This window comes from Mus caroli, unplaced genomic scaffold, assembly GCF_978045245.1.
Source record: "Mus caroli unplaced genomic scaffold, Mus_caroli_1 scaffold_4, whole genome shotgun sequence".
Classification (NCBI taxonomy): domain Eukaryota; kingdom Metazoa; phylum Chordata; class Mammalia; order Rodentia; family Muridae; genus Mus; species Mus caroli.
The window spans coordinates 139374515-139501802 of record NW_028227259.1 but is presented as its reverse complement, the minus strand read 5'-3'; the positions used below and the strand labels follow the sequence as shown (position 1 = coordinate 139501802).

At 46.6% G+C, this 127288-nt stretch overlaps 3 protein-coding genes across 5 annotated transcripts; 1 reads left to right on the top strand and 2 right to left on the bottom strand.

The window, feature by feature from the left end:
* Nucleotides 1–34457: 34457 nt before the first annotated feature.
* Fzd9 (frizzled class receptor 9) lies at nucleotides 34458–37242 on the top strand. The gene has a single exon (XM_021163871.2). The coding sequence runs from the start codon at nucleotides 34669–34671 to the stop codon at nucleotides 36445–36447; it is 1779 nt and encodes a 592-aa protein (XP_021019530.2). The 5' UTR covers nucleotides 34458–34668; the 3' UTR covers nucleotides 36448–37242.
* Nucleotides 37243–39521: 2279 nt separating this feature from the next.
* Nucleotides 39522–101874, bottom strand: Baz1b (bromodomain adjacent to zinc finger domain 1B). Of its 3 annotated transcripts, none has more exons than XM_021162487.3 (20): nucleotides 101204–101874; nucleotides 91839–91955; nucleotides 88103–88247; nucleotides 80920–81121; nucleotides 77098–77219; nucleotides 75319–75516; nucleotides 67936–69640; nucleotides 64589–64727; nucleotides 63484–63617; nucleotides 59090–59192; nucleotides 56642–56740; nucleotides 55137–55314; nucleotides 53700–53882; nucleotides 49229–49376; nucleotides 47626–47773; nucleotides 45465–45583; nucleotides 43062–43192; nucleotides 41713–41816; nucleotides 41166–41519; nucleotides 39522–40682 (listed from the first exon to the last, which is right to left on the bottom strand). In XM_021162487.3, the coding sequence occupies exons 1-20, from the start codon at nucleotides 101308–101310 to the stop codon at nucleotides 40679–40681; spliced, it is 4440 nt and encodes a 1479-aa protein (XP_021018146.2). In that variant the 5' UTR covers nucleotides 101311–101874; the 3' UTR covers nucleotides 39522–40678. The 3 variants fall into 3 exon arrangements, with proteins under 3 accessions (XP_021018146.2, XP_029333124.2, XP_021018145.2); XM_029477264.2 differs by having other exon boundaries at nucleotides 41388–41519; XM_021162486.2 differs by having other exon boundaries at nucleotides 39522–41519.
* Nucleotides 101875–107812: 5938 nt separating this feature from the next.
* Bcl7b (BAF chromatin remodeling complex subunit BCL7B) lies at nucleotides 107813–122282 on the bottom strand. The gene is made up of 6 exons (XM_021162651.3): nucleotides 122041–122282; nucleotides 118954–119029; nucleotides 112282–112378; nucleotides 109538–109708; nucleotides 109056–109135; nucleotides 107813–108812 (listed from the first exon to the last, which is right to left on the bottom strand). The coding sequence occupies exons 1-6, from the start codon at nucleotides 122130–122132 to the stop codon at nucleotides 108720–108722; spliced, it is 609 nt and encodes a 202-aa protein (XP_021018310.1). The 5' UTR covers nucleotides 122133–122282; the 3' UTR covers nucleotides 107813–108719.
* Nucleotides 122283–127288: the final 5006 nt, after the last annotated feature.

The following is a 127288-nucleotide window of genomic DNA, read 5'->3' as shown; positions in this document are numbered from 1 at the left end:
TGGGATGGACCTGGTGATGCAGGCTTGTAGTCACAGCTATTAAAGGAGCTGGAATGGGAGGGATTCAGGTTCAAGACCTGCCTTGGCAGGAGAACAAGTTCAAGGCTAGCCTGTGTAACTTATCAAGATCCTATCTGGTGGGTGGTGGCATACATCTTTAATCCCAGCACTCAGGGAGGCAGAGGTAGGTGGATCTCTGTGAGTTCGAGGCCAGCCTGGTCTATAGAGTGAGTTCCAGGACAGCCAGGGCTACACAGAGAAACCCTGTCTCGAAAAAACATAAACAAATACCCTGTTTCAAAGAAGAGAGAGAAGAGACAGTGATCCCCAGTGGGGGGTGGGGGGCGGGGGAGGGCGCAGGGAGGCATGGTGCAGTGGTAGAGTTACTGCCTAGCGTGTAGGAGGCCCTAAGGTCACTCTCCAGCACCACCAAAGTGGTCATAACAATGACAATTTTGTATGAGGCAGGGACTCACTACATAGCCTTGCCTGACTTGGGACTTCCTATGTAGACCAAATTGCCTACAGAGATCCACCTGCCTCTGCCTCCAAAATGCTGGTATTAAAGGTCACCCACACCTAACTATGATACTTCTTAAAGTGATTTTTTAATGTGTATGAGTGTTTTGCCTACATGTATGTGTTTGCCCCGGGTTCATCAGCTGCCCCATGTTCATGAGCACTATGTGTGTGCCTGGTGCCCACAGTGGCTTGACCCCAGAGTATTAGACCCACAGGAACTGGAATTACAGATGCCGTGAGCTATCACATGGGTCTTGGAAACAGAACCCAGGTCCTTTGGAAGAGCAGCCAGTGCTGCTAGCTTCCAAACACCTGTCCAGCCCCTTCATTGATAACTATTAAAGGAACCCCTGCCACGTGGACAAGATGGTGTGGCAGTACCCAGCAGGTAGCCTAGACTGAGATCAGTCTGCACTGGCGTGCCCTGTGGAGGAGACATAACTGGCAAACCCTTGATTAGAAAAAAAAAAAGACTAATCTAGGCCAGGGACAGGATCCCACCCAGGCCATGGGTATTGGGGTTTCTGCCAGGTTTCTTCCTTCCTATGAACTTCTTCTGGTTAGCTTTTACTGCCAACTTGACACAGCCTAGAGTCACCTGAGAAGGAAGAGTCGATTGAGGAATCACCTAGATCTGATTGGCCTGTGGACATGTCTATGAGGGAGGGGCTATGGTTGTTAATTGATGTGGGAGGGGCTTGGCCCACTGTGGGTGGCAACCATTCCCTAGGCAAGTAGTTCTGGGCAGGATGAGAAAGCTAAGTGTAAGCCTGCATGAGTGAGCTGGATAACAGCATTCATCTACCATGACTGCTAGCTATAAAGTGAGTTCCCTGGTCAGAGGTAATATTGCTTAGAATAGCAAGCCAGCCTTCAGGTTCCTGACCTAAGTTCCTGCCCTGGATTCCCTAGATGATGGATTGTGGCATGCAAGGGTAAGCCAAATAAGTCCTTTCCTCCCTCAATTGCTTTTGGCCAGAGTGCTTAATCTCAGTAATGGGAAGGAAGCTAAAACAGAAGCCCAGGCAGGTCTGCAGGCTGAAATTCTGAGTGCAGCCCCATCCAGGGTGTGTTCAGAGAGCTGGGCAAGAAACACAGTTTAATAACTGCTGACCGTAACACACGGGGACTGTGAACATGAAACCTGATGATGACATCTCAGGTCCACCTGCACCTTGCCAGACACAGCCAGGGAGGGGGCAGGGAGAGGCACAAGAAGCACGGAGTTGGCTGGAAACACAGAGTTTGGACCTCTTCTACAACCCCAACCAACCCAGGTTCTCACTCGCGGATGCCAGCGCTCCCGCAGCCCAGTGTAAAGGAGCCTGTGACCCGCTGGCTCCCTGTGTCTCCTCGGCTGTGTACTGCCAACGTCACACACACGCATACCCCACACGGCCTGCTGCTCAGCAGAGTCTACCCTGCCCAGCTAAGCATCTGGAGAGAAAGGCTGGCACCTGGAGGGGCCTGACCCTATCGGGGCACCGAAAATGAATGCCACAGTGTTCCACCGTGTACAAAGAGCCTCACTCAAGCCCCATGGAATAGATGTAGAAAGCACCAAGGTACGTTTCCAACCTCAGGATTCCTCAGGCGCCCTTTAGTGCGTCACTGGCTCCCTTTTGATTTCATGAGAAAACCCTTCCTCACTCTGCCTTTGATTCTTGGGTGTCTCCCCCCTTCCAGGGACGCCTTTCCATTCCTCTCTCCAGGCCCAGGGGCTGTTCCTCCTCCTCCACAGAACTAAATAACAAGGCTGTCTATCATGAAGGAAGCAGGACTGCCTCCTGCCAGAAGCCCTTTTCTCTTACTCTTTCTTCTTCCACATCTTTTTGCTGTGGAAGGGATCCCTGGCCTTAGACACGCTGTTTTTAAAATTAACTTAAATGAAAATTGAATTTAAATTTATTTACTAAAAACTGTTATTAATGTGTGATGTGGGGTGTGCTGTGGCATGCATGTGGATATCAGAAGTCAAGTTTGAAGAGCCAGTTCTTTCTCTGTTCCGTTATGCTCACAGAACAAGGAACAAAGTCAAGTCACCAGGCTTGCGCAGGAGGCGCCTGCACTAGCTGAGCCACAGTCCCAAAGGGGCGTGTAAGAAGGGGTTCTTCAGATGTGGGAGAAGTAGACTCAGAAGCTACCCACTGGGCGGTCAGGTCAGCCAAGCTGCCCCTGGAGACTGAAGTCCCGAGAGTGTTCACGGAAGGTGTTGCTGAAGTCTAGCGTCTGCATCTGATAGCGCAGGAGCTGAGACGACTCAGCCAACCGGCGAGTGTGGGCTCACTCGAAAAGTAAAGAGGGCCGATGGTACAGTTCTGAGATGCAGTTCTTGTCTGATAGGCGCAAGGCCCTGAGTTCCATACCCAGCACTACAGGAAAACAAATGAAAAGGAGGTACAGTAAAATGTTAAACCCAGGATGGGACTGCGAAGAAGACAGTCACAATAAGGGATTAGAGGCATTAACACTTAAAAGGGTGACACTCTGGGCCTGGTAAGATGGTGCACACTTGTCCCCGAAGCACCCATGAAGATGAAGTAGGAGAGTCATGAAGCTAAGGCTAGCCTGGGCTATATAATGAGCCGGTATGGAAGTGTCAGGGCAGGGGGTGTGGCTCAGTGGTTGTTTGTTTCCATTCCCCTAGTGAGAGGCTGGGAGCTTCACTCAGAAGTAGATCACTCGCCCAGCATGGGCAAAGCCCAGGGTCCGATCCCCCAACACAAAAACAAAATAACACAATTCCTCTTGGGTTTAAAGGTCAGCACTTGGAAGGCTGAGGCAGGAAGACTCGGGGTTCAAGACGAGCCCCAATAACACAGACCAAGTACCGAAACAAATCTGGTGACGTGAGACACTCCTGTAATACCAGAACTGGGCAGCTTTGAATGAATGATCAGCCTTGGCTAAAAGTTAGTTCTAGGTTAGTCTGGGTGAGAGATAGACTTTGACTTTCACAAATCTTTCCCCTGGCTCTGCTCTGTCGCCTGACTCCTCTGTCCAACACGTGGGCTCCACCCTGGATTGCCTGCCCTTTCCCAGAGAGGGTTCATCTAAACCACTGGTTCTCAACCGTCCCAGTGCTGTGACCTTTAATACAGTTCCTCGTGTTGTGGTGACCCCTAACCATACAATTATTTTCAGTACTATATCATAGCTGTAATTTTGCTACTGTTATGAATCATAATGTAAGTACCTATGTTTTTCCGATGGTCTTAGGCGACTCCTGTAAAAGGGTGGTTAGACCCCCAAAGGGGTCTCAATGACCACGGTGAGAACCACCAATCTAAGCAAACCCCCCAGCTCCTGCAACCTCCAACTGTACCCACAGTCCTCCTTAACCTCTCCCTCAGCCCCGCCCCTGTGCAGCTTGTAAACTCTGTTGCTAAGCTGTCCCAGGCTTTTCACGTTTTTTTTTTTTTGAAAGGAACTCTGGGATGGAGGATGCTCACTCTCCACCCCCCCTTCCCCCCCTCCCATCCCCCTCCAAAAGCACTCTGTCCTGAGGCAGCCCAGTCCCCTGGCTCTGTAACAGGGAGAGTGAAAACAGCCAGGAGCTAAGGGTGTTAGAAACATTGTGTCCTTGAAAACAGCTGGAAGCTAAAGTATTCCCAACAGGGTCACTACTGTTTATTCCACCCCATGTGCGGGAGGTGGGGAATGGGAGCCGGAAGCCTGGTGTGGTGGCACACCTTCAATCACAGCATTTGGGAGCCAGAGGCAGCCGGATCTGTGAGTTGTCCATGCCAGCCAGAGCTACATAGTGAGACCCTGTCTAAAAAAAGATGGATTCCGGGGACTGTGTCCAGAACAGCTCAGGTATGGCTTTGATTGGCTCCGCTTGGCTCGCTGCTCATCCCTGAACGCAATAGGAAGTTGGGTAGTAATCTCTGATTGGCCGTCTGGTTTTGTGCCCGTCTCTGATTTGGGGCATTTGAGAGTTCAGTAATGAGGTTCTCTGAAACCAGAAAGCCAGAAAGCTGCCAAGTGACCAAACCTCTTCCACAGGGGGAGTCTTGAGGGTTCCTTTATGAGGGGGTAGGAGAGGGACGATGAAGAAGATGTGAAGAGAGAATTCCTGGCTAGTAGTAAACAGCTTGTCGGAAAAGAATCATGGCCCTGTGGTTTGGAGCTGTCCACGTTGCTATGGTTTGTAATGGTTCATCCTCGATGGAGTCATGTGTTAAGGGTTGGGGGGGGGGTGGATAGGGTGAAGGGGAAACTAGGAAAGGGGATAACATTTGAAATGTAAATAAAGAAAATATCTAATTTTTAAAAAAGCATGATCTCCAATGGGAGCAAGATCAAGAAAGTGGAACCTTTGACCTTTAAAGATGCTGCACAGCAGGAGGTCAGTCCTAGGGAGCTGGAGTAGTCCTTATGGAATCCTGGTTCATTCTCCTACTTGTGATTGCTTTTTTTTTTTTTTGAGACCAAGCCTCACTAGGTCGACTTGGCTGGTCTGGAACTCAGTATGTAAACCAGGCTAGCTTTGAAATCACAGAGATCTGCCTGCCTCTGCTTCTCAAGTGCTGAGATTAAAGGCGCGTACCACTATGTCCATCTAGAGTGGGTGGCTTTTAGTGCCAGCACTAGGGGTGAGGGAGCAGAGGCAAGTCGATCGCTATGGATTCCTGGTCAACCTGGTCTATATAGCAAGTCCCAGGCCAAAAAAAAACAGATGCCACAACACAACCGTAAAGACTCAGCAGCTAGACAAGATGGCGCCCGTCTGTAATCCTGGCACTGGGTAAATGGAGGCAGGAGGACCAGAGGTCACAGTCATTAGGTACATATTTGGCTGAAAACTCAGGTGGGGTACATGAGCCCTTATCTGGAGGATGGGTGGATGGATGGATGGATGGATGGATGGAGAGAATGACTAACCTTTCACTGGTCTACAGCTTCCTTATAAATGTGTGAGACCTTCCTCAGCCAATCTATTTCCTCTTGCCAGAACTTCCTCCAAAAGTATAGACAGAACAGACAGTACCACCGAGTCGAGGACGGCACTCCTCCAGAGCCCGGCACTAGATCCATAAGTAACACTAAAACCACCCAGAGGGCTCAGTGGAGAAAGGCACCTGACACCAAGTCCGGTGACCCGAGTTCCATCTCAGGGCCCATATGGAGGAAGGAGGGAATCCATCTTCCATAAGTTGTCCTTTGCCCCCCCCCATACCCCTCACCCCAATAAGTAAATAAATTTGCAATTGGGGTTTATGACTTTGGGGCTTGTGTAGGAAGCACAAGGTTTTCTGGTTTGAGTCCCAGGACCCAATTTCGGGCATGTCTGCTGCAGCAACAGAAAAAGAACCAATATACTTCCCATCAGCACTGGAGTTCTGACATCAGAGGAGGTGACTTGACTGTAGTCATGGTGCCTCTGAGGTCCAGTAGCTTTCTCTGCACAGGGCACAGTAGCACAGACCTCTAACCCTAGCACCAGGAAGATGAGGCAGGAGCCTTGAGAGTCTGAGGCCAGCCTGGGCTGCCGCGTGAGTTTGAGATTAGCCTGGACTAAGCTAGCCCACCTCAAAAGAAAAACCAGGCCTGAAGAGATGGTGCTGTGGTGGGGCAGGGTGGGGTGGGCCTAAGAGCATTAGCTCTCCTTCCAAAGGACCAGGGTTCGATTCCCACTACCCATGTGGCAGTTCACAACTCTGTGGGCACCAGGCACACACGTGGTAGGTACACACACATACATGCATCCCTAACACCCGTACACAAAAAATAAAAATTAAAAAAGTAAAAAAAAAACCAAACAAATGGAAAAGTCAAAGCCTGGGCATGATGGTGCACACCTTTAATCTCAGCACTAGGAGGGGCAGAGATATCTCTGTAAGTTTGGGGTCAGCCTGGTCTACATCATTCCAGGACAGCCAGGGCTATGTAGAGAGACCCTGTCTCAACAAACAAACCAACAAACAAACAAACACAATGTCAAACAAACAAAATATCAAAACTAGAAAATCTCACAGTTTGCAGGGGATTAAATGGAGATTCTGGGCCCCAGCTACTGAACTATCAGGCCACCAAGGCAAGTGATTCAGCTAAGAGCCTCCCTTCTATTTACAGTTCTTTGTCTGTCTCTCTTCCGTGTGTGCATTTGATTGTCTGTGAGGAAGCTTCACACAGCTCTTGTGAAGCCAGAGGACAAGAATCAGGCCTCCCCTCCCACCCTGGGGGCTCCAGGAATCAAACTCTGGTCCTGTAGCTTGGTGGCCTGCGGAGCCATCTCATTGCCTCAAGTCCTTTCTTTCTTTTCCTTTCATCCCTTGCTCCCCCCCCCCCCTTTTCTCTTTTGAATGTGTGGTGTACATGTGTGTACACATCGGTTATTATAGGGTGTGCATCATGTGCATGCCTGGAGACCAGAAGTCTCAGGGGTGTCTCCTCAGCTACTCTCTGTTTTATTTTTAATTCAGTTTTGTGTGTGTGTGAGAGAGAGAGAGAGGGAGAGAGAGGGAGAGAGAGAGACAGAGAGACAGAGAGACAGAGTGACAGAGACAGAGAGACAGAGACAATGAGACAGACAGGGAGAGAGAAAATGCGCACAATTGAGAGAGAGAGAGACGGGGAGCTCAGGCACATGAGTGGTGGTCAAAGGACAACGTGGAGCTGTTTTATTTGGTTTTGATTGCTTGCTTGTGTTTTCCTTTCTCTATGTGGGTCCCAGGTTCTCTCCACTTGTCAGCCTGGGTCTCCTAAATGAACTTGGAGCTCACCCTTCTGTCCTTCTGTCTCTGCCTCCTCAGCTCTGGGCAAACAGACACCTCCAGCAGGTCGTCGGGCTTTTTCAACAAGTGCTTCACCCACGGAGCCATCTTGCCCCGAGAGCCCTGTCCTGTCCCCTCCAACGTTGCAGACACAACTGGTTGGAGCCTGACTCTGGCCGCTGGGAGCCAAACGGGCTTCATGGAGGAGCCCGCTCTGCACCTACTGGACAGCCGCAGTGTGTGCGGAGGATAGAGCATCGCGGCGGTGACACTGAGCTAGGTGCTCGCCCTCCCCACCCCGTCTCCCACCCCCATCCCTCGGGGGCGAGGGCTCCTGCGTCGCCTGCAATTCCATCGCCGTCAGCAGAAAGCATCGTGGCGCCAGCGCGGGGCGGCGGGACCGCGGACTGGAGCGTGGCCGGCGTTGCGCGGGTTCGGATCCGCCTGCATTTGTGTTGGCAGCGGCCCGGGGCACAAGGCCTGGGCGATGAAAGGGGCCTCTGTGTGCACTCGCCGTGCCCCGCTCACTTTACTCTTAACAGAGCTTGGAAGCTTTCCTCCTCTTTCCCAAAATACACGTGCGTGCGTGGAGTGTGTGTGTGGAAAAAAAAAACACTCACAGCGAAGGTTATGTCCTGGCCCAGGCACAGGAAATGTGAACCCCGGGGGCAGAGGAGGAGAAAAAAGAAAAGAAAGCTTTTCTTCCTGGGCAGGGTGACTGCTCCCTCTAGTCTCTGAGGGAAGGTCGGGAGACCTTTTTCCAACACCCCACCATCATTATCCCAGGAGACATGGGCTCTTCGTCAACCTAAATGGATGATGAAGTGGGCACTGCCTTGTCAGCAATGCTGTCACCAAACGTGTCCAGAGGGACCCTGCCAAGCATAAAGATGGAGACAGGCCGATCCCTGGTACTCAGTGACCAGCCAACCTATCATCTAGTGAATAGCAGGTTCCGCGAGAAAGCTCATCTCATAAACGAAGGAGGAGGGCCTGGCAAGATGGCTTTGTGGGTAAAAGTGGCTGCTCCCAGGTGTGACCATCCCAGAGTTCGATCCCTGGGCTACACTACACAGGGTGGAAGTCGAGAGAGCACCAGCTGAACTCTGACCCCCACCCCACCCCCATACACATACAAATGAATGTAATTTAAACATAACTAAAAAGAAGGCAGAGAGGGCTGGTGAGATGGCTCAGTGGGTAAGAGCACCCGAATGCTCTTCCGAAGGTCAGGAGTTCAAATCCCAGCAACCACATGGTGGCTCACAACCATCTGTAGCGAGATCTGACTCCCTCTTCTGGAGTGTCTGAGGACAGCTACAGTGGACTTACATATAATTAATAAATAAATAAATCTTTAAAAAAAAAAAAAACATGAACTCTGATCCTTCCGTCTCTACTTCCCGAGTGCACGCACCAAAGCCTGGCTTTATATAGTGCTGGGACCAGACCCCAGGGCTTCCTGTCAGCTAAGCTACATTCCCAACCTTTTAAAAAAAAAATTTTTTTAAAGACAAGGTCTCAGATAGCCCAGGCTAGCCTTAAAACCACTGATCCTTCTGCCTCCATTCCTGAGTGCCAGGACGACAGAATCGGCTCCCCAACCCACCACCCATACTGTTTTAAGGCATCTCAGGACCTTCCGTGAGAGACAGTGTGATCTCCTCCGGTGGAACAGGGGACCCAGGTGGTCTCTCTCTCCACCATGTGGGGACCCAGGGATCAAACTTGGGGTTGTCACCCTCTGCAGCAGATACCTTTACCTACTAAGCCATCTCGCCAGTCCCTCTGCCTTCCTGTAGCTTTCTTTGGACCTGCAGCTCAGTAATAGGCTAAGTGGGCTGGCCAGGGAGTCCCAGCCACTCACTCCTCTCCACCCTGCAGTGCTGGGCTTACAGACAGACAAGCTCAGCTCGGCTTGGTGGCACAGGCCTGTAATTCCCAAATTCAAGACTTCATCATTCTCTGAGACAAAGACAGCTTAAGGCCAGCCTGGTCTGCATGAGACCCTCTTTCAAGAATGCCAAAACAGTGAATTCTTTGTTTTTCAAGCCAGAGAAGAGGCAGGAGCCCAGTATCCCTTGCTTCCCTCCTGGGAAGGCTTTTCCAAGTGGGAGCCCATGCACGCCAGGGAGAGGAGCCGCAGTGTTCTTGGCTGCGCGGCTGCGAGTGGAATTTCCATCTTGTCCTGCACAGGGAGTGGGGAATGGATCGTAGCTCAAAAACCACAGGCTCTCACTGTGCTTCCCACGTGTCAGTAGAGTTTCTTGAATAAATGTTTATTCATCTTTTTATATGCCTTTCGGAGTCATTCCAAAGGGGGCTGCGGTAAGCAAAGTGCCCCCGCTCCAGTCTGTACCCCAGAGGACCAGGAAGACACATTCCTCCTGCCAGGAGCAGGGAGGTTCTGCTGACATCACAGATCTAGGTCTGGAGTTCCCAAAATGGAGCCAGAAATAGACCAAAGAGCTGGGGGAATGGGCAAGCCTGTGGTCCCAGCACTCCAGAGGCCAAGGGAGGAAGAGAGAAAAGTCAAGGCTAACCTAGGCTACATAGAGAATTCTAGACTAACTTGAGCTACAGAAGGAGATGTTGGAAACAAAGAGAGGAAGTAAGGGAAGGAGGGAGGGCAAGGGGAAGTGGCTTCTCGGGGAAAGATTCCTGCCACCAAGCTGACATCCTGAATTCCATACCTAGGGCCCACATGGGGAACACAGAGAACAAGTTGTCCTCTGATCTCTGCATGGGTGGTACTGGTACCTTCCACCCACATCTACACCCTAACAGTAAACAGATATAATAAAAGATGTTAAAAGAAGAGAAAGTCAGCTGTGGTGGTACACATGTTTAATCCCAGCATTCAGAGAGTGGGGGCAGAGGCAGACAGATCTCTGTGAGTTCAAGACCAGCCCGGTCTACATAGCGAGTTGCAGGCAAGACAGAATGAGCAAGTAAGACCCAGTCATAAGAAACAGGGTGGGAGGGAGGCAGGGAGATGGAGAGAGACTGAGAAAGGAAAGGATTCGGGGAGATGATGGTTCAGTAAGGCGCTTCCCTTGCAGGCATGAGGACCTGAGTTCTGGTCCCAGGAATTCAAAGGCAGGCAAGTGTGGTGATGCAGGGGTGGTGGTTCACACCTCTGACCCCAGCCATGGTGGAGGGGGGCAAATCTCTGCAATCTGCTGAGCCAGCTGCTACCCAGGCCTATGCAGCCTGTTCCAGGCCAACAAGAGACTCTGTATCAAACAAGGCGGGTTGCCCACAGTATTGATCTAATGTCGCATCATGCACAGGCTCGGACACACACACACACACACACACACACACCTGCACAAACTTGCATGCATACACAGAGAAAGGAGGAGGAGGAAGGGGAGAAGAATAGAGAGCAAGGAAGAGAGAGAGAGAGAGAGAGAGAGAGAGAGAGAGAGAGAGAGAGAGAGAGAGAGAGAGAGAGAGAGGTTACAGTAGGAAATGCAGGCTCCTCCTGCAGGGCATCCAGATCCAGTGTAGGAGGAGCCTGAGAAATCAGGTTTCTAACCCACTCCAGGGCAGCTCCTGATGCAGGCCAGGAGCACGTTGACAACTGGCCTCTGAGGTGCATCCCATGGTGATGGAGGGCCAGAGTGATAGCATTAGCTCCTAAGACCTCCATGAGTTGTCCGATACGGCTATAGTGTGCTCAGAATGACAGAACTGAAACAATCTCGGCATTATTATCCCGTGGCGGTGATACAGATTGCTAACTCAGCAGAACGTAACATCGCCTAAGAGCCCATCTCTAGGCACACCCAAGGAGTCCTTTAGATGGATTGGCCTCTGGGTGTCTGTGAGGGATTACCACACTCGGGTTAGCTGACCTGTGGGGACGTGCCCTAAGGGAGAGCTGTGTTATTCCCGGCCTTGGTCCTGGGTTGAATATAAAGGAGAAACCTAGTGGAGTACTCCTTTTTTAAATTGTTTTGTTTTGTTTTATTTTATTTTATTTATGTTTTACCTAAGTATGCACGTGTACCATGCTTATGCCTGGTACCCTCAGAGGTCAGAAGAAGGTGTGGGAACCTCTGGAACTGGAGTCATACATCCTCGTGAGACACTGTGTGGGTTCTGGGAACTGAACCCAGGTCCCCTGGAAGAGTAATGAGTATATTTAACCACTGATGTGTCCAGATACATCCTTTTTTTTTTTAAATGTATTTTGTGATCAAACTCAGAGGTCTTTCTTCTTCTCCTCCTCCTCCTCCTCCTTCAACTTCTCCTTTTTTCTTCCTCCTCCTTTTCCTCCTCCTCCTTCTTTGAGACAGGGTCTCTCTCTCTCTCTCTCTCTGTGTGTCTCTCTCTCTGTGTCTCTCTCTCTGTCTCTCTCTCTGTGTCTCTCTCTCTCTGTGTCTCTGTCTCTGTCTCTCTCCTCCCGCCCCCATAGGCCTGGCTGTCCTAGAACTCACTATGTAAATGAGGTCGGCTTCGAGCTCACAGAAATCTGTCCGCCTTTGTCCCCTGAGTGCTGGGATTAACGACGTGTACTACCATGCCTTTCTTAGAGATCTTCGTTCTTGAAAGGAAAACATTTTATCAACTGATCTAGCTCTGCATCCCGCCCACTTGTGTGTGTGTCCATGTGGGAGTGTGTACATGTGGACATGCGTGCGGAGGCCACAGGTTGACATCGGTGTCTTATGTTTTGAGACGCGGCCTCTCATTGAAGCTGCAGCTCATCGAGCCAGACAGCCTGGCTTGCCAGCCAGCTCCAGAGCTTTACCCCCTCCCCCGCACCCCCCCGCACCCCCCCGCACGGGGGTTACAGAGGTGCACCGGACTTTTACAGGGGTGCTGGGTATTGAACTCTGGTCCTTGGGATTGCATAGTGAGCACTGGATGAGTGAGCCATCTCCCTGGTTCTTAAAGTCTCTGCTCTTAATTTCTTCTTTATACTATATGATGTTCCTTAGAAGTGTCCCATGGACAGGAGGCTTTCTCATCTTACTCTCACCTACCCAGGGCATGTATAGAATACAAGAGAATATCCCAGATTGGAGCTGGTCACAAGCAGGCTGTCAGCTGGATTGGAATTTATCAGACTTGGAAGAAAATTAACTCCCCCGAGATCTCCCAGGGCTTGGTGTGGCCAGAACCGCTGCTCAAGTCTAATTAGATGAATTAAGTACCCAAAGGCTCTGGCAGAACTTCAGCGCCGGGGGCACCGTGAAGTTCTGCCTGGCAGAGGCAGATGCCCAGGGAAGGGAGAGGGAGGGCAGGGCACACTGCCATCCCTGGCCTGAGCTCAAGTGGATGCCTACATCCCGAACATCACAGCAGGGAGGTTAGTGACAAAGCTGAGCTTGGACGCAAGAAAGAAACTGCAGTTTCCCAATCTGAGTCAGACTGTGTGGCTAACTATCAAAGAGACCTTAGCTGAGACCCCTCTGTGTAAGCAGAGAGACAATGGAGCCAGGTGTGGTGGGACAGGCCTGTAACCCAGCACTCGGGTAACAGACATCAGGGGATGATGAGTTCAGAGTCACTCTGGGCTGCATGATGAGAGCCTGTCTCGAGAAGAAAATGAACAGGACAAAGCAAAAATTAAAATGTAGCTTGGAACGTGGCAGAGCGCTATCCAATCATGCACAGAGCCCTGGGGGTCCAGTCTTAGCGCTGCACAAACTGGGTGTAGTGTAATCCCTGCCCTTAGGAAGTGGAGGCAGGAGGACCAGAAGTTCGTTGTCATCCTTGACTACATAGTCAGTTGGAGGGCAGCCTGGGCTATGTGAGACGATTCTGTCTCAAAAAAAAAAAAAAAAAAAAGTATGTTGGAGGTGCTGTTCCGAAGGTCTTTCTCTGTGACTCCTCCCAGATGCTACCCAAGGCCTCCTTTACAACAAGGCCACCTCTCCTGACCCTCGGAGAGGGACTGAAACAACTGCCAGCCAGGGCAGGGTGTGATCATGCCCCAAATAGGTCACTTTTCCAACAAGTCCCTTTTTTTTTCCACAGTAGCTGACCCACAGACAGCTGGAAAACTGGCTGGCTCAAGGGAAAGGGACTGAGGGACAGGGAGGTGACAAGGGAGGTGGGAGAAGTGGCCCTGACCTTGCCCTGCCTTCTAGCTCCCAGTGCATCCGTGGAGTGGCAGGGGGCCGGGTTTGAGGGCAGGGACAGTTCCTTGCAGAGCCACAAATGAGATAATAAATGTAGCTTGGAAAAAGAGACAAGCACACACACACACACACACACACACACACACACACATCCCACAACACCTCAAACCCCTCTCCACCCTTTACACCTCCTGTGTGTAGATCACTTATGTCAAAGCTTGAGCACCACAGTGCAGATTGCAGAAGGTACAAAAACCTGACATGGTTGGTGGAGCCTTGGACTAAGGCAGGATGAGTCTAAAGCCAGCCTGGGCTACATAGTGAGACCTTGTCTTAAAAGAAGTGAGGCTTGGGGCTGGAGAGATGGCTCAGCGGTTAAGAGCACTGACTGCTCTTCCAAAGGTCCTGAGTTCAATTCCCAGCAACCACATGGTGGCTTAAAGCCATCCTTAACAAGATCTGACTCCCTCTTCTGGTGTGTCTGAAGATAGCTACAGTGTACTTACATATAATAAATGAATAAATCTTAAAAAAAAAAAAAAGTGAGGCTTGGGATGTGGCTCAGTTGATGACCTGCTTGCCCAGCATGCCGGAAGTCCAAGAGCCAGTCCCTCACATTTGGTAAACTGGGTGTGCTGACACACACCTGTAACCCAACCCCAGTGCTCAGGAAGTGGGAGCAGGAGGCAGAAGTTCAAGGTCACCTTTGGTCACCTCACACAGTGAGTTTGAGAACAGCCTGGGCTATATAAGACCCCATCTCAAGAACAAGCAAAAAGTAGCCTAGCATAGTAGGAAGCCCTGACATGGGACCCCAGCATTACCACTCCCCCAAATTAAATCAAAAGCAGTCTTTGTCACACACCCCACAGAGTCCATGTCCCAAGGGCTTGTGAGAGCCACTGACAGGGCCCATGGTGACGAATCTCCAGACCCCCAGATGGCCTTGCTGCAAAGGGGTTCTCCCACTGGACTCTTGATTAGGGTTTGATAAAGGTCCTCCATCCCTTCTGCCTCAGTTTCCCTTACTGTGAAATCACAAAAGGCCTCACATGCACCAGGATATTGATTTGGGGTTCTTCAGCATACACCCCCCGTTGTCCCCACCTTGCTGTTACACCTCCTTCAAGGGACAGGGTAGGATAATAGGCGTTCAGAAGGATTCAGGCAGGAGGCCAGATTAGCAGATTGAGCAGGCGACCTGGCTCCGACCTTTCCCTCCATCAGACTTTGTGTTGTCATTTGTCCCTCTCTGAGCAGTCCAGAGACAGCCCAAATTATCAGTCTCTTAGCCATTTCCCCAACCCCGCCTTCTTCAAGTGAGCCTTCCAGCCCTGTTGGGGGACGCCCCTGTCTTGGGAGACGAACACAGTCAGCAAGCTGGTGCCACGAGAGGAATGGAAACCTGGCCCTGACTGTCAAAGCAGGCGTGACCGGGGGGGGGGGGGGGGGGAGAGTGAGGCTGGGGGGTGGAAGGTTGTCGAGGCCAACTCTGCCCCATGTGCTCAGGCCTAAGCAGCCTGCCACAGGCTATTTTTACTCATGCTAGGAAACAGTGTGATTTATGTGCGGCCTGGTCCCCTTCAAGGCCAGATTATAAATACACCCAGCCCCACACTCTTGTTCATTTGAAGAGAAAGCCCAGGCCCTGTCCTGTATGGCCTGGCTCCCACCTCAAATGCTCACCTCAGTCCCTCGGGGTTAGTATAAGTGAGTTTATCAGGCAAGGCCAGGAAACCCAGTTGTTGTGGGGGGCGGGGCAGGGGGAGGCAGTGTGCAGGGGGCATGGGGGGGTAGGGTACAGCTCTGATCCTGGATGGGAGCAGAGAGGAAGAAACAGGCTTTGGTATAGGATGGAGGTGAAGTTAGGGCAATAGAAGCAGGAGGTCAGAGTGGCTGACTGAGCCAGCTTTGCCTCTTATCCAAAATGTCCCCATAGGACATGCCCCTCTCGGAAACCGTTTCAAGGGGTGTTCGGTCCCTGGATGGACCTTACCCCAGCCCTGTTGTGTCCTTCAGTCCGTCCTCACCCACGGTTGTTTACCCTTTTGCCAGTTCCATTTGCCAGGTGTGGGAGCTCAGGAAAGACCTTTGTGTTTCTCTTTGTTTCTTTGATCCTCCAGGCAGTAGAGATGGCTCAGTGGGCTAACATGCTTGCACTTGATGGTCGATGTACGAAGCCCCAGCCCACAGTGAGTAGTAGTGCCATCTACAGAGTGAGTTCCAGGATAGCCAGGGCTACCCAGAGAAATGCTGGAGAGAAGGGAGAGAGAGAGAGAGAGAGAGAGAGAGAGAGAGAGAGAGAGAGAGAGAGAGAGAGAGAGGTGTCAACCCGTGGAGAACAATCTATCCTGGAAGCATTGAGCCTCCGTGGTTCCTTCCCCAGGTTCCTGCCTGGGCTTCCTCTGATGATGGACTGTAAGGTGTCAGCCAAAACCTTTTCCTCCTCAAGTTGCTTTGGGGCGCACCCCAGTAATAGAAAGCGAGCAATCAAATCAAACATATCAAGTCTCAAAGAATGTAGAACTTAAAACACTCCCTCCAGCTCCCCTTCGCCATCTACACCCAGTAAGACCTCCCCATTGAGGACACGGTCTGTTTCTGTGAACAAATTTCAGGGCTAAGTAAGCACCTGGCAAAGACCAGCAGGGAGAAAAAGTGAAGGAAGATTGGGGAGAACTGAAGGGACAAGGGTGGATGCTAAGCGTTGGAGCAGAAGGCTTTCTGGGTGTGCGAGGTGGCCATGGGCAGAATGGAGCAGATGGGTGGGTGCTATATGGGCTGTGGTGAGCAATGGGGAGTGGCAGGTGGACAGTGAGAGGCTGGGAGGTAGGCAGTGGACTATGGAAGGATCATAGATGGATGGCAGTCTATAGATGGTCTACAGGAGAACAGGGGATGGGTGATGGACTGTGGTGGATGATGCATGGAAGATCATCTTCAGAAGGATGAAAGGAGAATGGTGGATTATAGAAGAATGGGAGGATGATGGAATGGATGATGGAAGGATGGCAGAATGGATGCTGGTCTATGGAAGGATGATGGAATGGATGCTGGTCTATAGGAAGATGATGGAATGGATAATGGTCTGTGGAAGGATGATAGAATGGGTAATGGTCTATGGGAGGCTGATGGAATGGATGCTGGTCTATGGAAGGATGATGGAATGGATGCTGGTCTATAGGAAGATGATGGAATGGATGATGGTCTGTGGAAGGATGATAGAATGGGTAATGGTCTATGGGAAGATGATGGAATGGATGCTGGTCTATGGAAGGATGATGGAATGGATGCTGGTCTATGGGAAGATGATGGAATGGATGCTGGTCTGTGGAAGGATGATAGAATGGGTAATGGTCTATGGGAAGATGATGGAATGGATGCTGGTCTGTGGAAGGATGATGGAATGGATGCTGGTCTATGGGAAGATGATGGAATGGATGCTGGTCTGTGGAAGGATGATAGAATGGGTAATGGTCTATGGGAAGATGATGGAATGGATGATGGTCTGTGGAAGGATGATAGAATGGATGCTGGTCTATAGGAAGATGATGGAATGGATGATGGTCTGTGGAAGGATGATAGAATGGGTAATGGTCTATAGGAAGATGATGGAATGGATGATGGTCTGTGGAAGGATGATGGAATGGATGCTGGTCTATGGGAAGATGATGGAATGGATGCTGGTCTGTGGAAGGATGATGGAATGGATGCTGGTCTATGGGAAGATGATGGAATGGATGATGGTCTGTGGAAGGATGATAGAATGGGTAATGGTCTATAGGAAGATGATGGAATGGATGATGGTCTGTGGAAGGATGATGGAATGGATGCTGGTCTATAGGAAGATGATGGAATGGATGCTGGTCTGTGGAAGGATGATGGAATGAATGCTGGTCTATGGGAAGATGATGGAATGGATGCTGGTCTATGGAAGGATGATGGAATGGATGCTGGTCTATGGGAAGATGATGGAATGGATGCTGGTCTGTGGAAGGATGATGGAATGGATGCTGGTCTATGGAAGGATGATGGAATGGATGCTGGTCTATGGAAGGATGATGGAATGGATGCTGGTCTGTGGAAGGATGATGGAATGGATGCTGGTCTATGGGAAGATGATGGAATGGATGCTGGTCTGTGGAAGGATGATGGAATGGATGCTGGTCTATGGAAGATGATGGAATGGATGCTGGTCTGTGGAAGGATGATGGAATGGATGCTGGTCTATGGAAGATGATGGAATGGATGCTGGTCTATGGGAAGATGATGGAATGGATGCTGGTCTATGGAAGGATGATGGAATGGATGCTGGTCTATGGAAGATGATGGAATGGATGCTGGTCTATGGGAAGATGATGGAATGGATGCTGGTCTATGGAAGGATGATGGAATGGATGCTGGTCTATGGAAGGATGATGGAATGGGTAATGGTCTATGGGAAGATGATGGAATGGATGCTGGTCTATGGAAGGATGATGGAATGGGTAATGGTCTATGGAAGGATGATAGAATGGGTAATGGTCTATGGAAGGATGATGGAATGGATGCTGGTCTATGGAAGGATGATGGAATGGGTAATGGTCTATGGAAGGATGATGGAATGGGTAATGGTCTATGGAAGGATGATGGAATGGGTAATGGTCTATGGAAGGATGATGGAATGGATGCTGGTCTATGGAAGGATGATGGAATGGGTAATGGTCTATGGAAGGATGATGGAATGGGTAATGGTCTATGGAAGGATGATGGAATGGATGCTGGTCTATGGAAGGATGATGGAATGGGTAATGGTCTATGGAAGATGATGGAATGGATGCTGGTCTATGGAAGGATGATGGAATGGGTAATGGTCTATGGAAGGATGATGGAATGGATGCTGGTCTATGGAAGGATGATGGAATGGGTAATGGTCTATGGAAGGATGATAGAATGGGTAATGGTCTATGGAAGGATGATGGAATGGATGCTGGTCTATGGAAGGATGATGGAATGGGTAATGGTCTATGGAAGGATGATGGAATGGGTAATGGTCTATGGAAGGATGATGGAATGGATGCTGGTCTATGGAAGGATGATGGAATGGGTAATGGTCTATGGAAGGATGATGGAATGGGTAATGGTCTATGGAAGGATGATGGAATGGATGCTGGTCTATGGAAGGATGATGGAATGGGTAATGGTCTATGGAAGATGATGGAATGGATGCTGGTCTATGGAAGGATGATGGAATGGGTAATGGTCTATGGAAGGATGATGGAATGGATGCTGGTCTATGGAAGGATGATGGAATGGGTAATGGTCTATGGGAGGCTGATGGAATGGATGCTGGTCTATGGAAGGATGATGGAATGGGTAATGGTCTATGGAAGGATGATGGAATGGATGCTGGTCTATGGAAGGATGATGGAATGGGTAATGGTCTATGGAAGGATGATGGAATGGGTAATGGTCTATGGAAGGATGATGGAATGGATGCTGGTCTATGGAAGGATGATGGACTTTGGAAGGGTAATGTTTAGATGAGCTACGGTTTTGCTGTGTAATGCTAAGTGTGGTTGCCCCAGAGACTAGAGAATCTGCACAAAGACCCAAGTGATGCTATGTGACCTTGCCCCCAAATTATTTCTGATTGGTGAATAAAGATGCTGACAGCCAATAGCTGAGCAGAAGACATATCAGTGGGGTTTAGGACTGTTGGGCTTAGGGTCCCTTAGGGCTGGGTTGTGTTCTCATGTTAATTATGTTACTCCAAAACCTGTTTGCAGTGTCCTGCATGTAGGACTAAAGGAAGCCTGTCCCCAGTTGGTTTTTGTATGGTCAGTGGCCAATGCTGGGCAGGTAAACAGAGGCAGGACTTTTGGGATTCCCAGAAATGGACTGAGGAGGAGGAGGAGAAGGAAGAGGAGGAGGAGGGGGGAACAGGAAGAGGAGAAGGAGGAAGAGAGGAGGAGGAGGAAGAGGAGGAGGAGGAGGAAGAGAAGAAGGAGGAAGAAGGGATTCCACCATGATGAGGGCATAGGGTGAGAGACCCAACACATAAGTGCAGGGGGAAAGCGGCCCCAAGATGGCTGCCCAGCAGGGTCTAGGGCAGGAAAGATGAAATATAGATTTAGGAAGTATTAACTCAGGAATATCGGAGGGGAGTGTGTGTTATCCATATGGAGTTAGGGAACGGTCCAGCCTTTAAGCTGTTTAAGGTATTTAAAATATAAGGCTGTGTCTGTGTGTCTTTCTTTCGGGTATCCAGAACATTGGGGCAATAGCAAGAAGCTCCTGTGCACCTGCCAGAAAGTATGGAGCGGATTCCCTTATTACCACAACAGGGAACCACAAGAGAGGGAAAGAAGGTGAGAAAAAAAAATGGTCGCCATGGTTTAAGAATCAAAAGCACGGCCCCGAGGACTGGCCAATTAGAGTTAAGATCAGCCCAGATAAAACATAGTAAGTAATAACTCAGAGTTATCAATAAAAAATAGACTTTAAGGGGCTGGAGAGATGGCTCAGCGGTTAAGAGGTCCTGAGTTCAAATCCCAGCAACCACATGATGGCTCACAACTATCTGAACAGCTACAGTGTACTCATATACGTAAAATAATTAAATAAATGTTAAAAAATAGACTTTGGGCTGGAGAGATGGCTCAGTGGGTAAGAGCACCCGACTGCTCTTCCAAAGGTCCAGAGTTCAAATCCCAGCAACCACATGGTGGCTCACAACCATCCGTAACGAGATCTGGCGCCCTCTTCTGGAGTGTCTGAAGACAGCTACAGTGTACTTACATATAATAAATAAATAAAAATAAAAAAAAATTCTAAAAAAAAATAGACTTTAATAGCATAGAGGGTAGATATCTGCCCAGCTCTTGTGCTGTTTAAGGCTTATTGTAAATAATAAAATTTGTGTCTTTTATCCAAAAACTAAATGGTCAATGGTAGGGGAAAAAAAAAATGGCTGGGTGGTGGTGGCACACACCTTTAATCCCAGCACTTGGGAGGCAGAGTTTTCTGAGGATTTCTGAGTTTGAGGCCAGTCTGGTCTACAGAGTGAGTTCCAGGACAGCCAGGGCTACACAGAGAAACCCTGTCTTGAAAAACAAAAACAAAAACCAGATTGGAGTAAAATTTCTACAAGTGGGTAGATGATGGATGATGGAGGGATGGTGGACAGAGGAGCCATGGATGGGTGATGGGTGTGTCTTCTCCATGAGAGAGGTATGTCGGTGGTGAGAGAGAGACAGAGACAGCGAGACAGGACAGAGAGAGAAAGAGAGAGAGAGAGAGAGAGGACAAGTATGAAGGTGCTTTGTCCCCCCCCCCCATGGCCGTCTTACACACTTACAGGCCATAGCAGGCCCAGCTGGGACCCACAGGACAGAGAGGGTGACAGAAGAGCCTGACCCCTGAGTCCCGGGGGGAGGAAGCTGACTGACTTCTCTTCTGCACTCATGACCATCATAGTGGCCATCATCAGTTTAACACTGAGCCCCATGTGGCCCAGGCTGGCCTTAAACCTCCAATTAGACAAGAATGACCATGAATTCTCAATCCCCCTGCCTCTGTCTCCAAGTGCCAGGCTTGTAGGTGTGTTCCATTATGTCTAGTTTATGTAGTGATGGCTTTGTGCGTGTTAGGCAAGAACTCTACCGTGTAAGCTAGACCCTGGCGCTCTCGCTTTTTTTTTCCTTTTCCTTTTTCTTTCTTTTGGTCAGTTTTTTCCTAGGTAGACCAGGCTGGCCCGTCCTCCTTTTTCAGCCTCTGAAATGCTAGGTGACAGGTGCCTGCGTCCATTCAGGTTCTTCTCATTTTTTTTTTTTTTCACAAGAAAATCAAGTCCCACTTGGGCGTTCCTTAAGAGCAGGTGTAGGGTCTCCCACACCCAAATCCACGGGGCCAGCTGAGTGCCTGCATTCTGCAACCAACCAGCCACTCTGAAAGCGGAAATGCCCCCATTTTGAAGCCATGGAAACCGAATCCAGAGGACAGCAAGCAACTGAACCACGTCAGAGCTGGGGACCAGGTGTCAAGGCTCTCCAGGAAGTGCCCCATGGGAGGAGCCCATATCCAAAGCTGGATGGCAGTCATTTCCTTCCTGAAATCAACGCCAAGCAGGCGCGCAGCAACACAGGGCTTACCATGCACCCCAGATCCCTTTTCCGGAGAGCCTGTCAGTTGGTTTTGCCCCCTGCCCAGGCCCCGGCTTCCTCTCTAGGGGAAGCACTTGAAAGGGGGGGGGGGACAGGGTTGGGTACCCAAGGCAGAGCACCCAAATCTTCAAGAAGAGCTTGTCTTCCCAGAAGTCAAAGACCCTCCGAGAATAAAGACCCAGCCCGTGGGGTGCCAGGGGTAGGAAAACCCCAACACTACTTTCTCCACCCAAGGCCCCGACTTCTCTGTATTTGTTTATTTACCTTGGAAAAGGCCCCAAGGCCCAGGCAGGAAATGGGCCAATTCCAGCAGGCTGAGCGAGGGAACAAGGAGCCACATTGTGTTCCCTGCCCGAGTTCCCCACCCTGGGCCAGCCACAGGAGCCTGGGGACAGAAGGCAGCATGGGGGCCCGGGCAGGAAGGAGGCGTGGACCAGAGCTGCCAGCGTTCAGAGCCAGCCCTGTGAAAGGGCTTCTGTGTGGGGAGGGACAGAGGGCTGCTCGCATGATACCACTTGGGAGGGACCGAGGCTGAGGGAGGGGCAACAAAGGATTCAGGGATCAGAAAGATTCCCAGCCACTGACCTGTGAGTCCAGGGTGGAGGGAAGCCTCGGGAGCCATAACCGGACACTTACCATGCTTAGCCTGGGTTCAGTCCTGCCTAGCATCTTGCCCGTATCTCACCAATCTCCGGGAGTTCTTTCCGCCCACGTCAGAGGCTGGAGGCTGGACAGTGCTGTGGTCATTGTGAAGAGGCTTGGAGATTACTGACTACCCTCAACCATAGAGTATTCTTTCCTGACGAGCCAGTGTCTGTGACCGATTCCGCCATTCATCCACGTATTCATTCATTCATCCATATACTTCATTCCTTCACTTAGGCACATTCATGCGTGCATTTTCGTATATGTTTGTTCATACATTCGTTCATATACTTATGCACGTGTTCCTTCCTTCATTCCTTTGGGCATGCATGGAGTTCAGGACATCCTGTGCATTAGATCGCAGTCCTTTTCTTTGGCTCCTGCGGTGCACCTCTGTCTTTCTGGACTTTGCGATCTCTGGTTTCGCCTTTTTTTTTTTTTTTTGAGACAGAGGCTCATGTAGCTCAGATTGTCCTCCTGCTTGCTACATAGTCAAAGGTGACACAGAAATTCTGATCCCCTGCCTCCACCCCTGAGTGCTGACATTACTGAAGTACTGACAGTACCGCAGACAGACCCAGGACGTTGTTATGTCAGGCAAGCATGGCACCAACCGAGATACTTCCCGACCTAAATATGGCTCTGATAATGTCATTGTCTTTCTTTCTTTTTTTTTTTTTAAACATTTTTTTTTAAGATTTATTTATTTATTATATGTAAGTACACTGTAGCTGTCTTCAGACATTCCAGAAGAGGGCGCCAGATCTTGTTGCGGATGGTTGTGAGCCACCATGTGGTTGCTGGGATTTGAACTCTGGACCTTCGGAAGAGCAGTCGGGTGCTCTTACCCACTGAGCCATCTCACCAGCCCCTCTTTCTTTCTTTCTTTCTTTCTTTCTTTCTTTCTTTCTTTCTTTCTTTCTTTCTTTCTTTCTTTCTTTCTTTCTTTCTTTCTTAATTTCTTTCTTAATTTCTTTCTTTCTTAATTTCTTTCTTTCTTAATTTCTCTCTCTCTCTCTCTCTCTCTCTCTCTCTCTCTCTCTCTCTCTCTCTCTCTCTTTCTTTCTATGTACATTTGTTGTTTGGCCTACATGAATGTCTGTGTGAGGGTGTTGGGTCCCCTGGAACTGGAATTACAGACAGTTATGAGCTGCCATGTGGGTGCTGGGAATTGAACTTCGGTCCTCTGGAAAAGCAGCCAGTGCTCTTAACAACTGAGCCATCTCTCCAGCGCCATCATCTTTATTTTTAATTTTATTTTTAATTATCTTTTTCAAGACAGGGTTTCTTAGTATAGCCCTGACTGTCCTGGAACTTGCTCTGTAGACCAGGCTGGCCTCAGATTCAGAGATCAAAGGTTTTCTTCTGCCTCCTGGGTGCTGGGATTAAAACCGCCCAGCTCTGATAATGTCATCTTTACCTCTGAAGAGCAATAAAAATGCAGGCTGTTGGGTCAGAGGACCTGGGTTTGGTTCTCAGCACCTCATGGTGGTTCACAACTATCTGTAACTCCAGTTTCAGGGAATGGAGCACTCTCCTCTAAGGAGTAAGCATCCCACCCCGACCCCGTGCAGCTCTTTCATTCCACTTTCAGGGACTGAAGATGGAGGATCCTAATGAGTTCAAGGCCAGCCATAGACACTATCTTAGAGAAACAAATACATGATCACCATTAACATTCTACATATATACCTGTATACATACACACATATTTACACACATATACCGATATAAACACAGCTAGAATGCCAGCACTTAGATTTTTTTAAAGATTTCTTTTATTATTTTAATTTTGCGTGTGAAGTGGGGGTGGGTACATGTGAGCGCAGGCGCCCTTGGAGGTCAGAGACCTTGCATTCCTCTGGTGCTGGAGGGTTAGATGCTGTGGGTGAGCTTCCTGGTGTAGGTGCTGGGAACTGAACTCTGGCTCTCTGAAAAAAGCCTCTGAACCCATCATGGGTTCTAGGCCAGTGCTGAACTCGTACTGCTGAGATGCTGAGATGCCTCACCAGCCCTGAAACCCTGTTTTGAGATGAGGTCTCATTATGTAGCCGTGGCTAGCCTGCAACTCACTATGTAGACCAGGCTGGCTTCCAACTCACAGCGGTGGGCCTGTTTCTGCTTCCCAAGTGCTAAGATTAAAAGTGTGCGCCATCATGTCAGGCTGATCCGTCTTATTTATTATTTTGAGAAAATGATACTAAGGAAATTGGGATCCCTCCCTTGGGACCAACTCATTATCATTAATAAAAGGATTTAAGGGCTGGAGAGATGACTCAGTGGTTAAGAGCACTGACTGCTCTTCCAGAAGACCTGAGTTCAATTCCCAGCAACCACATGGTGGCTCACAACCATCTGTAATGGGATCCGATGCCCTCTTCTAGTGTGTGTCTGAAGACAGCTGCAGTGTACTCATATAAATAAATCTTTAAAAAAAAAAAAAAGGATTTAAGAGCAGACTCAAATGGAAGCTCAAGGACAATTTTATTAGCATTTTGAAGAAAAACCCTAGGTATGGGGGACTTTTGGGATAGCATTGGAAATGTAATTGAGGAAAATACGTAGTAAAAAATATTAAAAATTAAAAAAAAAAGAAAGAAAAACCCTGGGCTGGAGAGTTGGTCCAATGGTTAAGAGCACTGTTGCTATTGTAGGGGACCCAATATCCACCCGGTGGTTCATGACCACCATGATAACTCCAGTTCCAGGGGATCTAACACCCTCTTCTGGCCCTGGAAGGCATCAGGCACACAGATGGGACACATACATATATGCAGGCAAAACACACATGCACATAAGTAAATCTGAAAGGTGAGACAGACACCAAGGCAGGTGGGCTGTGGACCTCCACAGAAGCCTCAAGGACGGAAATAGAGAAGAAAAGGGTGGGGGGGGCAGAGAAAGAGGCCACATTGTCTGATTAAGCCAGCAAGGAGTAGCCACAAGGCAGGGAGGGGAGCTTTGAGGGAAAGAGTCCCGGAGTGCCAGGAAAGCACACTTAGGCTCTGGGGCCAGCACTGCTAAAGACCAGGCAGACCAGAAACAGAGGGGCTTGTAGGCACTGTGTTAGGGGTAGGAATTCTGGGAAGATAATCAAGGGCTAATTATTCCTGCACCTCTTCTGTACAACTTCGGGTGAACCTGCCTTTCTGAGAGCACATCCTTGGCCAGGTCTGCCAGTCCAGCTGGCTTAACTCTTAAGGACAGATAGCAGCAAGCCACCAGTCAGGAGTAGCGTCTGTCTCTTCCAGGACCTTCCCCGTAATGTGCCTCCAAGTCAATTGTACTACCAGAGCCTCCCTGAACTGTCCCATCTGGCCTTGAACTCCCTCTGTATCCCGGACAGGCTTTGAAGTCTCTGTTCTCCTTTGCCTCTGCCTCTCCCTCTTCTTTCTAAGTACCTGGAACCCCAGGCCTGCCGCACCCTGACCCTTGAGAACCCCACATTCACCATCTGTACATTGCTTTATATAATAACCAACTTCCTCCCAGTTCCTTACCTAATTTGTCTCTGAATTCTTTCTGTGACAATGCTGGGACCCTGGGGACAGGGGACTGAGCCCTCACACCGCTGGGCAGAGAGCCGTCACACTGCTCCCGAGATTGCTCCACTCTGCGTTGTCACTGAGCAAGTTATCCTGCCAGCACTGGGTCCTTCTCCTGTCCAACGATTAATGTCCTGTCGGGGCCCACATGAACGGCTGCCACTGTGTGTGTGTGTGTGTGTGTGTGTGTATGTGTGTGTGCATGTGTGTGTGCATGTGTGTGTGTGAGTATGTAACCCTGCCCTGGAACTCCTTATGTAGAGCAGGCTGGCCTCCAACGCACAGACATTCTCCTGCCTCTACCTCCTGAGTGCTGGGACTAAAGGCCTGCACCACCACACCTAGCTCTTTCTTTTTTTCACATTTATTTCTTTGGGGCGACTCACACACACACACACACACACACACACACACACACACACACACACGCCTCAGCCTGTGAGTGGAGCTCAGAGGACAGCTCTCTAGGGGGAGCTCTCTCCTTCCACCCTGTGGGAGAGCAGAATTGAACTCAGGACCTCAGGCTTGGTGGCAAGCTCCTTTACCCAATGAGGCACACACACATACACACACACAGATACACGCAGATATGTACACAGGCACACACAGACATACACAGACACACACTTGCATATATACATGCAGATACATACCCAGACACACAGAGACACACACAGATACACACAAAGACACAGACATATACATACAGACATAGACAGACACACACACACTCAGATTCACACACAGGCACCCACAGACATACACACAGAGACACACAGATACACAGACACACATACAGACATATGCACACAGACACACACCACCCACCCCTCTCTTTTCTTTTCTTTGAGACAGGATCTCGGCAGGCAGCTGTAGTTAGTCTTGAAATCACGCTAGCCCTCCTGCCTCAGCTTCAGGAGTGCTGAGGTCACAGGGGACACATGTCCTGCCATGTCCCAGTGATATGATCATCTGTTACTTTCTACCTCCTGTCATTGCTAGCCCCACGGGCCAGTACCGGATGAATTTGGTCACTGAATTTCCAACTTAGATTCAATCCCTAGCACCATAACTGCCCAGACTAGATTGGAAAGATGGGGCTTGGGACAGTGGAGTTCGCCCATCTGAGGGGTGACTTCCTGCAGCTGGCCAGGCAAGCTGGAGAGACCTTTATAAAGCCAAGAAGCCCAGCCAGACGCTGGCAAATGTCCCTGGGACAAGATGAGGCCTGGCAAAGGCTGGGTGCCCCTCCCACCTGGTTGACCCCCCCTGGGGGGGAGGGTGCTATTTGCCACCCCAGAGGAAGGTTGGTGTCTTGCAGGGAGAGATTGCTAATGGACTACAGGCCTAGAGGACTCCCCTCAGCCCTCAGGGCCTGTGGGCAATCCCTGGGGCCCCCGGGCAGCTTGAGGCTCCTCTGCCAGGCTTTTTGAGGCCCCTCCGGCCTGGGAAGGGCTGTGGAAGTTGGCAAGGTTTCTTTCCTCCTCGCTAACTCAGCAGCTGAGGCTTTTTCTTTTTCTTTTTCTTTTTTTTTCTTTTTTTTTTCACCGGCCTGGGCCGCTGCTGAACTGGATAAATAAGCAGGAGCGTCCAACGTCAACGAAACAGGAGCTCGCTCCGGGCTCAGCTGCACAAAAGCCGCTTTCAGCAGCGGCGGGCGCCTCCCGCCCGGGCCGTCGGGGCTCCCCCAGCCCAGCCAGGCTGCACTTGGCCTTCATGCTCGCCCCCCCAAACCCGCCTTTTCCCAGAAGTGCCCCCAGCCCTGCTCGGGATCCCGCCTGCCCCCAGCAGGTTCTGGTTCTTTGTCCCTTTAAAAGCTTTGCCTGGCCCTCTGTTGCCCTAGGGGGATCCCAGAGTCCTGGCTGGGGGCCTCCCTTTTACCAGACTAATGCGTCCTCAGGGCCGGTGCTTCTCTCTCTCCCTTCCTCCTCTCTCTTCCTGTCCCCCTCCTCTCCTTGCTGCCTCCCCCTCCTGTCTCCCCACCCCCCTTTTCTCTTCCTCTTCTCCCCTCCTCATCCTAGTCTTTCTTCTTTTTGGAGCTTTCAGACAGAGTCTCATGAAGCCCCGGCTGATCTCAAATTCCCTATGCAGCACAGGATGACTTAAACTCGTGATCCTCCTGCCTCAGCCTCCCAAGTGCTGGAATTCGTTGTGTACCCACACTGTGCATCTTGAACACCCTTCCCTTTCCTTCTCCGTGGCTTCTCCTTCGGACTGAGGTCCTGCGGGGCAGGGAGTATCACCTCTCTGCGTTCTCCTCACCATCTGGACCGCGATGGTGCCTTACCTGCCTTACCTCTTCCGCTTCAGTCTCTACAAGTGAGGTGAAGACTGTGAACTGCAGGGGGCGCAAAGGAGTCGTTGCCTGGCACTGAGCAAGTGCTCAGTTAAGTCTCCTGTTGAAAATCAAGCTCTTGGTTACAGGCTTTTAATTCCAGCACCTGGGAGGCAGAAAGAAGCAAGGAGATCTCTGAGTTCGGAGCCAGCCTGGTCTATAGAACTAGGTGCAGGGCTACTCAGAGAAACACTGTCTGGGGGGGGGGAGAAAGAGAAAAGGGGGGCAGAGCGGGAGAGAGAGCGGGAGAACGAAAGAACGAAAGAGAACTAAAGAACGAACGAAAGAAAGAAAGGCCGGGCGGTAGTGGCGCACACCTTTAATCTCAGCACTTGGGAGGCAGAGGCAGGCGGATTTCTGAGTTTGAGGCCAGCCTGGTCTACAAAGTGAGTTCCAGGACAGCCAGGGCTACAGAGAAACCCTGTCTCAAAAAACAAAACAAAACAAAACAAAAAAACAAAAAAAAAAAAAAAAAAAAAAAAAGAAGGAAGAGAAAAGAGAGAAGAAAATCAAGCCACATAGTAGACTTAGTAGCACAAGTCTTTAATTTTAACAGGTGGATCTCTGTGAGTTTGAGGCCAGCCAGGGCTCCACAAGGAGACCCTATCTCCAAACAAACGAATAAGTAAAATAAGTCTTTTTAAAAAAATCATATCGTTGGGTCAGCAGATGGCTCAGTAGGTAAAGTCACTTACTACCGACCTGACCAGTCCCATCTGGTGGAAGGAGAGAACTGATTCACATACAATAAGGTGACTCACATGGGTCCCAATACACAGACAGACAGACAGACAGACAGACAGACAGACTGACTGACTAATTAAATGTCAAGGGCTGTAGAGGTAGAAAAGTCTCATAACCCAAACCCCTATGGTAGACAGAAAGAACTGACCCCTGGAAGCTGGCCTCTGGCCTTCACACATACACTATAGTGCCTGTTTGCACATGCGCAAAAGCACATCACGTACATGTATGGAAATGTTATGTGAGACCATCCTGTAATTATATATCATTGATCCATGCTAATAAGACATAAACAGACAGAGCCAAGTGTGGTGCCATACACATTTAATGCCAGTACTAAGACACAGAGGCAGGCAGATCTCTATGAGTTCAAGACCAGCTTGGTCTACATAGTGAGTTCCAGGTCAGCCAGGGTTAATAAGTGAGACTCTGTGTGGTGGTTTGAATAGGTTTGGCCCATAGGCAGTGGCACTATTAGGGGGTGTGGCTTTGTTGGAGTAGGCATGACCTTGTTGGAGGAAGTGTGTCACTGTGTAGGCAGGCTTTGAGGTCCCAATGCACAAGCTCCACCCAGTGTGAAATTCCAGAGCCTCTTCTTTGAGTCCCTGTCTGCTACCTGCTGATCAAACTGTAGAACTCTGGGCCCCTCCAGCACCATGACTGCCTGCACGCTACCATGCTTCCCGCCATGATGATATTGGACTGAACCTCTGAAACTGTAAGCCAGCCCCAATTAAATGTTGTCCTTTATAAGAGTTGTTTTGGTCATGGTGTCTCTTCACAGCAATAAAGTCCAAACTAGGACACCCTGTTTCAAAAACAACCAAAACCCAAAACCTTAAAAAAAAAAAAAAAAAAAAAAAAAAGATTTGCCATTTAAGGTATAATACCAATAATGTCCCTCGATATGGTTTACGAGGAGAGGAAGGCCAGCATGGGGGAGTGGGGGAGAAGGAAAGAAAAGAAAGGAAAAAGAAAAAGTAAGCTGATGGCACCCCTTCATCTCCCAATCGTCTGGCGTCCGGTCCAGAAGATGTTAATGGCAGGCTTCCGCCACCGTACCTGGCTTTGGATTTGGCCTCTCATTAACTGTGTAACTAACCTAGGCTAACCTTAAACTCATGACAATTCCTCTGCTCCCACAAATGCTGGGATTACAAGTATGTGCCACCATGGCTGGCTTCTATTTTATTTTGAGATGGAGTCTTACTGTGTAGCCCTGGCTCTTCGGGAATTCCCTATGTAGACCAGACTGGTTTCAACTTGCATTGATTTGCCTTCTTCTGCCTCAGAGTGCTGGCGTGTGCCTGCGTGCTCAGAGTGCCTGGATTTTAAGAAAATGCTCCTTTCAGAGCATGGTGGTGCACACCTTTAATCCCAGCACTCAGGGGGCAGAGGCAGGTGGATCTCTGAGAGTTTGAAGCCAGACTAGTCTACACAGCGAGTTCCAGAAACAGCCAGGGCTACACAAGGAAACCCCCATCTTGATAAACTAAAGAAGAAAGAGAAGGAGGAGAAGGAAAAAGAAAAGAAAAGAAAAGAAAAGAAGAGGAGAGGAGAGGAGAGGAGAGGAGAGGAGAGGAGAGGAGAGGAGAGGAGAGGAGAGGAGAGGAGAGGAGAGGAGAGGAGAGGAGAAGAGAAGAGAAGAGAAGAGAAGAGAAGAGAAGAGAAGAGAAGAGAAGAGAAGAGAAGAGAAGAGAAGAGAAGAGAAGAGAAGAGAAGAGAAGAGAAGCAAAAAGCAGAGCTTCTTGGGGCTGAAGACGGCTCAGCAGCCAAGAGTATGCACTACTCTCTCAGAGCACCCGAGTTTGCTTCCCAGCACCCATGTCAAACATCTCACAGCCACCTATAACTCCAGCTCCTGGGTGTCTGACATCTTTTTCTGGCCTCTGAGGTCCCCAGATCTCATGTGCACATACCCCTCCCTATACAAATACAAACATATAAAAATTTAAAATTTTTAATAATTAAAAAAAAAAGATGCTCTTTTAGGGCTGGCAAGATGGCTCACTGGGTAAACGTGCCTGTCCCCAAGCTTGATGACCTGAGTTCTGTTGCCAAAGGTGACATAGTGGAGGAGAACGCCAACCCCGAGGTTGTCCTTTAACCTTTACATGTGCATTGTAGCCTACACACTGTAGCAGGTATATGCCCCCTCCCCCGAGTAAATACATATAACAGATTTTAAAATACTTTTAGCATTTCTTTTAGACACGTTTACTGTGTAGACTGGGCTTATCTCTGCTGGAATCAAAGGTGCATGCTACACCTTTTTTATGTACGGTGTGTGTGTGTGTGTGTGTGTTGCCGTGCATGTAGAGGTCAGTGGACAACCTTGGGTTTGAGTCAGGGCTCTGTTGTTGTCCATTATCTGCAAAGCAGGGTAGCTGACCTGCTGGCTTACAGGGGCTCTCTCCTGTTTCTACGTCCCATTTCCCTGTAGAAGCCTTGGGATTACAGCTACCATGCCTGGCTTCAAATGGGTCTGGAGACTTGAACTCGGCTCCTCAAACTCCTCACACTTCCCGGGCAAGTGTATCGCTCCCTGCGCTGTCTCCCCCAGCCCTCTTTAAGCATTGGTAATGGTCCCTCTCTTTCACACGTTCTTTTAACACAATGGACATTTATAGGCGCCTCCTCCAGGCCAGGAGCCAGAACCTTGTAGGGCATGGCACGGTGCCTTCCTCCTGAAGTCCCCAGGCTTTGTAGGGAAATCAGGCTTTGGAGCAGTTAGCTGCACTCTGCAGTGGGGTGCCGGGTAGGGCATCCTGACAGGCTAATCAGAGTCGAGGTGGGGCCTGGGGGAAGGATTCGGGTTTATCCAAGAAGGGGGGGGGAGCTTACAATGCAAGAGAGGCCTAGGGGGAAGGTTGGCGTGGCGAGGGTGGGAACTCGGGACAGAAGGCTGTCCCTTCCCACAGTGGGCCTCTAGCCAAGGCCCCTAGAAAGGCTGGCATCTTCCAAGGAGGTGGAGCTTCGAGGGGCTCCCAGTGGGGGTGGGGCAGTGATGGTGACCTCCTTCGGTCTCTGCCCCTTCGCATCGTCTCCCTTTCAGTGTGTGCCTGAGGTATTGTTCCTCTTTTGTAAAGAGGGGGATCGGGTAACAAAGCCGGGTGGGTGGGCAGGCAGCCCAAGGGGCCTCTTCTCTTCCCTCCCCCTGAAGCATCTGCACTGAGGGGTAGGCACACATACACCTCTGGCTTCCCAGGAGCTGGCTGTTGCCATAGTGACAGGCAGGCCTTGCATCCCACTGGCCCCTGGAGTTGCCCTTCCCACTATGGCTGCCAAAGTTAGGGGCCCCCAACTCTTTTGCATCCTGGAGTGGGAGGCAGGGACATACAAAATAGAACTACTGGCTAGTCTCTGCCTCCTAGCTGGCTTTGAGGAAAGGGACAACTTTCCTCAAAGAGAGCTCCAGCCTCTGGGACAGATACTCAGGAAGCAAGGCTAAGCCTTGAGATCAGAAATAAGGGCACTCTCACCCGGGTGTCTGGTGTGGCTGTTAGTGTTCTGCAAAAAGGAAGGGAAAGATAGGCAGAGGGCTTATAGGGTAGGTAAGGACACTGGGGGACCCAAAGCAGAGCCTGCCCCTGAGTCTACTGTGATCGATGGAATAAGAGAAAGGTCTTGGGGAATTTGAAAAAAAAAAAAAACACACCTTAAAGAATGGAGAAGTGAGGACCTAGGTTCATGAGGTAGGGGTTGGGGGGGGGGGGGGGAGAGGCAGAACCCTCAGAGATCTTCTTGTCTCCTCTCCAGGAGTGTGATCAACAGCTGTGTACCACGCCACCTGGCTTCATTTGTGGGTGCGAGGGATCCGAACTCACGTCCTCATGTTTGCCCCAAAAGCACCTCCCTCAGCCCCAAGTTTAGGATCCCGAAGTAAGACCCAATCTGGGGACTCCCAGGGGCTCAGTTTGGCGTGCAGGGCTGGCTGCATCTTCACAAAGCCTTTTCTCTCCAGTCTTTTCGGGGATGGGGGGTGGGGGGGAGGGGCTGGGTGCATGCCAGTGACACATATGTTTTTCTTTGTCCCTGCCGAGCTGCAGCTTGGCTTTCCGGGAGCTGAGAGACTGGGAAATGACCACCCCATTTTCTCACTGCGGCCATCAGCGCTGTCCCGGCTTCTTCCTGAATCCCGGCTCTAAATATAGCAGGATGGTATTGGCCAAGCGGTGTGTGTGTGTGTGTGTGTGTGTGTGTGTGTGTGTGCGCGCGCGCGCGCGCGTGCACACGCATGTAACAGGCAACAGGGAAACAATATGCCTGCCTGCCCTGACACCTACCTAGGAGGTGTGTGAGCCTGAGTATATAGCTTTCCCTTCAGACTTGTACCAGAGACACCGGCTTTCCTGTAGGGACACAGTAGGGGCTGAAATCATCACTGTGAAATACCTGGCTCAGGCGCTTGGGAGGTGGAAGTAGGAGGGTGAGAAGTCCTTTGATACATAAGGTATGTGAGGCCAGCTTGGACAACACGAAATAGTCTGGGAAACAAACACATGGGGAGTTTGAGAAATGGATCAGGAATTGAGATCACTGGTTGCTCCTCCAGAGGACCTAGGTTCGATTTCCAGCACCCACATGGAGGTTCACAACTCCAGTTCCAAAGCCTTCTTCGGGCCTCCAAGGGTACCAGGCACACACGTGGTGCACATACAGATAGACAGGCAAAGCACATTAATAAGAAAATTTAAAAATTAAAAACAAAGCAAAGCAACAACAAAACAGACAAATGGAGGAGCTGGAGAGATGGCTCGGTAGAAAGGTAAGTCATCCCTAGCCTTGATGACCCGAGTCGGGGGCAGGTATCCCATGATCGAGGAAGAGTACTGACTCCCCAAGTTGTCCTTGCTTGCGTGCAGTTTCGTGGGTCTCTCTCTCTCTCTCTCTCACACACACACACACACACACACGCAAACAGCAGGATGTGTGTGTGATAAATATAATGAAAACAAAACAAAATCACCGAAGCTTGGGCTGGGCACGTGGCTTGTCTAGCCTGGGTTCCATCCCTAGAATGAACAGCATAAAAAACTCATGTGGGGGGCTGGCGAGATGGCTCAGCGGGTAAGAGCACTGACTGCTCTTCCAAAGGTCCTGAGTTCAAATCCCAACAACCACATGGTGGCTCACAACCATCCATAATGAGATCTGATGCTTTCTTCTGGAATGTCTGAAGGTAGCTACAGTGTACTTACATATAATAAATTAATAAAAAAACAAAAACAAAAAAAACCCAACCTCATGTGGTGGCAGCCCTTACGAGGCAGGAGGATCAGGAATTCAAGGAGAGCTTGAGGCCAGCCTGGGTTATATGAGACCCTGTCTCAAAAACAACAGGATCAACAAAAACTCCTTGAAGGGGAGAAGAGAGAAGAGGGGGAACAAGCAACTCCCTAGCCTGGAGCTTGGAGAGCTTGGGATGGTCCCCTCCCACCTGGGAAGAAAAGGGCGCACTTGACATTGCGAGGGAGTACATTGGGAGGTGCGTTCCCGCCGACTGTTGAGTCTGCAAAGGAAGCGAAAGAAATGAGCAGAAGAGAAGAAAAGCTGCCCCACAACGTCGCCCACACGCCTCCAGCGTGGCAGAGAGGCGCGGCACCTTTAAAGCGCGACGGGGGCGTGCCCTGAGGGACTGCCCCGCCCCTGGGCGTGTCCTCCTACTGACCACGCCCTCGGGGTTCCGAGCCGCGGCGGCTGGCGGCGGAGACCGCGCCGGCTCTGGCTGGAGTGGCGGCGGCATCGGCGGCGGCGGCGGAGACGGCGGTGGTAGCGGCTGTTCCTCCGAAGGCGCCGCGCGCTCCGGGACACACGTGGGCGGCCGAGAGATGGCGCGGGAGCCGCGACGTGGCGCACAGATCCCGGGACGCGGGATGGAGCGGTGCGAGTGAGCCCGGGCGGCCGCGCCGCGGGGCGATGGCCGTGCCACCGCTGCTCCGCGGGGCGCTGCTGCTGTGGCAGCTGCTGGCGACGGGCGGCGCGGCGCTGGAGATCGGCCGCTTCGATCCGGAGCGCGGCCGTGGCCCCGCACCGTGCCAAGCGATGGAGATCCCCATGTGCCGGGGCATTGGCTACAACCTGACCCGCATGCCCAACCTACTGGGCCACACGTCGCAGGGCGAGGCGGCGGCGCAGCTGGCCGAGTTCTCGCCCCTCGTGCAGTACGGCTGCCACAGCCACCTGCGCTTCTTCCTCTGCTCGCTCTACGCCCCAATGTGCACCGACCAGGTCTCCACTCCCATCCCGGCCTGCCGGCCCATGTGCGAGCAGGCTCGCCTGCGCTGCGCCCCCATCATGGAGCAATTCAATTTTGGCTGGCCCGACTCACTCGACTGTGCCCGGCTCCCCACGCGCAACGACCCGCACGCACTCTGTATGGAGGCACCCGAGAACGCTACAGCAGGCCCCACAGAACCCCACAAGGGCCTGGGCATGCTCCCTGTGGCACCTCGACCCGCGAGGCCATCGGGAGATTCAGCCCCAGGTCCCGGCAGCGGTGGCACCTGCGACAACCCCGAGAAGTTCCAGTACGTGGAGAAGAGTCGCTCGTGCGCTCCGCGCTGCGGGCCAGGAGTCGAGGTGTTCTGGTCTCGGCGCGATAAGGACTTCGCGCTGGTTTGGATGGCTGTGTGGTCCGCGTTGTGTTTCTTCTCCACGGCTTTCACCGTGTTCACCTTCCTGCTGGAGCCTCACCGGTTCCAGTACCCAGAGCGCCCGATTATCTTCCTTTCCATGTGCTACAATGTCTACTCCTTGGCCTTCCTGATCAGAGCGGTGGCAGGTGCACAGAGTGTGGCATGCGACCAGGAGGCAGGGGCTCTGTATGTGATCCAGGAGGGTCTGGAAAACACAGGCTGCACCCTGGTCTTCCTGTTGCTCTATTATTTCGGGATGGCCAGCTCACTTTGGTGGGTGGTTTTGACTCTAACCTGGTTCCTGGCTGCAGGCAAAAAATGGGGCCACGAGGCCATCGAGGCTCACGGCAGCTACTTCCACATGGCAGCGTGGGGCCTGCCAGCACTCAAAACTATCGTGGTCCTGACTCTGCGCAAGGTGGCTGGGGATGAACTGACTGGGCTCTGCTATGTAGCCAGCATGGACCCGGCAGCCCTCACTGGCTTTGTGTTGGTACCCCTATCTTGCTACCTGGTACTGGGCACCAGTTTCCTCCTGACCGGTTTTGTGGCTCTCTTCCATATCCGCAAAATCATGAAGACAGGAGGCACCAATACGGAGAAGCTGGAGAAGCTGATGGTCAAAATCGGAGTCTTTTCCATCCTTTACACAGTGCCGGCCACCTGCGTCATTGTCTGCTACGTTTATGAACGCCTCAACATGGACTTCTGGCGGCTTCGGGCCACAGAGCAACCATGTACTGCTGCCACCGTGCCTGGAGGCCGGAGAGACTGCTCGCTGCCAGGGGGCTCGGTGCCCACTGTGGCTGTCTTCATGCTCAAAATCTTCATGTCCTTGGTGGTGGGCATCACCAGTGGAGTCTGGGTATGGAGTTCCAAGACTTTTCAGACTTGGCAGAGCCTGTGCTACCGAAAAATGGCAGCTGGCCGAGCCCGGGCCAAGGCCTGCCGAACCCCAGGGGGCTATGGCCGGGGTACCCACTGCCACTACAAAGCCCCCACGGTGGTCTTGCACATGACTAAGACAGACCCCTCTCTGGAGAACCCCACACACCTCTAGAACATAGGCTGGGCTGTGAGTTATGGTTGCTCCCTCCTTGCCCTCCCCTCCCCCCTTCAGAGACAGCTGACTAACAGCTGCCCAGCTGTCAAGGTCAGACAAGTGAGACACAGGGGGCTGAGGACTAGGGTGGGGACCCAGTAAAGCTCAGGGCCTTGACCTTCTGTCTCATGCAGGGAGTGTCCTAGTCCACAGAGGGTCCCAGGATAAGAAGGGGCAGAAGGGAGCAGGGTCCAGTGCAGAGTTATTTAATGATGTAATTTATTGTGGCATTTCTCTGGAAGCTGTGACTGGAATAAACCCTCGTGTGGCACTGCTGTGTTCTATCTGGGCTGGAAAGAGGGAAGACAAGACAGGAGAGTGAGAAACTTCATAAGCAGAGCTGGGGGTGGGGTAGCCATGAAGTTCATCCTCTGACCCCTTGTCAAGGAGGAAGTTCCTCTGTGGGGGCATCGGTGGATTATAGGAGTCCTAGACTGCTGTGCGTGCGTGTGCGTGGTGTGTGTGTGTGTTTCTCTTCTCACCTGTTTCAAGTCTGAGATCCGTGCTTCTGAAGTGCAACAAGAACCTCCTCATGAATACCTCCAGGAACCCCTGGCTGTGACATGGCTCCTTCTAGTCCTAACAGTGTCATCTAGCCTGTTTAGAGAAAAAGGTAAGCTCCCCTGCCCCCACCCACCCACACTTTGCTTTAGCAAATAAGGTCCAGGCTGACATGAGAGCTCAGTAGATACAGGCGCTTGCCACTAAAACTGAGGACTTGCTTTCAATCGCTCATAGGAACTCACATAGGGCTGGGGACCAACTCACAGACTGTTTTTACCCCCACCTGTGCTCTGTGGCACAACTCCTACTATACAAATACATACATGTAGTAAGATGCTTGGGAGGGAGGGAGGGAAGGAGGGAGACTGTTTCTAAGTCATCCTTTCACCCAAGTCTAAGGATGGTCCTCATTATCTATGAAGGTTGCTGAGAGCTGGGATCCAAGCTCAGTTGGCAGTGTCCTTGCCTAACGTGCATGAAGCCCTGGGTTCTGTCTCCAGCACGGCTTAAAAGAGGCATGATGGAACATGTTTGTAATTCAAATATTTGGGAGATAGAAGCAGGAAGATCAGGAATTTAAGATCAGGTATCCCCTGGCTACCCGAAACTCTTTGGGTAAAAAATAAAAATAAAAGAGAGAGTGGGCAGGCCAAATGGCTCAGCAGGTAAAGTTGTTTACTATGGAGTCTAATCTGAGTTCAATCCTTTGAACCCACTAGGTAAGAGAAACAACTCCCACAAATCCCTGACCCCCACTAAATTGATGTAAAAATATTTTTTAAAGAATTGTTCAGCAAGTTAGGAGCCTTGTCTTAAAAAAACAAAAACAGCATTAACATCAACAATAAAACCCTTCACTAACAACAAAACAAAACAGAATATTCGGTAGTTGGAGCCCCAAGCTATCTCTTTGTATTTTGGGATGGAGGGGGAAAGATGGGGCAGGTCTATGCATATGTCTTGGTACCAGTCTGGGAGGTAGGGAGCTGTTGAGTTCATTGACTATTGTGTCCCTTCTCACCCACCCTAAACACCAGAACTTGGGGCACTGACAGCAGCTTCGAGAATAAGGCGGGACCACAGGGATGTGCACAGCTGTGCTGGGGCAGTTGACAGAGTGTGTGGGAAGCTGGGGAAGCTGTACCTGTGTGCTAGGGAAGCTCAGGCTATTTGGGACCTGCCCCATCCCTGTCCCCTGAGGGATGTGTGGTCATCCTGGAGGTCTGTATCAGCCGAAATTGTATCTAGACTGTTGATGCCAATCAGGCCGAAGTTGCCTGTGTGTGTGTGTGTGTATGATTGCGTGAATATATGCATACATGGGCCAGGGAGAACGGCAGGTGTCCTCATCTACACCCAGCCTTTTCTGTGGGTGCTGGGGGTTTCATCTCAGGTCCTTCCGTTTTCACAGCATGTGCTCCTGCCCACTGTCCTAGCCACAGGCAAAGGTTGTGGTCAGTGGGCCTGGATGTGTTCTACACATAACCAGCATTTATGAGTACAGCCCCTCGAAGTTATTTATATTTTTTGTATTTTGAGACAGGGTCTCTCTATAAAACCCTGGCTGTCCTGGAACTCAATAGTCTCAGACTCAGAGAAATTTGCATCTGAGTACTGTGATCAAAGGCACTCACCACGTTTGGCTAAGAAAGTTTTTTAAAAACTGTTTTATGAAACCTCAGCTTTCACTTGATGTCTTTTGTTATCTTGTTGAAATCAGAGGTAGGAAATGCAGAACACCCCTATTACAGGTAGTTATCTCTGGGAATAACGTGTGTATGTAACTGAACTATGATATGGACTAGATAGATACTTGGTGCACAGAACACTGCTTTTGCTTTGCTGGGGGTGGAACCCAGGGCCAGAAGTGTGATAGCGACAGGTGGTCTACCACCGAGCCACACCTCGGACTTTCCTAAGAAGTTCTTTATGAAGAGAATACCCTCATTCTCTGCTTTGTAAGGAGCATTCATTCATCCTGTCTCTGCCCCTCAAAGCCAAGCAACCCTGAATCTCATACAAGGATTCTCCCGCATGAGAAAGCTTTTATAGCCCCCCCCACACACACACAGAAGGTAGTGGGCACACACGACTTGCTCAAGGGCCTGTAGTAAGACTTTGGCAGCCAGATAAAGGGAAAGGCACCTTTTCTTTTCCCTTGCCAGTCAGGAGGTAAGGAAGGGATCAGTACTTGGCTGTCTTTGCAATAGAAGCAAGACTGGTGTTAGCTTCTAGAGAAACTAGGAGGAAGCAGAGATGAGCAGCGAAGGCCATACCTCAGGACTAATCAGGGCATACCTCAGGAGGGCAGACAGGCCATGCTAGCAAAGGCTCCAGGTGCCTAGGTCCTGTTCTGTTTTATAGCAGGGATGCATTTGGAACAGGCTATGGCCTCTTGTGGGGTAGGGTGTATGCTCTGGCAGCTGCTGTAAAATTCACCGTATTACTCATGCTTGAAATACCCGGCTCTCAGGGCTTTACTGCCCACCACTGCCCCAAGAGAAAAAAGAAATCATCAAAGCTGTCTCTTCTTTATAAACACAAGTACATAATGTTTATTTGAAATTCCAATTTATTACAAGTCTACCCTTTACCGTGGCCCTTCCTCCTTTAAGACAATTTAAAAATCCACCATGCAGACAGATGTCACTGCAGTGGGAACACCAGCTTTCTGCTACAACACCAACATCTAGGGTAGGAAGCAGGGAGGCAGCGGTGCCAGGGATCACAGCGTGTTAGCGCTAACCTCAACCAAGCCTGTAGGAGGGAACGGAAAGGAAGCCTTCCTCAGCCACTGGACACCCAGAGCCACAGCAAGGCTATCCCTCAGCCCTGGGAATGGTGAGCTTCCGGACCAGGTGGACTTCTTTTCCTTTAAACAAGAAGAGCTGAGGGACTCACATTTTCCAAATTCAAAATCAATGGAAAAGAAAATTAAACCCTGTCTTGTACTTTTATCAAAATCTGTCATAAAAGGGAATGCAGACTACAAACTTTTGCCTAAATACAACACGAGGCTAGACTGGCTACAGAGGGCAGAGCTGGCCCTCCCCACCCCCTCCAGATGCTGACACTCCCCTAGAAGCCCTGGGAAGGAGCACTAGGTCTGCAAAGTGGGCCCTGGAGGAGCAGGCACCCACAGGTAGGTAGAGTGCTGCCAGGGCAGAGATGGCGCCAACCCGAGATCCTGCTGCCCGCTGGCCTCTTTGAGGGTAGTAAAGCGAACACATATAGAAACTGTACTGTACATGTGCCAAAGCAAGATGACAAGTATTTTACAAGATGTTCTTTATACAATATCACTGCGGAAACAAGCAACTTTAATAACTACAAAAGTCAATTTAAAAAATTAAACATTTTAACTTCTTCCTGCTCTTTTTCCGGCTCCCTAAGGGCTTGTCTGGTTTGTGGGTGGGCTGGGCTCCAACACCCCTCTGGCCAGAGCCATTAAAGCCTAGGTCATAGCATGATTGGAAGCAGGACCCCAGTCTATGGGAAGTGCCTTAGTTTGCTTTGTCTTTTATGAGGCGGTGAGCTGGGTGAGGGCGGGGAAGGGCTGCACAATGGAGAGTCCTCAGGAACAGCTCCAGAAAATGTCCCTCTACTCTGCCACGATCAACTCAGAGCCCACACTGTCCCAAGATGCTGGTGAACACGGATTTCTGTATGGCACTCGCTGATACTGTCACCTGAGAGGGAGGACGTAAAGAAATAGGACTGTGTATAAATATAAATTCAAAAGATCCACACCTCACCCAGAGTGGCCAGATGACACTCCTTCCTACTGTGGGGTACAGCACCCTCTTTGAGGCCAGGGGGCTTGGCACTGCTGTAATGAGGCGGGAAGAGGAGGGAGAGGAGGAGAGCAGGGCAGAGCTCACAGAAGCCATATCTAGGCTTCTCCAACTCTCAGGGGAGGCCCACTTCTGCTGCGAGCTTTTCTGGGCAGGGATCATCAGGCTAACATGATGCTCCCCGAAGAGCTTGCCTTTGCTGGAAAAAGGCCCCATGGGGAACTGCAGGAGAAGCCCAAGCTTGGCATGACAGGCATTTCTGGATGCTCCAGTTACTTCTCCTTTAAATCCTCCTAGCTTTCCTGCCTCCCCCACACCCCTTGAGGGCTCCTCCTGTCCCCCCTCCTCAGCTCCCTCACTAGGGCCCTGCCTCTTTACTTCTTCTGTCTCCGTCCCCTGGACTGTCCAACAGACTCTGAGTCACTGTCCCCTTCATCATCAGCGAGCCTATCAGGAAACTTCCTGCGTTTCCTGCGCACGTAGGGGTGGCCAGGGAGGTGTTTTTGCAGCAGAGCCAGCAGACACTGCTCTGTCTTCTCCATGCAACTCAGCACGTGGCTGCCGCGGCAGTTATAGAGCTCGGCATTGGCAAACACTTGCTTCATGTCAGTGAGGAACTCCTGCACAGATCGGTAGTTCCCGCATGAGCATTTGTTCTGTATGGTCTGGAAGTCCATGGGGTGCTCGATCACATCATAGTAGTCCTCAGCCTCGTCTCTGGTCACAGGCTCCCTGTAGGAAAACACCAACTGAGAAACACGCTCAGGCCAGAGGAGCACTAGCCCAGGAAGAGTGCAGCCTGGGTCAAGATGAGCCAGCAGACAAGGTGCTCCCTCCCTTTCTAGGGGACTGTGACTCCCCATCCTCTTGCCAGGACCTGTCTCCAAAAGAAGGGGCCAGAGTAGCCAAGAGGTGGGGCACTCACCGGAAGGGCCAGCTGAAGCGGTACTTCACCAATTTGTGAAGGATATCCTCACACTTTTGTAGCTCCAGACTCTGCCTTCTCGAGATACGCTTGGTCTGAAGTACCTAGCAGCAAAGGAAGCAGAGTGCCAGTCATTATAGGACTTAAAAAGTAGAAGACTAGGCAGACGGTGGTGGCGCACGCCTTTAATCCCAGCACTTGGGAGGCAGAGGCAGGCGGATTTCTGAGTTCGAGGCCAGCCTGGTCTACAGAGTGAGTTCCAGGACAGCCAGGGCTACACTGAGAAACCCTGTCTCGAAAAACCAAAAATAAAAATAAAAATTAAAATTAAAAAAAAAGAAAGAAAAGTAGAAGACTAGACAGAACATACACAGATGCACACATACACAATAAAAAAAATAGTAATAATAATAAAAATTTTTAAAAATTCCTTATCTATTAAAACACAAAGGAAGACAGTTCATCACTTCCTTGGGCATCATGGTAGGGTGATGCTCAAGGCAGGTGGTTCTCTCTAGTCAGAATGGTTAAAGCAGCAGAGGGGACGCAGCAGGTGCTCATCAACAAGAGTGTTGCCAGGAGATGGCTAGCCCTGTGAGATGGATCCAGGACTATGGACATAAACAAGCAATGGCTGAAAGCAGCAGCAGACCCCAGCACCAGCCTTGTGGAACACATATGCATGTTTAGGAAGAAAAGCAAGAGTATAGCACCAGTCCTCAGCTGGCTGCAGGAGGAGGTGGTTACAGAGATGGGGGTGGGGCACTCTTCCAGGCAGCCACAACCGGGTGGAACCCCAGTAGTAGGAACCCCACACAAGGCACTGGCAACTTTAAAGACTGGTCTCTCCTCAATGGCTTCTTTCATGTCCTCAAGCCCAAACTAGACTGTAAAGATAAGCCAGCTCCTGAGAGCTTCCTTCTGTTCAAGCCCAAGCCAGACCCAAACTACTGAAGTGATGCCGCGATCAACAGAGGAGCAGGGCAGTGTCCTAACAACTGTGGCTAAAGCAGCAGTTAGTAGCTCTGGCATTGCTGGCATTCCCACAGGGAGGCCCACCCCTCTGGGCCCACCAGAGACACATGGATACTATTTTAAAAGTCCCTACTGAGCTGCAGGCTGCTGCTAACTAGGGGAGACTGTCTGCAGGCTAGGCAGGATGCCGGGCATAGCTGCTCCTAGAGGGCCTGCTGCCTAGTCTGCCCAGAGCCTATCCATCTGCTGCCTCAGCCCCCAACCCAAGGGGAGGGGGAAGGGAGGGGAGTCTCCCACCTGTTGCCTTGTGAATTCCCCATTGTGGACTAGAACATAAAGAATACAAAGACTAGAGGAGGCTAAGTAACTCTTACCAGATCATCGACCTCTGGGTCATCCTTTGGCCGTGACCTTCTGGCAGGATGTGACTTCTTACCCGGTGGTCGGCCTGGCCTTGCTGCTTGCTGACCATTCTGCTTGCCTCGAATGGTCTTCCGAGGTCTCACTGAAATGAAACATGGGCTCAGAGCACAGCAAAGGGGTGGGTGAAGCATGGTGTGTGTATGACAGGGGAGGGGCGAGACCACCAGAGCAAGCAGGCAGTGACTCTCTGAGGCTGCAGGAGGCCAGGTTCCAGCACTTCTAGCCTGTTCCCACTTGGTTCAGCTATATTCAGGACAAGGTCTTTGCAGGAGTCAACTGTCAAGTAATTGAGGAGGAAACAAGTTTGCCAACAGGGCAGGATGGCTCTCCTACAGCCGAGACTTAGCCCAAGAGAATGCACACACTTTCATGTACAAGGGAATCTGACATTGCCTAGTCATTTCCAGTTACCCTTTTCCTTTTACCCAGTGTTTCCAGGGGAAAGCTCACTCACACAATGGCCCACAACATTCTGCCAATCCAAGTCAGGACCCACTTTCTCATGTTTCTGAAAACCAAGATGGTAGATGAGGACTCTTCCCTAAGAGCCCTGCCTGGAATCTCTGAAGAGAATAAACCTGAAGGCACGTAGACTAGTCATGTCACTGGTTGGCGACAGGTGCTTAGGACAGGCAAACCAACATTCCTTGGGATGCCCTTGGGAACATTCTCTGCAAGGATTAGCTCAAAGCTTCTTCTCCACTAAACCATTTTCCACGGCCTTTCCTCACTAATACCCTAAGGGGGGAGATAACATTTGGGCAGAGAATGTGTTCAGAGAAGTAGCCTTGTGGAGAACCAATGAACCATGCTTCCCATTCTATTTCTGGACCATGCTAACCCTTCAGTGGCTATTTTAAGGCTTCCAGCTCCAGACAAGTTTCATGAGGAAGAGCTGAGGCTCAGGTCAGGTCCTAGGCCTGAAATTGCACAAGGGAACCAACATTGATGGCCTGAAAAGCTGAAGGCACCAAGGGCTCTGGAGTACCAAATATTTCCTAGATTCTTGGGTGATAACCCTAGGAGAAGAGCTGCCTCTGTGGAGAAGAGGTGGGAAGCAGTCACTAGCAAGAAAATAAACACAATCAGCACACTGCTGCACCCAGCTCTCGCAGACAGTGTGCGTCCACACTACAGATCATTATGAGGAGGCTCTTCATGGCACTGGCTGGCCCTGAACCGCTGAAGTTGTAAGTAGTGAACTAACAGTCTAGTGTGGTGGCATGCGTCTGCAATCCCACCAATGGAGGGAGGTGTTCCAGGACAGCTTTGGAAATCTACCTTTAATCAGAGCATTTAGAAGGCCTAGACAGGCAGCTATCTGTGAAATGTGAGGCCAGCCCAACCTACACTGCAAGTTCCAGGAAAGCCATAGATACACGGTGAGTTCCATTCTCAAAACAGAGCCTGAGATGGGAAAGATGATCATTCAATTGCTGTGCAATATGAGGGAGGAAAGTAAATTAGGACAGGCACGGAAGCCAGAACACATGGGATACAACACCATAGTAGGAAATGGCCACACCAAACACCCGCTTTCTTCTCACAGCATGGATAATGCTACAGAGCTGCGAGGCCTGTGCTCTGTTTTCTACTGGCCTATAAAGAGAACACCACTGAAAGGATGGCTGGAGCCACTGGCTTCATCAAGGACAACACGGGCATTCTCAGCACCCCTAGGACTGAACCACAGGAAAACCAGCCTTCCTTTTCCAAACATGGAAAGCTGGAGATGTGCATACTTTAGGGAGCATTAATCAGCATGTGATGAGACAATCAGAAATAACTGAAACCAGCCCTGCACCATAGGCCAAAGACCTCTCTGGCCACTGTCACTATGCATAGATGGGGCCAGACCAGAAATCTTGTCATAAACATGCTTGAATCCCACTAAATCTTAGAGCAAGTGCTCTGCTGTGGGCTGATGCTCTGGGAACCACTCTACCTTCTCCCTGACAGCTTAAAAATAGATTTTATTTTTAACCATGTTTCTGTGTGGACCAGTGTATACATGTACATATGTGCACATGAATGAAGGAAGGTTCCAGATAAGACTCTAGATAAGGGTCCTAGATCCCTTAAATTGGAGTTGCAGGCAGTTGTGAGCTGCCTAACATGGACACTGGAAAGTGAACACTGATCATATGGTAGAGCAGTATAGATTCTTAAGTGGCGATCTACCTCTCCACTCTGACCATCTTGAAAGCCAATAGAAACACATGGCAGCTCATTTACCCACAGCCCCAAGAGAGAAGAGGAAGACAGCAAAATGGCAAGGCTGAATTTCTCTTGTCAGCCAGGCTTCTCTGGTCAGTTTGAGAGACCGAGGCAACTATGCCATACTAGACACTCACGCCGCAAGCCAGCCACTTCATAATCTTCTTCTTCCTCCTCCTCCTCCTCTTCTTCCTCTTCGTCTTCACCGCTCTCATCACCCTCGCTGCCCTCAGAGGTAGACTCTTCAGTGTAATTCCTATGGAAGGAAAAGCCAAGCAGAGACATGGTTTTAGTTCAGTCCAGGACGGCTTACGGAGAGCTAAAGCCCCTTACATCTCTGCAGCACTGCTATTCACAGACCAGACTGAGCTGACAGTAAGGGGAGAGACCTGGAGGTCAGTCTTACTATGCTTCAGCAGTATGCTCCCTGCCCTAGCCTACAAGGGCTTAAGGGACACCAATGGAGGAAGGGAAGGGGACCAAGAACAAAATACAACCTCTACTTCCTCTCACAAACAGTACAAACCACCATTACTTTTGTCTCACAAAAGCCAGATAAGGAAACATTTTAGACAGCACAGCTGCCCGACCCTGGGGTGTACTGAGAGGGCTGAGAGGCTGGCAGGTGTTACTGCACACCTTGATGGCTCTCTTCCAGGAGCTGAGACAGCTTGCAGATGACCACACAACAAAGCAACTAATGCCGGCTCAGAACAGCTGGTCTAAAAACGCTACTTCAGAGCAGCATGCCGCATGTCCCTACAAGAGGACCTGGTAATGGAGACAGAGGGAGAACTAACCCAGCACAACTGCTAAGGTGTGGCTGGAATCAAACAGCTCTGCCCTTTATAAGAGACAGCCTCGTGCCTGTAAGGATGCCCTTTCACATCTCAAATGTCAATGTAAGAAGTAATGACAGTTAACTGGAGAAATATTAGGTGCCTTCAAGGTGCTGGTTTGGCTGTACTGACATAGGAGAAACCATGTCCAAATAGACAGCAGGGAAGGAAACTAAGCATGGGTCGAGAAGGCAATGATTTGGCTGTAGCTATTTAGTAGTGATTGCCTGTAGAAGCAGCTATAAAGTAACAATGAGGTAAATTTAAAGTCAGGAAAAGATGTTACTGCTACCTGGTGTATCAAAGGGCTAGAGAGATGGCCCAGAACAGTGGCAGCTCTTCCAGTGGACCTAGGGCTAATTCCTAACACCTACATAGACGCTCACAACAATCTCTAACTTGGCTTTCAGAGAACCCAGTGCCCTCTTCTAGCCTCCATAGACACCAGGCACACATGTACTGCATAGACATAGATTCAGGTAAAATGCTTACATACAGATACACATATAAAACAAAATAAAAGTTAAATGTGGTGTGTATGTATGTGAGCATGCTCCCAGAAGAGCCAGGCAGATCTCTGAGTTCAAAGACATCCAGGACTATACAGAGAAACCTTGCTTGAAAGACCAAAACAAAAGAGGGAGGGGACAGGGTTAACTGTGAGAAGCAGAAATGTCAACAGTAAACAAAACCAAATGGCTCAGCAGTTAAGAGCACTTGTTGCCCTTGAAGAACCAGGGTTCAATTCCCATGACCCACATGATAGCCTGTGACCACAACTCCAGTTCCAGGGGATCCAATATACCCTTCTCACCTCCATGGGTAAGACATCAATATTACTTACATACACACACTCAGGCAAAACAGTCATACACAGAAAGAAGTAAAATTAATTAGAGGCCAGCCTGGTCGACAGAGTGAGTTCCAGGACAGTCAGGGATACACAGAGAAACCCTGTCTCAAAAAAACAATAACCCCCCCCCCCCCCGAGAGAGAGAAAGAGAGAGAGAGAGAGAGAGAGATACAATTAAAACGAAAGTATACACACACACACACACACACACACACACACACACACACACACAGTCACACCCTAAACCAAAGTCATATGATAGCACCTAAGCTCCTGTATCTATACCACAAATGACCAAGCTTTGCACCCAAATAAGCTTATAGCTCCTTGGAAACACTCAGTTTTGTGTAACTGAAACCAATTTTCCAACGAAGTTATCTAATGGTCTCACACAGTCCAGAAAGTCTTTGAACTGCTTTGTAGCCAAGGATGACCCAGAACTACTGATTCTCCTGCCTCCACCTTCCTAGTGTTTGGGATAACAGACTTGTAGCACCATGCCTGACTTCTGCAGTGCTAGGGATCAAATCGAGGCCTTTATACATTCCAAGTGAATGAATATTAAGCAGATCTCCAGCCCCCAGCTTACTTTTAAAAACTTCTCACCTGCCACGGGAATTGCGTCTGGCAGTAGGAGGCTGGCAAGCTGGACACTGCCACTCACCATCTGGTACTTCATAAAGGGCCGGCCTCAGACAGAACAGGTGGAAGGCTTTATTGCACTCATCACACAGGATCAGCTTGTCATCCTCACCTGCAAAGACAGGCGCACACAGCACTGTTGGCAGCATAGCGCAGCGCAGCACTTCTCCCTCTCCTTCCTTATTCACGTCCATGTGTGCCTGAGACTCTGGATCCCCTAGAGTTCCTAACTGCCCAACATGGATCCTCCAGAGCACCACTCCAGCTCCTCTGTCTCTCTTTCAAGACAAGGATTCAGTGTACAACACATAGTGGCCTAGAACCCGGGCAGCTCCTCCTGCCCCTGCCTCCCAAGTGGTGGAATCACAGGTACATCCCAGCACCCCCTGCTGCTTCTCTGTACCCACATGGAGGCTAGAGGCTGATATTGGTTACTGTATTTAACAGCTTTCCACCTTCGCATACTGAGTCTCTCACTGGAGCCCAGAGCTAGACACTGGTTCTGTCAAACCCCTGTCTCCACCTCCTTACTTAGGTGAGCAATGGAACTATGGTCTTCAGGCTTGTGTGCAACTTTGTAACAAAGATGTTACCAACTTGAACATCTTTGCAGCCTGCTCTTTAAAAAGTGCGTTTACTTTCTGAAAATTGGACAATTTAGGGAGAGTTCCTAACTCATCTCCTCAGAACTACCAAAAAGCAGGGCAGGACAGTTAATAGTCACTAAGAGTTAATTGAGCATGGGGACATTCTCCTTTAATGCCAACACTGAGGAGGCAGAAGCAGGTAGGTATTTTTGAGTTTCAGTCTAGCCAGAGTTACACGAGACCCTATCTCAAAATAAGTAAGTAAATAAATAAAACATGTTTAATTGTACATGTACTTTAACTAAAAGGCAGGAAAAAATCATTGGCTGGAGACTCTGCTGTTCTTCTTGGACCCCAAAACTCTTCCACACATGTCTGCATCGGTCCTCAGGAGTCTGGTTTCTCCACAGCTGACAGCACACTGTGTGAACTTCATCTGACTAACTTTCTTCTCTAACTATCACTCTGGTCAGTTTTACAGCAACCAAGTCTACACAGTGTCTCACACTTTGGAAACTGAGCCCTAAGCTAACTCATGAAGATGGACTTAGTCAAGGAGAAGTAAAAAAACCATTTCCAAATGCTCTGCTCTGGACTGGAGGCTAAAGATTGCGGTCTGGGTGTGCAATGTGCAAAGACTGCCCCCTGCTGGAAGCACCGTCCTCGTCTCACAGGTGACAAAGGCTCTAAGGTTCCTGAGGGACTATAGATGCAGAAAGTCTGCCTACCACAGTTTAACCATGCACACAGGAGCAGGGCTAAATGATGCACAAAAATTCCTTCAGAAGGTGGGTTGTGGTGGCTCCCAGCTCTTGGGAGAGAGAGGCAGCCAGTCTGATCTACAGAGCAAGTTTCAGGACAGCCAAGGCTACACTGAGAAACCCCATCTCAAAAAACCAAAATTCCTTCAAAGGAAAAAGAAAAATAGTCTTTGGAAAGCCTAGACAAACAGTCACTGAACAGCGCTCCTCAGGGCACACCTTTCTTCCGACACACTTTGCACCTCGCATTCTCTGCTGACATGTCCCACTTGATACACGCATCCAGCATCCCAAGGAGAACGTGCATCCTGGAAAAGGTCTGTGCTTCACGGATTGCTGTTTTCCATTTTTCCAGTGCAGAGGCAACCTAAGCAGCAAATAAAACAGCCAGATATTATGACCATGACCTCAAAGATTAGACAGGGCTAAGGATGGGTAAGGACAGAATTCAGAGAATATTTGCCTTTTAGAGTTTCATTAAAACCCACCATCAAAGCTTCAACATAAAAATCAAGCCTGGAAGAGGTAACAGCAAAACTAAGCATAGAGTAGGGATGAGAAGCAACATGTCTCTTCCAGTGACATCAGCGTCATTTTGAAGTAGAATGAGCCGGGCAGTGGTGTCACACGCCTTTAATCCCAGCAGTTGGGAGGCAGAGGCAGGTGGATTTCTGAGTTGGAGGCCAGCCTGGTCTACAAAGTGAGTTCCAGGACAGCCAGGGCTACACAGAGAAATCCTGTCTCGGGGAAAAAAAAACCTCATAAATATGCACAATTATTAGGTATTAAGGAACTTTTAGAGTATTTAAAAATGGGGCTAGAGATGGCTAGGTAATTAAGAGTAATTGCAGAGGACCTTCCCAGTACCCACAGGGTGGCTTACAAGAACTGTACCTCCAGTTCAGAGGATCTAACATCCCTCCTCTTCTCACCTCTGTGGGCACCAAAACCACATGTGTCTCTCTCTCTCTCTCTCTCTCACACACACACACACACACACACACACACACACACACACATGTATATGCAGGCAAACCACTCACAAGCATAAACCAAATCTAGTCAGGTTGTGGTGGTGCATGCCTTTAATCTTAGCACTAAAGAAGTAGGGGCAGGCAGATCTCTGAGCTCAAAGCCAGCGTGGTCTACAGAGCAAGTTCCAGGTTAGCCAGGGCCACACCAAGAAACTCTGCCATAAATACACAAATGAATGAATGAATGAATAACTAAATGAACTGTTAAATACAGAGGGGAGATACTAGCTACTCTAGCTTGATTACTATATAGACTGTACATATACTGAGTTATATTGCATTACTATTAAATGTATACAACTGAAATAATAAAGAAAAGATAAGTCAGGTCTGAAAGCTTATGGAACGGGTGTCAGTCAGTCCTTGTGCTCACAGAGAAGCACTTGGGACCCTGGAATGCTAAACACATGGGGTTTTCACTTCAAAGGAAGGGATGTATAACCTGTCATCCCTAGATGCTGGGAGTAGACATATACTCTAGCCTGGCCACCTTTATCTGTGATAACACACCAGATCCTCCCCTAAAGCCTTATCCTAAGCTTGTTTTCTTCAAGCTACAGAGCCCATCTTTAGAAAGGTGCTGTGAGGAGTCATTCGTACATGGAGGCGTCACACGTACTTCAGGTTTTGATGCAGCTGCCTCTGATCTTAGCTTAGCTTACTTCGTAATTTACTGTACATGAGATTGAGTTACTTACTAACAGGAAAATTTTCACCAAATTGTACGGTACTTAAAAATGCCTCAAATAGGGGTTGGGGATTTAGCTCAGTGGTAGAGTGCTTGCCTAGCAAGTGCAAGACTCTGGCTTCAGTCCTCAGCTCTGGGGGTGGGGGTAGGGGTGGGGGTGGGGGGTTGCAGACAAAATAAAAATGCCTAAAATAAATCACCCGGGGTCAGATTCCAGATGTTTGAACCAACATCAGTTAGTAATGTTGAACTGAACTGTCTTCTTGCCTCCCTCGGATCATTCTATGTCGTCTGTGGTGCTAAGAGACTCCCACAGCAACTCAGATCTGTAATTTCAGCACTTGAGAGACTGAGGCAGGAGGATCACTATGAGTTCAAGGTCAGCTTGGGCTATAGGGTAAAACCTTGTCTCATAAAAACAAAACAAAAACGGGCAGACAATAAGAGTTGTCAGAACAAATGCAAACAAATTAGAGACAAAGCCAGACATGGCGACACACATCTATTATTCCAACACCCAAGAAGCTGAGACAAAATTATAGGTTTGAGGCAAGCCTGGACCACATGGTTAAGACTCAATCTCAAGGGCTCAGCAGTTAAGAGCACTGACTGCTCTTCCAGAGGTTCTGAGTTCAATTCCCAGCAACCATGTGGGGGCTCACAACCATCTGTAATGGGGTCTGATGCCCTATTCTGGTGTGTCTGAAGACAGCTACAGTGAACTCTCATACATAAAATAAAATAAAAGACCCAGTCTTAAAAGAGAAGAGACAGAGAAGGAGAGAAGAGAAATAGAGACAGAAAGAGAGAAAGAATGACAAACCCCAGGATTTTCCTAAAGTATACATTATCTTTCTCAATTCAGAGAAACAAAATTGGTGCTACATTTATAGATTAGGACTGAAGAGTTGGCTTACAGTTAAGAGTACGTCTGCTCCTGTAGAGTCTCCAGCACCCACATCAGGTAGCTGACAACTGCCTGTAACGCTAGTTCCAGGGGAGCTGATGCTTTCTTCTGGGTTTTTGAAAGCATTGTATGCACATGGTGCACACATAGACAAGCAGGCACACACATATCAATATAGATGGAAATAAACACTATTTTTAAAAAAATTTTAAATGAATACCCTAGACCTTGAAACGATCTCACAGATCCCAAGAAACTGGAGCCCAGACGAGACTGACATAAACTCATGTAGCAGCCTGGTCCCAGCCAAGGAAACTCTGGCCCTTGCTAAGTGGAAACTTTCAAAGCAGAGGACAGTGGAAAATGTTGAGCTGTGGCGAAGCTGCCCTTTGGTGGGAGCTGCAGGGCAGGGCATTGCTAGAACAGAGCACAGCAGAGCGACTCAGTAAGCAACCTAACCGACTTCTCCAAGCAGCTCCCCACTTCTGTACTGTTCAGGGCTTGTATTTATTTCAGCTCAGGGCTTAGTACAAAAAGGGACCTTAATGAGACTTAATTACCTGTTGGTCCTCAGTAAGAAGAAAATGTCACAGGAAAAATGAATAGCAAGGAAAGATCCTTTCTAAGAGCTTTCCAATAAAAATCCATATACAGCTGGGTTAAAGGGCAGCGTAGCTCACAGGGAGCAGGCAATCGACACCAAGCCCAACAAGACCTGCATGATGAAATGACGGGCTCCTGCAAACTGTCCTCTGACCCCCACTTGCTGTGACACACAAATATGTGCAACACACATACACATAAAACAAAAACTGAGTTAAAAACAAAACCCATGTAGCATTCAGTAAACCAGCTTCTCATAAATACAGTCATAGGTGTGTAAAGCCGCTTCCTCCAAACACTCCTCCCTGAACCATACACCACGGGGGTCTAAGGAAAGTAAGGAGAAACAACTGTTCATGAACTCTTGAGACGTTTAGGAAGAGCAGGAGACTTACTCTTAAGCATTTTTGCTTGTAATCACATATGCACAGATAAAAGTGCTTGTTGGACCAGCTAGAACTGGAGTTAGAGACAGTTGTGAGCTGCCATGTGGGTGCTGGAAATTGAACCCAGGTCCTCTACAAGAGCAGCCAATGCGCTCAACTGCTTTCCTATTCCTGCAGCCCCCAGGGAAGAGACTTATTGAAACTATCTGCCTATAGTGATGCTATCCTGTGTATCACTTGGAGGATTCAGGAGTTCAAACCCAGCTGGGGCTATATTAAGACCCTGGATTAAAGCAAAACAAAACAACACAAAAGGTCAGGCATGGTGAAACACACCTTTAATCACAAGAGGCCGGTAGAACTCTGGTTCTAGGCCAGTTTACACAGAGTTCCAGGCCAGCACAGTGAGAACACTGGCTACAACAAAAAACAAAAGAAAACTAGATGGATTTGTCTGACAGTGAGACATACATCATTTTAATCTGCACTTGAGGTTCCTTCAGAACCCAGCTCCCACACCTACTGCTCTGCCACCCTGCCACCCTCATAAGTTAGCCCAAAGGCCACTCCTTTCCACCAGCACAGATGGCCTAGACTCACAATGGTTTCGATTCTCTTTTTTTCCTTTTGAGGCAGAGTTTCTGTATAGCCCTGGCTGTCCTAGCCTTAAACTCAGAGATCTGCCCCACCACCTGGGGGGGTTCAGTTTTAAGATGGTGTGAAAGGGATACTCGTTTACTAGAAACACCAGGAAGGTCCATCTTTTCTGAGATAGCAATGACATGCTGACATGTGAACAATCCACTCTGGTAAAGCTGAGGCCAGAACACAGAGCCACAACAGAAGCTGGCTACACTGTTACTAGGGGAAGAACTGGACTTCCCAGCATAAGTAAAGCTAAATGATGCTGAGCCTGCCACAGGGCAAGCGTGTTCATTAGACTCTCTACCTTACTATGTGTTCAACACACAGCTGTTCAGTAGAAACAGACAACTCAACCACAGGCAGTGGCTCTACTTCTCGGTCTTACACTCAAAGGCGTTCCCAGTGCTTAGACTCAGCATCTCAGTACCTTTGCTTCCTCTACCATCTTTTTCTCTTCATCTACTTCCTCGGACTTTGTGGAATCTTCACTTTGGAGTTTCCGCTTCTTCTGCTTAGGAGCCATAAATCCTTGCAGAAATTTCTTTATGACACTGGCTTGAAGGGCAATGACACATTCACCAAAATCCTTCAGTTTCTCTAAGGAAATGACCTGGAAGAAAGGTTTAAAATTGAGACTGAAAGGAGGACAAGACCAATAAAGAAGCTGGCCCTAACATCCAGAACTGTCCCACGAGTTACCTGCGTGCCTTCCATAATAACTAGGGATCTAACAGCACCTGACTTCTTCCACTTCCCCTATAAAAGGATCCAGAACACTGAAATTCCACCTGCTCCAAGGAATCCATCCACTCAGTAATTACTACTTACTACATGCAGGGCAAACGTGAGGGGTGAGATATAGAGGCTGTGTGAAGAAGAATGCGTGAGGCCATACGTTTAAACCCCAGTGCCGGAAATAAAACACAGGCAAGGAGAGCAGAGATGTCTAAGACGTAAGCTTTCTGACTTTCTGGCTGAGGTCAAGCATTAAGCTTTACATTCTTTCGTCTCCATTAAACCTCTGTTTATTTACAGATGAAGAATCAGAGACAGGCACTAAGTAACTATCAAAATTATATTCTTTCTTTTTTTTTTTGTTTTTCGAGACAGGATTTCTCTGTGTAGCCCTGGCTGTCCTGGAACTCACTCTGTAGACCAGGCTGGCCTCAAACTCAGAAATCCGCCTGTCTCTGCCTCCCAAGTGCTGGGATTAAAGGCCTGCGCTACCACTGCCCAGCTTTGACTTACATTTTTAATAAAGATTTATTTTATTTTAAATCATACCTATGTGCCTGCTTGAGTAAGTGTGTGTACCTGAGTGCAGTGCAGCAAGGGGCCGTGTGATGCAGGAGCTGGAGGTGCATCTGGGTGCTGGAAACTCCATGTGGTGCTTACCAGAGCAGTGTGTGTTCCTAACCCTTCGGTTCACAAAAGTGCATTCTTAAACAGTGTGCACTACAATCTTGTCAGTCACATAGGAAATACGAATTTTAATGAATACAGTCAAGTGTATTCCTTGCACAAAGGAGGCAGAATCAAGAAATCACTTGTGTTTGAGGCGAGCTTGATCTTCTATGTGTAAGGTCCATGTAGGGAAAAAAAAAAAAAAAAAAAAATCAAGCCAGAAAGAAAAAGAACCCAATGTCAGCAAGAGAAAAGAACTAGATTTGGCCCATTTCCTGATACTTAGCAAACAAAAGAGATGACAAAGAAAACATTACATACATGATCTTTTGGTATTATGCAAAACAAACCTAAACCAAAACTTGATCTTTTTAGCAGGTTAAGACACAGCTCTAGAAATGACTCTAGGCTGAGTTTCTAAGAGCGGCAGCTTTCCCAGGGGATTTTCCTGCACTCTTACCCGGGCCTCAAACTCCGATGTTCCCTCCATGTAGCCAAGCCCTCCTTTCTGCAGCCTCGTCGCCACTTCAATAAGATCACTCCTCAGGAAGTTTAAGAGCTCCTGGTTGCCGTCACAAGATTTTAGACCCAAATTTGGCTTTCGCGCCAGATAAATAGAATGAGTAATTTCTTGGTATCTGTAGGCGTTGAGATAGGGAAAAGGGAAATTATAGAAACTTTTCTTTTTTATAACTACTTATTGATTTTATGTGTAAGAGTACACTGTAGCTGTCTTCAGACACACAAGAATAGAGTATCAGATCCCATTAAAGATGGCTGTGAGCCCCCACATGGTTGCTGGGAATTGAACTCAGGACTTTTGGAACAGCAGTCAGTAATACTCTTAACCACTGAGCCATCTCTCCAGGCCCCGAAAGAAACTTTTACAAGTACTCTATACATCCTCCAGCAGCCAATATCTGACTCTGTTTCTGTGTTACCCAATACTGGATATTGACATAAACAGAATCATACAACACGTAGCCTTTCATGTCTGGCTTCTTTTGCTTAGCACAATGTTTTGATACTTACCCATGTGGCAGCACAAGCCAGTGCTTCACTAATTTTTGTTTGTTTATGGGCTTTTTTTAAAATCTGCATTTGTTCTGTGCAACCATCTCTCCAGCTTTCATGCCTTTTGTAAGTGGATAGTATGCTGTTTGGACAGGTCGCCTTCTGTCTTTCTACTGATCAGTGGTAGACATTTATGGTACTTCTACCTTTGGTCTATCATGAATAATGACTGATCAGTTTTGAACAGTAACTCAGGTAGGAATGCATTTTTGCAATACTGCTTAACTACAATGGCTCATAGCTTGCTGCAGGGCACACACTAGGCATAGAGCAAGTGTGTTACCCTAGATCATATACCTGCAAAATATGTTTTTCCAAATAAACATGATGCTCAAAAAGATTACAAGTTATGTAAACATCAAAGGTTACAGACTTATCTTTGTAACTTTATTTTAATAGATTATCAACAGAAAGTCAGATATGATTATACATAGCTCTCGTCAAGAGCTCCTTGAGACCTGTACCAGCACACAGAGGATAGAGGCAGGAGGGTAAGAAGTGGAAGGTTGTCTTGGGCTATAAGTCAGGGCTACAGAAGACCCTGTTTCAAATAAGCATGCAGGTTGAGGCTGGAAAGATGGCTCAGCTGTTAAGAGCACTGGATGCCCTTCCAGAGGACCAAGGTTTTGATTGCTAAGCACCTAATTAAAAAACAAAATACACACACAGCCACACCCACCCACACCCACCAGGCATGCATGTAAACAAGTCCAAACAAAAACCATACTGCTGCTGAGTATCATGGCGCACGTCTTTCATCACAGCACTAGGGAGACAGAGGCAGGCAGCTCTCTGAGTTTAAGGTCAGGCTGATCTACACAGGGACCAAGCACACACTCACATATTGCCATTAACTCTGAGAAGACTTGAGTGACAAGAAGAACCACTTACCTCTTCTCCAGCCTCTCTTTCAGCTGACTTTCCCTGATTCCCTGAGGATGGAGACAACTCAGCAGTTCATCCAGTTCCTTCTGACTGTCACACAGGAACCTGCAGGAGCAGAGCAAACCGGACACACCGGAAGAACAATGAAAACCCACCGGTGCATGGAGTCTCAGGCTGACAGTGAGTGAGAAATGCAGAATTCCAAACTGGTTTCTTTTCTTTTCTTTTTTAAAAGATTTATTTATTTCATTTATGAGTACACTGTAGCTGTCTTCAGACACACACTAGAAGAGGGCATCAGATCTCATTACAGATGGTTGTGAGCCACCAAGTGGTTGCTAGGAATTGAACTCAGGACTTCTGGAAGAGCAAGCAGCCAATGAATGCTCTTAACTGCTGAGCCATCTCTCCAGCTTTTCAAACTGTGTTCAATCTAATGTCTGCTATTAGAACACCTAATAAGTTATGGGAAGTGCTACAATACAGTGACACTTGTCTGTTTTTTCTGAGACCAGGTTTCTTTCTGTGTAACCCTAGCTGTCCTGGAATTCGATCTGTAGATGAGGCTAGCCTTGAACTCAAGAGATGCACCTGCCTCAGACTCTTTTCTGGGACTAACAGGGTGCATGCGCCAACCACCTAGCTCAGAGATAGACTTTATAAAGGCAATAGAACATCTGTCCATATGACTTCAAAAAGTAAATATAGGGCTGGAGAGATGGCTCAGCGGTTAAGAGCGCCGACTGCTCTTCTGAAGGTCACAAGTTCAAATCCCAGCAACCACATGGTGGCTCACAACCATCCGTAACGGGATCTGATGCCCTCTTCTGGAGTGTCTGAAGACAGCTACAGTGTACTTACATATAATAAATAAATAAATCTTAAAAAAAAAGAAAAAGAAAAGTAAATATACCTCAATCGAAAACAGCTAAGTGAAGTGAGCCAGGCGTGGTGGCGCATGCCTTTGATCCCAGCACTCGGGAGGCAGAGGCAGGCGGATTTCTGAGTTCGAGGCCAGCCTGGTCTACAAAGTGAGTTCAAGGAGAAACCCTGTCTCGAAAAAAACAAAAAAAAACAAAAAAAAAGAAAACAGCTAAGTGACTGCACTGAACATATTTTATATAACCAAAAGTAGTAAAGACCTTCTCAAAATCTAGCTCTGCCTAAAAGCAGAATTGTACATACATTAAAAGCTACTTTTAATTTTTTCCAATGGATAAAATTTACTTAATAAATTTATGCATCTTAATTTTATTTTACACATACTTTGCAAAGTGTAATCACCAAATTCAAAATACTTCATATTCCCAGATTTATTGAGAAGCTTTGGCAACATAAGCTGTATTGCACGGCAGGCGTGTGGTGCATGCCTGTGATCCTAGTACCTTGGGAAGCGAAAGCAGGAAGATTAGAGTGAGCGCAAAGTCAGCCTGGGCTACACAGTGAGTTCCAGGCTCACCTGAACTACAGTGGAGGACTTTGTGTCTCAAGAATTGGGGATAAGGCCGGGCAGTGGTGGCGCACACCTTTAATCCCAGCACTCGGGAGGCAGAGGCAGGCGGATTTCTGAGTTCGAGGCCAGCCTGGTCTACAAAGTGAGTGCCAGGACAGCCAGGGCTATACAGAGAAACCCTGTCTCGAAAAACCAAAAAAAAAAAAAAAAAAAAAAAAAGAATTGGGGATAAATCCAATTATAATATACAAAATTAGACTATCAAGAGGTGTGATGGCTAATCTAGGTTGTCAATTGGATACAACTATTACTAAGAGGTACCCTCAATCTGAGGGATGACTTTCATCAGACAGGCCTGCGGGGCATTTCTTGATTGCTTTCATACCGTGGGCAGTACCATCCCTATGCAGACAGAAAGAAAGGCAGCAACTAAAAGTGAGCCCGGGAGCAAGCCAGTAAAGACCAGTCTGTGACTCCTGCCATGAACTCCTTCCTGCCCTGCCCGGCTCCTCTGGAGAACAGATTGTAACCTATAAGTTAAAATAACCACTTTTCTCTCCAAATGTTTTAGGCCACAGTGTTTATCACAGCAACAGAAACTAAAGTAGAACAAGCAGGGGAAAATCAAATCCTGAACTTTGAGAAAAATAGCTGGTTACCAAAAGATCACATCTGGTTTTTTAACAGTGAGGGTTTTGGTTTTCTTTCCTTTGAGACAGGGTATTATGTGGCCCAGGTTGGTGTGTCCTGCTTCTATCTCGTGAGAGCCGGGATTACAGGAATGCACTACCACAGACAGCTTAGGAGCTGCTGGAGATGCAACTCAGGTCTACTCATGGTAGTAAAGCATTCTACCACCTGAGCCACACCCCTTACCCAACAGTAAGCTTTGATATGCAAAAATGAGCAACATAAAATATCTTTACTATTACTGTGTTAAGTATTTCTTCCTTAACATTGGAAAGGAATAAGAATGAGCAAGCTCCCAGGTGCTGTGTTACCATAAGTTCTGTCCTTGCTTGGGCACAGTGGTCTCCACAGCCTCTAGTGCTGGTCCATGGTGCGCATTCACACTCGCATTCTTGCCTAGGTTTGCTTTCTTACCTAAGAGAAATGCAAATGCTAAGTTTAATACATTAAACAACCAACTCCTTGTTCAGAAAACCTAAATAGACTCCATGCCCAGACCAACAATATACAGATGCTGCTGTCAATTAAACACAGAATACATTTATAATTACTAAACTGTTGAATTTTAATAAAATTTAAGAAATCTCTAAACAACTATTCCCAGATTTACACATATGTATAATTTATTAAGACCATTACATAATACAGTTATATTTTTAAAAAAAGAAATTGCAGCCGGGCGTGGTGGTGCATGCCTTTAATCCCAGCACTCGGGAGGTAGAGGCAGGCGGATTTCTGAGTTCGAGGCCAGCCTGGTCTACAAAGTGAGTTCCAGGACAGCCAGGGCTACACAGAGAAACCCTGTCTCGAAAAACCAAACAAAACAAAAACAAAACAAAAAAAAAAAGCAAACCTTGAGGAAGTATGTTTGCTAAAAAAATGTTTTAAATGTTTAATTAAAATGTTTTAAGGCGACAGACTGTAATGTTAGACTGTAATGTGTACTTAAGTCTCACACGGTCGGTCCCCAACTCGTTTTATAGTAATAATGACAGACAGTTCATATTGTATCCCGTGCCTTTTCTGGGGCTGGGACTTGCACTTTCACAATGCTAGGCAGCCGTACCTCCACTAGCACAAACAGCTGGCACTCTACACTACAAGTAGAACTATAGGGCTAAGCGACACATCTGGAAGGTAGGTGTACTACTTGTATTTTTTAACATACAGTACTTTAAATTTTTTTTTTTTTTTTTTTAGGTTTTTCGAGACAGGGTTTCTCTGTATAGCCCTGGCTGTCCTGGCACTCACTTTGTAGACCAGGCTGGCCTCGAACTCAGAAATCCGCCTGCCTCTGCCTCCGGAGTGCTGGGATTAAAGGCGTGCGCCACCACGCCCGGCTACTTTAAAATTTTTTGATGGATATATCAAACACAACCCTGTTGTAAGTTGAGAACTTCTATATGTATTCTCTACCGTTCAACAGCTACACAGCTCAAGCCTTAAGCACACTAATCTTTCAGGACATGGTAGTGCACACCATCCATCCCAGCATCTGGGAGGCAGAGGCAGGAAGATCTCTGTGCACTCTAGGCCAGCAACTTCTAGACTATATTTAAGACCCAGACTCAAAATAAATAATCAACCAACTTCAAATCAATCTAAAAATCCACTAGAGGTCAGAGAAATGGCCCAGCAGGTAAAGGTGCCTGCCCCCAGACCTGCAGACCTGAGTTCAATCCCCTGGACCAACACAGGGGAGAGAACCAATCCTACAAGGTGTCCTTTGACGTCTACATGCATGCACCCATACATATACACAAACATATCAATATCATATAGAAAAAAATCCCCAGATAGGCAGTGGTCATTAATCCCTGAACTCAGGAGGCAGAGGAAGGCAGATTTCTGAGTTTGAGGCCAACCTGGTCTACATAGTGAGTTCCAGGACAACTAGGGCTACATGAAGAAACTCTGTTTCAAAACACCCAAAAGAAAAAAAGGGGGTGGGGCAACAAAATAAAACAAATCTCCACTAGGATGCTCTAGATAAGCTTTTGAGAAGTCCTACATTCCGTTGGAATCACTTCTAAATCTGAAGAGCCTGACTCTGCAGTCAACTCTTCTCTAGTTCAACTGCATTAGGTAGGCCCTCTTGTATCTGTAAAGTATACCAAATCCAGAATTTGCTGCAAGGTAATATAATCTACACTTAAAATAACTTACGATGAAGAAGCCTTAAAGTTTTCAGATGTATAAAAGAACTTAGTGGTTTTATTATTAATAATGCTACATTAAGTTTGTTATTAGGAGTATCTCCAAAATCAAGCACTACTTTAAAACAAAAATAAAAATACATTCCTAGAGAAATACAATTCTTGAGAAGCAATCTTTATCAGGTTATTATAACCCAATGGTTCTTAATAGGGACTGTGCCAGAGGACATGGTCAGGGTTTAGAGACATTTGGACATGCCTACTGACATCTAGTGGGCAGAGGATGTGGTGCTACTAAATATCCTGTTAGTGCGAGCACCCACGAGACATTGTCTAACTACAAATAAACTACCTAACCCAAGCATCTGATCTGAAAGTTTTCTTTTGTTCTTGGATATATCCAACACATATACACACAGCTGAAAAAAGAGTCTATCTATCCAGAAAAGGACACTCGCATTTATCTTTTCAATTAAGATACCTCATAACCAACATTCAGATGAAAAATGTTATCAGTGACTCTTTATAACTCTTTTAAATCACCTATTTATGTTTTTATTGTTTAGAAACAGGGTGTCTCACAACTGCCTGGGCCTCTGAGGACACCAGGCCTGTACACATGTGGTGCACAGACACACAAGTAAAGAAGACACAAACATTAGAAATTAAAATCCATGTCTACCCGTCAATTAAAAAAAATGTATTTCTATTTCAAGAAAAGAATAAAAATCAGGGGGCTGGTGAGATGGCTCAGTGGGTAAGAGCACCCGACTGCTCTTCCGAAGGTCCAGAGTTCAAATCCCAGCAACCACATGGTGGCTCACAACCATCCGCAACGAGATCTGGCGCCCTCTTCTGGAGTGTCTGAAGACAGCTACAGTGTACTTACATATAATAAATAAATAAATAAATCTTTAAAAAAAAAAAAAAAAGAATAAAAATCAGGTAAGATGCTGCATGCCTATAAGTCCAGAAACTTGAGAGGTAGAGGCAGAAGAATCAAAAGTTCATGGTTGTCCTAGGCTACATCAAAGAGTCCAAAGCCAGGGCTCAGGGGTTAAGAGCACTGGCTGCTCTTCCAGAGGACCAGGGTTTAAATCCCAGAACCTATATGGCAGTTAAATCTGTAACTCTAGTTCCATAGAATCTGATGCCTCTACTGACTTTCGCTGGCACCAAATGCACACAGTGCAAACACACACACACACACACACACACACACACACACACACACACACACACACAGTGCACATACTTTAAAAAAGACTTCAAAACCACCCTAGGTTATATGAGATCCCAAGCAGGTGGTAGGTGGTCTCCCTGTTTTGTCCTTTTCAACAACTGGGCTCAAGTATCACTCTGCTCCAGCCTTCCAAGGAACTATAACTACAGACCCATGCCACTGTGCCTCAGGCTCAGTCCACCCTTGCACCCACCCTACAGGTCTCACTATAGAGCCCAGGGTGGTCTCAAATTCACCACCTCCTGCCCGCCCCAGGCTCCTGAGTGCTGAGATTACTTGAGCAGTCCCTGATTTAAAATGAGATACTGTCTATTTTCTCCTTATTAGATTTGCAGTGAAATGACATTCAGGACCTTATCTGTCCTTTTTGCAGTCAAATCTCCAGCACAGCTAAATTTTCTTTGCACAATACAAGGTATTTCAGAATTAATTTAAAAAGCAGAGAAAGAGGACAAATAACAGTTTCCTTGGTCTCCTACCTCAGTTTTAGGCTTGATGCCTCTACAGACATTACCAAGGTACCAAATCTGAAAGCTATTTCTGTAAAATCTATTACCCACAAGTACTCACTCTCCCTCTTCCCTCATTGAGCTAGGATCAGGGCTACTATGCTCTCGTCTCTCTGCATGCTCTTCTTTCTCTCAGAAGCTGGGTGGTAATAAAGAAACCACAGCCGGGAAAGGGACACAGGAAAGTCAGTCATCCATGTGAATCCTAAACCACAGACAGTTCCTACTTAAACTATCTCAAAGCGAGGGTGGAGGTGCCACACCTACAATCCTGGTACTCAAGAGACTGAGGCTGGAGGATTGACAGTTCTAGGCCAGCCTGAACTATAGCACAGCACTGCTTCAAACACATAAAAATGTTTCATCTTTACAAAGAGGAAGGTCAAAACACATTCAAAAGAAATAATCCTTAAATCTTTTTCCTAACAGCACCGTGCAGTTCTGTTTCCTGAGTTATGGTGTGGCCATAGCTCATAGGCAGCCACACACTCACTAAGGAGAAAACAGTACTCCAGTGCTTTTTGCTGGGCTGCTCCACAGCTCAGACTTGTTCAATGCATTCTGGACATGACCACTTCCCGCCTGGAGCAGGATGACACCATACTCAAAGCAGTGGTTCTCAACCTGCCTAATGCTGCAACTTTAATATAGGTCCTCATGTTGTTGTGACCTCAACCTAGCCTGATTATCAACTCCTGTGAAAAGGTCTTCCAGCCCCAGCAAAGGGGTCTCCACCCCCCACCCACGGATGGGGATCACTGCTTTATGTCAACAACCTCTGCAGCAGATATACTTACTTCGAGGACAGTAGTCATCATCAGGTAAATTGCTGTGGTCTTTGCGGTGATGCTTAAACCGGTAGTCAATGCTATTATGGACCCAGCCCTTTTCAATGAATAATCCTGGGACTTCGTTTGAGAAGAGCCAGTATCTACAAAGCACAACAAGGATTAATTAGTAACACCCATGATAAGTGCAACAGTGAACAGAGAGACGGCTGGGTCACTTTACTGCTAACAAGCAGGAGTAGCACTGGTCACAGCTGACAGTGCCTTCCTCACAATCTGACATAAAGAGTTGTAAGGAAAGACAGGGTAACCAAGATGCCTTGACATCTGGAATTCATCTAATGTCTGTGTCACTTCTGTAATGTCTATTCTGTCTCATTAGGTTCCACACAAGGAATGAATTTAAAATACCTTACCTAAAAAACAAAAAAATTATTTTAAAGTCTGTCATGTTTTGCCTTCATGTATACATGCATGACTGAGTTCAGAGAGGTTTTCAGAATCCTGGAACTAGAGTTCCAAATGGTTTGAGTCCCCATGTGGGTGCTTGGACCCAATTCCAAGAACAGTAAATGCAACAACAGTAAGTGGTTTTAATCACTGAACCATCTCTCCTAAAATACTAAACCATTTAAAAAAAAATAACCATTTGGATGACAGTTCATCTGTCTGTGTAATTAAATTTTCTATCAGTGGTACCCTTGGGGAAAAGAGGAGACTTTTTTCTTCTTCTTCTTTTTTTTGGTTTTTTCGAGACAGGGTTTCTCTGTGTAGCCCTGGCTGTCCTGGAACTCACTCTGTAGACCAGGCTGGCCTCGAACTCAGAAATCTGCCTGCATCTGCCTCCCGAGTGCTGGGATTAAAGGCATGCGCCACCACTGCCTGGCTGAGACTTTTTCTTAATCATGGGAATAGAACCCATGGTTTATGCAAGAGCTCTGATATAAGTTACCAACAAGCCTGGGAGATTGTCTTACCTAACTTCCTAACCCTGACATCTGACACCAGTAGTAGTCAATAGTTGCACAATGAGAAATCATCGCTACAAACAGAACTGGGGAACTGATCAGAAGCAGCTCATCTCTAGCACCTTAGATTAAGTTGAGTAACTTGCCTGTTATGGTTGCGGTCTGTACCAATAGGTGTCCTGCGCAGTACGAGTTTTGCCTTGGCAATCCCTTCCTGGAAAGCCTTCTCGGCAGCAGCCTTGTGCTTCCGCATTCGTTCCTCTTCAGCTTCCCGTTCCAATCTCACTGGTGAAGATTAAAAAACAAAAAAACAAAAAAACAAAAAAAAACAAGAGTTGTATGAAGCACGAGTTTCCCGGGCCTTCCTTTCTTCCTCTGCCATGTAAGATAGAACATGATAATCTATTATCCTCCCATATTCCTTACAACGTCTCACCCCTCACTGCCACAGGATCCCTAAACAGACCAGGATGAATTAAAAAGAAAATAATTTAAAGACAGAGTGCACATGGAAGAAGGGGTGGTGCATGCCTTTAATCCTAGCACTAGGGAGGTAGAGCCAGGCGGATATCTGTTAATTCAAAGCCAGCCTGGTCTACAGAATGAGTTCTAGGACATCCAGGGCCACACATAGAAAGACTGTGCAGAAAAAAAAATTATTATTTCAATCAAGAAGAACCTGTGACAACTTATCTAAGTATGTATGTATACATGCACAAATGGATATACATACATACAAGGTCTCACTATATAGCTCTGGTTGGCTTTCAACTTGCTATGTAGACCAGGCTGGCCTTCAACTAGGGTCTGCCTGCCTTTGTTCCTGAGTGCTGCAATTAAAGGTATAGGCCACCACACTGGGCTCCTTTAATGTGATTGACAGGAGAGAGAGAAAAGAAAATCAAGTAAGAATATGTAAAGAGCAGCTGGCCTGAACTCATGGATTTCTACCTCAGGAGTGTGGTCATTAAATGTGGTACCACTGTGCCACTCACACCTCTCAAAACAGGGTTTCTCTGTGTAGTCCTGGCTGTCCTGAAACTCACTCTGTAGACCAGGCTGGCCTTGAACCCAGAGATCCGCCTACCTCTGCCTCCCGAGTGCTGGGATTAAAGGCATGCGCCACCACACCCGGCTGAGTATTTAAGTTTGTCTGTCAAATTCTACTACAATAATGTGCAAAGGATGGCTATTTATGTCATCTTTAAATTATATCTTCTCTGATGATCATATATGCAATATAGTGAGAATATTAAAACATATTATTCGTAAACAGATATTTTTAAAATAAGGTAAAAATTGTATCTATTGAAAGAAAGAAAGAAAGAAAGAAAGAAAGAAAGAAAGAAAGAAAGAAAGAAAGAAAGAAAGAAAGGAAGGAAGGAGGGGGGGGGAGAGAGAGAGAGAGAGAGAAAGGCAGGCAGGCTTTGATATTACACACATTTAATCCTGGCATTTGGGTGGCAGAGCCAGGGAGGTCTCCGAGTTCCAGGTCAGCCAGAAGTACACAGAGAAGAGTTCCAGGCAGCGAGAGATAAGCTCAACAAAACTAAATAACAGCCATGCAGTGGTGGCACATGCCTTTATTCGCAACACTCCAGGCAGAGACAGGCAGATATCTGAGTTCTGAGTTCAAGGCCAGCCTCGTTTACAGAGTGTGTTATAGGACATCCAGGGCTATAAAGAAAAATCCTGTCTCAGAAAACAAAAACCAAAATCTAAACAACAGGAATGTTGGGGTAGTGGTATAATGCTTGCCGAGCACATCCAAAACTTTCAGTTTGAGCCCTGAAACCACAAAACTGTAATGCAGTATAAAATCTGTGGCCTTTAATAAAGTTCTCTAGACTGGTTAACGAGATAATTACAGCAGTTACACAAGAGATAAGTATAAAAGTAAACATTAAAGATAGATCTGCTGAAAATATGGAAAAATCAGAACCCTCACCTGGTGACAGGGATGTAGAACTATACAGACGCCTTGTAAATGGCTGGGGAACTCCTCAAATAGTTAACGGCTACAGGACTTAGTAATTCCTTTCCTAGGCATACACCCTAAAGACACTATGTCTAGACAAATCCTTTACAGAGAAATATTAATAACAGCAAATGATGCAGGCAACCTATCTGTCCACTGACTGGTGAACAGTTAGCAAATAACATACGTGAATCTTGAAACCATTAAATGAAAGAAATACAACATTAAAGTAGATTATATGATTTTTATTACTTTTAATTATGTGTATGCATGTGTGTGTTGTGAAGGTATGTACATGAGAATGCAGTTGTCCAAGGTGGCCAGAAGACAGTGTTAGATCCTCTGGAGCTGGAATTATAGGCAGTTGTAAGTTACTTGATATGCCGGGAACAGAAGTCCTATCTTCTCAAAGAGCAGTATGCTCTCTTAATCACTGAACCACCTCTCCAGCCCGGTTTGACTCTATTTAATATATATTATAACACACATACATATTACATTTATTCCCCTATGTGTGTAAAGGTCAAAGCATAACTTGTAGAAGTCAGGTCTCACTTTCTGCTCTGTGGGTCCCAGGAGCAATCTCAAGTTGCTAGGTGTGGCAGCAACTGACACTGAGTTCTTTTACTGGCCCAATGGGAATCTATTTAAATGAAATGCACAGAGCATATGAATCCAGAGAGATCGGCAGTTGTCAATGGCTAAGAACAGGAATGCCTTTCGAGGTTTCTTCTGGGATGGTGGGAATAGTTTGTAACTAAGATTATTGTCTTTTATGTCTTGGTTTCTTCCAACATACTGTCTTACATGCTATAACACAGATGAATCTCTCAGAAAAATGTTCTGGTTCACATATTCAATTCCAGGGCAGAAGAATTTCCTTAAATTCAAGGCCAACCTGGGCTACAGTGTGAGACTGTCTCAAAATAAACAAACAAACAAAAATAGTAACAAAAACAGACTGTACGTGCATGCAGTCAGTCACCACATAATAACCGCTCTCTACACATGGTTATTATAATTCCATGGTGTACTACCTATCTTCAGGTCCCGCAATTATATATTCATTTAATAAATATGTATGGGTGTTTTGCCTGCCTATGTCTATGTACCACCTGCATGATTGTGGAGGCAAGAAGAGGACGCTGGATCCTTTGGAAGTGTGAACTTCACCTGCAAGAGCATCTCTCTAGCACCTAAACACATATGCATGCACACACTCATGCACATACTCGCGCGCAAACACACACACACAACAGCACACAAAGCTGTTGAGCTAAGCATGGCAGCTCATGCCTGTAATCCTAACATACTCTGTAGGTTGAAGCAGGAGGCTTAGCTACAAAGTAAGTTTCAGGAAAGGCTAAGCTAATTAAGATCTTATCTCAAAACTATGAGAGAACAAAAATATCTTAATGAGTGCCAGTTTATGACAGCTACCCTACCATTATTCTAGTACTTTCAGTTCTTCTACCCATGAAAGGGCTTTCCTGAACCTCTCAGGACAAATTTTACCTTTTGTTTCTCTCTCCTGGATTTCCCGCTTCCTCTTAGCTTGCATGCTAAGCAGCCTTCTGCTCTTGACAGCACTGATCATGTCATCTGCTTCCACTTCCACTTGCTGTTCAATCTTCACAATTTCTTTTTTCCTGTCCACTTTGCCCAGCACATTCTCCTCTTTGCCATTTTCTTTATTTCTGGCTTCCATCTCCTTCCGCTTTTGCTTCTCTGCTCTCTTCTTATCATTCTCCTCCTTCAGCACAGCAAGCCGCTCCTTCCACAACTCTGCAGACATCTGCTGTCTCGTCTCCATGTGGTCTTGAACAGAGTATGTCATGAGGATACGGTGGCAAAGAGCTGTCAATATCCGTAGCTTCTCCTCTGAGGTCAGCTCAAAGAATTCTGATGTCTCCAGCTTCTCTAGAAATTCGTCTTGCACCTCATTGTCCTCAAATGGTGTGGAATCTTTATTGTCATCTGTTTCTGAGCCCTCGCTGTCCTCTTGGACATCACACCTGCGCAAGCAGAGCCGGACCAGCTCTGAGACAGAATGCAGGGTGAGGGGGATTTCTGACAGCTTCATCCCCAGTTCTCCATAGTCTTCTGCAATTTCATCCTGAAGTAAGGTCTGTAGCAGGATGACCAGCACTCTGTTCAAGTACAAAAAACCACCTTTATCTGCACTCAAGGCTTCCATTAGGGACACGGCAGTGATAGGGTACTGAGCATCGGGCAAGAGCAACCCAGAGTAACAGCTCAGGAACTCCACCACCAGGGCCACATCCCCAAAAAGAGTGTTGGGGAGCCCTTCAGGGGTATCTACCAGCCTGAATGCTGGGAGGTTTCTGCCACCTAACTCCTGGTCCTCAAATCGCTTCTGCTTTTCTAACCTCTCCAGCATTTCTTTCTCTCTCCGTTCTTTGGCTTTTTCCCGCAACCTCTCCTTTAGCTCCTGTCGTTTCTTTTTCAAATATTCTTTCCGTTGCTCTTCAGACATAGAGGCCCACCTCTTTTTATGTTCCAGGAGCTCATAGCGTTTCTGGACAAGAGCCCGGAGCTCTTCTGGAAGACGGGCTCTGTCTTCATTGGAGAGGAGACGTGCTGTTTTGGAGATAACACAGGACAGAGCACTCTTCTTGTCCTCTTTGTCTTTATTTTCTTTGTAATAGGCAATCAGATGCAGAGCTGCAGGAGGCAGGTGTTTGTGAGGTTTACCAGAAGACCTTGGCACACCCCCAGAACTCCGTGGAGTACGGGTCATCTTCTGAGTCCCTTTGGCCATATCCAACAAAGTCATCTGCTTCATTTTGGTCTTAGGAGTCTTCACACACTTGCTGGGTGATTTGGAGTTGCCTGTGGACTTCTGTCCATTCAGGATGCCTTTGCCTCTGCCCTTGGCCTTCAGAGGTTTGTCACTGTGCTTCCCTGGCTTCTTGGCAGCTGGGCCTTTCTTAGGAATGTGGAAGCTGTGTAGCTTGTTGTTGTTGGGGGACATAATTTTCATCACCTCTTCCAAATGTTCTTCCGGAGACTTGGAATTCTTTGAGTTCTTTACTTTGAGTGGTGGGCCATTTAACGACTTCTCCAAGTGCACATGACACCACAGCTTAGGGTTTAGTGGGGAACTCAGAGAAGAACTGTCTCTCTTAGGTTTCTTTGAGGGCTTCCTGTCTGGAGATCCAGTATTCCTCCTCTTGGTAGAGGGATTGAGAGTCATATACTAAAATTTAAGAACAGGAGCAAAATTACTTTTAAAACTATGTGTAGCAAGCAGTATCTAAGCACTGTAAAGCCACACATCCATCGATACAACATAGTAAGACCTGTCTGAAAGCAAAGCTACACTTGACAGATGTGGTGGAGGCAGTATCAGCAATCCCCAAACTTAGGAGGTAGAAGCAAGAGAATCAGAAATTTCAAGTCTGTATTTGTTACATACGAAGTCTGGGGACATCCTGACTACATTAGACTGTCTCAATATCCCCCACCCCTCCAAATGTGCGCTGTGACTGTACAGCCCAGTGATGGATGGGATGCTTCCCTAGAGTATGTGAGGACTTGGGCTCTACCTCCAGCAGTGCAACCAAAACCTACCGTCCCCTAATGTTAGATCTAGCTTTATGTTTCCACATGCACTAGTGGCTCTCAAATATTTTACTGAACTCTATGAACACTTTCTCCAGCAACAACATATAAAAATTATGCATACAGTTTTCAAAGTCTATCCATGGGCCCTAGATTAGGAAAGAACTGATCTAAAAACAGAAGCATCTAAGATTTCAAGAAGTGCTACTCTCAACCTGAGGGTGCAGGTCAACTGCACAGCACCTTCCTAAACCCTGTATTCTGTCCCTGAAAAGGTGGGGGGTGGGGGGCAACAGCACACACATATCCAGAGGGTATAATCCTGTTCTTGAAATAGCAGTTAGATTTTTCAACCTTTAATTTTATGTCAGCTTCAATAATTTGTTCTATAAGTAGAGTATACCATATAAATGCTTAGTCTCGACCCAGAGGCATACATTCCTGTGAAAACACACTTATGTAGAGCGGTAATAATACTGTTCAGATAAAGAACCTTCCTGGCCTATGCTCTTGGGTTCTCAAACTCTTCTTTGTTCTCTCCCACAATGAAAAACTCACTTCTAAGAATATATTAACTACAAGAACTCTGAATCCTCACTTATTTTATACAGTTCTTAAAATTCTTTTAACACATTTCGCTGTTTATCTTATGTGGGTTGAGTATATGTGTTGTGTGGTGCTATGCAGGAGGACGTCAGAGGAAAACACAAAGGGGTTGGCTCTCTCTTCCACCATGTGAGTCACAGGGATTGGACTTAGGTGCTCAGACACGAGTATACCTTACTGAGCTGCAGTCCAGTCCTGACTGTGTATAGTGTTGAATGCCCCACCCACTTCATTCTCTCAGCCACTCTAGTCTACAATCCTCCAATCTCACAAGACTTTTGTCTTGGTTTTCTGAAACAGGGTTTCCCTTTTAGCCCTTCTGTTTTAGATTTACCTCTGTAGACCAGGCTGGCCTTTAACTCAAGAGAGCCTCCTGCTTGTGCCTCCCAAGTGTTAGGTGTGTGCAGCCCACCCACCCCCAAAGTATCCTACAAAACCTTAAATCCATTAATTTTATCACATTTTCAAGATCCTAACCTGTTTGTCTGTTTTTGTTTTTTTTTTTTTTTCTTCAAGACAGGGTTTCTCTGTGTAGCCCTGGCTGTCCTGGAACTCACTCTGTAGACCAGGCTGGCCTCAAACTCAGAAATCAGCCTGCCTCTGCCTCCCAAGTGCTGGGATTAAAGGCGTGCGCCATCACGACCAGCTTGTCTTTTTTTTTTTTTTTTTTTTAGAGGTGGGATGTCAGAGCCAGGAGCGGTGGCTCGCACCTATGACCCCAGCATTCAAGACACAGAGGCAGGAGGACTTCTAAGTTTGAGGGTATCCACCTTCCAAGTAAACAAAACGACGGCGTCTCCCTATAACGGCCCAGAGAGTCTTCAGACTCTGGAAAAGCCATGCGCCTGAGCTTGAGGAAGAGATGGGTATAGGTGGGCATGGACCACCATGACTGGCTTCCCACCCTTCCTCACTTAAACTTAACTCTAGGCAATCATTACAATCTAGCTCACACAAACAAACAACTTCCTTCCCAATCTGTTCTGCCCCAAGCTGTTCATGTTCATGTAAACATGGTTAGAACAGAAACTACAACACATCCATCGCTGGCACGCCAAGAGACCCTAGCTAGCCCACTCTCACAGTACGTTCCCTTAAGAGTCCATCTCCCTTCCCACTACTCCATTTACACCTTCTGTCTCCTCAAGCTTCCACACCTCATTTCCCTCACACAGAATTAGTTAAGAGGCAGCTTAGCATGCTTGCTCACACCTGTAATTCAAGAACTCCAGAGGCTGAGGTAGAAAGACTGTCAGGTCAGAAGTGTCATATACGAGTCTGAGGTCAGCCTGGACTACATAATGTGAGAGAGACACTGTATCAAAAATAAAGCAAAAAGGCACATGGGAAATTCCTCAAGACTATCTTGGTCATTATAGCGACTCCGTCCTTTTGTTTACTTGGAAGGTGGATATCCTCAAACTTAGAAAACCTCCTGCCTCTGTGTCTTGAATGCTGGGGTCATAAGTGCAAGCCACTGCTCCTGCCTCTGACATCCCACCTTGGAAAACTGGGAGATTTCCTCAGTCAACAAATGAGGCTACAGTGTCAGACCTCCTTTCAAAAACAGACCAAAAAGACTTCAGAGGTTAGAACCTAGTTCACTGGTCACAACAGGAGTTAATGGTTAAAATATGTATCAAAACTTGTAACTGATTTTTATATTTTAAACAATATAATTTTAAGTCGGGTATGGCGTGTAAAAGCCTAAAATCCCAGCACCTGGAAGACAGGGGCAGGAGGGAAAGGACAAGGTCAGCCTGGCCTACATGAAACCATGTCTCAAAACAAAAAACCCAAACAAGCCAAAACAGTAAAGTTGACAGCTAAAATACAAACTAAATGAAATAGTCAAACTCATTTTAGCTAACAGGAAAAAGACTACTATATAATTTCTACTACAGGCAGCAATTATGCACGAGGAACCATTTTGAATGGACAGGGCTAACTGGCATGGTGGTACATGCCTGTTATCCCTGCACTCAGAAGGGAAAGGAGGGGGATCAGTCCAAACATTAAAGACAGAATCAAAGAAACAAACCCAGAGAACCACAGTAAAACCAAAAGCAAAAAAGTTTGATTGAGAGAACAGACCATGATTAAACTCCTCTTTTGACTAAATGAGTAAATGCCAACTTTAAAGCCCAAGCTGACTTTTCAGAATTACAGGCGATATTGGCACATGCCCCTCATCCAGCCCCTTGGGAGGATGAAGACCTGCAGGGTTAGGCTTTTAGCTGGCTGCTTACCAGTGCCTGATTAAAAGTGAATGTTCTGTTCCCCAAAACCACTTTCAGGACAGAGGTTTACCATCGTACAGAACAGGAACTCTAGCCACGACTCCTGGAATATCTTTCCCCACTGTACAATTTCCTACTTGTTTCCCAGGACTAACTATCAAAATGTTAATGAGAAATAAACAAAAAAGGATGACTTATTTAAGGTCCCCTCATAGACAACACTACTATGAGTACTTCAAAGAGCAGTGTACTTCTGAGACTGTCCTGCAATGGCAGCATCAAGTGAAAACAAGTGTATGTGCTCAAGCTGCCCCTGTTCAAGCAGCCCTAACAGCTGCGCAACAGGACCTGCACACACCAGCACTCCTGCTGATGCTCAGGTGGGTGCTTAAAGTGGAAGGAAAGAGACTAATCAAGGCAGTTTTGTTCCAACATTTTAAACAGATTACCTTTAATAGGTATCATTAGAACTGGTAAAAGAATTCAAAGTTACAATAAGGTGCTTTCACATTTATTTGGAAGCACAATGTTAAGAAATAATATGGACCATTAAATGACAAGAGTTCTCGTCTCTATTTTCAATAAAAAAAAAATTTTTTTTTCTGAAAAATGAAAGAAATGAACTCACCCAACCCCCTCCCAACAGGCCGGCTCCCGGCGTGAGCAGTCAGTCCTTCAGTAGCTGGATCATCTCAGCATGGAGCATGCTGGGTAGTCACAGCCAAATGGGAGCCGGCATGGCTGGACTCAGGGGGATCTGAAAAAGTATAAAACCACTTATGTGCTGAGGGTCTCCTCTATTCCCACTCAGCAGAGTTCTATAAGATTAATATAGAGGAGAAAAAAGAATGAAAAAATATTTTGGTGAAGGCCCTTTCTCATTGCTAACTACTTATGACAGCAACATGAGAGGCCAAAAGAAAAAAAGTGGCTATTATTCTATTTGTTCCCATCACAAAGAACATAACACCATCAGGACAAAGAAACATAAGTCAAAGAAAACATTTCTTCGTTGATAACAAGGAGGAAACAATCTGCAGCAAATCAATCTGAAGCTGAACTTAATAATAAAAATAGCATATCTAACAGTTAGACCAATTACAATACTTTGTTAATGCAGGTGTCCTGAGTAGCCACAAGTGTCAAATTTGTGGGGGTGGAGCCGCAGGCAGTTGTGAGCTACCTGATGACAGGTGCTGAATCTGGGCCTCTAGACAGGAAGTAAGTGCTCTTCATCAGTTAGGCATCTCTCCAGCCTCCTCACAAATCTGAGTTTTATTCCATTAGGTTGGTTTTTTTGTTTTCTGTTTTCCTTTGAAAACACGTAGTCCTGGCTGTCCTAGCACTTGCTATGGAGACTTGGTATTGAACTCAAGAGGTCCACTTGCCTCCTGAGTGCTGGGATTGAAGTCGTGTGTGTGTGTGCGCGCCCCCACTCAGTGCTTTTCTACTCTTCTAATTCACTGATGACAACATAGCAAGAGGTTGAGGGCAATTTATATAGAGTTCATCTCAGCCTCTATGTTTTTAGCCAGTAAGTTAGCTGAGAAGGTATTTTTCGGTTTTGTTTTGTTGTAGTCCTGGGTACTGAGCCCAGAACCTCATACAGAAAGGGCAAGAGGAATGGAGACAAGAGAGGGAAGATGGGAGAGAAAAAAAACAAACAAAAAAAAGAAATCCTAAGCCAAACTCTTTAGTTTATCACCCACTGTTACTTGGTTCTAATTAGATTATCCCTCAGATTCCCCACTTAATTACATAAAAATAATTTAAAGATCAAAATGGACAATTCAAGGAGGGAAAAATGTAGTCTAAAGAGGGAAATGCTTGGTTTCTATTAACATGTCCCCTAAGTTATAGATATTCCAGGCTTTATAGGACTGTCAAAGTTATCTTGCCTTATATACAAAATCAATTTTCCTTCTGCCCCCATACCCAAAACAGGGTCTCTACAGAGTCCTGGTTGTCCTGAAACTGTATGTAAACCTCAAACAGAGATCTGCCTGTCTGTGATCCAAGTGCTAGGATTAAAGGCACATACCACTATGCCTAGCTCAGTTTTGACATCCCAGTTAGTATTTTGTCATCTTATTAACACTGACTGGAGTAATCCAGAAAGAGGAATGTCAACTGAGAAGATGCTTCTATCAGACTGCTCATGGGTGAATCTGCAAAGCATTTTCTTGACTAATGATTGATGTGAAAAGGCATAGCTCATTATGGCTGGTGCCACCCCAAGGCTGGGCAGGCGGTTGTGAGCTGAATAAGAAAGCAGGCCAAGCAAGCACAGGAACAAGCCAATAAATATCATCCCCTCCATGGTCTCTGCTTCAGTTCCTGAATGAATTATCTGTAGTTAAAGGTTCAAAATCTGCCATGAATCTAATTCTCTATGAGCTAGTGGAGAAAAGAAACTATCTAGTAAGGCTTTATTTATCCAGGTGTCAAACATTAATAGTGACCTTACCTTATATGGGTCAAGTAAAAAGTCACTGAACTTGCTAGGCAGGGAATATTTCTTCACCAATTCATCTTCCACCACCCAAGGTGCATTCTCACCAGTACCAGCACGTAAGGCATTATGCCGAATAAAGTATCGAAGTATCTCCTTATTTGGTGGTCTCTCTGTTCGAATCAAGCTGTCTGCTGGCACATTGCTGATGATCTAGGTGAAAAAATAAAAAAGAAATCAGCACTGGGGTGGGAAGCAGTTAAGCAATGAAAACAAAACACATATCCACAAAGGAAAGAATCACAATTCCATCTTGGGAAGGGGGTACTATACATTAAACATAAGGCAAAAAAATTGTTTTAAAGATTTATTTATTATTATACAAAATATAAGTACACTGTAGCTGTCTTCAGACACACCAGAAGAGGGTGTCAGATCTCATTTCGGGTGGTTGTGAGCCACCATGTGGTTGCTGGGATTTGAACTCAGGACCTTCGAAACAACAGTGTTCTTACCCACTGAGCCATCTCGCCAGTCCCAAGGCAAAATTTTGAGACAGAATTTCAAAATAATTCCCAGGTTATTTGTCAATAAATATCAATTAAAGTATACCACTCAACTTCACAGCAGCAACTTTTTTAGTTACAACTTTATCTTAGGAAGTCATTCAATAGCAAAAGAGGAAGAAGGAGTATTATTAAAGATCCATCCTTCACGGATCCATGCTTGGTGGTACACACCTATAATCTCAAGAGGCTGAAGTAGGAAGATAGTGAGCTTGTGGCTAGCCTGGGTTAACATATAGCCAGACCCTGCTTCCAAAATACCAAAGGAAATGGGGCAGTAATGGTGCACATCTTTAATCCCAGCACTCAGGACACAGAGGCAGGATGATTGTTACCAGTTTGAAACCAGCCCAGATAACACAGCCAGCTTTAGGCCAGCGCAGACAGCAACACCCTGCCTATCTCAGAAGCAAAAGACAAAGAAGCAGCTGGTGGGTCTTCCCATAGATGACCTTTTCCAAGGTTAAACCTCAGGGCTGAACTGCTTCTTACATGAAAGGGTTATCTATGAAAACTAACACACGATTATTTTCAACTTCCTAGTCCTCCTTCAATAAAAACTTAAAAGTTCTAGTCGGGTATGTGTAGAAACACCCAAAATAATATACCAATATTTTTTAAATCTAGATTTAATCAAGGAAATATATATTTTATTTACAAGTTTAAAACTTTTGTTTTCTGCCACAAGGTCTCATGTAGCCCAGTTGCCCTCAAACTCACCGTGTGACTGACCTTTAACTCCTGAACCTCCTGCTTCTCTATTCCAATGACCAGGAGGTAGGAAATAAACTCTTGCCAGCTGCCTTTAAATACATCCTTACTTTGAACATATTGAAAGATATATAAAAACTAGAGCTGGAAATAGCTCAGTGATTGTAGTTGTCTAACATACAAAAGAGCCTTAGTCCCACATGAAGAATTAAAAATGTAAAAGCCAAAAGGGCTGGGGATGTAACTCAGTGTAGAATATTTGCCTAGCATAGCAATACCCTGAGTACAATAGAGTTTTAAAATGGTAAAAAAGCATTAGTAAGTTGTATTAAGGGTACGAACTAGCTTGAAATCTAGTAAGATCAACTATAGAAGCAGTGTCAGAGTTGACTGGCCATGCAACTTTAATCTCTGTGGTGAGGACATTCCTTTACATTGTTCCTTAGCATATTTTCTCCAAGAAAACCACTCCTACAGGAGTTTCTTAAAATCTATTAGTGTAAGAGACTTAACCAACCTTATCTTCATTTTGTAGCTTCACATCATATTTGTGAGGCAGAAATTTTGGAGGAGCCCATTTTCTTTCTCCTTTTTTTAACGAAGTAGGAAGTTTTCGTGGAGACCTACGCGCTCTGTCATCTAGTCAAATCAACAGGAAATTAGCAAATAATAATAATAAAATTATTTTAATTCAACTTATTTACTCACAACTAATAACTTCATTCAGTCCCTCCCTTAGACCAGGCACTGTCTGATGAGGTGTGACACTTGTAACTTCCATGAGCTTAGTCTATGCAGGAAATCAGGTAAGTAAATGCCTACAATCCCACAATACAGGCTGACAAACAAGAATACTCTGGAAGTACAGAAAAGGAATGTTCCAGAAGGTGAGCATGAAACACCTAAAAGAATGACTTATGGGCTGGAAAAATAGACCTGGGTTAGTTCCCAACTGTCAGTAACTCCAGTCAGTCCAGAAGACCTAATGCCTTTTTATGACCTCTGAGGCACGAGGCATCGTATGGTGTACACATACATGTAGGCAAACACCTAAACACATAAAATAAAGACACGGATAAAAGAACGTGTAGTAAGACAGGATAAGCACAGTGTTAAATCTAACAAAAACATTAACACAACCGGGGCTACGAGAGTGTTTGGAGGTTAAGAGCACTTGTTACTCTTTAGAGGCCCAACCTGGGTTTGGTTCCTAGCACTCAGGATGACTCAAGCATCCGTGACTCCAGTTCCAGAAGAATCTAATACCCTCTTGTGGCCTTCATGGGCACTGCATGCATGTGGTACACAGACATACATGCAAAATACCCATACACAGAAAATAAATTTAAGATTAAAAACAAACGAACAACAACAATAAAAACCTGGATGTTTTGCAAGAGGACCTGGGTTTGATTCCCAGCACACAGCAGTTCACAACCATCTCTAACTCTAAATGGAGGGAACCTGGCACCTTCTGGCCTTGAAGGGCAGCGAGCATGCAAGTGGTACACAGACATATATATATGCAGGTAAAATACTGACACATGAAATCTCTAAAAATTCAAAAAAGTAAAATGACTTAAAAAACAAATCTCTGTACTCAGAAAGTAAGGAGCTATCTGCAACCTGATTAGAACCTGTATAAGTTATTAAAAGGCACCACTAATGCAGGCGTGGAAGCATGTATTTGATACACGTGTAACCCCCAGAACTCAACAGAGTAAGGTCAGTCTGGGTCACAGAGCAAATTACAGTCCTAGGCTGCCATAAAAGCCTGCAAAGAAAAAGTTCCAAGGACAGCGACACAGCCTATAACAATACCCAGTATTCTCTAGATAGAGCCAGAAAGATCAGGAGTTGAACAACGTCGCCTCAGATACATAGTGAGCTTGAGGCTAGCCTGATTGAGTCACTGTCCCCAAACAAAAAAGTAAAAAAATCAGACAAGTTAAATCATAATTAATACAAAGGATTCAAGCACTCGTCAGTATGCAGAAGATAATACTCTGACGACTCTCGGGATAAACAGGACAGAAGAATCTCATTGGGTGTGGTAGCACACCTAGCTGTAACTCCACCTTCTGTGAGGCACAAATAGGAGGACCAGTATTAAAAAAACCAAAGAATGAAAATATCAAGCCAAAATAAGAATATAGAGCTAACATGTTCCTGCCTGATATATTATTAACCCTTTTCCTCCACCAAGAAAATACTATGGAAACTAGAATTTTGTCACATTCCTACAGAGATCTTAACTGTCTAGAGAAAACATTCGGTGTTCTGTAACGTAATTCAAACTCTGCCTCTTCCCCTTTCTACACATTAGGAATATCAGTTATTAAAACCTAACTAAGGCAAACACACTAAAAAGGAAGTCAAAGCCTAAATTCCAATTTGTGGGTACCAATGTTTCAGGAATGACCGACTCTCCAGTCAGAGGGGAAAGAGTAAGAAGATTTCCTCCTCAGTCAGCTCCTCATGAAAACAATTTTCTACCTCAGGCAACCAGAATTTCCACGAGTTAGGGGCTGGTGAGCTGGCTCAGCAGTTGAGAGCACTTGCTGCTGTTGCTCCAGAGGACAACAGTTCAGTTCCCAGCACCCACGCTGGATGACACACCATCACCTGCAACGCTGGATGCGGAGGATCTCATCCCCTTTCTTGGCCTCTGTGCACCTATACACACAGGGTATACACTCACAAATAAAAATAAAATAAACTTACAAATAAATATTCAGTTCCAAAGAGAGAACCTGGAAATGGTGTGAATATGCAGCCCTAACAAAGCAGAAAACACAGCTGAAATAAAACCGAAAGGCCAGCTACAACTAGTCTCACAAGTTTCCTTCAGACTATTACTATATGACCAGCATGAATCTAAAATGATTAGCATGGATCCAAAACATCTTGATGCCCAACTGAAAGAATGGCAGAAAAAGTGGCAATTAAAATAGTGAGGTGAAATTATTCAATCAACCAACAGGTACAGATCATATATACCAAATACTGTGTGCTCATTTTGAGAGAAAAGGATTCTAGGACAGTTAATTTCCTTATTTAAATAGTCTTAAGTGTATATAATAAAGGCTTAGGATGTCGTAACACTGTGCTGGCTGGTTTTGCATGACGACTGAGCAAGAATCATCACAGAGAAAAAGAAGTCTCAGTTGAGGAAATGCATTTGAGAGATCCAGCTGCAAGGCATTTTCTCAATTAGTGATCAGCCCATGGTGGGTGGGGCCATTTCTGTTCTAGTAGTCCTGGATTCTATAAGAAAGTAGGCTGCAAGCCAGGGGAAGCAAGCCAGTAAGCAAGCAGCATCCCTCCATGGCTTCTGCATCAGCTCCTGCTTGAGCTCCTGTCCTGACTTCCTCCAATGATGGACTATGATGTGGGGGTGTAAGCCGAATAAACCCTCTCCTTCACAACTTGCTTTTTGGTCATGGTATTTTCATCGCAGCAATAGAAATCCAAACTAAGACACATTCTCAGAGAAGTTTTCCAAGTGAACAATGCTCTTAGTTCTTCTAACTATAAAGTTTTATTTTAGTCTCCAGATCTGTAAAAATTATATTTGATTAACAGTGTTTCAGAATTCTAGTGGCTCCTACCTGAGAGTCAGGTCAAAAGAGACAAACAGAAAAGCTGTATCTGAAAGCCACCACACTAGCCTGCACTGTGAGGACCAGGAGGGATTAGAATGTGCTTTGTCTACCTGGATTACTGCCCTCTCTACACTCATGCACATGTTTCTGGTTTTAGGAGTAAAGGCAAGAGGGCAGGACGTGGTGGCACATGGCACACATCACTGATCCCAGCACTTGGGAGGCAGAAGCAGGCAGATCTTTGTTCCATGCCAACCAGGGCTACATAGTAAGACCTTGATTAAGAAAAAAAAAAAAAAAAAAAAAACAAAACCAATCAACCAAAAAGAACAAAGGGTAGAAAAGAGTCCTAGGTGTATCTTAGTGCATACCTGTAATCCCAGAATTCAGGAGACAGAGACAAGAGGACCACTCCAAATTTGAGGCCAGTCTAGACTACATATTCAGACCCTGACTCAAAAGAAAAAACAACAACAAACAAAAAAAGTAGGAAAATTAAAAGAAATCCAATTTTCTTTACCATCCTGGTTAAGAATGGTCTTAAATATTTAGGGAGTTTTAAGTCCTAAGTCACGTTGTGGGTATGTTAGTGGTTTTTTTTTTTTGAATCATAATGAATAAAATCGTGACAATATAAAAACCTAACTGTACATGTGGCTGCTACAGAAAGCTAGATCTCTACGTAACAAATGAGCACCGTCTCAACTCAGGAGCAAGGCTAGCATCATACATACTAATACTCTCTCTCCTGCCTTCATCCTCTTTGACTACTGTCTCCTTCTTCTGGAGGTCCTGAGCCATTTGACTGGAATTCTCTTTGTCACTTGACGGAGAATCACAGGCCCCATCAGATTTCTTCTCAGCAGCTTCTTCATCAACTTTCTCCAAAGGATGAATCTTCACAATCTTCACCTTGAGCATTTTCTCCTTCCCAACCTACACACGCAATGCAAAGAAAATTAAGAGAACTAGAAACTAGAAAATATAAAACTAGATCCTACAAAAATATAAAACATGATCCAATATACCTAATATGGTGATTTTAATAAAAATGGCCCCCATAAGCTCATATGTTGAAATGTTTAGCCATCAGGGAACGGTACTATTTGAAAGGATTAGAAGATATGACCTTGTTAAAAGAAGTGAATCACTGGGAGTGGGCTTTGATGTTTCAAAAGCAAACCAGTCCAGTGTCTGTCTGTCTGTCTGTCTCTCTGACTATGAATCAGGATGTAACTCTCAGCAACTGCTCCAGTGCCATGTGTGCCACCATACTCCCACCATGATGAAAATGGACTAAGCCTCTAAAATTGTAAGCCAGACCCTATTTTAATGCTCTCTTAAAAGAGTTACTTTGGTCAATGGTGTCTTCACAGCAACAGAACAGTGACTAAGACACCTAGCAAACAAAAACTCATGCAAACTATATAAAGTATTCAGGCATAGTAAACTTTGCTCCTCATATTTCTAGGCCTAAATATACATTAACAAATAAACCGGGCAGTGGTGGCGCATGCCTTTAATCCCAGCACTTGGAGGCAGAGGCAGGCAGATTTGAGTTTGAGGCCAGTCTGGTCTACAGAGTGAGTTCCAGGCAGCCAGGGCTACACAGAGAAACCCTGTCTCAAAAACACAATAAATAAATAAATAAATAAATAAATAAATAAATAAATAAATAAATAAGCCAGCCAGCCTGGCACAGAGAAACCCTGTCTCGAAAACACCATAAATCAATCAATCAATCAGCCAGCCTGGCACAGTATCATATGCCTATAATTCCAGCACCTGAAAGGGTGAGGAAGATTTCTTCGCATTCAAGGCCAGTCTGAAAAGATAGTGAGCTCCAGACTAGCATGGACTACAAAAACATCATTTCAAAACTCAACTAAACCAATGGTTCTCAGCCTCCCTAATGCTATGGCCCTTTAACACAGTTCCTTGTGTATAGTGATCCTCAACTGTAAAATGATTTCACTGCTACTCCATAACTAATTTTGATACTGTCATGAATCATAATGTAAATATCTGATATACAGCCCCAAAAGAGTCATGTCCCCAGGGTGACCACTGAAGTAAACAAGCAAAAAGATCTGCCACGAAATACCACGCTAATCTATAATCCCTAGGAGGCTGAGGCAGGAAGATCAGAACTTCTACACCATCATCTCCTACATAGTAAGTTCAAGGTCAGCCTGGGCTACACAGCAACATCCAGTTTCAACAAAAAAAATTAAATAGAATAAAATGGAGGGGCTACATAAATAAAATGAGCAGTTGCTCTTGAAGAAAACAGGGGTTTGATTCTCTGTACCCATATAATGGCTCTCAAATATCTGTAACCCCAGTTTTAGGGCTCTAGCAGGTTCACATGTGGTGTACATACACTCGTGTAGGCAAAACATTTATAAAAGCAAAATATACCTTAAATAAATAATATTCTATTACATAATTATGTACTATGTACTAAGGGCAATTGTGCTAGCCTAAAACATATGCCAAGTACAGTTCAAGAACTGCATTTTTTTGTTTTCACTGTATACCTGGCTAACTGGAACTCATCATGTAGAGCAGACTGGCCTAAACTTCGTAGTAATCCTCCTGTCCTTTCTTCTAAAGTTCGAGGATTATAAATGCATCACCACACCCAAATAAGAACTTTTTTTGTTTTTCAAAAATAAAATATCTAGTTGTTACAGAACCCATCTGCTAAAGGACTATCTTTTCTCCACTTAATTACCTTTCAGTGACTATTACAAATCAGTTGTCTGGGTTTATTTTTGGATGGTAGTCTACTGCACTATCTGTCTTACCATGGAAACTAAATTGGCTGGGCACAGCGGCATGTGACTGTACTCCAGAACTCTATCGGAAGAGGCAGGAGGACTGACATAGGCAAAGGCAAGTCTAGTCCTGTGGATTTCCAGAACAGCCTGTGCTACATAAAAACCTGTCTCACGGGCTGGTGAGATGGCTCAGTGGGTAAGAGCACCCGACTGCTCTTCCGAAGGTCCAGAGTTCAAATCCCAGCAACCACATGGTGGCTCACAACCATCCGTAACGAGATCTGGCGCCCTCTTCTGGAGTGTCTGAAGACAGCTACAGTGTACTTACATATAACAAATAAATAAATCTTAAAAAAAAAAAAAAACCTGTCTCACCTGGGAATTGTTCACAACCACCTCTGACTCTAGCTCAAGGGGTATCACATCAGACACTTCTGACATCTATGGTCACCTGTCCACATACCCATATACATAATTAAAAAAAAAATCTTAAAAGCACACGCACACAAACCAAGTACTTAGGCTAAGCAATTATAGAATTAAGACAACACTATGACACCTACATCACCATATAGACTTTTTTTAAAAATCACACACAAGACAATAAGCATATCAGCTCATATCTGTAATCCTAGCACTTGTAAAGTATAGAGGAAGATCAAGAGTTAAAGGCCACCCTTGACTACACAAGAAATTTGAGGCCAGTCTGAACTAAATCATACCCTGTCTCCAAAAAACAAGGAAAGGGTGAAGAGCACACATACCCCTCCCACACACATATACAGAAGTGCAACTTTAATAGTTCTTAAGTAAACCACTCTCTACCTCAGAGATTGACAGCCACTGTATTATTTTGTTTTGACTTCAGTAAGTGGAATCAAGACTGTATTATTCTGTGACTACCTTCTTTTAATTTTACATTTTTTTTGCTATTGAGTATTCAAGGCCTTAACAATTTATTCATTCAACTGCTGATAGGTCCTTAGGTAATTTCCTCTTTGGAGTATTATTTGTAATACTAAGAGTTCTTACACAAGTATCCTGGGGCAATATTATAAAGATAAATGTTCAAAAATGACAGCCCAGTCAAGGGGACATGCATATTCAACTGTGTTAGCAATCCCAAAGCATTCACAAGAGCTACATACTGTTCACAGCACTGGTGCTGAGTGAACGCTGGCACTACAGCTCAGAGGTAACTTACACACCTGCCTAGCATGTGTACAGCTGAGTGTGCAAACAGTACAGCAACGGGAAAAAGAATAAGCAAAAGCAATGTATGAGCAGTTCTGTTTTCTTACCAATTTTGGCAGTTGCTCATATTTTCTAATCTCATATGTATAAAATTCTTGATTTTGATTTGATTCCTGAAGCATAAATGAGTTTAAACATCTTTTCATGGTTTGGGACATCCATATTCCCATCCTTTGCCTCAAATACTCTTGTTCCATCTTTGGTTTGTTTTGTTTTCTTTTCTTTTTTTTTTTAAAGGTTTATTTATTTATTACATGTAAGTACACTGTAAGTACACTGTAGCTGTCTTCAGACACACCAGAAGAGGGAATCATATCTTGTTACGGATGGTTGTGAGCCACCATGTGGTTGCTGGGATTTGAACTCAGGACCTTTGGAAGAACAGTCGGGTACCCTTACCTGCTGAGCCATCTCACCAGCCCTGTTTTGTTTTCTTACTTTGTATTTTATTTTCAGTGTTAAGGATGGCATCTCGGGCCCTGCTCATGCTGGGCAAGTATTCCACAGTCCCTCACCGGCAGGCAGACTTTAAACCGTCTCCAGTCCTTTTCCGTCTTGTAGATATGCCCAGTGCTTTCCTTTTTTTTTTTTTTTTTTTTTTTTTAAGATTTATTTATTTTATTTATATGAGTACACTGTCACTGTTCTCAGACACACCAGAAGGCATCAAATCCCATTACAGATGGTTGTGAGCCACCGTGTGGTTGCTGGGAACTGAACTCAGGACCTCGGGAAGAGCAGTCAGTGCTCTTAACCATTGAGCCATCTCTCCTGCCCCTGCCCAATGCTTTCCTTTTGTCACTATGGTTGTGCTTTGTTTTTCTTCCTTTTGCTTTTAAGTCTAGTCTTTCTTCTCTACCTGGCTCGGTGTTTACAAAGGCTATTTTGGGTTTCTGTGCCCTCCAGATCTTGATGAGGTCAGCCCATAGGAAGCACACAGTAATCAGACATGGTGGGGTTATTTCTGTTATATTTCCCTTAACAAATTCAAAGCAAGTTAGCTAGATCAGATCACTAAATCAGTCTAATAACTACAGTTACTTTTCCTATGTTTTGGACCCACTGCCTTCTCTTTATGTCCCTGAGGTTTGTTTAGAAATGACAACATCCCTATTGCTCATAGCAACCAGGACTTCTTTTTTTTTTTTTTTTTATTATTATTATTGTTGTTATTGTTGTTATCATTGGTTTTTCTTTTTTCTTTTTTTTTTTTAAAGATTTTATTTATTATATGTAAGTACACCGTAGCTGTCTTCAGACATTCCAGAAGAGGGCGCCAGATCTCGTTGCGGATGGTTGTGAGCCACCATGTGGTTGCTGGGATTTGAACTCTGGACCTTCAGAAGAGCAGTCGGGTGCTCTTACCCACTGAGCCATCTCACCAGCCCCAACCAGGACTTCTTATGAAGTGTTGCTTGTGCTTGATCAGACTCTTGTCTGATTTCAAAAGTCCCTTTACTAAACGCAATTCAATTACACGATTTAAGTCCTTCATCTGTTTTTTGTTATTGTTGTTGTTATTAAAATGTAACACTTAAAAGGCAGAGGTGTGATCATCCACACAAGCAGATTTCTTTGCGTTGGAAGCCAGCCTGTTCTACAGAGTGAGTTCTAAGTTCTAATACAGGCAGGGGTATGTAAAGAGACCCTGTCCTAAAACAACAAAAAGAGACAGAGGCAAGAAAACTGCTTATAGTTTAAGGCCAGCCTAGCATACAGAATGAGAATCTCAAAAGATCAAACCAAACCAACCAATAAACAAAACCACTGATATTTTCAGACGTTACAAATAAAAGATATAAAATACACAGAACAAGAGTAAATTCATTAAATACATCAGTGAAATAAAGTGCAAGCAGAGTGAGGTATCAGACATAAATGAATTCAGTGTCAATCTTACTACTTACTGGCTACTACAGCACCTTCTGCCCCTGAGCAAGATAGCCTAACACTAAAACCCCTGAAAATCACATTCTGAGATTGCAAAGATGGGTAGCTATTTAAACCAACATTTAGGTAATAGCTTGCAAAGATAAGGGGTTACTTTATTTCTTCTACTTAAAAGAGCATTTCCTGGATCATCCTCCCTTTGGAGCCACTTCAACTCTCTGAAGTACTTTCTCACTTCTCCTAAATAAATTTATGTTCAGGCTGGCAAGATGGCTGAGCAGATAAGGCACATGCCAACAAACCTGGCAAACTGAGTTCAATTCCCATATGCTGGAAGCCAAGAAGCAACCCCCACAGGTTGTTCTCTAACCTCCACACAGGTACCGTGGTACAGGAGTGTGCATACATATGCAAGGAACAACATATAAGTAAGTGAATATGATGAAAAATTGTATTAAATAATCTGTCACACTGCTCTTAAAAAAGAAAAGCCGGGCAGTGGTGGTGCACGCCTTTAATCCTAGAACTTGAGAGGCAGAGGCAGGCAGATTTCTGAGTTTGAGGCCAGCCTAGTCTACAAAGTGAGTCCTAGGACAGCCAGAGCTACACAGAGAAACCTTGTCTAGGAAAAAACAAAAACAACACAATAAATCATACATATAGTTCTTTAGCTATAATCCCAATATTGGAGAGGCTGAGGCAAGATGCCCACAACGTAAAGGGCAGCCTGGGAAGTTCTGGAGCAGCATGGGATACGGAGCACCATCCTAAGTCAAACAACAACAGATCCATAAAATCAAATCTCGAAAGAGTATTTATTTCCTCACTCCAAAGACAGTAACAATTTTCAGAACCAAAATGCAACAGAAAGTCCAAAGATGTGATGGAGGCTCCCTAGGCATGTAAGGCCCAGGGTTCCCTTCCTAATGGGGTGGGAGAAGGGGGTGGAAATCAAACAGTGCTGGCAGGCACTGTGGTCACTGAGGAGGCTGAAGTAGGACTCCAAGATCCAGGCCAACCTGGACTCCAAATCCAGACCATTTCTTTCAAAAGAAAGAAAAGATCATTAGGCAACCAACCTAAGGACCACAAATCAGTGAAGAACGGGCGGGCCAGAGTCTAGCTTTCAGAACACACCCTAGCCCAGCACTAGTGGTGCACACGCCTGTGATCCCAGCACTCAGGAGGCAGAGGCAGGTGGATCCGAGTTCAAGGTCAGTCTGGTCTACAGAGTAAGTTCCAGGACAGCCAGGGTTATACAGAGAAACTGTCTCCAAAAATAAAAAGGAATCCATCTAACTTAAGAAACAATGCACTTTCTTTACTCTGACAAAAGTAAAAAGTAGTAACCCCAGTGTTGATCATATATTTTCTTATCTTGAATTCATCTAATACATGTCAACATGAATACCTATGGAAATGTTACCTCACTACTTTTCTTCATATTCTTTTGCCTTATGTAAAGTGACTCTGCTATCCCAAACATACAGGTATTTTTTTAAAAAAATGTTTGTGCCGGGCAGTGGTGGCGCACGCCTTTGATCCCAGCACTCGGGAGGCAGAGGCAGGAGGATTTCTGAGTTCGAGGCCAACCTGGTCTACAGAGTGAGTTCCAGGACAGCAAGGGCTACACAGAGAAACCCTGTCTCGAAAAACAAAAGCAAACAAACAAAAAAATGTTAGCTTCAGCCAGACATAAGTATATGCCTTTAATACCAGCAGAGGCAGGCAAATAAATCACCTTGACTTTAGCTGGACCACAGAGCCTAAGCAGTCTCAATCAATCAATAAATAAATTTAGAAAATCAAAAAACAAAACAAACAAACCAAAAACAAGCCAGGTGGTGGTGGCACACACTTTTAATCCCAGCAGTCAAGTGGATCTGAGTTTGAGGACAGCCTCATCTATAGTGACCAGTTCCTGAACAGCCAGGGCTACACAGAGAAACCCTGTCTCGTAAAACAAACAAACAAGAATACAGACACTTACCTCAAAGTCACACTCTTCCCCCACGGCATATTTGGTCATGATTTCTAACCAGGCAGAATCGACAAGCTTCTCTAAGGAGGCTGTGTTATGGTGAACCATTTCCAGAACAAGCTTCTCGTACCAGTTAGGAAACTCTTCCTTCAAACTAAATAAAAGTCAACAATTAGCAAGGAAATACAAAAGCCTTTAGCGGGAGATTTCAACTCAAACTTTAAAAAAAAAAAGAAAGAAAAAAGACAATATTTTACAGCAATTTTAGGGTGACAAGTATTTCCTTTTTAAAAAATTACTTGAAAATTTCATGCAATGTGTTTTACTCCCTCGCCCCCAAAAGAAACTGTCTTCAGCAAGTACAGGCAAAGCACTGGAAAATGAAGGAAGATTAAGAAGCCCAAAGTAGGGGGGCTGGAGATGGCTCAGAGGTTAAGAGCACTGACTGCTCTTCCAAAGGTCCCGAGTTCAAATCCCAGCAACCACATGGTGGCTCACAACCATCTTTAATGGGATCTGATGCCCTCTTCTGGTGTGTCTGAAGACAGCTACAGTGTATACTTGAGATTAATAAGTAAATCTTAAAAAAAAAAAAAAAAAAAGCTCAAAGTGGGTCTGGAGCGAGGGTTCAGCAGTTAAGAGTATTTGCTGTTCTCAGGACCCAAATTCAGTTTCTAGCACACACATAAGAACTCACAGCTGTCTGTAACTCCAGTTCCAAGGGATGTGATGCCTTCTGACCTCCTTCTATGCCAAGCAAGCATGTAGTGCACATACATACATGCAGGCAAAATACTCATATATAGAAAGTAAATACATCTTAAAAAATAAAATAACAGGGCTGGCGAGATGGCTCAGTGGTTAAGAGCGCCGACTGCTATTCCAAAGGTCCCGAGTTCAAATCCCAGCAACCACATGGTGGCTCACAACCATCCATAACGAAATCTGATTCCCTCTTCTGGAGTGTCTGAAGACAGCTACAGTGTACTTACATATGATAAATAAATAAATCTTAAAAAAAAATAAAATAAATAAAAAAACAAAGAAAATAATAATAAAGAAACTGCAGCTACCAGGGCATGGTAGTTCACAAGCAACAACAACAAACAAAACAAAAGAAAACAAAACAAAACCAAGACAACCAGTTCAGGTGGCCTAACCAAGATATCTTAGCTTGAGGCCAGTGTGGAAAGGAGAGCGGGATAAGTAGGAGATAAGCAGGGAAAGACACATCAGTTTGCAGAAGAAAACAAACTAAGAACTCTTAAATACTCGTCAGATTAATCCATCCAGATTAGCTTTCTCACTCATAAATGAAAATAATAAGCATACTACCAATAAATTCAACACTTCCCCTATTATGTTGCTTTTTAGGGTCTCAATGTGTTGCCCTGGAACTCTCTATGTAGACCAGTGGGCACTAAACTCAGAATTGTCTGCTCTGCCTCCTGGAGTGCTGGAATTAAAGGTGTGTGCCATTAGGCTCTGCTCCATTACTTTGCTTTTGCAGTGCACTTTGTTCCAAGTGCAAATTTCTTCCTATCCTTTGACTATATGTATTTCAAATGCATTTGCTCACTTCTCACAATATCCCATGAAATGGCCAGCACTTTTTTTTTTTTAAAGATTTATTTATTTATTATATGTAAGTGCACTGTAGCTGTTTTCAGACACTCCAGAAGAGGGAGTCAGATCTCGTTACAGATGGTTGTGAGCCACCATGTGGTTGCTGGGATTTGAACTCCTGACCTTTGGAAGAGCATTCGGGTGCTCTTACCCACTGAGCCATCTCACCAGCCTGAGCACTTTTATTTTATTGTCAAAAGCTTCAGGAAAGCCGGGCAAGGTGGTGCACACCTTTAATCCCAGCACTTGGGAGGCAGAGGCAGGCTGATTTCTGAGTTTGAGGCCAGCCTGGTCTACAGAGTGAATTCCAGGACAGCCAGGGATACACAGAGAAACCCTGTCTTGAGCCCCACCCCCCCACCCCCCCATCCCTGCAAAAAAAGCTTCAGGAAAGGTTACCTGGTCGGTTCCTGACTTGAGTCTAAAGCCCTCCCAAAGTAAAACAATGAGTTTTCATAAGAGTTCCTTCACTTACTTATCTAGCATAAAGTAATTTTAATTATCATACCAAGGATGGCAGTGAATACTACAAAGTGGTCTTTGGACACTAATGACTAATCTGTTCCAATCCTTATGAAAAGCAACTGGGGGGATGAAGAGATGGCTCATAATTGGCTACTCTTCCAAAGGACCCAGGTTCAACTCTTAGCACCCATATGGCAGCTTATAAATATCTGCAACTCCAGTTCAAGAGGATTCTAGCTTCTGAGGGCATTGTACACACATACATGCAGGCTTAACAACCTGTATACTGAAAATACAATTAATCTTAAAAAAAAGAATAGATAGGTAGCACGTATCAAAGCTGCTATGTATTCAAAGATATCCATAGTTGAATTCCTTTGACAGAAAATAGAAACTAAGTGGACAACTAGACATGTAATTCCAACTAGAAATGACAGTGTTTCGTGTGCTTTACTGAGTAACTAGAGGCAGAAACCCAGGAGCATGTCAAGCAAGTCTTCCACCAAAGAGCTGCACCCCAGCCTCACGTTAGGTTTTGTATCGTCTTCTTTTATTCTGTGCTATCCATGGCTACCTACAGTTCTCTAACTGACTACTGGACGTCAAGTGTCTTACCGCACGCTACAAAACAGAATCTGAACAGAACCTCTAGCCTGGTTGAGGTAAGTAGTCAATTACCTTTGTACTCTTCCCATGGACGTCCCTTCCCAGCTTAACCATCCTCCCAAGATGTCCTAAGACTTCTTTAATTCCATAAGTTTTCCCCCGAACCCTATAATCCTCTCTTTCCACTAATTCTATCAAGTCAATCAAGTTTTAAAACCTCACTGTCTAGGAGAGGCCGAACAGTAGAGAGTTCAGATTCTCTCTCATGTACCTTTTCAAAGGACACTACTTTTTCTTAGCATTCTCTAGGCAAGTGTGATAACCCTGAACCGCATTCCCCAGAATTATTCGAATAAACAGAAAAAGATTTCTACCTTGACTAAAAATTTTAAAACTTCCCTAACTTTAAAAAAATTTTTAGATTTCCTTTTACATGTTATGAGTGTTTTGCCTACATAGATATATGTGCACCAAATGCATGCCATATGCCCAGGTAGGTCACAAGAAGGTATCAAGCCCCCTAGAACTGGAGTTACGATGGCTGTAAGCCACCATGTGAGATCTGGGAACTGAACTCAGGTGCTCTTTAAGAGCAACAAGTACTCTTAACACTGAGCCATCATGTCTTCAGACCCCTTCTCTCTTTCTCAATAATCCCCCATTACTTCTAACATTCTTAATTACCAAATCATATACTTTATAGAACCTGTGGCCAATACAGGTTTAGTTTGTTTTTTTTTTTTCTGCCTTGATATTACTTCTAGAGCATATCAGAACTTTACTTAGAATTATATTTTCAAAATATTTATAAGGTAAAACAAAAACAAACACCCAAAGGCTTAGTAAAATACCCAGTAAGTACACATACATAGTAAATACCAGCAAAATGCTACTAACCGACGAGCACTCTGAGCACAGCACACTAACACAATGTATTACATTCAAGTCCCAAATACTTAAATACAAACACCACCTTACAGGTATTATCTCCACCTAACTTCCCTGACATAGAAAGATGGTGCCAAAGGGGAAGGCTTCTGATACTCACAGCTCAGCAACTTCCTGTTCCTCTTCCCAGGCCTCCTTGTGTGTTAGCTGACTGCTTCCTGTGCTCTTACATGTCCAAATGCGTTCACTGTATCTTTCCAGGCGGGCTTCATACTCTCTGTCAGCAGTGGCTCAGGAAAACAATATTCAAGCAACAAAACACCCAATACACACTCAGAAAAGACATATCTATACTATAGAAAAAGGCCCAAGTATCCTTTCTTTAAGGTAGAACAAGAGAAAATAAAAATGAAGTCTATTTAGTCATAAATCCAAAGTATATCATAATTGAAAAATGATAATAACTGGTCACATGTTTGTTGTTGTTTTTCAAGACCGAGTTTCTCTGTACAGCCCTGGAACTCTGTAGATGAAGCTGCACCACCATACCTAGCAGGAATATGGACGTTACTAAGATTAAGTGAAACTAACACAGCTTAGATAGTCAAATAGTTTAAGAATCATTCCACAGGGGCTCAGGAGTGACAGCTCATCAGTTAAGAGCACTTGCTGCTCTTCCAAAGAACACCCTCATGGTAACTCACACCTGCAACACCAATTCCAGGAGATTCACTATCTCCTTTGGACCGCTTCAGATGCCAGGTACTAATGTGGTACATGCACTCACACACTTACACACACACACTCACACACACAAACAAAACATTCAATTTTACATATAAAATGAGATAAATAAACCTAATAACATTTTAAAAATCAGTCTACAGGCCGGGTGGTGGTGGTGCACAGCTTTAATCCCAGCACTTGGGAGGCAGAGGCAGGTGGATTTCTGAGTTCCAGGCCAGCCTGGGCTACAGAGTGAGTTCCAGGACAGCCAGGCCTATACAAAAAAATATCAGTCTAGACTCTTGCTTTCTCTTGCTCCTGCTTCCTCACCCTCTTCCCCCTCTCTCTCTGATCCTCCCCGCCCCCCCACCATGTGCTCATGGCCGGCGTGTTCTCTCTCTCTCTCTCTGCCTTTATCACTAATCCCTCAACTCCCCTCCCCATGTCCTGAATAAACTTTATTCTATACTAAAAAAAAAAAAAAAAAAAAAAAAAAATATATGTATCAGTCTACAGTTAAGATAAGATGACTATATCAAAGTCTGAGATAAATTCAGACTAGTGACTCTTTACCACCAGCCTTTCTATCTACCTTGGAAATACCTGTTCCTTCCTAAGGCTTGAAAAACAAATTCCAAGCTGGGACTGTCATGCAGTAGGGCATCTGCCTGAGCCAGTATCACAATTCAAAGTAAGTAAGTCAAATGCATAAACACCTAACCTAAAACCTAGCTTTGATATACTATTTATTCCAGTCTTCATGTTGGCTCTGATAACACTGAACTCACAAAGCATTTAGTAGTTGTTCAGTCTTCCAGTGTGAGATGGGAGAAGAGAAGGCAAATTCCTACCATCCCAACTGGAACTGTCAGTCAGACAAACTCAAATTCAAATAACAAGCAACTAGTTTACTTTTGTGTACCAATAATAACAGATGCTAGACAAGAAAGCAAACTGAGCTGCAACTAGAGTCAGCTGCCAATCCCAGTATATCCCACGCAACATGTTTCATCTTGGCTCAACGTATTAAAAGTCAGTTGTGGCTTCACCTCTAATCCCAGAACCTAGGAGGCAGGGGCAGGAAGATCAGGAGTTCCAAGTCATCCTCAGTTACACAAGGAGTTTGAGACTAGCTTGGGCCAAATGAAATCCTGCCTCAAAAAACAAAAACAAAACAAAAGGGGGTGGGGGTAGGGGGTTAGCCTGTTAAAGGGTATTGAGTCAGCAGCCCCTGATTCTGTTTTAGATTTTAGGTCACCAGAAGTCAGTCACTACAAGTAACCACTCACAGAAAATGTCAACTGAGGTACTTCTGTCTCAGCAACTGCTGCACATGTAATTGAGACAAAATGTCAAAGCAATTCTCAAAAGGTTAAGCAATCTATAACTAATCAGGTCCTTTCAAGTCCTTGGCTATATCATTATACACTTACTTTTCTTGACTCCAAGAACTATTCTCTTTACCACAATATACTGCTTTATTCTCTTCAACCTAATAAGGCCGGTTTCTTTCAAAAGTACCTGACTGTGGTTTAATTGAGAATGGTCCCAAGAGGGCCATACATTTGATGCTTGGTCATTAATGCGTAACTACCTGAGATGTAGTAAGAGTCGGTGGTAAGCCGGGCGTGGTGGCGCACGCCTTTAATCCCAGCACTCGGGAGGCAGAGGCAGGCGGATTTCTGAGTTCGAGGCCAGCCTGGTCTACAAAGTGAGTGCCAGGACAGCCAGGGCTACACAGAGAAACCCTGTCTCGAAAAACCAAAAAAAAAAAAAAAAAAAGAGTCGGTGGTAGGTGTAGATTTTCAGGATAAGGAGTCAAGGAGGTGGGCTTTGGGGCTTCAAAACCATAAGCCAATCCCAGAGTCCTCTTTTCCTGTTGCCTCCAGATCTGGATGCAGAAACGTTACTGTCTGCATGCCACCTTGTTCCTGCCATATTCCCTACCATGACAATGGATTAAACCTCTCAAATTATAAGCAAGCCCCAATTAAATGTTCTCTTCCATAAGTGCTGCTGTGGTCATGGTGTCATTACAGCAACAAAACACTAACCAAGGCACTGAAAGTCTGAAAAGTGGTCCACCAGCATATGGAGCCTTAAGTAGTAAAGTAAAAGGGCTGGAGAGAGAGCTCTGTGGTTAAGACCACCTAATGTTGCTGCAGAGAGCCTATGTTCTGTGGCCAGAACTCATTCACAACCATCTGGAGTGCTCCAGGAAATCTGATGCTCTCTCTGACATCCAGACACTAGACATGCATGTGGTTTGGTGTACATACATACATACATGCAGGAGAAATCCCCATACATATTAATTACTCAAAAACAAAAACAAAACACACAACTAAAGATGGGTGTGGTGGTACACACTTGCAATCCCACCATTCCTGAGGCTGGAGCCTGTCACAAACAGAACAATAATCCTAAGAGTTCTAATAGCGCCAACTCTCAGATTTGCTTTTTAATCCTATCTTTTCTCTCTTTGGATCACAGTGCCAATGATCAACTGTAATCTGGGATCATGTATTGTATTAAGTGGGCATTGTCATAAATTTGTAATTTCGATATATGGGAGAGAAGCAGGAAGACTGCCCCATGTTCAAAGCTAGCCTGGGCCACACAGAAAGTTTGAAACCAGCAGGGACTATAATTAAAAAGAAACAAACCCTACCAAAACAACAATTTGGGGATCTGAAGAGACGGCTCAGTGGTTAAGAGCACTGGCTGCTCTTCCAGGTAATCAGGATTTTATTCCCAGCACCTATATAGTGGCTCACAAACATCCTTAACTCTAGTTCCGGGAGATGTGACCTCTTCTCTTCTGGCATCTGAGGGCACCAGACATGTACATGGTGCACAGATATATATGCCAACAAAACACAGATAAAGTAATCATTTTTTTTAGTTTTTAAAGATTTATTCAAAATCAGGATAGGTGACCCACAACTTTAATCCCAGCACTTGGAGGCAGATCTCTTGAGTTTGAGGATAGCCAGGCCTATCAGGCACGTTCCAGGACAGCCAGGGTTCAAGAAACCCTGGCTTAAAAAAAAAATTTATTCAGAACTATAAATTAACACTATTTACAGCTACCCAACTTGAAAAACATGCTCTACTCTGTCTGTTTAGAGCCAGATTTACTGTACAAATAACAGCCCCTCAGTAAACCATGTAAGAGTGCCCGGAGCATACTACAAAGTTCCTAAACAGTTGTTTCTAAACTTTAGCACACATGACTACTGATGCACACAACAAAAGCATGAGTCTACATTAGGCTGTTGCTAGCTCCAGCTCCTGCTTTTTTTTGAAACCCAGTTTTACTTAACAGATCCTATGACCAAATATCAAAAGCTGTTAAAGCCGGAGGGGCTGCCTAAAAGCTTCAGGCCAGTCACAACGGTCAAAATCAAGTAAAAGCCAGCCTGGGTTCCATAAGCCCGACCATAACTCCAGCAGGGTCAGTGGTGGCAAATGCCTTTAATCCCAGCAATAGTGAGGCAGGGGCAAGAGGATCGCTGGGAGTTCTCAAAAACAAACAAACACAAAAACAAAACAAAAAACAGGGTGGAGGGCTAGACATGGTGGCACATGCCTTTAATCACAACATTTGGGAGGCAGAGGTAGATGGATCTCTGCAAGGCCAGCCTGGCCCACACAGTGAGACCCTGTCTCAAAACAAACAGGGCTGGAGAAATGGCTCAATGTTGAAGAGGAGGAGGATCTGGTTTCAATTTCTAGCACTCACATGGAAGCTTGAAACTGTCTGTAACTACAGTCCCAGGGGATCCAACCCTTTCTTCTTATCTCCATGGGTACCATACATACATTTATGTCCATAAACACTCAGACACATAAAAGCAACAGCAACCAAAAATATACACCAAACCCGACTCTAATCAATTAATGTTATTCTAGTAAGTGTCTTGCCTATGGTACTACCCCTACGGAAGACTATCCATAGGTACAAAGGTTAAGTACAATTAATAACCTATGACAGTGAAAACATACAATCATTAAATTCATGTATTATCTGAAATGTCCAGTTTCCTTTTTTTTTTTTTTTTGGTTTTTTTGAGACAGGGTTTCTCTGTGTAGCCCTGGCTGTCCTGGAACTCACTTTGTAGACCAGGCTGGCCTTGAACTCAGAAATCCGCCTGCCTCTGCCTCCCGAGTGCTGGGATTAAAGGCGTGCGCCACCACGCCCGGCTCCTTTTTTTTAAGATTAAAAAATTTGGGGGCTGAAGAGATGGCTCAGAGGTTAAGAGCACTCACTGACTGCTCTTTCAGAGGTCCTGAATTCAATTCCCAGCAACCACATGGTGACTCACAACCTTCTGTAATGGGATCCGATGCCCTCTTCCGGTCTGCCCTAAGACAGCGAAAGTGTACTCACATACACCAAATAAATAAATCTTGGAAAAAAAAAAGGGGGGGGGGGCTGGAGAGATAATGGCTCAGCAGTTAAGAGCACTGATTGCTCTTCCAGAGTTCTTGAGTTCAATTCCCAGCAAGCACATGGTAGCTAATCTGTAATGGGATCTGATGCCCTCTTCTAGTATGTCTGAAGACAGCTACAGTGTATTCATATACATAAAAGAAAATGAATCTTATTAAAAATTTGAGTGTGCCGGTGTCTGTGAATGAAGCATGCCATGTATGTGTAGTACCCACAGAAGCCAGAAGAGGGCATTATGCTCCCTTGGAGCTGGATTTACAGGTTTTGAGCCTGCAATCTGGGGTTTCTTATGGTAGACCTATGGTAGTGCTCTTAACACTCCCATCTCTCCAGCTCTTTTGTTTTTGAGAAATGGTCTCCCTTGTAGCCAGGCTGGCCTAAAGCCCCCTTTCCTCCTGCCTTAGCTTTGGAATGCAGGGATTACAGCCATAAGCCACCAGTAAGCTTCCACTGTCAATTAATTCAATGAAGACATACAAGGTACCTTTTAAGAACATACTCACGGCTTTAAGTAAAATAGAAAAATTTGTTATAACTAAACATGCAGTCAAAATGAGGAGAAAATTACTCTTATTAAAATATAACCCTAAGGGCTGGTGAGATGGCTCAGCGGTTAAGAGTGCCAACTGCTCTTCCAAAGGTCCCAAGTTCAAATCCCAGCAACCACATGGTGGCTCACAACCATCCATAACGAAATCTGATGCCCTATTCTGGAGTGTCTGAAGACAGCTACGGTGTACTTAAATAAATAAATAAATCTTTAAAAAATATATATATATATATAAAACCCTAAATATAAATTGAGGAGTGGTGATACTTCAAATACAGCTGTTGCTCATCTGCTTTCCTCTATGGAACCACTCATAATGAAACATGCCAACCAGCCAGCCACATGGTCCAGAACTCTCTAAAACTACCCTCAATATGCTCCCTGCTTCTGGAAATTCCAGGTGAGCAATTTCCTCTAAATATCATCTTTTAAAAAAGAATTCCTTTAAAAGTCCTAAATACTGGTAGAGGAAATTCTAAACAAATGTCTATTAAATGTATACCATTTAAAATGGTTCAGGTTTCAGTTTTCATTAAGAAAATGTCTGCAAGATTAGGGAAACGGTACTATGATGGTGCCCGCTTGCTCCACAATGTGCATCAAAGCATATACACCCACCCCACCTCCAGACAATAAATAAATAATAAACAATGCCTTTGTTAATAATTCTAAATTAGCTGGCTATGTTTCAAATGTCTCAGACTTACCTCTGGGGCTGGTGAGATGGCTCAGCAGGTAAGAGCACTGACTGCTCTTCCGAAGGCCCTGAGTTCAAATCCCAGCAACCACATGGTGGCTCACAACCATCTGTAAAGAGATCTGACTCCCTCTTCTGGTGTGTCTGAAGCAGCTACAGTGTACTTATATATAATAATAAATAAATCTTAAAAAAAAAAAAGACTTACCTCTGATAATATTAGTATGACTATCAATAGGTCAAAGAATCAGCTGGGTCATGGTACCATGATACCAAGGCTAGCAAACCTCGGAGTTTAAACCAGTCTGGACTAGGCCAGTCAAGGCTGCATAGTGACACCCTGCCTAAATAAATAAGTAAGTAGATAGATACATAGATAACAGACATGTACGGAGTCTATGCCAGAGTCCCAGGAGTAAAGTTTTACTCTACTGACATCATGAAAATAGTTTTAAAAGCAAGTATGGTACTTTTAGAATAATGTACTTCATAGAACTAAATACACCTTATATCATCTAATTACAACACAAACTGACACAGAGTAGACTAATATCTCAATAAAAGTGTGGGGGTGGTTACTGAAGAGATGGCTCAACAGTTAAGAGCACTTGCTGTGGATCTAGGTTCAGTTCTCAGCTAACACATGGTGGAAACCATGTATAGGCATACAGAAGGTTCACACACATAAATGTAGGCAAAACACTCATGTCCATAAAGTATATAAATCTTTAAAAAAAATGTTTTGATTCAGTTAAAAGCAAAGGAGGATGTGTGGCATGGTGGCACATGACTATGACCCTAGAACCCAGAAACCTTTCACTTGGGAGGCTGACACACGATTCAGGAGCTCAAAGGCAACATGGTTTATGTCAGAGCCTGCAGCTCAGGCATGCAGGGCACATGCAGGGCCCTGGGCCCCATCCTGTACCACAGTTCCTGTTCTTCCCTTCATTTATTTACAGTGACATCCTTGAAAGAGTACTAGATTGTAATCCCAACATTCATCATTTATACACAAGAGTCCATGAACATTAACATACCGACTTCAATTCCCTTGGGCCCACTGGGCAAGCAGACAGGAAATCTGGACCACCTCTAAGACCCTTTTAAGCTCAGAAATGCCATAAGCATACATAAGCAAACACCTACATGGAGGCCAGGCATGGTGCTGCAAGCCTTTCATCTCAGAACTTAGAACAGGTATGGAATGGCAGATCTTTTGAGTTTCAGGCCAATCTGCTCTACAAAATGTTCCATCCTTGACAGAGCCACACAGTGAGACCCTACTGAAAGAAAGAGAAAACAAAAACAAAAACCCAACTGGGGCTTAGAGTCAACAGTGAGGTTAAGTGCACAGAACCTGGGTTCAATCCCCAGCACCCTCACAGTAGCTCACAATCCAAATCTGGCCTCCAGGGTCCTCCAGACACACAGTGCTCCATAGACACACAGGCAGGGGAAACATCTATACAGACATAATTAAAAGGTGGAAAATAATCTCTGTAGGTGGACACTGCCTTTCAGAACTGATGCTAGAAGGACTGAAGCTGTACTGGCTGGTCCTGAGGTCTATTAATCCCAGATTCTAGGGAGGCTAAAGCAGGAGAACCAAAAGTTCAAGGCCTGCCTAAGCCACATGGTGAGTTCCCAGCCAGTCTCAGCAATTTTAAGGATGCCCTGACTCAAAAGAAAAAAAACAGAGGGCCCAGGATGGAGCTTACTAATAGTGCAGGGCCCTACATTAAATTCCCCAAATATTGAGGAAAGGAAGGGGAGTAAAAATATCCTAAATATTCAGAACACCTTATTAAATCTACATAGGTGATCAGCAATTCCATCACTTGGGAAGTTAGGCAGGAAAACGTCACACTTAGCTTCCAACACCTACATTAGACATCAACCTAAGTTAAAAGACAATTAAAAATGAAACAACAAAAAACAAGGCAGGAAAGAGGCAAAGGCCAAAAGTAAACTGAAATACTTCACCTGAATTCTTCCTGCTCTTACTTAATCTTTCCAAAGGGAAAGGGGTGGTAAAGATAGCAGGACAGGCAAGTTTGGTAAGGAAACTTAGCTTTTTAAAATACAAATAAGCCTTAAAAGATTCATTCAACATTCCCCCTACCATGGGGGGGGGGGGTAGTAATACAACTTTTAACTAAGAGGCTATGCTTGGTCAAGAAATCTTAAAGTAATGATTGGAAATGCAGACTTTGTATTCTAAAACACCAGTTTCACGTTCCAGAGAGAGATTGAGAGAGAGAGAGAGAGAGAGAGAGAAGAGAGAGAGAGAGAGATTGAGATTGAGAGAGAAAACACAATCATGGATCGGGAATGCAGTGTCCAGCCTCTCGGTGAGTTCGAGGCCAGCCGGTGCTACATGAAGCGCTCGCTCAAAAAAAAAAAAAAAAGACGGAAAAATGAAACTTCTAAATGTCAAACTTCTGTGTTCTCTAGGAAATAAAAGGCCACCAGAACCATCAATGTACCTTTCTGCTCTTTCCCATCTTCAGTGGGTAAAAAGTTAATGCCAGGTTTTGTGATTTACGGTTCTGTCAGTTCATCCCTGGCCTAAAGTCCACTCCGGAGGAGAAAAACAAAACCCACAAGCCCAATCAGTGTCCCCGCACAGCCCACTCAAGACGCAGTAGAGGCTTGCACAAGCCGGATCACGCGGCTACGCCGGTACAATTTCAAAAACTTAAACTTGACGGTTTCATTTCTATGAAAGGAGAGAGAAATAAAATGCGCAAAGGAAACCCGGCTACCCTCCCTAGTCATTTAGGGCCCGAAGCCAAGTTGGGGAGGAGGGGATTGGTGTTGCGATCACCACCGAGGCCCCGGGGACAAAGTGAAGGGAAAAGGGATGGAGGCGCGCGGTTCCGGGAAGGACGGCTGGAGACCGCCCGGAGGGATCTCGCCGCGGAGCTCCCAAGCCCGGGGGAGCAGGGCCCCGAGCATCACGGCCCGCGGACGGCCCCGTGCGGTGACAGCTGCCCCGCGAACCGCGCGCGGCCCATTCGCATCTCGCCATCTCCATCCCTCGCCCTGCGCAGCCGCGGCCGAGCGTCCACACCGCGCGCGGAGAAAGGATACTCCCGGGTGCGGAAGGCCTCCTGAGTGTGCGGGATGGTGAAGAGCGGCTCCTCTCCGGGCAGCGGTTTCACCAGCGGGAAGGGCTTGCGGCCCAGCAGCGGCGCCATCGCGGCGGCGGCGGCGGCGGCGGCGCCGGCAGGGGACGGAGCGCTGAAGGCTCGGCCGCTCTGCTGCGCAGCGCTAGGCCCCGGCAGCCCCGGGGCGAGCGAGCGAGCGAGGCGCCTGGCTCCCGGGGCGATGGGGGAGGGGAGGGGTGAGAGGGCGGCGCGAACTCCGGCTTCCCTCAGAGCTGGCGGGACCGCGCCACGGCCATGGAAGCCAGGGGGACGCCTCGAGGGGAGAAAACGGAGAGATTCTCCTCGCCCCTTCCGGCGCCTTTCACCTCACGCCGATCTCCGCCGTGGCGACCGCCAGTCACGACTCCTCTCCAGCGGGCACGGGAGGAAATTATTGAAAAATGGCGGGAGATTCCCTTCCTCCCCCCCCGCTGCCGGGCCAGCGCACAGACTAACTTGCTTCTCCGTGGCGCCCTGGGGCGGAGGCTCCGATAGGCGGAGGGCTCGTCGGCCTTCGCAGCCTATTGGCTCAGAGAGGCTGCCGCTCCGAGGTCGAGGCCCGCCCCCTGGGCTCCAGCCGCGAAGTTGAGTTGCAGCGCAGCAGAGGGCAGTCTGAAAAGGTGAAAGGTCACGTTATGTAAGAGCCGGGGACTGGCGTGCGGGCCTCCAGTGGCGGACTTCAAAAGTAATGGGACAGCAGTGGGAGGGGGAGGACGAAAAGCGGAAGACTCAAAGAGGTCAGAGCAGAAAGCCCTGTCACTGATACAGACATTGCGCCATCTGTCACCGACGGCGACACCGACATCCGGGCACTCACTGTCCGTGTGCTGCGCCGGAGGGGGGAGGGGGAGCGCGCGGCCAGGGGCTTTGTCTTTCCACTCGCGCTCCGCCCCCCTTCTTAAAGGGGCCGCGCTCGGCCACGCCCGGGGATGCGCGGGTGGAGCTGTACTGGGCGGGAAGTAACTCGGGCCCTCTCCAAACTGAAGTTCCGCATTGGGGCGACTGGGACCCCAACCTTCCCCGACGCGGCATCACTGTGGTTGAGAAACGGAGATTATCAGCCTGTTTTTTAAGGACTACAGTGAAGGATAATGAAGAACTTTCTTTAAAAATATGTGGAGGAAGAGCCGCAGAGCTGACTCAGGGGCTAAGATCTTGTACTCGTTCAGAGGACCCAAGTTCAATTCTTAGCTCCCACTTCGGTTAGCTCAAACCTGCCTGCGGCTGCAGCTCCAGGAGTTCCCATTCCTCTTGCCTCCTCAGGCAGCAGCACTCACGTGCACGTAACATCCCCCAACATGCGTGCACACATACACAATTTAAAAATAAATCTTGAAAGTAAAATAAACGGAAAAATAATAAAGAAGGTTTTTTGTATGTACATATGTAAAAGACTATATTCATATATGTGTGTGTGTGTATGTATATAGTGCGACTAAGTGATGCAGGTTTTTGAAGCTGGACAGTCCTAAGTGAGTTTGTGACTAGCCTGGGCTACAGTCTTACAGGCTGAATAGCAAGTCCCTATCACAATAAATAAGTAAAGCTATGTTAGAGAACATATGTATTAAGCTCATGGGGCTGGAGAAGTGACTCCGCATGCAATTAAGAGTTCTTCCAGAGGTTCTGGGTCTGATTCACAGTATTTGTGTTGGAGGATCACAATCGCCTGTGACTCCAGAGCAATAGACGCTTGCAACCCTGTATACATACCCCCCCCATACACATAATTTAAAATAAAAATAAATGTACTATTAAAGAAGATGGGCCTAAAGGGATGGCTTAAGGTTAACACAGACTGTTCTTGCAGAAGACCTGAGTTGGATTCCAGCACCCACATGCAATGGCTCCCAACCTTTACTAACTCCAGTTCAACAGGTCAAAGACGCTCTAGCGCCCTCTTTTGGTCTCTGAAGGCATGTGGGCGTGCCTTCACACCACCACCCCACCCCCACCTCTTCCCATAAATAAGTTCATAGTGAGACTCTGAAACCAACAATAACAATAATAAATTTAAATGTATAGTTCATTAATTAAAATTATATTAAATGATATGTATGTATAAATAAACAAACGTTGGGGCCAGAGATATGACTCAAAATTAAGAGTACTGGCTACTCTTGCTGGGAACTAGAGTTTGAATCCCAGCACCCACGTGGTGGCTCACAACAATCTGTAAGTTCAGTCCCCGGGATCTGACACTCTCTTCTGGTCTCCTTGGGCACTGTACACATGTAGGGCACAGACACACAGGCAAAACATACATTCTCACACACACACACACACACACAAGAAAATAATAGTAAAAGCTGGAGAGTTGAGGATCTGATACTAGGTGGTCGTGAAGATCAGAATGCCAGCACTGGGAAAAAGAGGGAACTCCTCAGGCAGGACTATGGCCTATCATAAAGGGGGTGGGGTAGGGACAGGAAGCAAAAGAAGGAAAGGAGAAATAAAAAGAAAAAAGGGAAGGTAAAGAAAAATGAGCTTACTGGGCCGGGACAGAACCACCTGGCACTGCCATCCAGGTTTTGTGAGACATGTTCATGCCATGTAGCCAGGCCAGCCTCAAACCACAGGCCTCCTGCCTCAGTCTCCTAGCTGCATCCACCTCTCCTCTGTGCCTTGGATTGCTCCATTGCTTTCTGAACCTTTTCTCCCAATTGTTCTAAGCACACCCATCTGAAATGGGAATATGAGGGTTCTTTGGAAAGCCAGTTGTGTTGGATGGTGTTTTGCTGGGGCAAACATGTGAAGGAACGTCTCGCTGAAGCAGACATGTGAGAAAGAGTGTTCTGCAAGCTTGTGAAAGGACATATGATGAAGGATTCTTCATTAATCACACACCTTTATCGGTCCGCCTTATATTTTGTAGTTGGGCTGCATTTGTCAGGACTCCATAGAGAGAAATGCACCAAAAACCTCAAAGGACTATAACAGACAATAACAGAGGCTGAGCTTGCTTGCTGGTATAGCCAGCTGGGCAATGCTTGTTAGTATCCACTCTTCACTGATCTTCACTTCCTCGAGAGAGGTACAGCTGAGAACTTCTGCTTTTGTCCCTCCTGGTCCCTTCTGCTAACTAGTGCTGAGACTACAAAGTGAGTTCCTGGACAGCCAGGGCTATACAGAGAAATCCTGTCTCGAAAAAAAAAATAGCATATATTGTTTATATGTATTTGTGTAATAAAGAGTTTATCAAACATTTTCATAATATATATGTATATATATGTGTGTGTATATATATATATATGTATATATATATATGTGTGTATATATACATATATATATTTCTTTTAATTTGAGACAGGGTTTCTCTGTGTAGTCCTGGCTGTCCTAGAACTCACTCTGTAGACCAGACTGGCCTCAAACTCAGAAATCTTCCTGCCTCTGCCTCCCAAGTGCTGGGATTAAAGGCGTGCATCACCACTGTCAGGCTTGGTTGGTTGGTTGGTTTGGTTTTTTTGTTACTTTAATTTTGGTTTGGTTTGGTTTGGTTTTTTGGTTTTTCGAGACAGGGTTTCTGTGTGTGCCCCTGGCTGTCCTGGAACTCACTCTGTAGACCAGGCTGGCCTCAAACTCAGAAACCCCCCTGCCTCTGCCTCCCATGTACCACTACAGGGACCTACTTTCATATTTTGTTGGTTTTGGTATTATTTTTGGTATTATTATTATTATTACTATTATTATTATTTTGCTTCATGTGTGTGTTTTTTTTTTTTTTGGTTTTTCGAGACAGGGTTTCTCTGTGTATCCCTGGCTGTCCTGGAACTCACTTTGTAGACCAGGCTGGCCTGGAACTCAGAAATCCGCCTGCCTCTGCCTCCCGAGTGCTGGGATTAAAGGCGTGCGCCACCACGCCCGGCATTGCTTTATGTTTTGTCTTGTTGGTTTTGTTATTGTTATCTTTGAGGGTTTGTTTTTTTGTTTTTGTTTTTTTCTTTTTGTTTGTCTTACTTTTTCTTTTTTTTTTTTCTTAATCTCCTTTTGATATCCTGAACCAATTACAGATGGTTGTGAGCCACCATGTGGTTGCTGGGAATTGAACTTAGGACCTCTGAAGAGCAAACAGTCCTCTTTTTTTTATTTTTTTTTTTATTTTTTTTTTTTTTTGGTTTTTCGAGACAGGGTTTCTCTGTGTAGCTCTGGCTGTCCTGGAACTCACTCTGTAGACCAGGCTGGCCTCGAACTCGGAAATCCGCCTGCCTCTGCCTCCCGAGTGCTGGGATTAAAGGCGTGCGCCACCACGCCACCACGCCCGGCGCAAACAGTCCTCTTAACCAGCCCCTTGTTTGTTTTTCTGTGTGGGGTATGGGGGGGGGGTAGTGGGAGGGGAGTGAGAGAGAGAGAATGTATTTTGTGCTGCCCCTAGCAGGAGCATGGATGAGGGCTTATGCACAGGCCACCACACCACTGAAGATGCTGCTCCCTCTCCCAGCAGCTTCTACTCTCCTAGATTCTCAGGGAGTGGCAGGGCAGGCCTTTGAGTCCCTCCCCCACCTCTGACAGAATGCTGTGGAGCTGGGTCTTGAGGTCTTATGCAGTCACAACTCAAGGCTTTGGATTTGTTTTTAAGGCAGGATCTCTTTCTTATTTTTTTTTTTTTAAGATTTTATTTATTTATTATATGTAAGTACACTGTAGCTGTCTTCAGACACTCCAGAAGAGGGCGCCAGATCTTGTTGCGGATGGTTGTGAGCCACCATGTGGTTGCTGGGATTTGAACTCTGGACCTTCGGAAGAGCAGTCGGGTGCTCTTACCCACTGAGCCATCCCTTTCAAGCCAGGCTGGCCTCTGTCTTACTGTATAGCTGTGAAAATGACCTTAAACCTCTCATCTTCTGGTTTCACCACCCAGAGCCTGGCTCACAGGCGTGCTGTGCTGCCCCATTTCTGCTGTTCAGGGTCTCTGTCCAACTCCGAATGAGAGGCAAGCTCTCTCTAACAGCTGAGCTACACCCCCAGTGCAACTATTTTTTTTTTTCTCTGTAAATCATAATTTTAGAATGATTACTCATTCCATGTAGGCTCTGTCCCATTTGAATAAACAAATTAATACTAAAGGACAGAGATTGAAGCCAGCAGTTTCTAGGGATCCTCTACAGACCTCCTCCTGTGCCTGTTCCCCAGTTAGCAGTCGCTGGTTTCCTACCGGGAAAAGTGCCATTTAAAGCTACATAACCAAGCTGAATCTTTTGTTATTATCTTATTTACTTTTGAGAGAGAGTTTCGTGATGTAGCTCTGGCTGTCCTGGAACTCACTCTGTAGACCAGGGCCTCAAACCCACAGAGTCACTTGCCTTTGCCTCTCTAGTGCTAGGATTAAAGGTGCATGCCACTATGCCCAGCTAAGTTTTACTATTTATGTGGATGAGTGTTTAGTCTCTGTGTATGACTGCACTACAGGTGTCCCACGCCCTCAGAAGCCACAAGCGGATGTCATAGCTCCTGGGACTGATGTTACCCTTCATTGTTCGCCTCCATGTGGGTTCTGGGAATTGAACCTGAGCCTGCTCTAAAGGAGTGCTCTTAACTGCGGAACTGAGTTTCCAGTCCCTTCTTCATTTGTGAGACAGGGTCCTTTGGAATCTAGGCTGGCCTAAAGGATAACCCTAAACTTTTCTTTTCTTTCTTTCTTTCTTTTTTCTTGAGTCAGAGTGTAGCTCTGGCTGTCCTAGAACTATGTAGACCAGCCTTGAATTCACAGAAATTCTCCTGCCTCTACCTCTCAAGTGCTGAGATTAAAGGCATGTGCCACCATGCTAGGACCGACCCTGGTCTTCCTGCCTACCCATCTCCAGTGCCACAAGTACACTAGTGTGCCTTGTTTTAAGTGGTATGGAAGGTAGAACCCCTGGTCATGAACCATGCTGCGGGTGCTGGGAACTCAACTCAGATCGTCTGTAAGAGCAGTGCATGCTGCCCATAACCACCAAGCCGCCTCTCCTGCCTAGGAATGGATGTATAGAACTTATGCACATACATACATACATACATACATACACATACATACACTAGATCCTCACGTATGATGGGTGTTCACACGAGTGTCAGCACGTGTACCAGGCTTCATATGGAGGTCAAAAGATCACGTCAAGTTTGGTCCTCACCTTCCACCGTCTATTTGGTCACCTGTGTAGTCCAGGTTAGCTGGCTCTCGAGCTCCCAGGAAGTCTGTTTCTGACTCCCACCTCACATAGGAACACAGGGATAATGGATGGCACTCCTCTATCTGGCCTTACCTAGGTGGGGCTGGAAATCGGCCTCACTCTCTCCAGGTAAAATGCTTTACCCACTGCACCATTTTCTCAAGCCTATTTTCTTTGTCTATTTTCCTAAGGCAGGGTTTTCTCAGAAAGCCAAGCCCCGCTTTGACAGGAACCTCCAGATTCTCCTGCCTCAGGGTCCTGAGGGCTGGCATTCCAGGCCGGGCAGCCTTGAAAGCATTTACATTAGAAAGGGCATCCAGTGGACAGGATGCTGTCACAACCACTCACCCACCCAACTCAGCTCCCATAACTTTGTAGAAAGAAGCTGTCAAGTACTAACAAGACATATTTCAAATAGTTTAATTTTAAAAATACTCTATTCAGTGCTAAAATAGGTCTTCACTTGCTGTTACCCATTTCCATTTTCTTAAACTTTTCTTTTTTCAGACAAAAAATAAAATCATAAAGTTTAGTTAAACATGCAGATTTTAAAGAAAAAGGAACTTTCTAGAAAGTCTGAGCTGAAGGAGTACTGGGGCAGGTACTGTGGTCAGAACCTCCAATCATGGCTGGGGTTTTCTGGCAGGGACGTTGGAATGAAAGGATGGGTGATAGGAAGCTGCGGGTGTGCGTAGTGAGTGTGAGGATGCAGCAGAAGGTTCTGGCAGGCACAGGGCTGGGAGCAGCTGGGGCATCCAACAGAGGCAGGTCTGCCTCAGGCACAGGATGCATCCCCCATGGGTCTTCTGCCCAAAGGTGGCGAAAGCCCCTCGGTCCCGGAAGAGCCTCTCCCTGGTGTTCTCCACATCTCTACCGGTCAGTGCCTCTCCCAGCAGCAGCCTGCAGGGCCTGGCCCTGTGGCAAAGTCCATACTCTACAGTCTCCATTCAATTCAAGTAATCCTAGGCACTCTTCTCTCGGGTGGGTGCCTGCCTTCCACACCTTTCTCCTCGCGGCGCCAGCAGCTCCGTGCAGTGGTTCTGGAGGTGGGAAATGAACCCTGATGCTCTGGCCTACTTGGGGTGCAGAAAAGATGTGAGCGCTCCTCTGCTCAAGAGTAAGCAGACACAAGTGTCAGGAACAAGAAGATGGTGCGACGACCCCACGCCCTCCATCAGCCTTCTAGCCCAGAGGGCTCCCACGCACAGGCTCTGGACCCTAGTGCTTGCCCGGACCCCAGCATCAGAGCTCGGCCAGACCAGAATGCAATAAATAGAGGCAGGGGCCAGGAGGCGAGGGGCCGGGACGGTGCTAGCTTTCCGACGTGGTCTGCGGTACTACAGGTTGGTCCACACAGAATCTCTTCAAGGGCGGAGCACCAGAGTCCTCCTCTTCCTCAGTGGTCTGGAAGTAGCAGGACAGAGTGTGATGAGCCAACCCCGAGCAGCCCTGCCCATTCACCACACTGCAGCCTGCAGCCTGCCCTCTGCCTGCTCTCAGGGGACCAAACCCTGCCTCTATTCTAGAACCAGTGACTCTTTTCCCAGCAGACTCTACAGCCTAGCACAGCACAGCTGTGTTATCCACCCAATTCCTAGGGTCTTTCCTTCTCTTCCCTGGAAATAGGGAAGGCTGGTAACCTCTCACCTGTGTCTCCACCGGCACCGGCTCTTCCTTTGTGAGTGTGGGAGGTTCATCTGCAACTTCAGATGCAGGCAGCGAAGGCTCTGCAAGAGCAGCAATGTTAGCCCAAGGTAAGTCTAGCCTTGGCCTTGGCCTGGGGGGCAGTTCCTGAGATTCATATCAAAAGGATGCAGGCCCAGGAACCACATGTGCAGGGTCTAGCCAAGAGCCACTGTCCCTCATGTGGGATGAATGAAGTGTGAGTAGATCACAGAGGGCCACCATCCCAGCATGGCAAACACTGGGAGCCAAAGCTCACCATTCCTACTATGTCCCCCTGTTCTGAGAGGGCTGCTATATCAGATAAAACAACACATGGAAGGATCTAGAACAGATATGGCCAACAGCAAGCACACATTAGCCACACCAAAACAACTTCCGTTGTGTGGCCACACAAAAGAGGCTAACAAGGGCCACAAATGCATAGGGGCACCTCCACAGCTCACCCTCCAGGATCTCCTGGCCCAATGTGGGGGGCTGGGAGTCATCGGTGCGGAAGTCTGAGGTGTGTGCTGGGCTCAGGGACTCGCTCTGCTGGGGGCTGGGGCTTGAGTTGGTGCTGCTGTCCACCTTGAGTTGATAGACATCCGACACAGAGCTCTGGTTGCTGTTCTCATCTGGAAAGCAAGCAGAGTAAGGCAAGAGCTGAGAGCTGGCACCGGCACATTAACACAGTGCACACTGCTAACACTAAGGAGGCCCAAGTGGGCTTCCCATGTCCTGGGTACTCTCTGCAGAGTCTGAGCAGACTTGCTTTGAGACAGGTGTCACTCTATAGACCAGGCTGGCCTCAACCTGACACTGGTCCTCCTGACTCTAATTCCCTGGTCCTGATTATAGACATGACTCACCACACCTGACAAGAGGTCACCATGTCTCCGAACTCATTATCAACTCGAGCTTCCTGGCTTCTCCTCTTGAGTGCTGAGCTTGGAGGCATGCACCCACAAACCTGCTTCTGTGTGGTGCTGAGGATGGCGCCCAGGGCTTCCTGTGTACTGTGGGAGCACTCTACCAACTGAGCCATATTCCCAACCCAAGCATTTTCTACTTGACAATCTATAGAACATGCAGCCAAAACCTAGGATTGCAACATTTCTAGCCCAGGAATGTGGAGCTCTGCTTATATAACCATGCTGCTATTGCCGACCAATTACAGCTCTGGCCTGATAGCTTCTTGCAGCACAGTGGGTGGCAGGGGTGCCATCTGTGCCTTCCCATGGCACAAAGAATGGCAGCACCACGTGTCTGGACCTCAGGGTTCCTGAAGGAGGCTGTGGTGCCTGGAGGCGATCACCTCAGGCTCTCAGACCCCGACTGCCCCAAGGATGAGAGATTAGCACCTGGGGCTATCTAAAGGCTTAAGGTCACCAAGGAAGTTAAAAGCTGAAGCAGCCACAGTTCCCTCCCACATGGCCTCCAGCAGGCACAGTCTGCTCACTTGCACTTGCTTTTTCCTCTGTGGTGCCTCACTTCAGACCGCCTTGTCACCTTCAGACCTGCCTAGCCTGATGTGACAGCCTTGAATCTTGCTCGGCCTTACAATTACAGACAAAGTGAACATGGCTCCTTCAGTGGAGAGTGCTCTGTCTCTGCACTCCTTAGGGCCTCCCTGCCTGCCATTCTTTAACCTTTCCCCTGGCTTCAGCAGCTAGCAGCTGACTGAGCACTGTTTCTCAGCTTATATCTTTGCCAACCTTCCTGCTGCTGGCTGCTATGACTTCCCTTTCCAGGTTCCTTGCAAAGCTCCTATACGTTTGGTTCCTATACGTGACAGAATCAGTTGCTTGGAGGAGAATCAGTGTTCCCCAGGGTGGAAAGGCCATCCCATGAGCTCTGATGCTTCTACTGGCCCCTGTGCACATACTGGTCACCTTCTATCACACTCTGTAGTGTCCCTGCCACTGCCTTCTCCCAGATATCCCAGTGCCAGACACAGGAAGTACAAACAAAAAGGAGGGGTTGGTGACCAGACCAATGCCTCCGGTTTCCTGGAGCCTTCTGATCACTGAACAGCCTTTCCCTATGTTCTCGTTACTCCATGACACCGACCTTGGTGGGGAAGGAGGAGGCAAGCAAGGGCAACTGCATGCTAGGTAGCTTCGAATATGGTTCCTAAGAGACAGTGTAAGGCCACTGTGGTCTTCCCTCTTTCCAGGGCTTCTATCCTCCACACAAAAATGAAAGTGGCTTTTTGGTTTGTGTGTGTGTGTGTGTGTGTGTGTGTGTGTGTGTGTGTGTGTGTGTGTGGAGAGAGAGAGAGAGAGAGAGAGAGAGAGAGAGAGAGAGAGAGAGAGAGAGAGAGAGAAACTAAAGTTCTGATTGAGGCCAGTGGGCACAGACTTGTCAGACCTTCCTGGGAGGCTGGGGCAGAAGGACAACAGTTCAAGGTCAGCCTTCAGAACTACAGAGATCCTATCTCAAAATTAAACCTAGCAGGGCTGCAGGTGCAGCTCAGAGGCAGGGGCTGTAAATTCAATCCCAAATACTGCCAAAAGGAAAAAAACAGAGCAGCCAAGTCTTGTCACCTGTTCACTCTGGCCCTGGGAGTGTGAGACTGAGGACCAAGGCAGAACTGCCTTCTGAGCACAGTGCGAGTGGCGCTTCACAACCTTCCTAATGCTAAGGCCAGTAGGTAACCCCTGCAAAACAGTCGTTTGACCCCAAAGGATGGTACTATGGGTGCAGGGGTCTCTCAGGCTCCTACTCTTAACTACGGAACCACTGATCCCGCACAATTGTTTTGCTTGTTTGTTTTGTTTTGTTTTGTTTTGTTTTGTTTGATACAGGGTTTCTCTGTGTGGCCCCAGGCTGGCCTCAAACTCAGAAATTCACCTGCTTATGCCTCCCAAGTACTGGGGATAAAGGCGTATGCCACCATGCATGGCTCCCAGGTGTGTTCTCATTCCTGTGACGTCCTTGAATTAGTCTGTATTTTATATTGACTGTATGTGTGCGAGGTCTTGCCTGTGTCTTCACATGTGCACCACTTGTGTTCCTGGTGCCTGCGGAACTCAGAAGACATCAGATGCCCTGGAACTGGAGTTAGGGATGCTGTGAGCAGCCACATGGGTGGTGACAACAGAACCTGGGTCCTTGCAAGAGCAACAAGTGCTTTTAAGCACTGAGCCGTCCCTCCAGCCCCCAAGCCTTCTATTTTCTGAAAGGAAGACATGCATAATCAACTCACCCTGGAATTCAAGGAGGAGGGAGGAATTGGCTGAGGCATCAGAGGGAAAGCCATTAGGTTCCCGGGCTGCTGCATTATTCGATTTTGATTTTTCTTTCTATAAAAGGAAAAGAAAGAAATATGACACAGGTAAACAGGACACACAGGATTACAAGGGGTTACCCGCTGTTTGAAAGCCCTCAGAGGTCTGAACAGAAGTAATGGGAGGAACTGGGAACTCAAGAGACAGAGGAGAATGAGGAAGACCCAGGTAACTGCTTCTTCTCCACCCAGCCTCTCTAGTTCCAGAGTGAACTCCATAGCGGAGCAGCTAAGCAACACAAGAGGCAGGTACCCAGCCTCTTCTATAGCTGCATGGTTCTTCTCTGCCCTAACTACAACTTTCAACACTCAGCCCAGCCCCATCTACAGCCAGGTGTGGAGGTGAGCATACACACACAGAGACACACACACACACATAAAGCTGGGATATAGTTCAGTGGCAGAGTGCTTGCATAGCATTTCTGACACCCTGGGTGGCATCCCCAGCACTGCATGAAGTCGGGCATAATGGTGCCTGACTGTAATCCCAGGACCTGGGAGGCAAGAGGACCAGAAGTTTAAGGTCATCCTTGAATGTGTGTGCATACATATATGTATATGTGTATATATAGCAAGTTTGCAGCCAGCCTGGATTCCATGAGACTGTCTCAACAAACAAACAAGTCCTAAAAACAAAGCCCCCAAATAAAACAAAATAAAAAAACCAACGCGGCTGGAGTTAGCAGCCTGGATCAGCAGTTAGGAATGTTGGCTGCTCTTCCACAGGACCTGGGTTCTGCACCCACACAGCTGCTCACCACCATCTGTAACTGCATTTTCAAGGGATCTGATGCCCTTTTTGAGCCTCTGTAGGCACCAGGCATGCATGTGGTGCACAGGCTCACATGCAGTCAGAACACCCACACCCGAAATAAAAGAATTAAACAAATGAAAATGCCCACAAGAGCTAAACACTCAATTCAATAAACTAGGAGAGCAGGAGAAAAAGAAATAACCAAAGCAAAACCAGAGATTGATAAACATTACAATAGCTCTTTAAACGGGTTTCAGAAGCAACAAAATTGCCTATTGTGTAAAAGTCACAAATGCATCAAAACTAAGTGAAAGACTCAGTAAGCAAACACATAATGTCTTATTGGTTGATTGGCTGGTTTTTGAGAGAGTCCCACTATGTAGCCCAGGCTAGAACTCTTAAGTGTGGCGATTTGAATGAGAATGGTCTCTACAGGTTTCTGTCTCTTTTGTTTGTTTGTTTGTTTGGAGACAGGGTTTCTCTGTGTAGCCCTGGCTGTCCTGGAACTCACTTTGTAGACCAGGCTGGCCTTGAACTCAGAAATCCGCCTGCCTCTGCCTCCCAAGTGCTGGGATTAAAGGCGTGCGCCACCACCGCCTGGCGGTTTCTATGTTTCAATACTTGGTCTCCAGTTGGTGGAACCAAGAGAAGGATTAAGAGACGTGGCCTTGTTGGAAGAGGTGCTGGCTAGTTTCAGGTCCACTTGACACTAAGTCATTTGGGAAGAGGGATCCTCAATTGAGAAAATGTCCTCATCAGGCTGGCCTGTGGTGCATGCTCGTGAAGGATGATGGGCCGCCCCTGGGCTGGTGGTCCTGTGTGCTGTAAGAAAGCAGACTCATGGCCTCTGCTTAGGTTTCTGCCTCCAGGTTCCTGCCTTGAGTTCCTGCCCAGATTTAGCTGCAGATTGCTGGGAACCTGAGAATGTCAGGCAGTAGCAGGAAAGCTGGAAATTAGAATAAATCTTTCCCTCCCCAAGCAGCTAAAGGTCAAGGTCTTTATCATATCAATGAAAACTCCTGGGTGGAGGAGGTAGGGGCGGGCTTTGAATTTTCAAAAGACTCCCACCATTCATTCCCAGTGTACTCTCTGCTGCTTGCAGAGGGTTCTCAGCTATCCCAGCCACCACACCTTAGCCCTGCCACCACACCTTAGCCCTGCCACCACTGTAGACTCCAAACTCCAGACTCCTCTGGAACCAAAAGCCCAATTAAACTCCCTTTGAAAGTTGCCTAGGTCATGGTATCTCATCTCAACAACAGAAAAGTAACTATGACACCAGGTAAACCAGGATGGCCTGGACGCCTCAAGTGCAGAGACTGAAGGTGTACACTGCCATGCCCAGCTGGAGTGATGGGTTTTAAAACACAAAAGAATCCTGCAAAATCCCTCTGTACCAGCCCACTTGAAGGTTATGCGCAGCGGGCCCGCAGACATTTCAGGTCCCAAGTCTCCCTGTAAGCCTGAAGGCAAACACTAGGGGAAGCCGACCATCAAGGCAACCAGAAAGAGCTGGCCCCACCCATGTATGCTTTTGAGGACTGAGAAGGGGTAAGTTGGCAGTGTCCCCAGTAAGGAGCCAGGACAAATGTCCATCTGCATGAAAATGATGGAAATGGAGCCCTACTTCACACGTCTGCCCTGCCTCAGGTGTCTTATAATTGGAAAGGTAACAGCCAGCTTCTAGATTACATGCAAGATCATCTCTGGTGCCTCTAAGAAAGGCCATATTCCTTCTGTCCCCTTCATTATGGGGACGAGAGTCCTACCGCTGATCTGATTCCATTTCACTACATTGTCCACACCAACCTCAAACTCCCTCTGTAGCCTAGATAGGCTGTGACCCTGTGTTCTTCCTCTTCTGCCTCCTGAGCGCTTCTGGGACTGCAGGCCTGTGGCACTACCAGGCCCAACTAGTTAGTCATTTTGTTGTTTTATTTTCTTTTGTTTTGTTTTTCGAGACAGGGTTTCTCTGTATAGCCCTGGCTGTCCTGGAACTCTGTAGACCAGGCTGGCCTGGAACTCAGAAATCTGCCTGCCTCTGCCTCCTGAGTGCTGGGATTAAAGGCATGCGCCACCACGCCCGGCTTTTTGTTGTTGTTGTTTTGCATGGCCATGAAGCCCAGGCTCAAGAGCCTCCAGTTGCTGGGATATCAAGTGTGCACTGCCACACCCAGCAGGAAAATGTCCTTAAGGCTTAATTTAAATATATCAAGTATATTTTCCAGGACTTATTTTTATCTTTGTGAATTTGAACACTTTACCTGGGCCCTGCAGCTCACATCTGTGATCCTAGTACTCTGAAGGCTGGAGAGAAGGGATGCACAAGTCCAGGGACAGTGGGAGCTACATAGGCTAGAGAGAAGGGATGCACAAGTCCAGGGACAGTGGGAGCTACATAGGCTAGAGAGAAGGGATGCACAAGTCCAGGGACAGTGGGAGCTACATAGGCTAGAGAGAAGGGATGCACAAGTCCAGGGACAGTGGGAGCTACATAGGCTGGAGAGAAGGGATGCACAAGTCCAGGGACAGTGGGAGCTACATAGGCTGGAGAGAAGGGATGCACAAGTCCAGGGACAGTGGGAGCTACATAGTCAGAGTCTGTTGCAAAAATCCCCAAAAGAAATAAGTAAAATGAAACACTTCTGTTGCTCTGGACACTACAGAGTATTTAAAAAAAAAAACAAGTTACAAATGGAAAGATACATGGGTAGCTTCATGGACAAGAAGCAGAATTCCCACAACTCAGAAGAAGACGACAATGTAGGGACATTGCCAAGTATGGTGAGCCAACACTTAGAAAGTAAGGGAAGGATGGTCAGAAACTCAAGGCTATCCTCTGCTCTACAGTAGGTCCGAGGCAGCCTGGGCTACCTTGAAAAAGAAACAACTCTGTGTCAAAGAGTTCAGGGTCAGCTAAGTCTACACAGCAAATTCCACAATATTCAGGGCTACACAGAGAGACCTTGTCTCACAACCCCCAACCCCTACAAAGAACAAGATGTAAAGACAAAATAGACAAAGAGAAAACAGAGGTTCTACAGTACAAGGAAAGGGATACAGTACAAAGACAACATGGATAGCGACAGTCTAATGCTGAGCAAAACAAGAAACACAAAATCACAACAAAGCAAAACAAGACACAAAAATAGACACTTTAGGATTTGTTTTCCAGTTTTTCAATTTTTATTTTATGTGTATGGTGCACTGGCTGCATATACCATCTGTGCACCACACATCTACCTGGTACCAGCAGAGGTCAGAACAGGGCACCAGATCTCCTGGAACTGGAGTTACAGACGGTTGTGAGCCACCATGTGGGGGCTGGGAACTGAACTCAGGTCCTCCGGAACAGCATCCACTGCTCAAAACTGCTGAGCCATCATCTCTGCAGCCCTACGATTCGTTTGTATAAAGTTCAAAATCCCTAAAAATGATCAGAGTGGTGGTAAGAAATACATGAGGGCGTGGCCGCTCCCGAAGACGAGGGCAGACTGGCACAGGGTCTTCAGAGTCAGTGATGCTCTCTTCCTGGCCCCTAGTGCTTCCAACTCACTCACCAGACAGGTTCTCACTGTGCAGCCCAGGCTGGCTTCGACTTCCCTCCCATGGTGGGATCACATGTATGTGTCACCCACCTAGCTAGACCTAGGTCTGTGCACCAAGGACACTGGTTTATAGTTATTAGACTGCTGTGTTCTGGTTTGATTATGTTTCTATGCATATATACATTTTTTTTTTCTTTCAGTGCAAAAGAAGTAATCTAGAGCCTCAAGCATTAGGCAAGAGATCAACCAGAGCCACACCCCCAACTTTCTTATATATATTCTAAAAGGTTTGTTTACATGTACAAATGCCTTGCCTGCATGCATGCCTGTGCACCATGCACATGCCTGACACAGGATCCCTGCAACTGGAGCTACAGGCAGTTTGAGAGCTACCATGTGGGTGCTGGAAACCAAATCAAGGTGCTCTGCAAGAGCAGCAAGTATCTGAGCCATTTCTCCAGCCCCTTATCAATTTTTAATAAACTGATTATTATGTGTGCATAGTGGGGGAGGGGCCCATGTGAAGATTAAAAGATAAAGCTCCCTCCCTCCGCCTTCACATGGGTTCTGAGTGTTGAAATAAGGTTGTTAGGCAAATGCAGCAACCTTGAGCACCCTAGAGATCTTTTTTTTTTTTTTTGGTTTTTCGAGACAGGGTTTCTCTGTGTAGCCTTGGCTGTCCTGGAACTCACTCTGTAGACCAGGCTGGCCTCGAACTCAGAAATCCGCCTGCCTCTGCCTCCCGAGTGCTGGGATTAAAGGCGTGCGCCACCACGCCCGGTGAGATCTTTTTCTTTTAAAAAATTTTACTTTTATTTCTGGGTGCGTGCATGCGCGTGTGCATGTGAGCCCATCTATAGGGACCAGAAGTGGGTGTCAAATCTCTTGTAGTTGGAGGTATAGGCCGACATGGGCAATCCCAGTGCTCAGGAGGAGAGAAGGTGGTGGTGAAGTGGGAACTAGCATAGACTACATACCCCTCTGAGTCCACGCAGAGCTACACAGACAGTAGTCTAGAAAGCAAGATGGGGGCTAGAGCAGTGCTGAACACATCTGCTGCTTTTCCAAAGGACTTACACTCGAGCCCAGAACACACACAGCACCTCATATCTGTCTGTAGTTCTAGTTCCACGAGAACAGATATGCATTTTTGGCCTCTGCAGGCAAAACACACATGCACATAAGATAAAAATAAATAATATTTTTAAACTGTGGAGGAGCTGGAGAGATGGTTCTGCAGCTAAGGAGTGTCTACTGCTCTTTCAGAGGATCTGGATTTGATTTCCAGTACCTAGATGGTGACTCAGCCATCCAGGACTCCAGTTCTGAGGGATCTGAAGCCCTCTTCTGCCCTTCCTGGGCATCAGGCATGAATATGGTACACTTGTATACATGCAGGCAGAACAGCCATAAGGAAAAGGAAAAAACATATGCAGGAAAAATACAGGTGTTGGTTTCCGACTCCCTAACACTGAACTGAGGTGAACATTTTACTCAAAGCAGGGCTCTCCCTGGATTCCTCAGTCCCTACCTGGCAAACCCTGCCTCCAACCCTGAGCTTTCCAGCCCAGGGACTGGGCTGCCCTTCCCCAAGAGGGTCTTTCCTACATAATCCAGACTTTTTTTTTCTCTTTCCCTCACCCGCCCCCAGCCTGCTCTTTCTCCCACCCTTCTCTCTCCCCATGGTGACTTCCCTGGCCTCCTTCCTTGGAGCCAATGGACTCCCCTGAGAGCAGCTTCCCCATAAACCTGCCAATTTATAATCTAATCTGGTTTGAACTGGCTCACATCACCATGAAATGACCTAGCAACAGGGCTGGGGCTGAAGCTACCATCTAACTAAAGAGAATAAAGGAGTAAATAACAAAAGCAGGGTCTTGCAGACTCTACCTGGACAGGTCCTGACTTTGATGCCAGCAGATGAAGTCAATGAGGATGGTGGAGCTCATTTCTAAGTCTCTCTCTCTAGGCTGTTCTGTTCATCTTCCATTTAAGGAAGCACAACCACAGGAAAGGAACAGGCAGCATTTGCATGCTGGGCAACTGAGATTACTCATGGAGAAAAACTACAGTTTTGTAGCCTGTGACTCTGGCCAGGAACTACAACAGTGGGAGGAGGCACTAGTCTAGCCTGGCCAAGGGTATGGGCTCCATCCCCAGCCTGAGGTCTTTACAGAGAAATAAATTCTTTTATAATTAAAGGAGGCAAGAAACAGAAACTAAGAAAATGGTCTCTTAACTGTCCCCCATCCCACCCCACCCCCCGCCGCTGCTGCCACCACCACTTACCTCCTTGCTATCTGTCACAGGCACCCATTTGAATATCCTCAGGGACGTGTCACCCACAGTCACCCACTTCTTCTCCCTACAAGATGAGCAATCATTAGGATTAATCAAGCACATTTCTTGTGTGTTTATTAACGATGCTTTTGAAAGAACCTAGCGGGGAAACCCCCACTCCATTCCCGATTCGGCGTGCACCCAAGAATCACGAACAGAACAGAATGCCTTGATGTAAAAACACGAGGTAGTTTAATGGCAGAGCTCTGGGTCAAAACATATCTGATGCAGGAGACAGTGGATTCCACCAAGAGGCTTGGAAGCTAGGGGTTTTTATAGAAAAGGGGCTGGGGCTGGGGGAGGAATTGGCACAGTTTCACATGATTGGTCCATTTAAACATCAGCAGACTATACATGCAGATAACATTTAACTTAGGTCAGAAAGGTGGGAGATAGGGAGGCGCTGGGCCAGTCCCACACGTCATTCTCTTTATCTTTATGGCCAAGCAGCCTCAGGAATGTCTTAACAACAGGCCTGCCCAGGCATGTCCTGGCCTGTTCTATGTTCTCAGCCCCAGGTTGCAAAGCTCACAAACAACTTTTTGGGCTATTTGACATAAATTACATGAATCACAGGTCTCAAGTTTTATTTTCTTTCACTTTCTGTGTCTCAGCAGATTGCTCCTCTGATCTGGAATGCTTTCTAGACTTCTCTATCAAATTATCCCTGAAGGTAGGTTTGGACAAGAGGAAGTAAGCAGCTAGAGATGAAAGCCGGGGTGGGGAGTGGGGTGGCTTCCACGTGTATGCTTGTAATCTTAGTACTTGGTGGCTGAGGCATTAGGACTGCCACAAATTGAGGGTGGAGGAAGACATGAAAGGCACTTGAATGCACTCAGGCTTAACAGGGTTATTAGCATGCACAGGTCCTGACTTTGATGCCAGCAGATGAAGTCAATGAGGATGGTGGAGCTCATTTCTAAGTCTCTCTCTCTAGGCTGTTCTGTTCATCTTCCATTTAAGGAAGCACAACCACAGGAAAGGAACAGGCAGCATTTGCATGCTGGGCAACTGAGATTACTCATGGAGAAAAACTACAGTTTTGTAGCCTGTGACTCTGGCCAGGAACTACAACAGTGGGAGGAGGCACTAGTCTAGCCTGGCCAAGGGTATGGGCTCCATCCCCAGCGTACAAACAAAACTGACCCTTCCCTGTCTTCCTGAGGTAGAAATGGCAGATTTACCACCCTATTAGTAGAGCAAGAAAAATGTGTGTGGCTTTCACTCAAGATCACCATGAGATAAACTCTGAAGGCCTCGAATATTTCTAAACCCAAATGAACCAGGTGTGCCCTCACCTCACTCAGCATTTCCTCTTCTGTGTGCTTGTGGGGGGTGGAGGGGACTTGCTGGGATGGGGACAGGGATGGAATTCAGGGCCTTGGCCATGCTAGGCAAGTACTTTACCTCCAAGCAACATCCCTACTCGCTCAAAATGCTTGTTTTGTCTTTTTTGTTCCTTGGTAGGGACTCTTAAATTGCTTAGACTGGCCTTAAACTTGTGGTCCTCCTGCCTCAGCTTCCTGAGCAGTTGAGCTCACAGGTCTAAGGCATTTGGCCCATTTCACTATGATGATTAGGACTCAAGTCCCCAGCTCTTCCTTGAGTAGCTAGGGGACTATAGGTGTGTTTTGCTGCAGTGTTAGTAGTTTTGAGTTAAAAAGTCAAACGTGGGGCTGGGGTAGAGATATAGTTCAGTGCTAGAGAAATTATCACGAGTGAGCAAGGCGGCGGGCACTACCCTCAGAATTAGGGGATGGGAGTTGGTTCAAATATGTGGAAGGTCTTGCAGTTCAACCTAATTAAGGAAAATTCTGTGAAGGAGACCTTCGCTAGAATTTCAAAAGGTGTCTCTGAGGAACCTACATTGAAATTTCTTTTGAGTATTTTATTATTTTTATGCGTGTGGGTGCTTTACATGCGTGTGTGTCTGCGCATCACACACGTGCTGTGCCCACAGAGGCCAGAGTGACTCATGGTATCCCATGGGGCTGGAGAAGAGCTGTTAGCTGCCATGTGGTGGAAGAGCAGCCAGGTGCTTTCGACCATTGAGCCATTTTTCTAGCCTACATACTTTTCCTTACCAATAAAAAACAAAAGGGGGTGGAGACTTGAGAATTACATAGGAACAGAGGAATGCCATAAGATGCAGACATTTTCCAACACTTGGGAAACACAGACAGGTGGGTCTTTTGAGAGTTCAAGGCCACCCTGGCCTACAAAGAGAGTTCCAGGACAGCCAAAGGCTTGGGGACACTGATTCAAAAACAAACAAACAAACAAACAAACCATTCTAGCGGCCTCTTAGCTACTGGGTAAACTGAGGCAGAAGGATCTCTGCCAGCCTAAAGCCAGCCTGCGGTCCTCAGGGAGCTCCGGTCAAAAAAACAGTAAGGAAATTACAAATTGTTAAGTGAAGTGAATGGCTGAGAGGCTTGGTTCAGAACAGTTTAAATCAATGGGATCTTGATCTAAATTGTTCGCTATGTCTGGGTTTGCAATAAACATTTGCAGGGTCAGGGTACCTTGGCCGCCAAGAGCAAACCTATGTCAAGTGGGCTGGCTAAGGGCCCAAAATATCAGTAATTTCTGTTCCAAAAGTGCCGTGTTTAAAAACTTCCGCTTAATTTCGACCACTTATATCGCATAATACTTGGCAACAACGGACATAACCGGACACTTGTACTGCGCAGGAGCGGAAACCGAACCGGGAGCCGCCAAGCAGCATTTCCGCGAGGTCCCCGCCGGAAGTGCAACTGTGCAGCGCCAGGCCCCGCCCCAGGCAGAGCGGCCGGAAGCGGCTAATGACAGCTAGTGGGAGGGGCCATGAGCCGACCGTCTTTCTGATTGGCTACAGGGAACGCGGACTCTGAATTCACGCCGATACCGGCGCGCCCTCCTTTTGCTTTTTGGCTCCGGCCCCCTCCCCCCAGGGCCGGCCTCTTGGTTCCCATCCTGCCTGTTCGTGTCGGGCGAGCCTCCGCGCCGGCTTTCCCGCAATCCCACGTCAGCAACCCCTCCGCTCCCGCCCCTCACCATTTCCGCACTTTCTCGATGGCCGCCATCACCTTCTTGATGTCATCTTTGGCCCGGCTACGGGTCTCGGCCCGGACCGAACGGCCGGACATGGCGGCGGCGGGGAGTGGCTGGGGGCCGGGACACTGCTCCCAAGACGCGGGATATCACGCGCCTCACGCGTCGCCGTCCACCCGCTGCCACCGCAGCACGTCACCGCGGCCGTCGCCCCCCCTCCGTGCGCGCGTGCGCGAGGGAGCGCGCGCACCCGCCCGCCCCTTGGGCCCTCAAGGCCTAGCGCGCTTGCGCACCCGCCCGGGGGCGTCCCTGCTGTGCGCCTCCAGAGACCCTTTGGCTTCTTGCTGCCAGGCAGAGCCCAGCGTCGCCCGCACGTGGTGTGGGCCAGGCGAGGCTACGAGGGTGGTGGTGGGATGAGATTTCCAAGTCACCGCTTTCCCTACCTGCTGCTTCAATGCATGCCCGGGAATTTTCTATACTGTAGACCAGGCCAACCTCGAATTCACAACCACCTGATTCTGCCTCGCCGGTGCTCTGTGCCCTGGCATTTAACTGGGAAATTTTATTTCATTTTGCTTTTCTGAGACAGGGTTTCCTTCTATGTGTAGCCCTGGCTGCCCTGCAACTCACTCTATAGACCAGGCTGGCCTTGAACTCAGAGATCTACCAACCTCTGCCTCCCAAGTACTGGGGTCAAAGGGGTGAGCCACCACACCCGTTGGGATTTTTCTTTCTTTTTTTTTTTTAACGTGTATATGGCACAGAGGACATTTTGTAGAAGTTGGTTCTCACTAGTGAGTTTTAGGCTGGTATCAAGTCCTTTAATCCCCCATGACCCCTGACCCTTCAAGGAATTATTTATGCACTGCATGTTCACCTAACGGGAGACCTGAGTCATCACTCTCTAAATAGCTGTGTTCCAGAGTCAATATCACACCTTTCTTCATTTTGACTTCCGGTCTTCGAATTCTCAGCTACCCACCCACCTGGAAATTTCTTCTGATTGAATCAACTACTTTTCCAACATCCAGGTCACACTGCGGCTCTTCCTGAGTATTTTGCACCTGGCTCATACTTTTAGCATTCCACTTCACTGTCAGGCAATTCAGTTCTGGATAAAACATTGCCTGTGTTCTGTGCATTGGACCAAGTACTGAGGACATAAATGTTTCTCCTTTGAAAGAACTTCTGGACCAGGGATTGTGATGAACACATTTATCCCAGAACTCTGGCGGAAGAGGCAGGTGGATCTCTGAGTTCAAGGCCAGCCTGGTCTACAGAGTGAATTCCAGGACAACCAGGGATATGCAGAGGTTTTCTCTGGGGGGGTTGAGGAAGGACAAAAAGAGAAAAGAAAGAGGTGAGTGAAAAGCAGTGATAACAGACCCAATAGAAGGTACATGGTGACCTACAGCTGACATTGCATGCCCCAGAGGTACTTGTTTGAATGAACGTTGAGGTTTACTTGCAGTTCCAGGAAAATCAAAGAGTTCAAGGTCATCCTTGACTACGTTTAAAGTTTGAGGGCAGTTTAAGGCTGCATGAGACCCCGTCAAAGAAGAGGGAGAGGAGTGTGTCTCCCAGTGACTGTGTAACTTATCCTGAACTTGGCGAAGCTTCTGATTCATGATTCTCAGCCTTTCAGCTGAACATGTTTGCTGGGAAGGGATTCCTAAACAGCTTCTGCAGGGTGGGGGGAAGGGCCCAGGTAACAAACTCAGGGAAATGATTACTGTTGAAATAACTGGATCAAACTCAAATGACCTAACACAAGTAAACCCAGGGCTTACCTTATAAACATGCCCTACATCAAAGGATACAATGAAGAAGATGCTCTCACTGCTACGGAGATGAAAATAAAGAACAAGAAAAGAATGCAAGGCAGACCAACAGTGTGCTAAGCTTCACTGCTTATGTTCATGGACACCCGCTCCCCAAACCAGCACAAGTACAAGGCCACCCCTTGACAGCTATGTTTAATTTCTCTCACCACCAAAGTCCAAGCCATTGCCAGCAAGAACTCCCTCTGCTGTTCATGTTTCTCTACCACCTTCTTTAAATTTAATTTAAAAGAAAAAAAAAATTATTTTTGAGGTAATGTCTTCCCATGTAGCCTGGAACCAAATCTGCCCAACCTGGGTTAAATAGCAGGACCCTTTCTCTCTAGTGGCATATACCTGCAAGCCCAGCACTGGGGCCATTTAGGCTAGAACAGGAACTCAAGATTAAGGCCAGCCTTGGCTACTTGTGGTTTCAAGACCAACCTGGGCTCCATAAGACCTTGGTTTTGAGGAAAAAAGGAAAAAGTAGGTTTGGAACTAGAGGAGAGTACCATGGTACAGCACTTGCCTAGAATCACTCAGTAAAGGATCAGGTATGGGTCAGGAAAAAAGTACCTGATAGAATTAGCCAGGGAGGATATGGGAACACAGCTCAGCATTAGAACATGTGGCTTGACTTCTTTTTTTTTTTTTTAGATACACTTTATTTATTATATATTAGTACACTGTAGCTATCTTCAGACACCAGAAGAGGGAATCAGGTCACTTTATAGATGGCCGTGAGCCACTATGTGGTCGCTGGGATTTGAACTCAGGACCTCCGGAAGAGCAGGCAGTGCTCTTAACTGCTGAGCCATCTCTCCGGCCCTGTGGCTTGACTTCTATCCCAAGTATCACACACTAACACACACGGAGAAAATGGACTCCTGAGATTTATAAAGCCCCTACCCTTGAACAATCACCTCATAGATGGCAAAGTCAGAGGCGCTACAGAAAAACACTAGGAGCAAGTTTGAGTTGTACACTCAGACATTGAATGTGTGCTTGCCACTTCAGCTCCAGAAGGCTTGGTTTCTCCATCTGCAGTGTACTCATAGTTCTGTGCTAATTCAGAACACCAATACAAGGGGCTGGAGACACAGCTCAGCGATCAAGAGCACTGACTGCTCTTCCAGAGGTCCTGAGTCCAAATGCCAGCAACCCCATGGTGGCTCACAACCATTTGTAATGAGATCCAATGCCCTCTTCTGCTGTGTCTCAAGACGGCTACAGTGTACTCATAAATCTTTGGGGGTGGAGAGATGGCTCAGCAGTTAAGAGCACTGACTGAGCCCTGTGTGGTGGCTCACGCCTTTAATCCCAGCACTCGGGAGGCAGAGGCAGGCGGATTTCTGAGTTTGAGGCCAGCCTGGTCTACAGAGTGAGTTCCAGGCCAGCCAGGGCTACACAGAGAAACCCTGTCTCAAAAAACAAAAACAAACAAAAAAACAAAAACAACAAAAAAAAAAGAACACTGACTGTTCTTCCAGAGGACCTGAGCTCAGTTCCCAGCAACCACATGGTGGCTCACAACCATCTGTAATGGGATCTGATGCCTGTGTCTGAAGAGAACAATGGTGTACTCATATACATAAAAAAATAATTTAAAAAAGAAAAGTAAAAATGAGCTGTGGTGCCACAGGTCAAGACTCAGGAGGCCGAGGCAGGAAAATCGCAAGTTCTAAGCCAGCCTAGACCACACAGAAAGAGCAAGGCTGTAAGAGGTTATTTTGCTGTGATGGTGCTGAGGATGCGATGCAGGGGCCTGCACAGGACAGACAAGTACTTATTCACTGACCTGCATCTGTACTCATCACAGACGGTTAGGGATGTACTTAGTACTGCTTCCATGATATGTTGCAGGTTGCAGAAAAAGATGTTTGTTGCAGAAAGTACAAAAATACACATAACACAGAAATAAACCCTGATGTAGTATGTCATTTCTAAAATGTTAAAGTCTTAAGTGGTTTGGAAACAGCCCACTGGCAAGACACTTTCTGGACCTTGAAATGGTCAGACAGCATTGTTGGCTGCATTCATTCCCTCAGGGAATAAGCATATATGTTTACTGTGTTAATGCACAAACATGAAATAGCTACATTTCATGCCTGAAATGTAGCTCAAAAATAGAGCATGTATTTAGCATGTAGAATATCTATCTCCAACACGGAACCACACGCACATGCATACACCCTCTGGAATAAGGCAGGCCACAATGATATACTGATACAATGGCACTATTTTTATCTCTGGCCTATAGTTTAAAAGATTGAATGTGTTGGTGTGGTGTCTCACGCCTGCAGCCTCAGCTCTCAGGAAGCTGAAACAGATGGATTGCAAGAAGTTCGGGCCAGCCTAGGCTATATACATTTGGAAGTGGTCGTTCCCTAGATAAAGTAGATGTGAAAAGCCACATGGGGCATGGGGACTCACTAGCACTGGGGAAGCTAAGGCAGTTCAAGTTTTGCCAGGAAGTGGTAGCACATACCTTTAATCGCAGAACTTGGGAGGCAGAGGCAGTTTGAGATAGTCTAGTTTGAGGGCAGTCTGGTCTACACATTCCAGGACAGCCAAGGCTACACAGAGAAACCGTGTCTCAAAAAACCAACCAACCAAAAATACTCTAAATTTTGCTAAGTATTAATACTTGGGAGACAGAGGTGATAGAGCTCTGAGCTTAAGGCCAGCCAGGGCTACATAGTGAAATACTGTCTCCAAACACAAGTAACCCCCAAATTTAAAAAGAAGTAGATATTGCCTTCTTCCTCCCAGCTGCCTGTGAGGTGGCCATTTTCCTTTTACCAGGCATCATGGCTGTCCTTTAGCCTCTGGTGAAATAAGATCTCATCCTAGCCAGGCATTGGTGGAGCACGTCTTTAATCCCAGCACTCGGGAGGCAGAGGCAGGCGGATTTCTGAGTTCGAGTCCAGCCTGGTCTACAGAGGGAATTCCAGGACAGCCAGGGCTATACAGAGATACCCTGTCTCGAAAAACAAAAACAAAAAGGATCTCATCCTGCATCAATCAGACCATTATGTCAAAACTAAGTGCAACTGGTATAAACGCAGAGGTGTCTGCCAACAGGATGCCATGAAGATTCAAGGGCTAGATTCTGATACCCAACATTGGTTATGGGAGCAATACAAAAAAAAAGCACATGCTGGCCAAGGGCTTCCAGAAGTTCTTGGGCTAAAGTATCAAGCAGCTGTGACTGCTCCTGGTGTTACAGTCAGCCTTCTTATACTGAGATGGCACACAGTGCTTCCAAGATCTGCAAGCCATCTTGGAAAGAGCAGCACCAGAGTCACCAATGCCAAGGCCAGGCTGTGCATCAGAGAAAATAATTTGACGGCTCACTCACATGCATGGTTTATTTGTGCTTAAATAAAATCACAACAACTGCAAGCAGCAGCAGCAATTTGTATGCCAAA

What these genes read in the sequence shown, in the direction of transcription:
- Bcl7b (XM_021162651.3), bottom strand. Translation starts at nt 122,132, where the DNA reads ATGTCCGGCCGTTCGGTCCGGGCCGAGACCCGTAGCCGGGCCAAAGAT. An exon ending in CCTCCTCCTTGAATTCCAGG is followed by an intron (nt 109,709 to 112,281) that starts GTGAGTTGATTA and finishes CTTGCTTTCCAG; the next exon opens with ATGAGAACAGCAACCAGAGC. An exon ending in CGGTGCCGGTGGAGACACAG is followed by an intron (nt 108,813 to 109,055) that starts GTGAGAGGTTAC and finishes TGCTACTTCCAG; the next exon opens with ACCACTGAGGAAGAGGAGGA.
- Fzd9 (XM_021163871.2), top strand. Translation starts at nt 34,669, where the DNA reads ATGGCCGTGCCACCGCTGCTCCGCGGGGCGCTGCTGCTGTGGCAGCTG.
- Baz1b (XM_021162486.2), bottom strand. Translation starts at nt 101,310, where the DNA reads ATGGCGCCGCTGCTGGGCCGCAAGCCCTTCCCGCTGGTGAAACCGCTG. An exon ending in TTTTACTTGACCCATATAAG is followed by an intron (nt 69,641 to 75,318) that starts GTAAGGTCACTA and finishes CTTAAATTTTAG; the next exon opens with TATATGACTCTCAATCCCTC. An exon ending in ACCCAGAGGTCGATGATCTG is followed by an intron (nt 41,817 to 43,061) that starts GTAAGAGTTACT and finishes CTTTGCTGCTAG; the next exon opens with GTACTTCAGACCAAGCGTAT.